This window comes from Lycorma delicatula, chromosome 2 (assembly GCF_047948215.1).
Source record: "Lycorma delicatula isolate Av1 chromosome 2, ASM4794821v1, whole genome shotgun sequence".
NCBI lineage: Eukaryota > Metazoa > Arthropoda > Insecta > Hemiptera > Fulgoridae > Lycorma > Lycorma delicatula.
In genome coordinates, this window is record NC_134456.1 from 16,391,591 (window position 1) to 16,535,769 (window position 144,179).

At 31.2% G+C, this 144,179-nt stretch overlaps 1 pseudogene; it reads right to left on the bottom strand.

Annotated features, from left to right (window-relative positions):
* Positions 1–5,793: 5,793 nt before the first annotated feature.
* On the bottom strand, positions 5,794–90,601 carry LOC142319844 (facilitated trehalose transporter Tret1-like; annotated as a pseudogene).
* Positions 90,602–144,179: the final 53,578 nt, after the last annotated feature.

Consider the following 144,179-nt stretch of genomic DNA (forward strand, 5'->3'; position numbering starts at 1 on the left):
CTCTTAATGGATTTAACTTTCAAGAGGTGTTATTAAAATACAATATATATAAAAAACTCTTATTGCATGAGATTTGGTTCAAAGCTTTGATGGTCTAGGAGAAAATAATTTCTCATCATCTACTATTATTAAAAATATTTCTACTAGTTTTCTAATTCTAAGAATAACCTCAAAATTACTTACTAATTACATTCAGGTCAGATCTATTTATTTCTAAATCAAAAACAAAACAATTACATTATGTAAACCACCTTATACAGAATATTGAAATAAGATATATCCTGCAAAAGTACTTTCATGAAAAATAAAGGAGTAAAGTATATATATATATATATATATATAATTAGTCAACAACAATAGTTGACTTTTGCAGGATCCTGTACATCAGTCGAGGATGTTTATAAACATATTTTTTATAATGGTCTGATAAAACTGCTGAAGTTGTGGTGTATGCAGGGATTGAATATTCAGTGATAATGTAATAATACACTTCCCTGCTGAACTTCACATCTAGTTTTGAACTAGAAAATCCGTTCCTTGCAAGCCATCTTTGGCAATTTTATTTATGAAAAATGTAAGAGTGGTTTAATGGAGAAATTAAAAAAAAAACACTATTTACAAATTATGCATCATGAGTAAATGACAAAGGGATGTATAAAATCAATTAATGCATTGGAGTGAATGATTTAAAACATTTTGATTAATAATCAATAATGTATGACAAGATTTATTAATGTTGGTTGATAGAAAAGAAAAACATTACAACAAGAAATCTTTGATGGAGGGAAGAGTTCAAGAGTGAATAGATTTAAATATCTGTATAACATAATCATGTAATCGGATAATATATGAGTTAAGGAATGTACAGCTTTAAGGGAAGATACAGTACAGGATTTACCATAAAGCAAAACAAGCAGCTGCTTGAGGCCTCACTTTGACAGGGGTCAAAGTAAAAAAATTTGAAAAAAAGTAAAATTAACAAAAAATAAAGAATATATTTATAATACTTTATGCATTACTTTTATAACTTATGTATAATTGTAATTGCTATCTTCAATTATGTAAAAGCTTCATTTATATTTATAGCATAGATTATAATGACAGTATATTTTAAAATTGGTTTGTCATGCAAACCATTTTTGAGGGGGGGGGCCTCAAAAATATCGATTTGCTTGGGGCCTCGTCCAAGGTAAATCTGGCACTGGGAAGATATTTACTTTGACTTGTAACCTGCATGATAGAAATCAGAGCTGACCAAAGATAAAGAAGGATATATCTCACCATGTAAGTTTTTTCATTAACTATGGTAAAAATCAAATGGCATAAATGTATACACCTGTAGTAGGATACATTTATGTAACAACACATTAGTAATTACAATTAATAAAAACTATCACAAGTACTTAATATGTAATGAAATAGTCATCTTTTTAATGTCACAGCACGGTAGAAAATATCATTGTTATTCAAACCATACATGTGAACAACATTTCTTATAAGTACACAAAACTTAGCCTCATGCAATATAGTGCTGATGTGATTGATACAATTAGTAATATATGAAATTTAGTATTTCTAGTGACATTATTTACAGGCGTGTGTGTGCCTCATTGGAAGGCCCTTTGAATAACAAGTAATTTGGTACAAATAAAATAAAAATTGGTTCTCTGATATTATTGAAGTTATAATTAACTTCAATACGTTGTTGTTACGTTGGGATACAGTGTTAGTGACCCAAAGTATTAGGTCTGAAATTATCTATTCTTCTTAAAAAATATGGGTTTTAGGTCTCCAGCATTGAAAAAACGTATTAGAAAACACAGCATTATAACATCAGTTAAGCATTCGAAAAACCAATATAATAAGGTACCTACTTTGCTGGGAACATAATTGAAAAAAATGATTACCTTGTTACAACAGGATCTTAGTTTCTATAGTAAATTTTTGCAAATTGCTTCATTTCATATTGTATGTAATCAGTAGCAAAAACTTGCTCTATTTATTTCATCATCATGTTTTATTTAAATTGTTGTGTTATTTAGTTAAAATTGGCATTTGGTTTGTGTCATTGTTCCACCATTGGAAAAATTTCAACTTTGGTTGAAATTTTGGAAAATGTAATAGCAAATCCTCAGAGCTCAATTCATAAAATATCCTGGGAAACTGGGGTTTCTTTTGGTTCTGTTTTCACTACATTAAAATTGAATAAATTTTCTCCATATAAAATTCAACTGCATCAAGAATTGAACGAGAATGATGCTGGCAGAACGATATTTGTTTTTCTGCCTGATTCACCTTCTTTCTAAATGGCTTTGTTAATAAACATAACTGCTGATACTGAACACGGATGTAAATACTCATTTTTTCAATGTTGGAAACATGCAGTATCCTGAAAAAATAAGTGATTGGGCTGGGATTTACAGTGATAACCTAATCGGTCCAGTATTCATTTATGGGAATTTGGCAGGTGAAAAGTATTCGCAGTTGCTGGATGAAGTTATTTATCCACTAATAGTCCATGCCTTAGAAAATCAGTTAGATGACAATGGAACACATTACTCAACGAAGACATGCTTCACTTTTAGCAAGTTGAGCACCTGCTATTTACTTCCAGTTTGCCAGTGGTTGGATCGAATGTTTCCTCAGCACTGGATAGGTAGAAGAGGAACAGTTGAGTGTACGGCAATATCTGCTGATCTTACACCATTGTAATTTTTTTTGTGCCTCTCAAAAGAGAATGTCCTGACTGATTCACAGACATTATCTGTAATAGTTTTGGGTGTACGTTGATTATGTCTGTGAATCAGTCAGAATTGAAATGAATAGAGAATTGAAATTTTCAGGGTACCTTTTCATTAAGTAGGCCTGCACTAAGAAAGGATTTTGCGAAATTTTGATTTTAAGGAGTTCAAATAGATAAACTAAATTTCGTGTTAACGGCGCTATCTGTTGGACGGAAAGCAATGTATGCTATACTAAATATTTTACGATTCCATTACAGTGTTTCCGATATGTGTGTCCGCTATAGACTAAAATACTACGGACCGATTTACGCGTGGGAAAGAAAGGAGAAAGGAAAAAAAATAGAAAAAGGTAAATGTACAGGACAAAAAGGGAAAAAGAAAATGGAAAGGGATAAGAGAAAAAAGGGGAAATAGGAAGTGGAAAATGGTAATGGGGGAAGATGTAGGGGAAAGGGAAGTAAGGAAAGAAAAATGGGAGAAGGAAAGGGAAATTGAAAAAAAAAACGGGAAGGGAGAGCGAAGCGAGCCATGACCCTCTGATCTTGACGGGAAGCGCAAGTAACCACAGAGCACGGGTGAAGCCGCGATGGGGGATGCTAGATTTGGGATCATAAAAAAATTCATTAATAAAATGGATTGGTCTAACAAATATTGTCCAATTTTCTTATCTTCCTTTTTTGTTTTCCTTTACTTAAGTTTTGGGCAACAGTTCATTGCTTATCGTATATTCCTTCAGTATTTTTCATAAAAAATTTTATTTACCGTTTTATCAGGATTTAATGAAAATCTAAATATAATATTGTTAAATATAAAAAAATAAGTTTGCTATTAAAAAAGCATTGCGAGTGAAGCTACATCTATATTGTGGGCGAAGTCGCGACGGGGTACGCTAGTAATTTATGAAGAAATTATGCTAACATAGAAAGAGTTGAAAAATAAAATTGTAAGAGAATGTAGGGATGTAACTATAGAAACATTTATAAACGGAATTTCACAAAAACTTTATTATTGTTTATAGAAAAGTGGGAATCAATCTGAACAAATGATTTAAAAATTGATACTTTCATTTTATTCAAGTAAAAAACTGTTTCATTTATTATTTCCTCTGGACGTATTGTAAAAAACCTTCATTACAAAATTAACTAATAAATGATTTATTCGTTTTAAACAATTTTAATTTTTTATTAACAATTTGTTTTGAATTAGTTTCTATTTAATTATTTAATTATTAACTTTATCTGGTAATATTTTTCAACATGTTACCAGCAATGAAGTAGGTACCTTATTATATATTTTTCGTATGTTTAACAAAATCGGACGATTTTGTTACGTTATAATTACGTCTGAAATCGGACGATTTCAGACGTAATTATTTGGGTCAGTAACATTGTATCCCAACATAACCTAAAAACCACATTATTAAATCATAACTTCAATACCAGTGAACCAATTTTATTTTATTTGTACCATATTACTTGTCATTCAAAAGGTCTTCTAGCTACATTGTCTCATTTCAAAAAATTACTACCCTAAATGGTTACCGAGTGAAGGGGGACGGATTTTAATTTTCTTTTCACTTTTATTTTTTTCGGGTTGTCAACGTAATTAAATGTTTCCATTGCCATTTAAAATTTTTTAGTTAGGGTAGGTATGACAGAGGGGGTGGGTTCCTTTATTTTAATATAACATGAATTCGCGGGGGGGGGGGGGATTATTTTCTCTGAGAATGGTGTGCATGCATGCAAACAAAAATACGATTTGATTGATAGCTGTTGAATATAATAAATCTGGTAACTTTTCAAATGATAAAGAAATGTTATATTCAAATTTTAATATATATATAATTATTTAAATATTTACTGTATATACATTTATATTATAAGTTCTAGTATTAACAGACACGTTTTTTTAAGTCACCATTCTAAATTTTATTATTAAACCGTTAACTGCAACAATATTTATGTCCTAGACAAGACAGTAAGTTACCCTGAATAAAGGGAATACCTCTTACATAAAGGTAAATTAAAGCGAATCCCTCCCTTCCTTCTGATAGTTCACTTAATCAGTTCTCCCTTTTATATTATCCTTCTCCTTTTTTACTTTGGTTCAGATCATCAGCAGCATGTCAATTACTTTCTTAATTCCTTCTGCGGTGTCTAGTGAAATCTTCTATTAACCAACTACTTCTTCACTGAATGGGAAATAGCTCTGTCTGTTATTCAGGGTTTGCACCAAAATTAATGGCTAAGATCACTATTGAGTAAAGCCCTATGGTTTAATAGTTAATTAATATTGTAATTGTAGTTGCTTGCATTTATATCATAGTTTAACAGTTTTCATTTTTTTTTCTATGCTTAAAGTAACAAGTATTTAAGAATTGGATTAATGTTTCACATTAACCTTAACATTATAATCAAATGGCATAAATGAATACACCTGTAATAAGATACATTTAATAATTAAAAATTATCACAGATAATTGAAACTACATACATTTATAATCTATAAAATATTGATATCTGTAAATATATTACTTTTAAAGTACAGGATAGTGGAACTTACACTGCGCTTAAACAGTCAAGCTTAAAGTTCTAAGTGACAAGCTCACTAATAAATTTTCAAATAAGACTCTTATGAATTTTTTTACAGCCATTTTTCCCAGGATTTACAAAGGTGGTAAGAGGATTTCAACAGTATTTATTAATCATGTTTAATGCTGGTCTTCATGTAGAAACTGATTTATTAATATTACTGAATCTGCTGATATAATGTATTTTAATATGTAATTTTTTTGAAATTGTAATAGATTATGATAATTTTTTAATAAAAGCTGATGTTGGTTATCCATAAAATTGCTTATTTGTTATTAGGTAATAATTTTTACTTTATAAAATAAATAAAAATATAAAAAATATTTACAACAAATATTACACGCAGGTATATTTTAAAAATCAACAAATTTTAACAATTTAAAAAAATTAATTTTTTTTTTTTGTTTTTATTAAAAACAAAAACTAATTAAATATTCTTTAATACTAGAATAAAATGCTTAATTATCTCTTTTTTGTTCTGAACTGAGTTGTAACTGAATTTCAGCAAAAGTTTTACCTTTTGTCTTAGGTAATGTAAACAAAATATACCAAATAACCAGTAATTCATATAAATACCGATATTATCAATAATAACTTGATAGAATTTCAGACATAAAAATGACGATATTGTAAAACTTAATGCACAGAGACTACTGGCGATACCTCTAGTATTTGATGGAAATAATTCAGACTGCAGTGTTAATACTACAGGACCTAAACCGAATGAAAAGAAAAATGAGAATAACGCAAAACTGACAAAGACAAACCATCCGTAAGAGGAAACATCAACTGATGTTTTAGAATCCAAATAATAATATGTACCGACTAATATGTTACAAATACCGCTTCCAAATGATGACATAAGAATCAAAGGTCTCCTTCCTAAACTATCGACAAACTGCGTAGATAATATTGCAACTACAGACATTAAAATACCTATTAATATAGTATACTGATCTGGGGATAGGAAGGATTGTTCTGCTGCTCTAAATGCTTCTGTTGCATAAGAAAGTATGGCTAGAAAACCACTTAATGCTTTTGTTACTGTAACAACTACAACAAGAAATAATGCTTTTCTATCTGCAGGTGTGCTAACAACATCTTTCCAAGAATTACTTCTAGATTTATCACCTTCAATTGTCGCTTTCATTTCACTTAATTCTTCTTCCAGTTTCTCTGCTGATTCGTTGCCTCTTAATAATTTTAAACTATCTAACGCTTTACTGTCTTTGTTTTTCATTAAATAATAATATGGAGATTCTGGTTGACACATAAATGCAATAAAAAAAATAACAGGTAGTGCAATACTAGCGTAAGCGACAGTTTCATAAGAGAAATATGGTCCTATACAATATTCATAAACCAAACCGACATGAAACATAGTTTGAAACCACGTTGTTAAAGCACCACGTATTCTTGTTTCGGCTATTTCACCTAAATACATAGGAACAATAGTAAATGTTATACCTAAACCCATACCTTGTAATATTGTCGCTAAATATAATGCAGGTACTGAATATACAAATATAATCAATAACCATGATATAAAATATAAAAGCACTGAGAAATTAATACACGGTTTACGACCACACTTATCAGCTAATATTCCAGCAATTGTTGGTGTAAAAAATGGTCCGACTTCTATTAGGCTGACCATCCACGATGACTGTGTTGATGTCATTGGTACAGGACTATCTTCTTCTTGTAAAATTTTTAAAATTGGAGCAACCCATTCGACACAACTTGCACCGACCATTACAGACATGGAACCTATAAAAAATAATATTATTTTAAATCAATATAATATGAAAATACACTGAATGATCTACAATAAAATGCTATTGGAATCAAATAACTATTAATACGCTCAAGAATAATTTATATAAAATAAAAGTAAATAAATCTTTATTTTGATCGGTACATAAAAATAATTACATAGATCATATCAATATAAGATAAACTTTAAATATAAAACCAAACTGTACGATGAAAGAGGTAGATGCACTTAAAAGTCCATATTATTTATTTAAATACAAGAAAAAATATAAAGGTAAATACATTAAATTTAAACAATTATTACAAAATATTTCACAATTCTCCTGCCATTGAAAATTTTTTAGTGAACATATTAATAATTATATTATGTTAAACAATCATTAGCGTAGTTACAGTACGATTAGTAAAATATAAAATTTAATAAAAAAAGCTGACATCACAGTTGTAGGACTTTCCATCATGCAACTTTTTTCTGATGGATGGCTTACATAACAACTTAATATAAATATTTATCATTTTATTTAAATGTAATATTTTTTGTTTATTTAATTCAATGATTATAACTAAAGCGTGTGCGCATACCATATTTAATTTGCCTGGGTGTGGTAGTACTAGTGGTCACTTTAAATCATTTTTACCACTTTAAATATTATTCATTTGTTTAATTCTACCATTCACCTGTGACATCACAACGCACAACATAGCAGACAACTACAACAGATGTACTTCTGTGCTACACTAGTGCTACTTATGGTGAGATGGGGTACTATTGACGCAGTATACCCACCTAGCCACTAGTTTATTTAGAGCATTTTTTGTGGTGGGAGTGCAATTTAGCAAACATCTTAAAAATAACAATATTTTGCAAAATATTATTATTTTTTAATTGTTAACAAATGCGGCTAAGAAAAATAAGACCTTAATTAGGTCTAGATGGTAAAATAAAAGAAGTTAACTGGAAATGTCCAATCTCACTTTGGGTAAATGAGATATGCCAAATAATGAGTTCTGGGAAATCTGTAACGACTACGAAACGTTAATGTATTTTTAATAATTACGAAGTGAGGAAACTACATGATTTTAATTAAAGAGTAAATAAAAATGTTTTTGTTGTCAAGTAGCCGAAATAAATACTCTCAATAAGAGAAAAATCGAGCGGTTGATGAATTCGACGAGGGCAAATTTACGTATATAAGTCACAGAGTCTTAGAAGAAAAGTACAGATTCGATAGCATGGTGCGAGTAAGAGGGGATGGAAAATGAATTTTCTGAATGGAAAATACCATTCACTTAAATTAGGGTGTAATTACCAACTTAAAAAGTCAAGGGGATGAGGCTATATAGCAAGGTCACCCTCATTATCTCAAAATTTCGCCTAATTAAGGTCATATTTTCTTAGGGACATTTGTTAATTAAAAATAATAATATTTACAAAAAGATTTTTTGCAAAATCGCACCCCCACCCCAAAGAATGTTGTTATAGTCGTCTGCTATTGTGACGTCACAGGTGAGCGGTGAAATTAAATAAATGAATAATATTTAACGTTTATAAAAGTAACTCGGTCTGGCTTGGTCCCGAACTCGATCGCCTGGTCGACTCGGTACCTGGTGGGTTATGGCTCGAGGCTACACCAGTCTGCCGACTATACAAGCGAAATGTGTTCTATGTAAGTTGTGAAATTACATTAGTTTAGTTAGTGCCGATCGTCGCCGCTAGTACCGCCTCATCCGCGCGAATAAAATACGGTATGCACGCGCGCTTTAGACAGAATCATTGAATTAAAATAAACGAAAAAATATTATATTTAAATAAAATAAAAAACATTTTAAATTTAGTTGTGTGTGTAAGTCGTGGATCAGAAACAACCCACAGTTGTTGGACTTTCTCGGAACGCGTTTTTGGCCGCGTGACGAGAAAGTCCTATTACAAGTAATTTTTATACTAAGAATGATTAAAAAAAAAAAATGATTTTTTTTTTTTTTGTCTTCAGTCATTTGACTGGTTTGATGCAGCTCTCCAAGATTCCCTATCTAGTGCTAGTCGTTTCATTTCAGTATACCCTCTACATCCTACATCCCTAACAATTTGTTTTACATATTCCAAACGTGGCCTGCCTACACAATTTTTCCCTTCTACCTGTCCTTCCAAAATTAAAGCGACTATTCCAGGATGCCTTAGTATGTGGCCTATAAGTCTGTCTCTTCTTTTAACTATATTTTTCCAAATGTTTCTTTCTTCATCTATTTGCCGCAATACCTCCTCATTTGTCACTTTATCCACCCATCTGATTTTTAACATTCTCCTATAGCACCACATTTCAAAAGCTTCTAACCTTTTCTTCTCAGATACTCCGATTGTCCAAGTTTCACTTCCATATAAAGCGACACTCCAAACATACACTTTCAAAAATCTTTTCCTGACAATTAAATTAATTTTTGATGTAAACAACTTATATTTCTTACTGAAGGCTCGTTTAGCTTGTGCTATGCGGCATTTTATATCGCTCCTGCTTCGTCCATCTTTAGTAATTCTACTTCCCAAATAACAAAATTCTTCTACCTCCATAATCTTTTCTCCTCCTATTTTCACATTCAGCGGTCCATCTTTGTTATTTCTACTACATTTCATTACTTTTGTTTTGTTCTTGTTTATTTTCATGCGATAGTTTTTGCGTAGGACTTCATCTATGCCGTTCATTGTTTCTTCTAAGTCCTTTTTATTCTCGGCTAGAATTACTATATCATCAGCAAATCGTAGCATCTTTATCTTTTCACCTTGTACTCTTACTCCGAATCTAAATTGTTCTTTAACATCATTAACTGCTAGTTCCATGTAAAGATTAAAAAGTAACGGAGATAGAGAACATCCTTGTCGGACTCCCTTTCTTATTATGGCTTCTTATATATCGGTCCGAATATTGTAACAGACTTAAGGGTAGCAGGCATATATTCTAATAGGATCGACACTCATCGTTATTAAAATTTCATAAAAATTATCCAATACTATCTTATAAAAGATTACCCCTGCCACGTCCTGGCATAAGAGGTATTATACAAATTCTTGTCATTTTAAGTATTTTTATATTCAAATTTATAACTCTTAAAGTTAATTATATCTATTTTATTTAAGAAGCGGTGAGGGAAGTGAGGGTTTTTTAACATCACTTCAAATAGTTAAATTAAAAAAAGTTCATCTTTTACTAACAATATTTTATTTATTTGTTATTTTGATCCATTATATACATTTTTAAACAACATAATATCAAAATATTATTATAAGTAATTACTACGTTATGGATTATGTAACCCGTAACTGCCCAACGTTCAAAAATCTGTACTGGTATACGGAAATTGGTATAAAAAAATAAAGCAATCAACAATTTAAATAGATGTAAATTATCATAATAGAAGTCAATCAAAATTACAGTCAGTATTATGTCGTAATAAATTATTTAACTAATCAATTACTGTAAAAAAAAAATAATAATAATTGTGATGTAACTGCCATAAAGTAGGAAAAGATAAGACCGGAAAAGCACGTCATTTTTGAAAAGAAAAACGACTACATATTACAAATTTATCAAATAATTTTGATTTTCTTAAAACCGTTTATCGAAAAAGATTTTCTCAATTTCATAATATTTAATTTAATCCCATTAAGTAAAAATGTTTTTCAAAAAGAGATTTACTGATTTTTTTTGCAATAGATAAAAAATTACTAACCATTCTAATCGTAAAACCGTACTATTAAATATATCCGGCAAAGAGTTACATAATTTTGATACGCAAAAAAATTTATACAAACAATATTAATATTATTATAATTATGAAAAATATTTTTATTCAAAGAAATCTTTTATTACATTAAATTTATAATAAAATATTTGAAAATAATTTATTATTTAATTAGTACAAAAAAGTGATACTGAATTCAGAAATGACAAAAAAAATTTTCCTATCCCTTTATGGATGTTTGGATAAAACCAAACATAATCATCAGTAGATCTTAGGTACCTAAGTGGGAGCTCACCGGCCTTTCATCCGGAGGTCCCGGGTTCGAATCACGGTCAGGCACCGCATTTTCACACGCTACTTGTCATTCACCTCATCCTCTGAAGCAATACTTAACGGTAGTCCCGGAGGTTAAAAAAAGAAAAAAAAATAGCAGGTGGGAGCCCACCTACTCTCTCTTTTTCCTGTTTAGCCTCCGGGAAATACCATTCAGGTATTTCTTCAGAGGATGATATGTATGAGTGTAAATGAAGTGTAGTCTTGTACAGTCTCAGTACGACCGTTCCTGAGATGTGTGGTTAATTGAAACTCAACTACCAAAGAACACCGGTATCCACGATCTAGTATTCAAATCCGTATAAAAGTAACTGCCTTTACTAGGATATGAAAGCTGGAACTGTCGACTTCCATATCAGCTGATTTGGGAAGACGCGTTCACCGTCAGACCAACCCGGTGGGTGGAAGCCCACCTACTACGGATCTACCGGTGAACTCGTCATCACAAATCAGCTGATTTCGTAGTCGACAGTTCTAAAGTTCAAATCCTAGTAGAAGCAGTTAAATTTATACGGATTTAAATACTAAATCGTGGATACCGGTGTTTGGTGGTCGGGTTTCAATTAACCACACATCTCAGGAATGATAATTTACATTCATACATATCGTCCTCTGAAGTAATACCGTACGGTGGTTCCGGAGGCTAAACAGAAAAAGAGTGAGGTACTTAAGTGGAATGGCAATAGATTAAATGAAAAAATTTATCAAAAAAATCTTTAAAAAGTAAATACGGAAGACGTAAGAGATACGGAACACAGGAAGATCCGTATCTCCCTGTCTCCTTGATCAATCTGGATAACAATTATACAGCATCAATAGCCCGCATTATGAAATCATCGAACTAAATTTCATCTAAATAGGTCCATCCGCTTCCAGGCAAACATATATACGTACATTTTTCGGGATTTTTTAATGCTAAACGTGTGTTTTTTTGGTTTGGGAGAAGTCGCGAAACAATAAGATTAATAAAAATTCAAACAGAAAAATTTGACCCGGTTAGCAATGTTATTATATTATACGAGTATAATGAATGTATTGTACGTATATACAGTAGATACGCATTATATAGTATATATAATAGAACTACATACAGAATGTCCCACGAAGAAACGGAAAAACCTTTAGTTAATGTTCTACTGATGAAAATAATGAAAAAATTCATATAAACATCTGTAAACATTTGTTCAAGCTCTGTAAACATTTTGTTTTCGAGTTACGGTTAGCGAAAGATTTCGCCCGGATTTCACTAATAAAACGAAGCCCTTCCGTAATTTTTGGGACTCAAGTTAAGGAGTAAAGTTGATGGTTCCTTACGTAATTTCAGCTGGGAAATAGGATAAAAGAGGTTCCAGAACTGTAACTGTAGTAGTTTCTAAGATATCCGACGTAAAACACAAAATTCGGTGTCTAAAAACAATTTTTTTTTTTAGAATTTTAGTACGGTAACTTTATTAAACGACTAATAAATGCTGAAGATTTACTAACAAAACTTGTAGAGAACTTAATTCTTAGAAAATTAAAGTAAATACAGTCGATAAAAAGTAAACAGAAACTTTTAAATATATATTTTTTATTGAAGCGAAACAAACGAAAAATAGACAGAAAATCGTATTATTATTTCTGTATCTAATAAATTTTTTTTTTAAACGTTCTTCGGTGTATTAGCATTTACGAACGAAAGGGTCATTTCCAAGCATTCGTTTCTGATAAACGCCAAGTAAATCGTCGTGTTAAATATGAACATAGTGTGGTTAAGCGTATTCGGCGTAGCCCAAGCGCTAGTAAAAGGCGAATTTCTTGTCTCACTGTTCTGTCAGAAAACTAAGCGTTGCGCATCCTACGGAAAGAAAATCCATATCCTTTCCGCCTGCAGAAAGTTCAAAATTTGCGGCTAACAGATTACCCCCAGCGGTTAAATTTCTATCATCGGCTTCTAGACGACGCTGATAAAGTAAATCTAATTTTACGTACTGATGAAGCCGCTTTTACGAGAAACAGAGTCTTCTATTCTAAAAATAGTCATTTATGGAGCGAAGACAATCCACACGGTACTGTGGAAACTATTTTCCAACGTAGATATCACATTAACGATTAGCGCGGTATATTTATGACAAAATTCTGAGACCATCTGTTTTCAATGAAAATTTTACGGGAAATGCATACATTCATTTGTTTAAAAATAATTTGTCGGCTCTTCTGTAGGATGTACCTTTACAAACTAGATTTAAAATGATTTTCCAGCACGGGAGCAACGCCAGATTTTTCTTTAGTAGCTAGAAATCACTTCAATGCTAATTTTAAACCGGATCGGACGCGGTGAACAATTCGATTAGCCTCCAAGATCACCTGACTTAACGCCACTAAATTACTTCATTCGGGGTCGGATGAAAAAGATAGTATACCGATGAAACGTTAATACTAAAGAAAACGGTACTCGTTAAAATACGAAATGCCATTGAATTTATACGAAACGATCCTGAAATGATACGAAAAGCCATCGGAAATATTTTACGTCGCGCAGAATGCTGTGTACATTGTGAAGGAGGGAATTTTGAAAAAAATACTATAACTGAAGTTTGTTATTCTGTTACCATTTATTATTTCATATATTTAACTTTATTTTTTTTCTGAATTAAGAATAACGTTTATTAGGTACAGAAAAAATAATATGATTTTCTGTCTATTTTTCGTTTGATTTGCTTCAATAAAAAACCAATTTTTAATAGTTTATATTTTTTCTATCGGCTTTCTTTATACTAATTTTTTAAGAATTAAATTCTGTACACGTTTTCTTACCGAATCTTTCGCATTTAGTAGTGATTTTATAAAGCTATTTATCGTATTAAAAACCTAAAAAAAAACCTGTTTTTCAACACCGAATTTTACGTTTTCGTCGGATATCATAAATACTACTGGGGTTACAGTTCTGGGACCTGTTTTATTCGATTTATCAGCTCAAATTACATACGAAACCACCGACTTTACTTCTTAATTTAGGTTCCGCAAATTGCAGTAGGGCTTCCTTTTATTAGAAGAGCTGAAATCCGGGCAAAATTGTTCACTAGCCCTAACTCGAAAACAATGTTATATGTTTATAACCTATGTTTATATGAATGTTTTTCAATATTTTGAAACTTTCAGAAAGTTTCTGTGTTTCTGCGTGGGATACTCTGTATATAATCGAGAAAGTAAGTAAAAAAAACCTCTGTATTTTTATAAATAAATTAATAACAGAAATTTTTCAAAACAATGAGTAGATCAAAAGCATCCAAATATCACGGTTTAAACAGTTATCGGTTTAAAATAATATCAATATCGGTTTTTTTACAATATCAATTTAATATAATTAAAAATCATGAAAATAGGGAATTCCTGTGCGATAACTGTGACGATGATTTATCCTAAAAAAATGCTGGCAAAACATTGCATGACTCCCTGGTACTCCGGTCAAGTATAAATTGTTAAGAAGTATTACTTTTATCAAAGTAATGAAAAAAAAAATAGCCTCTCATTTTGGGTCCGGAACATAATATAGGTGTGAAAGCTACTTTAATTTTAATCGCCCTTAAAGTGAAGAAGAAGAAACAATTCAATAGTAAAAATTAACAGTTAAAGCCAAAATCAATTTTTTAGAGCTGAGGTAATAAATATTAAGAAAACATTTTCTGAAGATATTCATACGTAGGTTAACAGATTTGCTTAACTAAAGTTTTTTCTAATTCTAACACCTCCTTCCTTTCGATAAAGACTAAAGTAAGAAGAAATAAAACGGTTTCAAAAAACGTTTCTGCATTTTAGGTACATAGTCTACAATTTAGTTTACAATTTTTTTTTTGACATTTCTTGATAGAGCTATATAGAAGCATAAACCTTCAAAAGGTTTTTGAAAAATTTTTAAACTGAAGGAAGATAGAGCAAAAGAACAAAAAACATACATTTCAATTTTAAGAGGCGGGGATTGAGTTTTGAAAAAAACATTTTTTATTATTTATATACGCATTGTAAGTAAAACATTTTCTTTAATAAAGGTTTTCTCTAAAATGCCTCTTTAGAAAATCTAAATTGGCTTTTCGCGATATCCCCATTCCCTTAACGAATTTCGAGAAAAATTAATACGATCGATGCTCAAAATACACTATAGAAATAATTGAACCAAATTTGAAGAAAATCGGCTCGGTCAATCCTGACATACAAGGCCAAAAGCAGTGCGACACTCATATGTATTTATGTACGTACATAAATACCCAGGTCTTTTTTTGGTCTAAATGAACAAGTTGGACCCTAAAACGTAAAGATTTGCAAAGAATCCGATACTCCATTTTATAGATGATCACCAAACGTTCACCTTTAACGTAGCTGTCTAGCTGTCTAGCCGGGAAAAATAAAAGAATACAATTAGACATTTTTAATTTCGTAGCATCATAGCTATAGAGCTATACTGCAAGAAGGGGAAGTACGGTAATCGGTCAGAAAATGGGATGTGGGATTATTGAATTTCTTCTCGACATTTCACGATCCAAAAAAAAGAAAAGAAATTGGGGGTTAATGTTCGTTCGTAAGTACGTATTTACATGTGACGTGTTTGAAGCTTACAGATTTTGAAAAAATTTGGACAGACTTGTGTATACGAGACAAGTTGTTACTAAACGTTTGGATTCAATATCTCCTGGTGGTGAGGTAGTTAGTTTGAGATCAATTTTCTCAAAATGTTGTAAACATAATCTCACTTTGTATTAAACTCGGTTCATATGTGTATGATTATCTTACCGGTTTAAAAAAAAAATTTGCCGCCAAATTCTCTCCCCAAAAATTGATATTTTGAATTTTTTCCTTTTTTATGTATCATTTTTTTTCACTATATATCAATAAATAACCGACTCCAGGAAAGTATAACAAATTTGTTGTCAGCTTTTTTTTAAAGTGTTACCAAGAATTCCTGTAATAAATGAATAATAATTATCATTAATATTGGTTATAATTATTCTGTCAGCCGTTAAAATTTCAGAAAACTTCTTGAAAGCATTTCATTTTACTTTATTAACATTTATTTTAAAATGTTAAAAGTAACACAACTAATTTTTGAAAGACGTTATGCTTATGTAATATTCCGTGATTTTTGTGTCTTTGTGAGAAGATAAACGATATATTTTTAATTTGGATTAAATATGATATCTTGGGAACTTAAAACGGTATTGTATTCTAGAATAATTTTTGACTGCTTAACGGGGCAGTCTTTTAGTCAGTTTTTAAAACGATTTTGCGGGTTAATCTCTAGCCTTTTATTGGAGAGTACAATCATGGACTAGCAATCAGCTGTTTCAGGAGATGGAACCGAGACTTCTAGCGGTGCTGGTTTCTTATCAAACAGAAATCGAGATCCCTCGGTACTTTAATAAAAGGACCCTAGGAAGCTTTCTCACTGAAAAATGGTCAAGAATAGTTTAATGTTCGATATGGATACCGATTCTCACACTACCTCGTGGTGAGCCAAGCAATACTATTACTGCGTCTTCCAAAGTCGCGAAATCCAAAAAATGCTGCAAGTGACTGCCCGTATCTAATACGAGGTGTGGCTATTAAATAAAGAGACTAATGCTGTAAAATATTTTATTTTAAATTTATACGTATCTAATTATTATTCCCTTCAATATACCCCCCTCCTCTATCCCTACAACGCTCAATGCGAATTTTCCATTGTTCGAAACAGTGCTGGAAGTCTTCTTCTGTGAGCTCTTTCATGAGGCGTGCCGTTTTTTCTTTCACAGTTTCAACGGTTTAAAATCGTGTTCCTTTTAATGCAGATTTGACCTTGCGGAACAGATAAAAGTCACATGGTGCCAGGTCAGGTGAATAAGGCGGATGGTCTAACACTGGGATTTTATACTCGGCTAGAAACGTCTTCACAGACAATGTTCTGTGAGCCGGTGCGTGTCCTGATGAAGAACCCATGACTTGTTCTTCCGCAATTCGGGTCGTTTTTTTCTTATTTTTTACGGAGTTGAGCAAGGACCTCAAGGAAGTAATGTCGATTAATATTTTGACCTTCAGGAACCCAATGAAGGTACACGATCCCATGAATATCGAAAAAACAATCATCAACCCTTTGAATTTTGATTTGCTCATTCGAGCTTTTCTCGGCCATCTTGAAAACGCTTAAACCATTCAAAAACCCGCGCACGTGATAAACATTCATTGCCGTATATTTTGTTTAATAAAAGATAAGTTTTAGTAGCGGTTTTACCAAGTTTCATATGAAATTTCACGACAGTTCTTTGCTCTAGTAAAAGACTTATCGTTTTTAACAGATGTTATCCAAACGAAGGCCACGACCAGCGACCGTGGTCTTCGGAGTAGCGACAATCGAAAGAGAAGGCTTCACGCTAAACAGCTGTCGGTCGTACTAATTTGGCGCATGTGCACTTTTTCTGTAGCAGCATTGGTCTCGTTATTTAATAGCCACACCTCGTAAATACGAAAACCTTCCGACATTGGAGGATGACACTGTTGAAAATGGCCAGCAAACTTTTATTAAGCCTCCGCCGATTGCACTATACGGAATAATGGATATGGGACAATACGAATGCTTGAAACGGTCATGACAAAGAGTGACTCGTATAAGGGTGATTAATGCTAATTTCAAAAGGTGTTGACGCTTACAAGAAGATTATCGATTTTGTGCGTGCACAGGGATTAATTGAGGATACATTCACTCGAAACGACAAAAAGGACATTTTGAAATAAAATACCACTTTTGACTGACAATCCTATATTTAAAATATATTTATATTGTCTATTTCCAGTTCCAGTTTATGCGATTCTTTAATTTTAACTTTTGTTACAGGTAAAGGATTTTTTTATAGATTCTTTTATTATATTCTAAATATCATTATCATTATTTGCAAGCAATATTTTATTATTTTAGTAATTATTTTAATAAGTTTATTTAATAAATTCTTATATTTAATAAATATAATTTTTTAACTACTATTAAAGAATTCAGATTTATTTTTTTGTAAATTTTTTCACGATTTCTGTAGAATTTTAAACTGTTCGTCATCAAATATTAGAATTTATACAACTTTTTAATTTTTATGTATTTATAATTGTTAGGCTTCAAAGAAGCAAATATTTAAGCTTATTTTGGAAACATTCAGTAGCCAGCTGTGTAAAAACTAGTATATACATCTATACCTAATATACATCTATATAAACATCTAACATCTGTACAAAAACTAATAGTTGTTCGAAAAGAAAATTTCCATTATTATAACTCTTTCGTTTATTTCCAAATATTTGTTCCGCTTGAAACGTGTATAGTGGAAGGGCAGCGTACTATGATAAGATTTTTGTTTCTTTGTAAGAGCAAAACCGGCCGAAATTTACTCGCGAACACAAAGCAAACTTTAAAATATCTGATGTGAATACCACATGACTTCCTGGTATGCCTATTATAATTACATATACAAATTTTTTGCTGCACTTCATTTAAACTTATTTCATTTGAAAATGAGATACGATCCTCCAATTCTTTAATTAGTGAACAGTTACACAATTGCATTGTGGTGGAAACCACATTGCATCACATTTTTTTTCTGGTGTCCGTATCAGCATTTTATATTAGTTTATATATTAATTTTATTTCATGACGCTCAAGTAGTTCAGTGGTGTAAGGGAGAACGTGTCGGAAACGTAACCACGCATACATCTATTTAAATCCGACTTCATATACATATATTGTTTTAACTTTTTTTTTTTTTTAATTTAAATATGTTGATATATTAATATTAACCTCTGCAAAAATTTTTAAATTAGAACGAAAACTACATAAAATTTTATTTCGCTAACAACTTCTGATTTTTTCAATCCGAGGTTAATAATTATTAATAAATCAATATATTTAAATTTAAAAAAAAAATAGTTAAAAAAATATGTCTATGAAGTCAGATTCGAACCGATGTGTCTTCCCCTTGTAAGATCCAAATATTTCATTAATTGAAATTTTACTTGGCTATAACTCTGGAACAAATTAAAATAAATACTACTTATGACATACCGTTGAAAAGCTCTCAATGAGGGATTATTACCGCAGTTAAGAAAACTACAAAAATCCAAATTTTTGGGGATTTCTGGCTTTTTTTGGACACTTCTGGTCCAGTTTATTGCAATCAAAAGGGGAGACGCACAATTTGAAAAATCCTAAATCCAAAATTTCAACATTCTACGGCTAATCATTTTTGAGTTATGCGAGATACATACACGCCACGCCGAAACTAGTCAAAATGGATTCAGGCATGATCAAAAAGGATATTTCCGTTGAGATCTGAAAACCAAAATTTTTCGCGATTGCAATACCTCCTTTAATTTGTATAAGGAAGTAAAAATGTATTAATCGTCAAATTTTTATAAATGGATCGTACAGTTTAAATCGAATGGAAAGAGTGTCACCCAACCCATCGGGTTGGTCTAATGGTGAACGCGTATTCCCAAATCAGCCGATTTGGAAATCGAGAGTTCCAGCGTTCAAGTCCTAGTAAGTCAGTTATTTTAACACGGATTTGAATACTAGATCGTGGATACCGGTGTTCTTTGTTGGATGGGTTTCAATTAACCACATATCTCAGGTACGGTCGATATGAGACTGTACAAGACTACACTTCATTTACACTCATACATATCATCCTCATTCGTACTCTTAAGTATTATCTGAAAGGTAATTACCGAAGGCTAAACAGAAAAAAGAAAAAAAAGTGTCACCTATTTTCATCATAGCAGATTATCGGTGGAAGTTTCGACTGACGCTTTGGAAAATCGCATTAATGACCTTAATTGCGAGGACAAATGCATAAAAATATGGGAAATTTCTGAAATTTTTAGTTCGAGTAACGGTACTGTACTCTACATTCCATTATCCATGACAAGCTGAATTATCGCGAAAAGTGTTCGACGTAGATTTTTAGACGGCTGACTCAAAATCACAAAGCCATTCGAGTTCACATTTGTACGAAACTTAATCAACAGTTTTTAGCAGATTATAAATGCTTTTTTGGAACGCATAATAATTTACGATGAAACTTGAATCATCGAAAAATCAGACTGTGGAATGGAAACAATCTAGTCACCCGCCAGAAAAAATTTACAAATTACGTGTTAGCCGGTAAAACAACGCTAATGGTGTTTTGGGAATATGAAAACCCAATTTACTGCGAGTATTTGAAAGAAAAATGTACATTCGACGATGTGTACTGTTGTTTGCATGCTAAAAAATGAAGTGAAGCCTACCACCAGCAGGAGTTTACTTATTAAAAGGCAAAGCCTGTCCGCAAACCGCCCAAAGAGAAGTCTGGTTAAGAGGTGTTGCCGCACATATCTTACACTCCCGATTTCCAACCATCAGTTTTTTGTTTGTTTGGACCTCTTTGGACGTTTAATCCTGTCATGGTTATTTTTAAATAAAGAAGATAAAGCGTTTTTACGTGGCTTCGGCTATAATTAGCAGGTCAAATATGCGGTATTAGAATGGCTCAAACACCAAAGTGAATAATCGTTTATCTGTATATCTACACTTTATACTATTATACAAAGAAGAAGAGGGTTTTTATTTTGTTCGGGATAAATAAAAAAACTATTCGGTCAATAGTAACCAAATTTTTACCTACGTTTCTTGGTATAACTGAGAAAGGTTTTTAGATATATTTCATCTTGAAAATCAATTACATTAATAATATTACTAAAATAATAGAATTAAATTTACGTTAAATAAAATAATATTAAATAGATTAAAAAAATTTGTTTAATAATAACGGACTTCTCTTGGGAACTGCGTGCGGGGCTAGAGTGGTGAGGTATGAGAGCACTACGTGGGAGGCTAAATCGATCATCACCATCAACTGGTAACAAATAGGGTGCCTCCTGGGACGCTGTATTGGAAGGTGTAATGGGGTGCTCTTATAATATCTCTATAAAAGCTGAAAACAAAGTTGTAACACTTTCCTGGCATTATTTATTTATTCTTATGTAGTGGAAAAATATATATATATATATGAAAAAAGTTACCTAAGATTTATTTTTAGAGTGGGTGGTAATTTATGATGAATTTTAATTGTAAAATTATCATTACATGTTTCAATAAACCAAAAAAGACTTAAAATTTAAAAAAATCTGTGTTTTTATTTTTCTTCTGCTCTCCTGCCTCCAAAATCACCTAATATTTTTTTTTGATTTTTCTACGTTTACTGTTAAATGGAAGAAACTAAAAAAAACAATTGTACTAAAAAAACTGAGTTTGACACCACATGACTTACTTTCATGCCTGTTAAATTACATTTACACATTTTTTTAAAATGAAAAGTACATAACATTTTATTTCATTAACTTCTGATATTTTTTCATATATATATATATATATATATATATATATATATTTTTTTTTTTTTTGTTATTATTGAATTATCTATCGTAAAACTATTTTTGCAGTCGGAGGTTAATCATTATTGATAAATCAGTATATTTAAAATAAATAAAAAAGTTAAATGAAGTCTGATTCGAACCGATGTGCCTTTGTGCCTTGTACGATCCAAATATTTCATAAATTAAAATTTTATTTGGCTATAACTCTGGAACCGATGAAAATAAGTACCGCTTATGATACATCGTTGAAAATTGCTTATTACTGCAGTTAAGAAAATCCAAAAATAAAAACAAATTGTTTTGGATTTTGGGCTTTTTTGGACACTTTTGGTTCAGTCGATTGCCATAAAATGGGGAGGTGCAGTATATGTTACAACAGTCCTAAATTCAAAATTTCAACATCCTACAGCTAATCGTTTTTGAGTTATGCGAGATACATACGTACGTACAGACGTCACTCCGAAACTAATCAAAATTGATTCAGGCATGCCCAAAATTGTTATTTCCGTTAAAATCTGAAAACCGAAATTTTTTGAGATCACAATACTTCTTTACTTCGTACAAGGAAGTAAAAATATAACACCAACAAAAAGTTGCTAAAAGTTTTTTACGGGTGGGGCGGTGAATTATGATAACATTTTATTGTAATATTATTACTAAAAGTTTATTATTAAACCGATTAATAAATAAACCAAATTAAGTTATTAAAATAAACCAAAATAGTTTTGAAAAATTAAAAAAAATCCAATATTTTAAAGTTTGATTGCCTCCCACAATATTGCTCCAAAGTATTTTCTTTGTGTCGCTTGTACTACTGCTATGTCTAGGAAGTAAAAAAAATTGTTAAAAATGATGCAATAAATAAAAATATAAACTTTTTTCGATTTTTGTGGAGTGGGGATTTTTTTTAGCCGAGAGTAAAAAGGATTTAGAATGAACGGCATAGATGAAGTCCTACGCAAGAACTATCGCATGAAAATAAACAAGAACAAAACAAAAGTAATGAAATGTAGTAACAATTTCGGACAACTATAATTATCATTAAAGGGAATTTCGGACAACTAGATATTACTACTAAGGGAATTCTATCCGAGCTTTAAACAATGTTAGCTCTATCTGAGAAGCACTGGACAAATATATTCATATTTAAACGTACAGGGGAGTAGTAGTGTATAATTCTGCATCCTCCCGAAAATCGCTGCTAACTCAAATAACAATAACACGAAAACTAAACGAGATATCAACAATCCAGAAATATGTGGTTATAGAAGAGTCTACGCAGAAAAGAAAGCTTTTCTTTTCTTTTTCCTGTTTAGCCTCCGGTAATACCCCCAGATATTACTTCAGAGGATGAATGAAGATTATATGTATGAGTGTAAATGAAGTCTAGTCTTGTACAGTCTGAGGTCGACCGTTCTTCAGATGTGAGGTTAATTGAAACCCGACCGTCAAAGAACACCGGTATCCACGATCTAGTATTCAAATCCGTATAAAAATTACTGACTTTACTAGGATTTGAACGCTGGAACTCTCGACTTTCAAATCAACTGATTTAGGAAAACGTGTTCAACCCGGTGGGTTGGAATAGAATGCTGTCACAAAATATTTACACGTCACAAAATATCTGCGTTGTTGCTTAATTAAAAAAAAAAAATGTTTTAAAAATGTTCGGTCATTTTCTGAACAAACCTCGTAACATTCCGATTACAAACATCACAAAAATCATGGCAATTATAAAAAATTTTAATTCGGACTTAAATCACTTTTATATATATTAGAGTGGTCCAAATAGGGAAAAATTTTTGTCGAAAAACGTACACCCCCTGATTTAAAAGTACTCTCAAAAACAAAATTTTTGACGCGTTGATGAACCCTTTCCGTTCGAAAGAAGGCATCCCCCACTCCACTTGAATTTTAAAGGGGATTTAACATGGGTTTTAGGTTATTTTCAAGTTGTTACAGGATATAGCGCTTGCATGTTTCATCACAAAACTTAAAAAATAACGTATATAAGGGTTTTTGGGGTCGGAGAACACGAATTTGAAGTAAAAAAACTCATTTTGGCACATTGTAACTGTCAAAATCGCTGTCAATCGATTGACAACTAGCGTTTTTATGTATAAAAATCAACGGTAGAAATTACAAATAACGTTAATAAGGGTTTTCGAGGTCGGAGAACACGAATTTTAAGTTAAAAACTTATTTTGACAAGTTAAAACTGTCAAAATCGCTGCCAATTAATTGACAACTAGCTTTTTTATGTAGAAAAATCAATGTTAGACATTACAAACAACGTTAATTAGGGTTTTTGGGGTCGGAGAACACGAATAAGTGAAAAAATTGTTTTGACACATTAAAACTGTTGAAGTCGTTGTCGATTAAAAAAATCCGAAGGATAGATTCAAAAAGATCAACTCTAATTTTATTTAAAAAAATTTATATTCACGGATATAATTATTCAAATAAAGTCGTTAAAATTTTACGATTTCTATTTCTATTATTATATTACATTACATATGTAATGTAATCATATACATTTGGATGTTTTTTGCGATGATCATTTACAATTTGTAGTATATATTGCAATCGACTTTCATCTCTAGTGAATTTACATCTAAATTCTTTCACCGACTTAACCGTTCTTTCTGAGCGGTCATTGACGACCTTTAGATTTTTAACACGATTCAAAGCAGCCAAATAATCTTCGTTTTCGCTCCGCTTACACGGATCGATTTCTAGAAAGCTAGTCGCAAGTTCGAATCGTTTAAAAAAATTCAAGGACTCCGTGTCGACAAAAAAGTCGATTTCTTTGTTTAACAATTCGTTAACGTTTTTAGTTTCGTAGCGTCTCGTGTGAGCAGGTTCGTTATCATAATCGCAATCATCATCTGTCGCAGATAATAAATTTTCCTAAGTTTCACCCGAAATTGCTAGTTTTTCAACCGTTTTCAGTTTTAATTCGGTTGAGATGTCTTCATCAAAAAGAGCTAGCGTAGCTAGCCAAAATGAGTTTTTTTACTTCAAATTCGTGTTCTCCGACCCCAAAAACCCTAATTAACGTTGTTTGTAATGTCTAACATAGATTTTCCTTCATAAGAACGCTAGTTGTCAATCGATTGACAGCGATTTTGACAGTTACAATGTGTCAAAATAAGTTTTTGACTTCAAATTCGTGTTCTTAGACCCCAAAAACCCTTATATACGTTATTTTTTAAGTTTTGTGATGAAACATGCAAGCGCTATATCGTCACGACTTGAAAAAACCCGTGTTAAATCCCCTTTAAAATTCAAATGGAGTGGGGGATGACTTTTTTCGAACGGAAAGGGTTCATCAACTCGTCAAAAATTTTGTTTTTGAGAGTACTTTTAAATCAGCGGGTGCACATTTTTCGACAAAAATTTTGCCCTATTTGGACCATTCTAATATATATATACAATTTTTTAAAACTATTTCCCTTAGTTGTTCCAGGTAAATACTTGTAGATATCGGATAAGAACATAACCGATACATATCGGTAAGAACGGAGTATCAGTAAGAGTCGGTATATAAACGGTTATGGGGTTATTGTTAATATCAATAATTCTTGCTATTTTCAGTCATCTCCAGGTGAAAAACTAGCAAACTTTTAAAAAGGAAGAAACGAAATACTACCAATTTTGATTTTTAGTTTTGAAAAATGAATATTCCCATCTAATTCTTATTGAATATTTTCTAATATTCAATAAGAATGGTGGTCTAATAGCAAAGGACCGAGTCCTTTGCTGGGTGATGGAGGCCAGGAACGGCGTAGCCGGGCCTAGAGTTCCCATCGTCTGGCGACTAGAGGCAAAGGCACCTCCCGAAACCGTGTTCATTCTTAATTGGTGGTCTGGTTTCGGGAGGCAGAGGAAAAAATAAATAAATTTTTAATGAATTCAGTTAATTATTGCAATTATTTATAATTTAAATAATGAAAACATTAATGTTAATTAGTCTAGGTTAGCGAGCATAGGTTTAGTTTGGTTAGTTTTAATATGTGAAATATTAAAAACTGTTAATATAGAGAATATTTAAAACGACCGGTATAAAACAGCACGGTAGTATGTTATTGGGTTTTTCTTCAACCGGGTTATTGTTAATATCAATATTTCATGCTATTTTGAAACATGCATATTCCCACCTAATTCTTATTTGACGTTAAAGATAAATAGATTATCGGTCCATCGGTTAAAAGTGGTTTTTTTGGAGGGGGTTATTCCAAAAAAGATCCGAATAAATTACTTTTGTGTAGTTAACACTCAATATTTTTTCAAAAATTTTCAGAGATTTGTTTTTACACGACTGCCCAAAAAGAAAGGCAATGTATGTTTGTTGGACTGTAGCAGCTCAACGGCTGAACCGATTTATGTATATCACCCGCGTTAGATTAATTACGTCACCGGGAATGTCATAGGCAAGCTAAATATATATGTATATATATATATATATACTATAAATAAATATATATATTCAAATTTACTCGATACGACTACGGTTTAACATACGAGAAGTCCTATCTTCTTAAAATTCCAGCAATATCTTGACCATCTCTTACCGTACGGGTTGGCCATATGACAAATCGTTTCGGACAAAAGTTTTACGTAAAGTTTAGAGGATTAACGACCGCTTTAAACCGATTCGATAGTGTGCCTATTAAGAGAGGTATATATTTTTTGTCTTCAAAACACCTTTTTTTCCACACCCTGGGCGAACGGTTGGCGATATCAAAAAACTTAGATTACTTTTAGGCCTTTATCCGAATAATAGTAGGAACTTTAAATAGGAATTCGATATTTTACTTTACAACACAGTTATATTTTCTTTTTCTTTCAAGGTCTCCCATTTCCACCGCCACGGTCCGATTTTGCGCATTCACGAACTCGATCGAGATTTTGGGACGTTATATTTTACGTATAGATTTGAAAGTGAATGGCGCAAAATTAAGGAGTTATCGTGTCCAAATAATGTGAAATATATATACAGACATTTATATACAAATTTCTGAGGGTTATTTTGGGGTGTGGGGATGTGAAACGCGAAGATACGTCGAAAATTTCCGAAAGTCTAATCGTGCTACTATTACAGTAAGTAGTTTTCTTATGAAATCTACCTAAAACCAGATTGAAATTTTCCGAATGTTAATGTTAGTTATCGCCCGAACTATGGACCGATTTGTATCAAACTTGGTCAGATTACTTATATATATGGGGCCACAGCACGGTAACCAACAGTATCTTGAAATTTCAACTAAATAAGGTCACATTTTTCTTTGAAAATCAAAGAATAACATTTAAAAAAAATTTTTAAATCCCGCTCAAAAAATCCTTTAAAGTACTGCTATGTTGTGACGTCACAGGTTACCGGTAAAAGTATATAAATGAATATTTAAAATGTAACAAATATCTCGGTCTGACTGGGTCTTGACTTCGATCGCACGGTCGACTAGGTACTTGGTACGTTAAACCTCTCCGCTACACCAACTTGCCTACCGTACAAGCCAAATTTGTTAGATGTAAATATTGAAATTACGATAGTTTAATTAGTGCCAGTACCGCCACGAATAAAATCCGGTTTGCACGGGGATTTTAGTTTGTATCGTTGAATTAATTAAGCGAAAATATATTACGTTTAAATAAAATGATACTAAAAATTTTTAATTCTGCGTGTAAGCCGTGCATCGGAAAAACTGTTGTCAGAATTTTTAGTCGCGTGAAAATTGTTCATCTAGTTTGGTAGAAATAGATTATCTTTTTCTTTTTTAAGACCGAGTTTCTAAATTTTTGACAAAGACTGTACATCATAATTATATAAACAACGATATGTTAATTTTTTTATTTTTAAACATTCGGCTATACGATTGTTTGCTTTTATATTACATAATAAATCATAACGAACAAAATAAGTATTATATAATGTTAAGTAGGAAAGAGCACTCCAATCATATGCTGTCGTGGCATAGAAATTTTCGAAACAATACGTATTGCAAAACGGGTACATACGGATTTAGGTGGTGGTAGAACGGTAATAGCACTTTAAGTGCCACGCAAGTCCAACGTGGATTCACAGAGTTACAGATCTAATGGCCGCGTGAGTAGAATGTGTCACCACATGTTAGGTTTAGTTATATGGCCGTGTAACTTCGCTCTGAATTCACAGTTCCTATTAAAACACATGGCAAGTGAAAGAGCATGGCCAGTATGTCATGAAACTGTTATCGGCCTGTTCATAGGGAGTCCACACTGGTGTCACATGGCTATTACTTTATGATAAATGTAATGAAATAATGCAGAATATCAGTATTACAAAATGATGTTATTTTTATTGACAAAAACTATACAAAAGCAATTGCAAAAAATCTGCTAGAAAAAAAAACTTTTCAGACAAAATATTTATGTACACCAAAAAAACAGTCCAAGCAAAAGTGTTTTTCACACACCGTACATTTATATTTGGTTTGAGTAGTTTTTTGCATGGCAATCTTCCTGCCTTCGGCCTTTGACTTTTCTTCATAACATTTATGACATCACCTTCTTCCTTGTCTGCCAACATCGACAAGGCGGTGAGGTTGGTCTGCTGATGTCGGAGGAGGAGCAACGGCACTAACGTTGATTCCTGTCGATTCTTTGAATGCGATGATTTGCATGTTTCCATTTGTAAGCTGATTCTATAAGTATAGCGCATTTACTACATCGGTTCCAAGAAGCGACTCCACAGCAAGTTTTCTGTACCGCTTCTCTCCGCGTCTCAGAGACGAGCAATAACTCTTGATTTGATCCGAAGTATCGATGAATGCCTTTCCTTTTCTGTATTCTACGACACACTTCGGTTTCTGAACAGGATTGTTTCGTCTCTGAACTTCTATCATATCATCGGTGTGTTTGGTCGTCAACATTAGGACATTTTTTCTGTCATGCCATTTTAACACAACTACACCTGTATTGATTTCAACAGCAAAATCTTCCCCTTTTTGAAGTTTTTTTTTTAACTACACTTGGGGATTATTCTTTCTGTTTCGTTTCAAAGTACCAACCAAGTGAGCGTTTCGTTTTAGTAGCTCATGGGCTAGTGCTACTGAGGTGTACCGGTTATCAGTGCAGAGTGTACGCCCCTTATCCAGTAGATCGGTCATGAGGGCCGTAGTTACTTTAGTAGCAACAGAGCTTTGACCTTTATCATCTCTGCAAATTTTATTTATAATTTACTTTAGCATACGTATGAGTATATTTACTTTGGGTATTACTATTGTATCTTTCTTATGTTATTGTACTCTGTATTTATATTAAAATCTATGGAATTTAATATTCCATAAATAAATTGCATACATCAGATGTTCCCTCCATTACTTACAACAACATGTTGTGACGTCACAGGTTACCGGTAAAAGTACATAAATGAATAATATTTAAAATATCTCGGTCTGACTGGGTCTTGACTTCGATCGCACGGTCGACTAAGTACTTGGTACGTTAAACCTCGCCGCTACACCAACTTGCCTACCGTACAAGCGAAATTTGTTATATGTAAATTTTGAAATTACGATAGTTTAATTAGTACCGCCCGCCCTCACGAATAAAATCCGGTATGCACAAGGGTTTTAGTTTGTATCATTGAATTAAATAAGCGAAAATATATTTCATTTAAGTAAAACGATAAATATTTTAAATCGTGTGTGTAAGCCGTGCATCAGAAACAACTGTTGTCAGCATTTTTAGTAACGTGAAAATTGTTCATCTAATTTGGTAGAAATAGATTATCTTTTTCTTTTTTAAGACCGAGTTTCTAATTTTTTTGACAAAGACTGTACATCATAATTATATAAACAACGATATGTTAATTTTTTTTATTTTTAAATATTCGGCTATACAATTCTTTATTGTTTGTTTTTATAACGTAATAAATCATAATGAAAAAAATAAGTATTATATAATGTTAAGTAGGAAAGAGCACTCCAATCATATGCTGTCGTGGCATAGAAATTTTCGAAACAAATCGTATTGTAAAACAGGTACATACGGTTTTGGGTGGTGGTAGAACGGTAATAGAGTTAGGCAAGCAAACTTTGATCTTCCGAGGGTAAGCAGTTAGTTTTAGCGGTTTTTGAGGGTTACGTGGTAGAGTTAGGTGTCTTGTCTTATTAGAAGGCAAATCTTTATTAGGGCAGAATTTACTGAAGCGAATATCTGTCGAGTAATTTGCATCAGTGGCTTCTCACAGAGGGCGACTTCTGACTGTTCAGTTTCTATTGATGAATTTTTACACCCGTAATAGACTTAATTTTTAGTATTTTGGTCTTGTATTATTTCTTTTATTGAATAATTTTCGTTGTCATAGATACATATTAGTAATTTTTTACTTTTCTATAGTTACCATCTCTTGTCAAATATTTTTTTGATTAAATACGTTGCTCAAATATACGGTCTACTAAGGATCTTATTGTAAGTTTTTACTTATTTTATTTAATAGTTTATAATTTTATAGTAAATTTTATTACAAAGTTTTGATTTTCATGTTAATGAATATTTATTTTCTAAATATTGATATGATCTGCGGGAAAAATCGGTCCGACTCGCTAATATTCTTTTAACAACTAAATCGTTTTTTCATATTTGAGTAAATAAAACGACTCAAAATTGTAAAATTTCACTATATATTCCAAATTAATTCAGATTTTAACGGGCAAATAAAACAAAACAATTTGTTTTGTTTTCAGAACAGCAGGTGAAAAACAAAACATTAGGATTAATTTATTTTAAATTAATATTTTCAATATAACCTGATAAGAGCCGATCGGAAATCAATAGAAAGGTAAAAAAAAACAAAAAAGGGTGGACTGAGCACCTCATACAAATGGAAATCAGAACTAAATAAAACATTGATTACAACAAATGATTATTACCGAAAAAAATGAGGTCAAAAAGATAGACGACACATCGCCGGCAGATTTTTTCCGCATGTTTTTACTATCTATCGTATGTCGTCAAAGTTTTTTTTCACATCTCTTGTAATCGGAGGTATATCGTCGATCGGTATCCAAAGGGCTAGGAAGCCATCATCGAGAGACAGTCGCTAATAAGTCTGTGTCCTCTGCAAGGATGTTAGATTAATCTACAAAAAGTCCCCTTTTAATGCTTCAAATTTAAAAAAATGTAGTAAAAGTTACGAACTAATTAAACACCTGAAATCTAACAATAGGGTTTTATTTAATTTTTAATAATAATTATTTGAAAAACAAACATTCCTATATCTTAAATTATGTATTTTTATCGAGATTTCTTTTTTTTAATTTTATTTTTGATTTTGAATTTATCTACTGAATAAATTTAGTAGCTTATAATATTATATACATTAATTAGAATAAATATGTGATTTTTATGGATGCTACCTTTTCAGGAAACGCTGTAGTTTGTTTTAATATTTTTGATATCAGAAATGAATTCCCAAACTGATACGCTAAAAAATATTACATCCACAAAAATGTTCGCTGCAATTCCCAAAGAGGAGGGCGGCATTAAATTTAATAACTTTGCGATTAAAAATGCAGAGAAAAAACTTGCCGAAATGAATTCCCAAACCGATAAACAAAAAAATATTACATCCACAAAAATGTTCGCTGCAATTCCCAAAGAGGAGGGCTTAAAATTAAATTACTTAGCGATTGGTAATTGCAAAATTACCGAAACAAAAGTTGCAGAAATGTATTTGAAATCCGATAGTCCAAAATATATGTTATTAAACATTTGGCCGAGCAGAGAAAACGTTGTCCATTTTTTGTTTAATAAATCGTATTCGTTTTGTAGCAACTTCAAATATACCTTCATGAATGCTTTTACCTACATCAATAGCGTAAATGATATGCTAAATAGAATTTTACGTAGACCTCTTCCGCCCAACTTGGCTCTTAATAAATCTTTTAAATTAGATCTTCTCCCTCCACCAATACCTGTGACTCTACCACCACCCCTCTCACAAACACCCTCGACCCACCTCTATACACAATATTCTCCTCCAGCCGCTCCTCTTCTCTCTCCGCCAATCACTCCTATTATTCAAATTATTAATATAGACCCGGAAGAGGAAGACATTCATCCGCACAAGAATCCAGATTTTACATCCATTTTCATACCGCAACAGCCAAACTTACCAGACACATCTCATTACATCGACATTCATGACCCCGCTAAATTTTATAAGAAGGTAAGACATTTATTAATATTCTACTAATTTAATATTTATTCCATAGTATTTTTCGTTTTACACTTTATTTCTTTCTGTAAATGTGTAATTTTGGATAATATCCCAAGAATATTTTATACATCTCTCCAACGCGCATAAAAGTATGTTGTGCGCTGACCTTTTTATTAATTTTATTAAAACAGTAGGTAAATAGGGGGGTCAAATTTCGACCTCCCTATTCAAGTTGTCTTTTGAACGTCGATTGACATATATCCTCCCTTTCTAATGTTCAAGGTACATGTTGGTAAATACTGGTTCTTCTGACTCAGAATGAATTAAGAGAAAGTATTATTTGTATATTGAACAGAGAGGACTGGACTAAATGAGTTAATTTGTCCAGGTTGCATTAAAATTAGGTGGCAGTAGAACGAGAAGTTTAAATGTTTTATTAGTAAAACGTAATATTTTTGAGTAGCCTGTCTTTGGTTTATGAATTTCGGAGAAAACTAATAATGTTGAACATTATTTAAGATTAACTTAATTCTTTTATCCTTGCGTTCATTAAGCCAACTTGGCAAACGCGCTCGAGGTCTTGGAAAATGTGCGGTAGTATTTGTAAGTGAATTTTTGTACGTTAAGTTTGTTACAATTCTAGTTTTTATGGATAAACGCAAATTATTTTACTTTTAATCGTGTTATTCTGTTTCTTTTACAGGGCAAAAAGAATCGCCGTTATCAAATGCCAAGGAAATTCTCTGCTATGGACTATTCAGATTATATGTTCTTATGCTCCGTTATAATATACATAATTGCATTTATAACACTGACATTTTTTCTTTAGAATCGGCTAGGTTTAAAGATCAGGGGTGAGGTCACAAGTCAGGGTCAGGTCACAGGTCGGGGTCAGGTCAAACCGGTGACCCGAAAATTTGACCTGACCCCAATGGAGCGTAAATTACGGTTTTCGGATAGATGACAGCTTTTATAATCGGTTTCCGAGGCCGTGCGGTCGCGAGGGGTGGTGGTTTAGTCGGTAGGGCGCAGGAATACATACGCACAGTCTGTAACAGCTTGCGGAACCTGTTAGCGAGCCCGACACTGCTTTGGCGCCCGTAAATGGGGTTCCCCACCACTATAAAAAAAAAAAAAATGCTGATAGGTAGACTACATAAATTACCATTAAAGAAATTAGGATATTAAAAATGTTACACAAAATTTTTCATATCGCAGAAAATAACCGGTAAAAAAAGAAATAAATGAAATTAAAACCACAAACTATAAAGAAACCTTTAAATGAAGTAAATTAACATTTACTGGGAAAGAAATTTACCCGATTAAACAATTCTTTAGTAAATATAATATAAAAATGGCTATAAATTCAAAAAATACGCTAAAAATATTTTTAATAGTAATAATCCCTCTATGAATCATGAATGAGACCTTGCCGTCGGTGAGGGAGCTTGAGTGCTCAGTGAAACAGAGTAGCTGGACCAAAGGTGCAACCATATCGGAAAGGTATCTATTGAGAGCCAGACTAAGGAACGATTCCTGAAACAGGGCAGCAGCTGCAGCTGTGCACCATCTGCTCTTTGACTGTCCAATCTTTGAAACCATCCGACAAAACTTAGACCCGGGTTCAGAATGAAATTTCTAATAAACCAGATCGAAGGTGTAAAACGTCTGTTGCGTTTCCTCTCCTACAGTGGAATGAAGAATACGATTTAGTGAGTTTTGTGTTTTATGTATTTATTGTTGTTACCTGTCTATGTTTATTCCTTATTGTTCCTGTTTTTTTTATCGTTTTATATAATACTAGACGATAGTGTTACTTTATTCGCTAATGACTATAATTGTTGATGCGCCTGTAAAACAAAAAAAAATTATAATTAAAACATATTTTATCAATTTATTTATCTAATTTTAATTTGCGTTTACTAAAAATGATTAATTCATAATAAAAGTAGTACTTAATATAATAATTTTTATTCAATATAATATTACATTAAAAAATAAAGATAAAATAATTGATTACATTACATCACAATAATAATTACTAATTTATACAGGGATATCTTACATAATAATAATTTTGTATATTATACAATCATTGTTATTAAGGGTGGTAAAAACTACTTTTTCTTTATAATTTATAAATATTTTAGAATACTTTGGGCCACATTACATAAACTGCCACGTACGTAATAATAAATATTTTTTATAAAACTTACAAGACTAGATAATATAATAATTATTGAAAATTTCATAATTTAAAACTAATTATCATTAATTTAATAGATTAATTTCAATTATCACAATGGAAAATTCTATTTTTAAGTATTTATTCACGTTTACAAACTGTACTTGAATGAGAAAATGATTTTTACTTCTCTATTTTCTATGTAACTGTTACCAGTAAGAACTAAGTGAATTTAGTTGTTTAGTAATTAGTATTTATGGTATATTACACAAAAAAGTATTCTATTTTTTTTCAGTTAAGTATAATTTTAATGCTTCATAATTTCAAGAATTCGGAATAATCTTTTTTGCTCTAAACCATGTGTATTTAACTACAGTAACGTTATTAAATAATAATAATGTTATGGAGAGGATTAGAAAAAAAAAGAACTTTCATTAAAATCTTACAGGTAATCTCATCAATACATGACAAAAACCATGGAAAAATTTACCAAAAAAAAAAAACTTATAATCTTATATAAGTCTAGTGGTGTCTTAAAATCTGGAAAGAACCTATTGCTGTTAACAAATGTTTCAAAGTTTCAAGATGGGTGTAGTAACAATCGGAATATTATGTTCCTTGTAAATATTCAACTTTGCTATGACCAAACCGTCGGTCAAAGTCAAATTTGGAAACCGCTTGCGGTATTTGAAGTTAAATTTTCTATAAAAAAGTCTGTTTGTCTCTTCCCGTTCATAGAAAGAAGCTTTAAAGGTATGATGGTGTACGGTCCGGCAGCTCGACTAACACAGCCATTGTCACTGTTATTGAGTGGATGACGTGACTGGTTGCGCTTGTCTCCAGTTGCTTGACTAGAAATAAAATGAAAATTCATTAATGAAGTACGGTCATCTTCTTAAGGTGTTTTTAGAGTAACGCTAAGAACCATACAAAAGAACTTTGTTACCCTACGAAGAACAGGTGCACCAGCTCTAACAACTATTTTTAAGATGGGGCCGACTATTCCGAAACCCATATATTTGGCATCACTCAAAGTTTCAAGTCCTGTGCTGACAAAACTGATGCTAAAATGTGTTGATGATTTTTATAAATTATTTAGCAGTATTATTTTCACAAGCACTAGGATAATGAATACAACGCGGATCTAGACGGTGGCTAGATGGGAATGTCTCTATTTAAATAAACACACACGTTTTCAAATTATAAACAATATTTATTTATTATAATATAATGAACAATTAATTACGAAACATTGAAATGCATATTGATAAAAACTGTCCACATCATCACTCCCATTCTCGATACATCGACGGCTTACATCGATCGTTGGGATGAAACAGTATCCCACGGTTATTGAAAAGATACATTGACAAATACATTTACATTTGATTATACATAGAATATTGAATTTAGATACACATTTACCGATTTAAATTGTTAAAGTATAACGAGGATACATCATAGTCTTGAAGTCTTGTTGGCAGTTTGCATTCGCTATCTCATCGTCTCAAAATAGGTTGTTCCTACACTCCCGGTTGCTGTTGAGATTCCTGCACGGCCTTCGGAGGTGCGAGGTGGAGCCCCCTTGGGGGATCTCTTCTTCGTTCATCATATGTATTTAGTAACAAAGCAAATGTCACTGGTTTTTATGGTTTACTATCAACAGAGACAAATAGTAGTTGATCGATGTCTCTTTTCGGGGAATACCTCGCTTGTAATCGATCTCCCATGTTTAGCTGATGTACTCTGAATGTGGTGTTGGAAGGTACATGATGGTGGTGATTTCAGGTCTAACTTAATATGTAATCTTTAGTTAAGTATAATTCTGATGAAGATTTACCATATGAGAGGGGTGTAGATCTATAAGGCGTTAAGGTTTCTTGAATTCTCCTTTCAAAAAAAACTAATTATAAAAGCAAATTTCTACACATTGTACTTTTTGTATCATATACTATATCTCTATTTTCTTTTATTGTACATATGTTCAAAATGTCTTCTTAATTTTACTGAAATACATATATATTACTTTTTATTTTTTTTATTTAATGTCTTACCCATTAAACATTAGCATGATATGTACAGTATATATGATAAAACCTATTTAAATAGTACTTTTCAATTAACAAGATTTGGCCTGGTAAAGGTTCATCTGGATAATTGGTGTTCCACCGTATGCAAAATCTTATATCCTTACCGCTTCATTTTCAACCAAGTTGGTCTCTTCAATTGCTAAAGGATCTTTTTCTATATCACCATTACTAATATCAAGCAGTTCCTCTTTCAGTTGTAGTAAATCTTCTTGCTGTAATAAAAAGAAAAATTTGAATGCTACGAAGTAAATATGTTTATGATTTTTTGTATAACTTATAAAATAAAAATAAATTGTATCTCTAATTCGCTTACCAATTACAAAAATAGTGCACAATTAAATTTTAACAATTATTACTAGGTGACTTTAATATGCCAGGTTTTACAAAATGTTATTAAAAATAATGCTGCTACTCATCTTACAGATTTTTCTACAAATTGTAATTGTTTACAATCAAATAATTGTTATCGTGATAAATATACCATTAATCACAAACATCATCAGAGATAACATTAGCTAAGATTTAGAATTCTTATCTTATTTCTCATAAATACTTACAGATTATAAAAATATCAATTTTGTAATTTTTAGCATTTACTAAATGAGTGTTAAGATTGCAAATAATATTTATTTTTTATATCACCACATAAACATGAAGCTTGTGTGTGGAACATTAAATGGAAGTTTATAGCGTATGAAAAATGTCACACCTGACTGGTATTTGATATCGATCATGAAACAGAAATTTTTCACAGCAACTGAAATAATTTCACCGTGAGGTACAGGCCCGATTGCAGATTGCAATGAAGGATATTTAACAGTACGTTTAGATTTTTTAGAAATTCCAGACACACTTGTTAAACAAAATTAACAATCAGTTCCAGATAGGTAAGCCAAATGGCAAAGCCTTCTGTGTACCTTTCAGCTGCCATCCTCTTTAAATACACAGAACAATTAGTGCATATTATATGAGAACCCCACGTCTTATCCTGATCACCAATTTTATACTGGAAGTACAAATTATATGCTTTTTTTAATTAAAGGTGTAACATTTTTTCTATTTGATTTTACGGTAAACTCATCACAGATATAACAAAAGGCATCCACATCATTTACACAATTTTGAGGCATTATGACACTGCACTCTTAACGAACTTAAGATTGAACAAAATTCATTCATTCATAAATCCAGTGTTTAATACAAACAACACAGCTGTGTTTTAAGCTACATTTTTTGACATGCACAGACATGATTAATCTTTCCATGAAGGCTACCTCTTCAGTATTAGATATGATATAATATGTGACTATTATATGATTTAATTCTTTGCCTAGTATTGTTAAACAATAAAAAATGAGCTATCTAAATACAATATAGGAGCTTTAAATGCTAACTATACATTGAACAATTAAAAAATCCTGTAACACGTTGACTGCCGACCACTCCGATCAGAGTATTTCGGCTTCCTCCGAGAATGCCGCGCACTCCGATCGGAGTGGGAGTACTTAGTTCACTGTACAGCTTCATTGTGATTTCGGCAATATTGAAATTTGTGTGTTATTGTCTTGGCGTCCTTTTAAAACAGTATTTTTATACAGTATGCATACCGGTTCCGCATTTTTTTTTCTGACGTCACACAAAATGGCGGATAAACCAGGACCTTCAGGACTGTTCTTAAAAAAATCTGGTGATATTAGAAAACGTAATCGGTTATCTAACGATCAACTAATTCATTATTTGGAAAACGGTGATATAAGTGACTATAGTTTTCCTGATAGTGACATTGATCTATCAAATTCCAGCACTGAAAACGAAGATGAGATTACACACGATGTCTCACCCGATATGGTTTCCCATATCGGGTGAGATATCGTGTGTAACTGGTGAAAACCAGTCGATATCAATGTAAATTCAAGTAGTGTATGGAGTGATACAGTCCAATTTCAGGCGACGGCAAACCCCTAGATTTTTTCGAGTTAATCTTTCACGATAATTTTTTCAAACTGTTGTCCATGAGATAAATGAATACGCTGTGGAAGTTTTTTGCCGACCAGGGATAAAGGGAAGATCTCGTATAACGGATTGGAAGGAGTTAACATTAGAAGAGTTAAAAGTTTTCCTAGGTTTGCTGCTTCACACAGGTACTATTTCATTGTTTCGACTATTGGAAGACCGATCCCCTTTTCGATATTCCCGTTTTTCAAAATTACATGTCACGAAACAGATTTATTTTAATATTAAGATGTCTGCATTTTACGTCTAATCATAATGATGATGATCGTTTAGAAAAAAATAAGATCAGTAATTGATTTTTTTAATAAAACAATTAACGAAATTTACTACCCAGGCAAACAATTGTCTCTAGACGAAGCTATGGTTCTCTGGCGTGGCAGATTACAATTTCGCCAATATATAAAAAATAAACGCCATAAATACGGCATTAAATTGTATATGCTGACAGAACCAAACGGTTTAGTTCTTAAATTTCATGTTTATCAAGGGTCCTCTGATGTTCATAGCGGCGCTGGTCACGCAGACAAAGTAGTATTGCATTTACCGGATGAGAAGTTACGAAATGGGCGTGCAGTGTACACCGATAATTTTTATAATAGTGTGGGTTTGGCTATGAAATTATTAGAACACAATACATACTGTACCGGAACCCTTCGAGCAGATAGAAAGAATAACCCGAAAGAAGTCATCACTTTAAAACTGAAACGGGGGGAAAATAAATCAATGTTTGGTAATGGCGTTCATGTCGGTAAATGACGGGACAAAAGAAATGTAACATACATTTCTACTGAATTTGGGAATGAAATGAAAACGATCACAAACAAAAGAGGAGTAGAAACTGAGAAGCCGATTGCAATAATAAATTATAATAAATTCATGTCTGGGATAGATAGGCAGGACCAAACGATGGCATATTATCCGTGTAGTCGTAAAACCTTACGACGGTACAAGAAACTTTTTATACACGTATTGCAATTAGGTGTTGTAAATGCATATTATCTTCACAACCAGTATATTAGGCCTGGACGATTGTACGAGTTTCGTTTGGAAATAATCAGAGGGTTGTTGTCATCTCGTACATCGATACCGGTACAACGTAACAGAAAACTGAATCTTATAGAAAAGAGTACCCACCGGATTAGCAAAATCGAAAAAACGGCTAAAGAACAAAAAGGTTGAAAGAATCGAATCGAGTCGGCAGAAAGAAATGCAAGTTGTGCAGAAAGAAAAACGTTAGAAAGCAAACTATTTACGAGTGCAAGATGTGTTTTGGAAATCCAGGTTTACTGTTTTGATGAATATCACAAAATGTTAAGCAAAAATTGATGTGTAATTATTCCATTTTATCTATTTTCATTTTATTGTACTCAATTTAATGCTTTTTCCTTTTTAAACTTAAAATGTCATAATCAAGACGCGTTTTCATTATCAGAATAGAAAAGTTACTTTATTATTGTATTTTTTTTTTAATTTAACTTGATTTCTTTAAAATTTTTTAAACTTACAATTTATTAATAAAACCTTTATTTCATTACAAGAATGGATTTTCTTATTTCATCGCCTAAAATTTACACACTCCGATCGGAGGTTGCGGCACCGATTAAAAAAAATCGGTAAAGGATGCCGACCGCTCCGATCGGAGTTAAATAAATTTTTATAATTTTTAAATAAATAAATAATGAAAATGACATTTTTAAAGATCCTCCCTTATAATGTAAGATTATTTTAACTGAAAGTGGTAAAAAAAATGAGCGGCATCGGCAGTCAAAATCCGTTTTTTCTTTTTCGGCAGTCAACATGTTATTAGAGGCATCAGAAAATTCATGTAATTTAATAAAATGAATTTTACTATTTTTATTAAACTTAATGGATCACTTAAATGACTCGATTAGATGTAATTGATTATGGAGTGAAAACCACTGTACGGTTTGGGTAACCGGATATAAACTGTTTGTATGAAAATATAATATACGGCCGGTAAGTCCAAGAGGATCACAGACATCTGAAAGAGAGAGTATTCCTTTTAGTATAATGGAAAGAATATTCCTTTTAGTATAAATTTTCAAATTGTTAGAACGAGTGATTTGGAAATTTAGTGTATCTGACTTTTTGTTCCGTAGAACTCTTACAAGTGTTCTGTTCTTGATTAGATGGTACGGATGAATTATAGCTAGACGTAGAAGTACTGCGATTGTTAGAATATCACATGTGAAGTGAAAACCATACTGTTGTAATAATTTGGAGATATTATTCTTTGATAGAATAACTCAATTTAGGTTATCTGAACCGGTAATGAGATCATCTACATAGAAATCATTTTTAATAGCAAACTAGAATATATTGCAATTTGGTTTCTTGGAGAACAGGATATTTTAAGTTTCAAATAAATTTTGTAGGTTAATAAAATTTTAATAAAATTGTGCTCCAATAGGGACATCGATTTTATTTGATATTAAATTCAGGATCTGCAAAAAAAGATTATGAGGCAAATTAAAATAAGATATTATCAAAGGTACATGTCAGTTGGCTATCTGTTATTTCTAATCAGCACATTGTAAAGCAAAAGAAATCAAAATTTTCGAAACGTGATCTTTAGTGAACAGAAGGTAAAGAAAAAATCCCGTATTATTTACTTCGAAACCCACCCCTCACCCGTTCAGAGATTTAATTAAATTTTTTTTAACTTGAAAATAGTTTTTTGTATTCCTCTAAGTAAGTTATGGTACTCTTTCGATTAAAAACTTCAGATTTTCTCCATGAAGCCTCCCTGATGTACCTGTGTCATACAGGAAATATCTGATCTGGACACCACATGACTTCTTTGTACGCCTATTATATTACATATACATATTTTTTTTAAATGAAAATTACATAAAATCTTACTTTATTAATAACTTCTGATTTTTTTATATTTTTTTTTTGTTGTTATTATTGAATTATTATTTATTGTAAAAATATTATTACAAGCAGAGGTTAAAAAAATATATGTATATGAAATCAGATTTGAACCGATGTGCCTTCCCTTTGTAAGATCCAAATATTTCATTAATTCAAATTTTATTGAGCTATAACTATGAAACCGATGAAAATAAATACCGCTTATGATATATCGTGAAAAGCTCTCGATGAGGAATTATTACTGCAGTTAAGAAATTGGATTTCGGGTTGTTTTGTACATTTTTGGTCCGCTTGATTGCAATCAAAACGAGAGGTGCACAAATAGATGTTACAACTGTTCTAAACCCAAAATTTCAACATCTTACGGCTAATCGTTTTTGAGTTATACGAGATACGTACAGCGGTCACCCCGAAACTAGTCAAAATGAAATCAGGGATGATGAAAATGGATATTTCCGTTGAAATCTGAAAACCGATACTTTTCGCGATTACAATACTTCCTTTACTTCGTACAAAGAAGTAAAAATTAGACCGTTTTGTAGCAGAGACATTTTGACAATCTAAATTCTCTATGCGTGATATTTTAAAAATTTTTATTTGAGGAATTTTTATAACTTTTACGTAAGACCCATATGTAGACAACTTTGCGTTAAATTGTATTATATAATTATTTATTTAAGGTGTTTATAAAGATATTTGTTTTCCTAGATAAATAATTTTATATTATAATCTAATGAATTAAAATAAACTGTTAATCCTTCTTTTTATTAATAACTGTTAATGGTAAATTCGGTATTTTATTCATCCCTTACTTAATAGAGGTAATTGCTAGGGGTAGTTACCAAATTGGCTATTTGTATTATGCGATTAATACACAATTTTATTTTTACTTATTGTTGCATAACCGTGGAAAAGAGAATCACTAAATAAATATGACACAAACACAAGTTTGTGCTGGATTTCTACAGCCCGATCTGGATTGGCTGGACCGGTCTAGTTTGGATTGTACTAGTAAATACTGGACAAGAGCGGACTGGGCTCTTTTGGCCAGAAATTACCCGATATGCAAGGATCAAGGATCAACGATCCTTGATCGTTGATCCTTGATGAATCGTGAATCCTTGATGAACTGTACGCACAGTACAGTTCATTTCTGGATAGAAATGAACCGGACTGCACTTTAATATAGTCGATTCAGATATTACTTCAAAGGATGATATTTAAGAGCGCAAATGAAGTGTAGTCTTGTACAGTCTCAGGTCGACCGTTCCTGAGATGTGCGGTTAATTGAAACCCGACCGCCAAAGAACACCGGTATCCACCCGCGATCTAGTATTCAAATCGGTGTGAAAATATCTGACTTTGCTAGGACTTGAACGCTGAAACACTCGACTTCGAAATCAGCTGATTTGGTGGGTTCTAGGAAGTTTACCTGGTCCTACAAAATTGGAAAACTGATTTTCACCACCTATAAATGGCCGCCAGTTAGTCCAGTGGGAGATGCGATGGGATGCTTTTATGACATCTCCGTAAATAATCGTCAGATTTTCAAGATTCGAACGGGGTATTTGTTAGGAGATTGAAGGATAACTTTGGCATACATCACGTAAACTCTCGATCTGACAGATAACGGTCAATCGGAAATGTTATCGAAAAATGAAAAATTATTTATTTAACCGTATAAATAATGAATAATTCGTACGTGCTGCATTTCTCATTATTGAAATTGAAGACAACATATCACGAATTATACGTAACGCCAAACCAAAACTACAAAAAATGTCTGTTAAAAATTCTTCTTACGTTCTTGTCACTGCAGACTAAGAAAGATTTCTTTTTTAATTCCGAATTTAAGTGGTAAAACGGTTAAAAATGAAATTTACTTTTTTGAAGTGAAAACTCTTTTAGGCGCGTTGTACAGATATTTTGGGATAGACTCTTTTATGGGGAAAAAAAGAGCCGACTCGTAACCAAAATTATCACGAGACGATAGAGCTATATATGTTATAAATATGTTAGTTCTCACAAGATGGCGCTGATATGTGATCGCGTAGTTTTAAAATAGTTTAATTAACTAATTTAGAGATAAGTATTTTTTAACGATTAAAAATTAGTTTGAATCGCTAAAATATTTATTTTTAGTATTAATAATATATTTTAATTAAATAAATACTTATTTAATAATTTTTAACTTTATTCAAATAATTTCACGTCAATTAACGCCATCTCTTGCATTTTAAGAGAACTAACCGAGACCAGCACTATGTATATTGTACATTCTAAAAAGAATGAAATAAATTAAACTTCTACAAATTATATATATATATCGGTATAGTAACGCAACGCAGTAGATAAAGCATATATTTTATACGCCATTCGAGATATTCAAAAGAATAAAACTGATTTTTTTACATTTGCAATTCCGAATAATTTACTTATAGTTAATTTACTAAATTTTAATATTATTAATTATATATTTATTAATATAATTATAAATTAAAAACATACATTAAATTTATCAATAATATATATGAAAGAGGAAAAGGCATGGAGCGAGAATATATATAGCATATATGAGCGTGTAGCACTAGATTTACTAATAAAAAGGGTCGGTGTAGTGGTAAACGCTTCTTCTCAAATCCGGTTGATTTGGAAATCGTGAGTTCCACGGTTCAAGACTAAGTAAAGTCTTTTTTTTTCAATTAACCACATATCTGAGGAACGGTCGACTGTACAAGATTACACTTCATTTACACTCACACATATCATCCCCTGAAGTAATACCTGACGATGATTCCCGGAGGCTAAACAGGAAAATGAAGACATGATTTATCGCCAGCCTCCACGGCGCGAACGGTAGCGTCTCGGCCTTTCATCCGGAGGTCCCGGGTTCGAATCCCGGTTAGGCATGGCATTTTTAAACAAGGTACAAATCATTCATCTTATCCTCTGAAGCAATACGTAACGGTGGTATATGCATATATATGCATAGATTAAATGAACGCAATTGAAAGTTTGATAAAACGTTCACAAAATGAAAATCAGAGAACATCACAAAATTTAACCTTCTCCTTTTCCCCATTTTCATTTTTACCATAATCCCTTTCTTTTTACCCCATTTTCCCCTATCCCTTTCCTTTCCCCCTACGCCTTATTTTTTCTCCTTTCTATTTCCTTTTTTATTTTTTGCCCTTTTTGATTTTCCCTATTTCCCTTTCTCTCTTTTTGCCGCGCGTAAATCGGTTCTGTAATTTTTTAGTCTATACTGGATATATATATATATATCGAAAAAACTGAAACTGAATAGTAAAAAATTTAGTACAGCGTGTTTTGCTTTTACGTCCAACAGATAGCGCTGTTTTTACCTGACACATATTAGGTATATAAAAACACGCGCGTATTCGAACGTAACGTTGTGTCAAAATTTCAAAGCGATCGGTGAAGAACTTTCGGAGATTTATGATTTTGAACAAACGAACATCTACATTTTTATTTTTATAGATTATTTATATTTAACGTGTATTTTTGAACAGATTTTGATAATAGAAATGTAGTGTCTTACCTTTTTTTATATCGGTATCGTTTTCTTAAATTTTGGTTTTTTCAGCGGAAGAAATGAGATATTTCTTTCTTTTCCTGTTTATCCTTCGGAAATTACCGTTCAGGTATTACTTCACAGGATGATATGTATGTGCCGGTTATTTTTACACGGATTTGAATACTAGATCGTGGATACCGGGGTGTTCTTTGGCGGTTGGGTTTCGATTAACCACACATCTCAGGTATGAGAATATACAAGACTACACTTCATTTACACTCATACATATCATCCTCATTCATCTTCTGAAGAATTATCTAAACGGTAGTTACCGGAGGCTAAACAGGAAAAAGAAGGATGACATGTATGATTGTAAATGGACTGTAGTCTTGTACAGTCTCAGTTCGACCGTTCCTGAGATGTGTGGTTAATTAAAACCCGACCGCCAAAGAACACCGGTATCCACGATCTAGTATTCAAATCCGTGTAAAAATAAATGCCTTTACTAGGACTTGAACGCTGGTACTCTCGACTTTCAAATTAGCTGATTTGGGAAGACGCGAAGTGGGTTAAATTAATATGTAACCTGTAATATATTTTTTACCGATAATTTTTGTTATTAGAAAATGCTAATCTATTTTTAAAATGTAATCTGGTGGTAAAACATACTTTAACTTACATTGAATTTTTATTTTATTTTTTTATTTTAATCTGTTCTTGTACTATAATTTGCATTATTTATTTTTTCGTAATTTATTGTAACAACACTGAGATCTGAATTTAGGAGAGCATTAAAATATGTAAATGGCAGAAAGGCTCCTGGAATAGACGGAATACCTGTAGAATTACTGCGCAGTGCAGGTGAGGAAGCGATTGATAGATTATACAAACTGGTGTGTAATATTTATGAAAAGGGGGAATTTCCGTCAGACTTCCAAAAAAAGTGTTATAGTAATGATACCGAAGAAAGCAGGGGCAGATAAATGTGAAGAATACAGAACAAATAGTTTAACTAGTCGTGCATCAAAAATCTTAACTAGAATTCTATACAGAAGAATTGAGAGGAGAGTGGAAGAAGTGTTAGGAGAAGACCAATTTGGTTTCAGGAAAAGTATAGGAGGGACAAGGGACGCAATTTTAGCGCTCAGATTAATAGTAGAAGAAAGAGTAAAGAAAAACAAACCGACATACATGGCGTTTATAGACCTAGAAAAGGCATCGATAACGTAGACTGGAATAAAATGTTCAGCATTTTAAAAAAATTAGGGTTCAAATACAGAGATAGAAGAACAATTGCTAACATGTACAGGAACCAAACAGCAACAGTAATAATTGAAGAACATAAGAAAGAAGCCGTAATAAGAAATAGAGTCCGTCAAGGATGTTCCCTATCTCCTATCTTTTTAATCTTTACATGGAACTAGCAGTTAATGATGTTAAAGAACAATTTAGATTCGGTGTAACAGTACAAGGTGAAAAGATAAAGACGCCACGATTTGCTGATGATATAGTAATTCTAGCCGAGAGTAAAAGGATTTAGAAGAAACAATGAACGGCATAGATGAAGTCCTACGCAAGAACTATCGCGTGAAAATAAACAAGAACAAAATAAAAGTAATGAAATGTAGTAGAAATAACAAAGATGGACCGCTGAATGTGAAAACAGGAGGAGAAAAGATTACGGAGGTAGAAGAATTTTGTTATTTGGGAAGTAGAATTACTAAAGATGGACGAAGCAGGAGCGATATAAAATGCCGAATAGCACAAGCGAAACGAGCTTTCAGTGAGAAATATAATTTGTTTACATCAAAAATTAATTTAAATGTCAGGAAAAGATTTTTGCAAGTATATGTTTGGAATGTCGCTTTATATGGAAGTGAAACTTGGACGATCGGAGTATCTGAGAAGAAAAGATTAGAAGCTTTTGAAATGCGGTGCTATAGGAGAATGTTAAAAATCAGACGGGTGGATAAAGCGACAAACGAAGAGGTATTGCGGCAAATAGATGAAGAAAGAAGCGTTTGGAAAAATATAGTTAAAAGAAGAGACAGACTTATAGACCACATACTAAGGCATCCTGGAATAGTCGCTTTAATATTGGAAGGACACGTAGAAGGAAAAAATTGTGTAGGCAGGCCACGTTTGGAATACGTAAAACAAATTTTTAGGGATGTAGAGGGTATACTGAAATGAAACGACTAGCACTAAATAGGGAATCTTGGAGAGCTGCATCAAACCAGTCAAATGACTGAAGACAAAAAAAAAAATTGTAATTCAAATTTTTCATCGCTACGAAATTAGTTAAAATCAGTGTTTGTTAATTAATTCGTATACGATGTTATATTTTTTCCTAATCTATAATTGAATATTTTTTTATTAAAATAGGAATGCAAGATGCATTTTTATTGCTAAATCTAACTTTATTTAAAATAAAGTTAATTAACTTTTTTCTTTAAATTATTTTCTATTAACATAATAAGTCACTTAGTTTTGAAAATAGTCCATTACACACTGGATTCGTTCTTATTGAACTGTGAATTTAAGAGAAAATATAAATAAAAATTGCATTTAAACATTAAATTTACTCGATTTATAAACAAAAACGGTTTTTAAAATCGTTATATTCATTTTAACTGCTGTAAAATCCATTTTGACCAAAACACAAAAACATTTCATAAATTTAATCGTAATAAAAAAATATTAGTTGTGGTTTTCCTTTACTGTTCATATAAATATTTATAAATAAAAAATATTTAAAGTCGATAAATTAAAAATTTTAGTTAAAAAAATTTAGCAACATAATTCAGATTATTTTGTTACTTATTTTAAATATATAAACTTTGATTTAAACAATCGCTTTTTCAAACAAAAACAAAGCAAATATTAATCTTAAAATAAATGATTTATGTTTAAACGATGGCCAGTTTTTTACATCCTCTGTCTTGCCGACACGAACAGTGTATATGTACAAGCCTTTCTGTTACGTAGTTTTTTATATACTTGTCCTTGAATTGGTTACATACAATAGCGTTTGCGTCTTTGTTTTAACTACTGTCAGAGTTTTAACTGATTTTTTTTAGCACAAGCGGCAGTGTAATTATAAAAAGAGACTAATAGACACTATATATATATATATATAGTGTCTATTACTCTTAATTAGTAATATTAGCGTAGAAGATATTTTACATATATCACAGTCACTAGAAGAATAGAAACTTAAATCTGTAAGTTATCTAAATAGACTTTTATAAGCTTTTAGAGTTACGGTCCTTTTTGAATCACCCGGTAGTACTAAGCACATTCACTAGGTGCGCTAAAATGGATTAAGAGGTTTGTTACTGACCGCATTGAAAACGTTTACAAGGTCTCCTTAGATTACGGACTTAATATTGTTCGACATTGTGGTTTTCAAAAATTAATTCATTAAAGTCATATTACTATGCCTCTTCAAATGTTGATATTTTTATTATATCTAAGAAAAATTATTCGCAAACTTTGTTAACTTTGGCGGTAAATGAATAATTTCAAGATACAGTTAAAACAAATTCAGAAAGAAAATCTAGTAAGACGATAATTTCATTATAAAAACTTTTTATTTCACGCTAATAGGTTAAAAAAGTTTAGAAATATTTTAATATCTACATCGTAACATAAAAAAATGTTTTCTTTTTCTCAACGGATAGGTACAGAATACTCTTAATTATTAATTCAAGTGTTAAATACATTTAGAAAAAATAAAGGACTAATATAATTTTAATATAAGAAAAAACGCTATTCTAGAGATCGGAAACTCAGTTTAGATTTTACATCTCTTAATCTATATTTTTAATTTTTCTGCATTCTATGTGCAATTTTTGTTCAAAAGAACGGTCACTTATAATTAAAAAAATAACAATATCCACTTTTACCAAAACAGACAACGGAGCTGTTTTCGTTTATAACTCGATACTATATTTACGAGAAAGGGCGGCCTTATTATGTTATCGTTTTAAAAAATTGCCAATCTCATTTGAAAAATCTTTTAACCGATTTATTTAAAATGCGATAAAAAAATTTATTTTACGGGAACAATATTATTCTGTTCGTGAAATTTTAAATGATCCTAATTAAAAACAACAAAAAACACTATTTAGCTGCTTCCCGTTCAACGTATACTGAAAGATATGGTCAAAATAATCTTTAATACTGAAATTGTGAATCATTTTTTAGTAATCTTTTATATTTCATGTAGATATGTCGACATTTTTTCGTGCGTTTGTATTTAAACAATTAATCTGAATTTCAAAAATCTATTTTTTACAGAATTTTCGAAGAAAAATACGGTTTTTACTTTCGGTTAGATGGTGGGAGTGAGGGTTGAAATTGAATTTTCTTTACGTTTTGAGATATCAGGAAATTAAATCAAAAAAATAGCACGAGAAAATAAACGTTAGAGAAGTTACAAGACAGGAATGTACAGAAGAGATATTCACGAAAAATATCACAAACTTTCAGGATTTGTTCCGACGCTACAGGCACATAATAGACGAAAGACTCGGCTTGCTGGTCTCAAATTAAGAAAAATATATTTCCAGAATATTGTATTAAAAGAAAAACATTCGATATAGTTCTAGCGTTCCGCATATCAGTTACCTGTTTAATACAGAGCGATTCACGAAGTATATAACAAACATTTAGGACGTGAAATACCGATGAAAATAAAGAAGAAAATTTGTACAAATATAGGTTCGGAAACGGCTTCGTTAACAAACGTCGGCTGGCGAAAGGTTTCACCCTTATTTATGTGCCTTCCATCAAATTAAGCTATACTATAATACTGGGATCCAAATTAAGGGGGAACTTTTGCGGTTTTATATGAAATCTGACCTGAAAAACTGAAAAAAGGTAGGTCTTATAACTGTACCCACCGGGTTGGTCTAGTGGTGAACACGTCTTCCCAAATCAGCTGATTTGGAAAGCTTAGAGTTCCAGCGTTCAAGTCCTAGTAAATTCGGTTATTTTTACAAGGATTTGAATGCTAGATCGTGGATACCGGTGTTCTTTGGTGGTTGGGTTTCAATTAACCACACATCTCAGGAACGGTCGAACTGAGAATGTACAAGACTACACTTCATTTACACTCATTCATATCATCCTCATTCATCATCTGAAGTATTATCTAAACGGTAGTTACCGGAGGCTAAACAGGAAAAAGAAAAAAGGTCTTATAACTATTTTTTAGTTAGTATTTGAGAAATCTGGGGTAATAAATAAAAGATCGCAGTTGAAAAAAACACTAATTTACGTTTGGTGTAAAATAACGTTGTTAAATCGGTGATAAAAACGCATTAAGGTTTTAAACAAAATTTGTAGAGAATTTGATTCCGAGTAAAACTATGAATAATCTGCACAGAAACAAAAGAATTTCGAAGTTTATTAAAAAAAAAAATATATATATATTTAAAAATGTGACGGATTTTATTAGGTATTAAACGAAACAAAACTACAAAACAAAAGAATTAAATATTTTAGAAAAATAAACGAAACTATAAATAAAACACATTTGTTTCGCGTCGCTCAAGTAGATAAGTGGTGCAAATGACAACGTGTCGAGTCCGTAACCGTGCACACACCGGTTCGAATCCGACTTCACACACGTATTTTTATTTTTTATTACTTTAATTTAAATATATTGATTTATTAATATTTTTTAACCTCCGATTGTAAACATTTTATATGAATACAAACATATTATTGAAATAATAATAAATCTTTTTTTCCTTTTTTTTTTGTTTCAGTCATTCGACTGGTTTGATGCAGCTCTCCAAGATTCCCTATCTAGTGCTAGTCGTTTCATTTCAGTATACCCTCTACATCCAACATCCCTAACAATTTGTTTTACATATTCCAAACGTGGCCTGCCTACATCTACATTTATCCTATCCATTTCCCTTTTTAAATTTTCTAGCCTACCAACCTTTTTTAAACTTCTAACATTCCACGCTCCGACTCGTAGAATGTTATTTTTTAATTTTCTGGTGACCCATTCCTTTGTAGTCCCCACCCGGTCGGGGACTAGTTTACCTCCGGAATATTTTACCGAGGAAGGCGCCTCCACCATTGCTATATGAAAATGCAGAGAGCCACATTTTCTTGAAAAAAAAAAGCAGCTGTAGTTTTCCATTGCTTTCAGCTGCGCAGTACTCAGAGGACTGAGTGATGTTGATATGACCGTTTAAGTCATTTTGACTCACGCCCCTAACAACTACTGAAAGAGCTGCTGCCCTCTTTCAGGAATCATTCGTTAGTCTGGCTCTCAACAGATACCTCTCCGATATGGTTGCACCTTCGGTCCAGCTACTCTGTATCCCTGAGCACTCAAGCCCCCTCACCGACGGCAAGGTCTCATGATTCATAGAGGAGGAATAATAAATCAATATATTTAAATTTAAAAAATGAAAATAAAATATACGTAATGACGGATTCGAACCGATGTGCCTTCTTGTAAGATCCAAATATTATATTAATTAAAATTGTATTTGGCTGTAACTGGAACCAACCGAAAATAGTACCGGTTATGATATATTGTTGAAAAGCTCTCGACGAGGGGTTGTTGTGCAGTTAAGAAAAAGTCAAAAATCCAATTTTTTTTTAGATTTTGGGCTTTTTTAATTTAGTCGATTGCAATCAAAAGCAGAGGTGCCAAAGATATTATAACAGCCCTAAATCCAAAATTTCAACATTATACGGCTAATGACTTTTAAGTTATACGAGATATATACGGACGTATGTACGTACAGACATCGCACCGAAACTAGTAAAAATGGATTCAGGGATGATCAGAATGGATTGTTCCGTTGAAATCTGAAAACAGAAATTTCTCGCGGTTCCTTATTACTTCGAATAAGGAAGTAAAGATTCTCAGTATAAACGGGACTAAAACAACGCGATACGAAATATTAGATACCGATAATCAACCCATCGGGTCGGTCTAGTGGTTAACGCGTCTTCCCAAATCGGCTGATTTGGAAAGTCGAGAGTTACAGCGTTCAAGTCCTAGTAAAGCCAGTTATTTTTACAAGGATTTGAATACTAGATCGTGGATACCGGTGTTCTTTGGCGGTCGGGTTTCAATTAACCACACATCTCAGGAACGGTCGAACTGTGAATGTGCAAGACTACACTTCATTTACACTCATACATATCATCCTCTGAAGAATTATCTAAACGGTAGTTACCGGAGGTTAAACAGGAAAAAGAGAGAGATACCGATAATCAATTTTTAAACGGTACAATTTTTTTTAATATTTCAAATTACATAGATAACCTTACTCGTCGATTTATCTTATCGATGAAACTTTACGACTTTGCGCATTTGTCACTCTGTAATATCAGACCTACTTTTAAAGCGCAACTTTTACAAGATTACAGTTCATCGTAATCTTAAGGGAATACCTTTACAAAATTAACAAAAAATTATTAAGAATTCTCTCTTAATTCAACGACAAAGATTTTTCTCACAAATTGTAGATGAAGTTCCAGTTCATCGATCGGACTAAAAATCGAGTTTCCCCAGTTACTAATAGTATTTAAAAAGAAAAAGTTAACAAAAAATTTATTTTTATTATTATATGTTTAACATACCTTAATGAATATGTTCAAAACATCATGCTTTCACTCTTATGCATTCACGATGGTATTTACTTCAGAATTACAAATTTTTTTCCTAACGCTTTTATCCGATTTTTGAAATTGAATAAATAAGTTTTCAATCGCCTGTGAGGGGTAATTCAGGATGATCGGATTTGAAGAAAACATGAAGATTTCCCTGAAAAAAAATCACATGTCAAATCATACGAATGCGGTTACCTCTTCAAGTTGTTTCTCATCCTAAACATTCAAAAAAAGCTTGATCGAAGTTATCTGTAACTTTTAAGAGCGTAGCAAGTAATATTTGAAAGACACACGACTGTTTTTCATGAATTATCATCGAAATGAATAATCAAAAATATAAACCGAAATAAAAAATTTGAAATTGCGTATACTTTTAAAAGAAAATAAAAATCTGGAATAAAATAGAAATGTTTTAATATGTTAAATAAATTCTTTGACAGCTGAAAGGATCTATCACGCTACCCCTAAATGCCAAAAAATAATTAATTATAACGTTTATTCATTATTTAATTGTAATTTTTTGAATTTTACTTGTCAATTTCGTAATGTAACGCTCTTATTTTACGAGTTTATTTCCTTATATTTAAATTTTTTACATAAATGTTATTTATTTGTGTTTATTGTTCGGTAACTACCAAACTTATCGTGACAATTCAGTGCACACTAACGTCTACATTTCATGACAAAAAATTCCTTTCGAGACGCCGGAAGGCGGTAGTAGATTTCACCGGTGCGAAGTAGGTACATGTGAAAAAAGTTTCACATGTTTAGCGTACGGCAAGCTCCATCTTGTTACAGTTCCAGCAATATTTTGATCATCCCTTGCCGTAAGGGTAGGTCATATCAAAAATTGTTTAGGACAAAAGTTTTAGGTCCGCTTATACAACTAATTACCGCTTTAAACCTATTCGACGCTGTGCCTATTAAAGGAGGTACGATTTTTTTGTCTTCGAAACCCCATTTTTTCCACCCCCTGGGCCAACGGTTGGTGATATCAAAAGACTTTACTTAGGTGTTCTAGGTCCTTACCCGAAGAATAGTAGAAACTTTAAACGAATTCGATATTTTACTTAATAAGAAAGGTATAGTATTTTTTCAAAAAAGCGCCCCCAATTCCAGTCCCACGGTCCGATTTTGCCCGTTAACAAATTCGACCGAGAGTTTGGGTGGTTATATTTTATGTATAAATTTGAAAGCGATTGGCGCAAAATTACGGAAATTATCGTGTCAACAAGAAAGTGAAGTGTGTGTGCGTGTGCGCGTGTAACATTTTTAACTGGGTGGTTTTGGAGTCTGAAATGTGAAACGCGAATATATGTCGAAATTTTCCGAAAGTCGAACCACGGTATCATTACAATAGATAGCTTTCTTATGAAATCTACCAAAAAAAGTCACTGACAGATCTCTGTTCTTCCTTCTGCCGGAAAATACTAATCGTACAATATTCGTAACGGTTGACGGGAGTGCACGACAAGTTTCAGCCTTTACCCGATGCTTTGCCGGCACCCTACAGAACGGATGATGGCAGACAGTCGTGCAACAGGATTTCAGAGACATTCCTGACCGTACCACTTAGTCGAAATAATCTACAAAACATTTTCAACAGTTAGAGGCCAATTTTGAAACAGCCCAGGTGTGTATTTTGTTTCGTTTGTTTGTTAATATTATTATATAATCATAGTCGATGCGATATGTAAATTAAAAACTTATTTGCAACGCGATCGATTGCTATTTCATTCTCTGCTCTGAGCATACTCATGATTTTTTTAAAATTATTATTTCGTTACCTCAACGATGTGGAAACCGCTAAGAAAATACCTGCTGTTCAAATAATATACCTCAATACTATATTAATTTTTTTACCGAAGAGTAAAACGTTCTGATATTTCATCCGAGTACTCTTCCATTTAAAATATAAGAAAGGAGGGGAACAAGCTACTTTAACGCATTTAAAATAAACTATAGCCGAGCTTATATCATGCGGTCTTACGTTTATGATTCAGCGATCAGTCTTCTTTTACTGAAAAAAAAGGAATTCTAATAAAATCCATTTCAACGTCTAATTTATTTGTTTCAGACTAAATAAAAAGAAGATTAGAAACAGAAATGATATCGCTACAGATAGATAATAACTATCACGAAGCCAAGATTTGACATTTTTGGCCTATTTATAGAAATTTTTTTTTTAAAGTATTTTTAAAATAATACATAACTGACCGAGCTGTTTTCAACCAAATCGGGACAAAATAGCAGACGTAAATGTAAACACGGTTGAAACAATAAAGCATATGACAATATTTTGAACAAACTGTTATTTTAGTAGAAGAAATTTCTTTTATACGCGTTGAATATAACGGCAACTAATGCTAAAACCGCTAGTAAAACTTTTTAAATGGAAATAATTGTTTCTCGATGAGGAAAAATTAATCGAGGATAATTTTCCAATTTCGTATTGACGGTAACCGAAACCTTTTTGTTAGAAACCTTATCGACCAGTAATTCCCAAACCTGACGCCGCGGCGCCCTTCGAAATATTGTAAAAGCTTCATAATTAATTGAACCAAGACATTTATAATTATTAATTTAACGTTAATAAAGAAAAAAGAAAATGTTAAGTAATGAAGATACACGAGTTTAATTTATTTTTATGTCTTACTCACGAGTAGTCATCATTTTACTTAGGGTATGGCGCCGTGGAAAAGTTTTAACTGAAAAATTCGGCAATTCGGCAAAATTTGGGAGCCATTGCTTATCAACAAATTTTGTAATGAATTTGTAGTATAAAATTAAAGAATCTTTTTACAGGGAATGGCTGTTTTCACACTTACCGACACTTTGTCGGCGGTCGTAAGAATTAACTTAAACTCAGGAATACCTTTCACAATGACCGACATGTAGGCGTCGGTACTGTGTCGTCTCAGTTCGTTGTTTTGTACCGGTTGCGTCTCCAATTTTTCTCTAAAATATGGCTAATTTTAAATACGATGTAGTAACATTAATCGAACTTATAGTAAGCCCTGCTTGTGGGATAAGTTTAATGACGATAATAGAAATAAACTATAATAAAAAATAATGTCGGGTAGTAAAACAAAAAAAAAATCACTGAAACTGGTAGACAACAACTAAGTTAAAACTTGTAACGTGAAAATATTCTTGTCGATGTCGGTACTGCGCCGTGTCTTGTCGGAAAGTGCTAAAACAATCATTCACTCTTGTAGAGAGATAGCTTAATCAAATTATTTAAATCGTTTCACGTACAAAATCAAAATAATAAAAGTAATTAAAACTATAGAGCCGTATATTTTCCTACTTTATAAAAAATTTATTTGATATCGAAAAATTAAAATGATTAAAAATTTTCAATTATAAAATAAACGATGCGTAAGTATTGCTCTTTTTAACTCATCGGGAAGGTTTTGGGTTCAAATCCCACAAAAAAAATCTGGCATTTTTCACGCATTGTAAATTTTAATACCGCAAAAATAAATGACAAGGACAAATTTCATGAAAGATCTAGTTATACCCTGGCCGGAAACTCTTCTGCAAGTTGTTACTTTACCTCGGTCATCGAAAACAATTATTGGAGGGATCCTAGGAAACAATGAAGCACAGACACCGACCGGAAGACAAGAAAAATAGAGAACCTTCTGTGAAATGTGCCGTTACCAAAAGAAACGAATGACAACTAACTATTGTACAAGATGTAACACCCCTTCTATCTCGAGCACGTGTGCAAACCTGTTCCGAGGACATGTAAATTGCAATCATCAGATTTCTGCAAGTTGAAGAATTACGATCGTGAACCTTCTTGAACTTGTAAAGCGCAAGTTTTTAATTATAAATCCATCGTTACTGAGGAAAATTCGTGTTTATAATCAAATTGAATTTTGAAAAAAAAATTCAAATCTTAAGCAAACAGAAAACACAATGAAACACAAAACAAGAAGATGTTTGTATTACAAACGCATACAAAAGGAATTGCAATATTATTGCTATGAATATGATGTCGGTCTTTGTGCTTCTTTTAGAGATATAATAGATTACATATAGAGATATTACTGTTAATCCTGATGAAATTTTAGATATTATGGCGAGAAAGAAAAATAATTCATAACTTTTATTGGAGTGTAAATGTGTGAGTGTGAAGTATATGTGAATTATGAAAAAAATGATATACTAACATTATGATTCTTAATTGCGTAGTAAATTATGTATTAAATCTAAGCAAATGTTTTGTGTTTCTCAAATGCAAAAAAGTATAAAAAACCGTTTCAATATAAAATAATTTTCATTATTATTATTATTTTACGATCATCATCAGCCCCCTACACAATATGTAATGTTAAATTACATAAACTTTAAAATACGTATAATATGAAAGATTAATACAATGTTGACCCTTGTGTTTATAAAAATAATCCGTTTTAAAATAAAGGTGTCGAATCCCAGTCAGTCTTTGTATTTTTAACATGCTAAAAAAAAAAAAAAAATAATAATTGAACGTTGATATGCTGTCGATTCAAGTTTGTTAATAGATGCATTTTGACGCGTTAATTGAATATTTGTTTTAGTAGCGCGGAACACATAATAACAAAGTCTTTGACCGCTGTCTATCTGGCAATGTGTATTTGTAAGTCTGGCAACTCTGGTTGCTAGGAAACCGATCGGTTTCCTAGCAACCTAGTACGTTGTATGATGGTGAAGCGAGGAAGGGGGACCCCCCCTTCTTCACTTCGACTACATACAACCGTTCAAGGTTACACAGTTACAACTTAAATGCATCCCATATATTCTGTATTTTATAAAATTATAACGAACCAAAAATATAAAATTAACATTGCAAACGTTTTCATCACCGATGCATTTATTTTTTTAAATCCTTTGTGGCCATTATTTCGATTGGAATTATTGAAAAGATCGTTGTAAGACAAGAATTGAATTCAAGACCTGTTAATTTTTTTTAATGTATGAAACCTGGCTAAACAATTGTCGGTGGTGGATATAGAATAAACTTCACACATTTTTATTGTTAATTACAATATTCGATTTTTTTAAATTTCTGCTTTAAATTAAAATTTAAAAAAATATAAAACCGCGCACGCGAATGTACTTTTATGTATATGTGCAATCATCATGTTTACGTGCGCGGTTGTATTATAAATATACATATTGAATGTTAGATAAAATTAAATAATTGAAAGCCTCTCATTACCCGTTTATGTACCGTTAGCTATGTTCTTTAGCTAACACATATAAGTGAATTTGAAAAGTTTTAACCGTTATCACGGTTAATAAAAAAATGAAAATGAAAAAAAATCAGAACAAAACTTTTATCAAAAAAAAAAATTAATAATAAGTCTGACCATCTAACATAAAAACCGACCGTTTTGATCTGCAGAACATATAGGTTTCAAGAAAAGCGAGAAAATATTTGTAAAATATTTCATACCGAACAACAAAAGCAATTTATCTTTCTAAAATAGATAGCTAATTTATTAATCACCAAATGTAGACACAGGCAAAAGGTTTTGTTATTAACAGAAATCTAAACTAAAAAACAGAACTTCAATAGAATATTGAAACCCGAAATAATTAAGCAGAGCACATTTAAAAATAAATAATACGTAAATAAAACGTTTAGTCTACAAAAGATTCAGTAACCCCTCTTGTAGTGTATCGGTACTTGAAAGCAAATTATTTTAGTTACATATTTTTATAAATAATCTGTACTTAATTTTAATTAAAATAACAAGAATAAAAATATATCTGGCTTACCTAAAAATAATGATTTTTGCCAAAAGATGAAACGTTAGTTCATTAAATTCCCATAATACCTGCCGATGTTAACCAATAATCACATTATTTTATTGTGTACTATTTTAGAAATTACAAAATATTATTATTTGAAAGAACTTACTTAGTTTACTCGTAGAATTATTTTCTAAACGGTTGTCTAAATTCACGTAATATACATCTAAATACATATAATCAAATAAACAAAATTTGACACAATTTTTAAAACACTACTACATACTGAATTGCAAAGAAACAACTGTATGTTGTTTACTGTATGACAACGTTAATCGTTCGTTAATAACACTTTTAATAGATTAATAAATTATCAGAAAGAAAATGTAAGCTGATATTATTATGTAAGATTTGTTTATTTTTTCTACATCGCTGAATATAATGGAAACAGCTATTATAAATATTATAAACAAATATAATTTTTCATCAATGTAACACACATTTTGATCCACATAGTTGTTTTGATGAATTTCGACGCGAATGAGGGAAGAACGAGAGTCAAATGTACTTTTTGTCTTTGGTGTAATTAGTACAGGAGGGAATATGGACAAATACAATAACAAAAGAATTGGTTTTGCTAATAATATATATACACTTTTTGAACTTTTACCCTTTTTAACTACTTTTAACTATGCCACCCCCTGGCATTACCAGAGAGAGAAGTCAAATTTTTGTATGTTGCTCTACGAGCAAAATTTGTTTCCAGTTGCATAACAGAAACCCGATGGGTACTTCGTAACATAAATTGGTGGAGGCGATTGTCATCACACAAAGTTGGTGTCAGACATTGGTATTTTGGAGTTCTGATCCAGTATTTTTGTACATTTAATTTCAGGCACTGTCACGTGGTTTGGAGACTTCGTGACATATTTTGGTGGCACTGTTTGTGTAATGTGATTTTTGATATATTTTGATGGAGGCACCGTTTCTGTATTGTTATTTGTGACATATTTTGGTGGAGGCGTTACAGACCCATAAGGTCCATATGTCCTGGATGCCTCCTGCATCCATCATGACTAGAATTAATTGCAGTTGCATATATGATATTATTGTGCCAGATTTCATCCCAATTATTAGCTATAGTATCTATTTTCTCAATTTTTGTTGGAGAATGTATCTCGCATATATCGCTTAAAAGTTGTGATGCAAATGAAATAATAAAAATGGTTGTTAAAAGATTCCTTTTCTAGTGATTTAAGTACTTAATGTTGTATATTTATTTTAAAAGAGATAAATATTAAAAATTAAAAAAATCCATTTCGGCAAGCCGGAAGGCGGAGATAGATTTCACCGGTGCTAAGTAGGGGATAAAAAATATTTCAACCGTAAAATTAAGGAAAACTTCAAATTTAATTAATACGACAATGGTTTCATGTGAAAAAAATTTTCACATATTCAGCATACAACAAGCCCATCTTGTTACAATTCCAGCAGTATTTTGGTCATCCCTTGTTGTAAAAGTTGATCATATCAAAATTTGGTTCAAAGGTAGCTTATCTACTATTAATTCATACACACCACACACACACACACACGCGCGCGCAAACACACACACACACACTGCCTTGAATATTAAAAATTACTGGAATAACTCATAATTATTAGTAAAAGAATAATTCATTGAAAAATTACTACGTACCTGGAAAATATATATTTAATTCTAGGTAGATTTCAAAAAAAAAGCTAATGGGTACCATGATTCTACTTAACGAAAATTCCATCATCTTCAAGTTTCACATCCCCAGACCCAAAACCACCGTCAGCTCAAAAGTTTATATATATATATATATATATATGTCCACTTTCTTGTGGACACAATAACTGCCGTAATTTTGCGCCAATCACTTTCAAATTGTTCCTTAAACTCGTCCCAAAATTTCGGTCCGGTTTATTAACGGCAAAAATCTGACCATGGGGGTCAATGAGGGTCTTTTTCGAAAAAACCAAAATATCGCTATAACTTTCTTGGTAAGTAAAATACTGAATTCGTTTAACATTCCTACTATTTTTTGGATAAGGGCCTAAAACCTATATAAGTAAGTTTTTTGATATCACCAAACATCGGCCCAGGGGGTGGAAAAAATTGGGTTTTGAAGACAAAGAGTATCATACCTCTTCCCGACCCTAGATCCTGGTACAAACCTGGGTCTATGGTCAGAGGGAGGGTAAGTGATAATGGCTGGTTGAAGCCACAGTGAGTAGCTACATTACTTGTTTGCTCTAACTGAAGTTAAACTGTTACTAAGAGTTGGTTGATGACTAGTATCTGTACCACGGTAGAGCTGGCTGTCCCTAAGGTCCATTATGAGCCCCAGAATAGATCTACTCTCAAAAATATCAGTTCTTGATGAAGTTGAGTGAGCGTATAAAAAGAATGTTGTGGGGGCATGTTAATGAGCATTAAACTGTTAAAACAAATCATGAGATATTGCATAAATGGATGAAGTCTTTTAATGAATACTAGTATTATAGTTTTACATATACATATATAAAATATAGTAAAGCATTAGTAGTACCTTAATTTTATGATGTGGCTGCGCAACTTTAAGTTATCACCACTATGGCTAATCCATTGAGCATATAGAAGTAAAACTTGGACGGTCGGAGTCTTTGAGAAGAAAAGATTAGAAGCTTTTGAAATGCAATGCTATAGGAGAATGTTAAAAATCATATGGGTGGATAAAGTGACAAATGAAGAGGTGTTGTGGCAAATTGATGAAGAAAGAAGCATTTGGAAAAATATACTTAAAAGCAGAGACAGACTTATATAGACCATACATTAAGGCATCCTGGAATAGTCGCTTTAATATTGGAGGGACAGGCAGAAGGAAAAAATTGTGCAGGCAGGCTACGTTTGATATATGTAAAACAAATTGTTAGGGATGTAGGTGGTAGGCGGTATACCGAAATAAAACGACTACCACTAGATGGGGAATCTTGGAGAGCTGCATCAAACCAGTCAAATGACTGAAAACAAAAAAAAAAACTTTAATGAAATAAATAAAATATAAATAATTTAGACAGAGGTAACCTTAAAAACCCAATCATTAATATTTTAAATAAAATTTTATAAAAACAATTTAAACTAAAAAATACATTTCTAAGTTGTCTAAATAATATGAACATTTAAAATATTATCAAATTACAAATTGTGTAATCTGTACATTTGGTACCGGGTAAGTAAATATATGAATAAAATACCCAGAACTGTACTGCAGCATATAAAATTTGGTACCTGTTAGAATTTACAACATATAAAGCGAGATTCTGAATACACTTTGAACTAGGTCAGCGCTTATTAAATTTTCTACCTGTTAATCAAGAATCTAAATAACAGAACCTGAAATTTGCAAGAGCATATCAAATATTCTACCTGTTAACTAAGAATCTAAAATAATGTACTTAACTGTGTCAGAGCTTATCAAATTTGCTATCTCTTAAGCAAGATTCTAAGCGATACACACTGAAATATGTCAGAGCAAATCAAATGTATTACCTGTTAAGCAAGAATCTGAAAAATACACCTTGAACTGCATCTGAGCATATCAAATTTGCTATGTGTAGCACCTTAAGCTGTGTTGTTTTTACAATATATAATTTTAAAGTATTATCTTAAAAATTAAACCTAATTAGAACATTGATCCACGGGAATGTATTTATTAATTCGGAAGATTTTATTATTTTAAAATGTCAACAGAAAAATGTTAAGGAATTTTAAGAGATATAACTTCCAAAAGATTTTTCTATTATTCCGGTATTGAAGAATATTAAAATAAAAAGATTTTTCAACGGAATAAATATTCAAGAAAGATTTATCATAATGAATTTACTTCTATTTTCCACCTTTAATTTTTCCCTTTTGTACTTGTGCAGCGGTATGCATTACTATTCAAGCCTTTTTAGTTTACCCTATTTGTGATTCTCTTAAGAATGCATTTTCACACCATAATATGGCCAGTCCAGTCAGGAATTAAAAAAAAGAGATTTATAAATTATATTACTGAAACAAAGAAAGAAATAATAAATCTTTGATGAAAATGATTTTAAATCTTAACTGGAACATTTTAAGTTACAAATAAGACAAGATACTGATGATGAACAGCAAATAGAATTGACTGGTGATTGATGAAAATCCAAATTAAAATGCGGTATTAAATAATACAAATACTAAATATAATATTGATATTACCTTTATCTGCAGAATTATAAAAAATAATTAAGTCTTATTTTTATTTAGTTATACATGAAAAGGTACTGTTTCAACAAAGATATGAAATATAATTACAAAGAAATTGTATGTGTGGTCAGTGGTAGGTGTAGAATGAGGTAGGTGCAGAATGATTAATTTAACCCACCGGATGGTCTAGTGATGAACGCGACTTCACAAATCAGCTGATTTTGAAGTCGAGAGTACCAGCGTTTGAATCCTAGTAAAGGCAGTTACTTTTATACGGATTTGAATACTAGATTGTGGATACCGGTGGTCTTTAGCGGTTGGGTTTCAATTAACCACACATCTCAGGATCGGTCGACCTGCGACTGTACAAGACTGCACTTCACTTAACACTCATACATATCATCCTCTGAAGTAATGCCTGACAGTGATTCCCAGAGGCTAAACAGGAAAAAGGAAGAATGATTAATATCAGGCGACAGGATGATTAAATGAAAAATTTTAATCTCGCATAATAAAAGAGAAGGAACTCTATTTTAATTTTACATGAATTGGGAAAATGATTAGGCACCAACAGACAAGACGGGGCGTGTGCCCTAGAAGACTAAAACAGGATTGGGGTTTTATCTGCAGTTTGTACATACAAAAGATTTAATGTAACATATTTTTAGTTTTAATATTCCTGTAAAATTTATCAGTGATAATAGTAAAGCGCCTTAAGAGATAAAACTAAAAAATGATTCCTCACCAATATACCGTATAGTTCTTTGATGTTTCTATGCAGGAGACCAGTATACTTACAAATACTGTTTATTTAGAATTATATTTGATTTAAATAAAAATAATTTCTTTAATACCATGTATTTTTAAAATATTTACGGTAAGAAAGAAGCTCTTTTTAAATGGAAGCTAAAAGAATTTGATGAAATGTTGTATCCTTAAATTTGTTTATAAGTAGATAATCTTGGATTTAATTTAAACAGCCTGTTAAGTAGTTAAAACATTTAATAATAAATAATTATTGTCCTTAGTGTGGTTCATCAGTAAGATTTGGTTTAACAATTTTGTTTAAAAAAAGATTCTGATTTTTCTAGCGGGGAAACACAATTATTATAATCTGAAAAGAAAGATAAAATAACAAATTATGTGATATTAAAACTTCAACTGTGATTAATTTTATGTAGCAATAATTCCAAATAATTCATTAACCAAATGAATCAAGACACCCACGTTCTCAAGGGCTACATTAGGCAACATTCCACTGGATCTGATGTTCATGATCAGTTACTAGCATTTCTAAACTTATTTACCTTTTTTTACTGTGTAAAATAAAATGTAAATAAAGTATACTAACTAAAAAAGAATGAGTGTACTTTAAATACGATATAGAACTGCACATTACTGTTGTTTTCCTAATTCAAAACAAATTAAAATACATTTTTCTCTTTTAATACAGTTTTTAAAAAAATATTTCCTATTTCAGGAATAATAAAAGTATTCAATCCATAAAACAGTAAAATTAAGATACTTCCTGTAAGATATTCATTATATAAAGATATTTGTACTTATTTTCAGTAGGCCATTAATGGTAGCCAAAAGAAAAAACAGATCTGTTCAATATACATAAATTATATTTACTATTTATACAACTAATGTATCTTAGATGTAATATAAAAATTAGGCAATTCTTATAAAATTATAGAAAACATGAAAGACATTTTATATTCCTTTCCTTTATAAAATTCATTTTAGTTCATACATAAAATTGATCAATTATTTTTATACAAAAATTTCTCCATATTGATGTATCACATCAAAAAAAAAAATCAAATCACCCTTTTTTTTTGAATAGAACAAATTTTGTAAATTGGAAGTTTATTATTTAAATAGAATAGATTTTAAATTTAAAAACGAGATTTCATTTAAAAAAGTGGATCGTATAAATTCTAGCAATGAGCTATTAAAAACCATGTTGAAATTTTAATTTAGTTTTCATCAAGCAATAAATGAAAAAATAAATATTTAACTTTAAACCGATACATTAAAAAAAAAACTATGTTGTATACAATAAAATAAATCAAATGTTCCTCACTTTAAAATAATGTCCTAGACTGTGTGGTTTTTCCTTTCTAGAAAATTCTTCAGTTATACAAACGACACGCATAAAGGTAAGCGATTTGACGAGACTTTGAGATGTCTCTTAATCGGCACGACGTTATAAGATTTACAAACAACTTTCTTACTTTTCTGTGTTTCTGATCGGTCGGTGATATTAGAGGAGTTTATTCGCTCAGACTCGAGCGACTCGTTTGAAGGATTTGGTACGAGTTTAAAAGAATTCAAAAAGAAATTAATTACTTTTCGGTGTTTCTGAATGAGTGTTACAATTGTTTACTCGCACTAACAACCCCGTCGTGACTGAAACCCCCCTGTTTAAAATATAAATCTGAATTATAAATATATACTTTAAAATAAAAATTAGAATCTAATTTCAATATGATTTTATTTATTTTTTACCTGCATTAAAATATTATTTAATAAAAACATTCGTTATCAGAATTGCTAATCTAGTTGAAAATTAACAAATTTGTTTTTTGAATAGTAATTTACAGAACTGAACTTTCGTTTTATACACCGATAATTATATTTTCAATTAGGAAAAGTAAGAAAGAAAATTTAATAAAGAGAATATTTTATGTTCTCTAAGACTGAAAACGGTATTATTTGATCAATTAAAATTGGTAAATATAAAATGTATTTGGTAATAAATTATTTTCTAGACATATTTTTTTTTTTTTATTTTAATTGAATACCTTAGAATATATTATTCATAAAATACATTTTATTAAAACATTTGTGTTGAAGAAATTCGAAAAATTCAAATTCGCTTAGTATGGTTTTAGCAGTCGGCTGTTGAAAGATAAGTTAAATCCGTGCGTAAATATTTATTTGATTTACTGATAACCTTTTTTTTATTGTAATGGTACAGTTTTGAATTTATTTAATAATGCATGTACTCGTGTACGCTAACTTTTAAAATAATATAAAACGAGATTGATTTATTTCTTCCTTACAAAGCTGAACATTTGCTACTGTAAAACAGTTAAAAAGATAAAACGCGTGTATGTCTATTGAGTCACGTCTGTCTATCTCCCACTTATTCGTTTCTCATTTTACCCTCTCCACTCTTTCTATATGTTTTTTATTGTAAGCTATAGTGGTATGTATTTTATTTGTTATAGCACGTACTCATTTTTGTCCTTGAACATTAACTAAACGGCATTTTTTGTTTTAAATATTACCATCAAAACAACACAGATTTTATTCTATACTTTTGACCATAGGGGATAAGACATGTTTTTTTCTGTACTTATAAAAGTAAAATTAACAACTATACTGCAGCTGCCTTTCTTTTTTTGTTTTTATCCCTCTCAGATACAAACACATACACACACACACACACACACACAGAGAGAGAGAGCAACAGATCAAAAGACTTTGCTTTGAAGGAAACACAGCAGCGACTAATGGTTGTAAAAATTGATTTTTATAAAAATGCTACCGTATTTTTATAAACTGTTCTCCTGGAAACAAATTGTAGCGTGTATACGTATCCTTGAATATATTGTTAATTTAATACGTGCATTAATCTGCACATATCAAAAAAGTATCTTGGAATTAATTTTTTTTTTTTTTTAATTACAATTTAATGTTTTCGGTTATGTGTTTTTATACTAATTAGTACATTTATTAATTTTTGCTTTACCACTAACGATTGTATAATAATGGAAAAACGCATCCCGCATCTACTATTACAAACCCTAATATGGAGAACTTGAAAGTAGCGGATTTACCAAGAATTTATAGAAATCGCTATTGCTACTGGTCAGATTTTCTAAGAGCATGTCGCTGGGAGAAGGAGGGAAACAAACTTTTCTGTACGATTTGGTGTCTCCTGAAAACGATTCTGCAACGTTTATATACATATATATACATTTAAAAGATTTTTTCACCCGCTCTACCGGACGCAAATTTTAACCGATTTTGAAGAAAATTGATGGGGGAGATGTAAACCTGTTGAAAATACATCACTAATGAATTTCAAATGAATCGGTTATCAGAAACCGGAGTTAGAGAAAACAAAATTGGTTTTTGGATACGTTTTCAAAGATTTTCAAGGTTTTCACGTAGTAATATAGAAAGCCAGAATTAGATTTCTGTGAGGTGAAGGCACTACGTATTCAGTCGCCTATCTACCGATAATTCCCGCCAATAACTAACTACAAGACAAAACATCTCTGTGAATTTCGTTAGTTTACACTCATGATGCGCTTCTCCATCACACCCTCCCCCCCCCCCCCGGCAACGGAATCAACCGTTATCGATAGACACATCGAAAGACACAACCACTTACTTGTTTTAAACAACAACAAAATAATAATGAAAAATTATTACATCTAAAATTCGACATTAGACCATTAGACCATCGGTTACACGTCCTCTAATATTAAATTGTTTTTAAAATTTAATATCGATCTCGCCCGACTTATAATTAGATAAAATATTAAAGAGGATAAATTTTCACTTAAAACTATAAATGGACATATACAACAACACAGCCAACCGTACACAAAGGGGTTATAACGAGATTTTTACTTATTATTTAATTGCATGTAATAATCATTTTATATACGTAATCAAGTTCAATATATAGTACAACACAATTTTCTTATTAAGTGTTATTATATTTTTTAAATATCAAATCAGGAATTAAAAAAAAAAACAGTATTAATCTTTTTTAGATGTAACATGACTTCCGTGCTATTAGAGAGGTAGCTACTTTACCTGCTAGACTAAAAGTTCCAGATTCGATACCCGGTTACACCTAGAAAATAGGACCTCAGAAATGGTCGGCCTGAGACTGTACAAGACTACACTTCATTTACACTCGTACATATCATCCTCTGAAGTATTATCTAAACGGTAATTACCGGAGGCTAAACAGAAAAAAAAGAAAAAGGTTAACCCGATTAAAAAAAACTGTAGGTACTGGGTTCGGCTCTTTGAATTAACGGTTTTTTTTTGTTTTTTTTTAATATTTCATTCTTAATTTGCACATAGAAATAATTCTTAACCCGACAAGAAATTCAAAACCATCATACGGTGAAAGCGAACACAAAGCTTAAAGTTGCTTTAAGTTGTTTTTTTTATATTTTTGACTTTATTTCCTGCCACTGGGTAAAGGGATATATAAAAGCGATAAGACTCTGTTAACCTTGAACGTACGTAATTGGAGTGAAGAACGGTTACATAACTGTGTACAGCAACAAAACTATGATGAGACAGGGCGGCAAGGAACTTTTATCTTCATCACGCATTATAAAAACAAATATTCATAATCTATTTTATCTTAAGTAATTTATTAATATTAATTCACAACATTAACATCCAGTTATTTTTTTCTTTTTAATTATGAAATAAGGATGGCAGTTAACGGTTTGGAAAGAAACATAGTTATTATTACTTCTTTTTTTTTTTAACCTCCGGGATCACCGTTAGGTATTTCTTTCAGAGGATAGGATGAATGATTTGTAGCGTGTGTGAAAATGCCATGCCTGACCGGGATTTGAACCCGGGATCTCCGGATGAAAAGCCGAGACCCTACCACTCGCGTCACGGAGGCCGGTTATACTTAGTATACTTGATTACTTTTTTATAATCGTAATTTATTTTTCTCGGAAAACCACAAAAAAAATTCACATAAAATAATGTAATTATAAAAGAAAATAAAAGTTTATAGCAAAATTAAAGAATTTTTTTTTTTTTAATTATTGATTACATTTAAAAAATACGTTTAAAATAAATTATATTGAAAGTAGTTTAAAAGTGTTATAATATTTAAAAAAACCCTTTCTGCACACCGGAAGGCGAAGGTAGATTTCACCGGTGCTAAGTATGGGATAAAAAAGATTTCCACCTTAAAGTTAAGAAAAAATTCATATTTACTCGATACAAAAATAACTGCACGTGAAAAAAGTTTCACATGTTTAGCGTACGACAATTTTAGCCCATCTTACAATTCCGGTAATATTTTGGTCGTCCTTGCCGTAAGGGTTGGTCATATCAAAAATTGTTTCAGACAAAAGCTTTAGGCAATGTTTAGAGGATTAACGATCACTTTAAACAGATTCGATATTGTGCCTATTAAGGGAGGTAGGATTTTTTTGTCTTCAAAACCCCATTTTTTCCATCCCCTGGGCCAATAGTTGGCGATATCAAAAAACTTTACTTACATATATTTTAGGCCCTTATAGGAATTTGAACGGAAGTTCAATATTTTACTTAATAAGAAAGTTATAGCGATGTTTTGTTTTTTCGAAAAACCCACCCCATTTCCACTCCCATAGTCTGATTTTTCCCATTAACGAACTCGATCGAGATTTTGGGTAGTTATAATTTATGTATCAATTTGAAAGTGACTGGCGCAAAATTACAGCAGTTATCGTGTCCATAATATAAAATAAGTGAAATATATATATATATATACTTATGATATATCGTTGAAAAGCTCTCAGTGAGGGCTTATTATTTATTGGATTTTGGGCCCGTTTTGTTCAGTCGATTGCAATCAAAAGGGGAGGTGAACAACTAAATATTACAACAGTCCTAAATCCAAAATTTCAACAATCTAAGGCTAATCGTTTTTGAGTTATGCGAGATACATACGTACAAACGTCACGCCAAAACTAGTAAAAATGGATTCAGGGATGGTCAAAACGGATATTTCCATTGAAATCTGAAAACCGAAATTTTTCGCGATCATAATCTACTTTCTTTAATTCGTACAAGGAATTAAAAACTATTAACTCGAAAATTAAAACTAATGAATGCAGTAATCTGTATTATTAATATAAGGAAGTAATAATAAATAAAAAAACTAACATTAGTAAAATAAAAAGATGGCTCTGAACAAAATTTACTTCCTGTGGTAACGTTGTACGAAGTGATGATTGTGCACGTGAATGGGACAAGATAGCAAAATTTCTGGACTGTTCCGACTCTCCTTCCATCTGGTTCGCGCCATAATTCGTCAACAAAAAAGAACTGCGTGTGTCAAAATGTGATACGTTGATGAGAAATTATATTTTTTTATGATATTATTACCTGTTCCATTATATAAAGCAATGTAGAGAAAATAAACCAATCTTTTCTTTCTGATAATTTGTTAAATTAATATTACTGTTATTAACGATTAAAGTAGTCAAATACACCAAATAATATTTATTTCTTTACGATCTGTAGCGTCGTTATTAAAGCCGTATCAAATTTTGTTTACTTGATTATTTGTATTTGGCGAACTCAGTATATTTAGGAATATTTTAAATGAATTTAAACGAACATTCAGAAAAGAATTCAACATGTAAACCGGGTAAGTTCTTTTAATAATAATATTTTATATTAAGATAAGTAGTACGCAATTGAATAATGTGATTTTCATGTATGTTAATTACAAGATTAGGTTAACTTAGCAGTAATTATCGTAATTTAATGAAGTAAACGTTTATCATTGCACACTTTGTAAGGCTTTAAAAAATGATTATTTATAGCTTAATCAAATATATTTTAAATTAAATTAAATAAAATTTATATAGATTACTTTATACATAATAAAAATAATTTGCTTTCAAGTAAGTACCGATACTAAAAGAGAGGTTTCTGATTTTTTGTATACTAAATTTTTTGTATTTAATTTCTATTTAAATGTGCTCTAATAATTGCTACGTATTAATTATTTCGGGTGTCAATATTTTCTTTAAATTCTGTTTTTTTTTTTTTTTTTTTAAATTTTAATTTCTGTTAATAACAAAATCTTATCTGTGTCTGCATTTGATGATTAATAAATTATAAAATAGCTATATATTTTAAAAAGGTAAAATGGCCTTTATTGTTGCATGATAAATAATAATTCAATAATAATGATTAAAAAAAATCAGACGTTAATTAGTTAAGTAAAATTTTATGTACTTTTCATTTAAAAAAAAAAAAAATGTGTACATGTAATTTAATAGGCGTACAAGGAAGTCATGTAATATCTACATCAAATTTTTTGTTATTTTAAGGACTAAAAGAAAGACTGATCTGTGGCGAAATCTCAGGTAGTCACAATAGGAACAGTTGACGGCGAAAAAAGAGCTCAATTACAACACGGAATAATAAAAAGATAAAATCTACTTTCAACTTGATTTTAATTCAAAATCTACTGAATTATCAAGTGTTCCTTTGGCCACCAGTTATTTGCAGTAAAAATTTCAAAAAAATGTTCGTTTATTGAAAACTTTTTCTAATGTTATTTTTCATTTATGACCTCTTGATATCTTTCACTAAAATATTACCGCAAACAATTTTCATTAAAATTAAGGAACCGATTATGTTTTTTGTTTTTTTTTTTTTAACTAGTCCATGATCTAGAAGCATCAACCTTCCGCTTGAGAAGGTTAATTCTCAGCTCTATCCTGAAAAAAATGAAAATAAATAAAACAGCAAAACCTTAATGAAATGAATACCAGAAGTTGAAGTATACTGTTATTGGAAGAATAAAAAAAAAAATAACAAGGAGAAAATTATGATCAAACAAGGGAACAAATTATTTGAAGTGGGTAAGCGAAAAACTGTTTCCCAACATTGAACCCGGTTTTATAAAATTACGAGGATCGTTCAATAACTAAAGAGACAAATTGAAACGGTGGAAATATTTAATAAAACAAACTAAAACTATTTGACGTTCTAATTGGTACATCTGACGTAGAAAATATCAGCTGTTCGAGAAAAAAAAACGTTAAACTCTTTAGCCCACAGGTCTGGTCTAATGGTTAACTAGTCGTTGCAAGTTGAAGGTTCCTAGGTTAAAATCCTAGTAAAAGTTAGTTGCTTTTATACAAATCTGAATATCAGACAGCAGATACCGGTGTACTTTGATGGTTGGGATTCAATTAACCACACGTTTCAGAAATGGTTGGATTGAATCTGTGTAAGATTATACTTCATTTACGACATACATACATCCTCATCTCATTGGACCATGGGAGATCGCTTATCGTTTACTAGTTGAACAGATTACAGCGTACAAATCGGTAAACATAAAAATAAAAATAAACAAAAATTATAATCTCTTTTGTTTATTTTAAAACATCGTCGGCTCCATTTTTGAAACGTATATTGTGGAAGAACTGTCAGCTGTAAGCTATTCCTTTTCTAAAGGTGTAAAACCGGCCATCGGAAAATGCTAAAACAGTACGGTGTATTAACCATGCAAATTTTTATAAGCAGATTTATCAGGCCGAACAAGAGTCAACGATTTTTTTGTAATCGGTGGAAATTTCGAGTAACGCTTTTTTTATTCGCGAGAACAGACGCGTAGTAATTTGAAATTTATAATGCAAGTATCACCATTTCCGTTCCATTATTTACGATAAGCTGAAAAACAACGCGTTCCGTTTTGGATGAACCCGAGACCGTCGATTAAAATCAAAAAACCCGAATTCAAATTTGTGCGGAAATACAATTTTTACGGAAGATAATGCCTTTAAAACTTTTGATGAAATCCGTCAGTGAATGAAATGGAAACACCCGAATTCGCAAGCCACAAAACAATTCAAAACCTACCCATAATAACGGTGTTTTTGTAATATAAAGGCTCAATTTATCGGGATTATTTGGAAGAAAATCGTACAATCAACAGTGGGTACTACGACTGTGAAATGTTGGAAAATGAGAGAAATCCGAAAATAAGAAGGAAACGTCCTAGTCCTTTCTCAAAAGGATTCTTCTGTACGATAACAGCTACCCCCCGATATCCTTCAAAAGACACAAGAAGCTATTCGGGAGGGCCAGTCACATCATCATACAGTCCCGATCTCCCACCGACTTTTTTAATTGTTTAGTCTTCTCAAAGAGATTTACGTGGAATTCAGTTCAGCAACAATGGGCGGGCCAAAAATACGGTACAAGAACGGCTTAGACGCAATAGATCAATTCTTTACTACTGAAATAAGAAATCTTACACGACGACGAGACAAATGTACTAACTTGCACGAAGTCCAAAAACTATGTTACGAAACAGGAAGTGTCTTAATATTTCGGAAGTAAAAAATAAAATATGCGTTCGCCCATCGTTGTTCGAAAAGAATCCAAAACATTGGGTTTTTTTGAGTGGGAGCACTAAAGAAAATTGAACTGGAGTACCTTAATACCATAATTGCTGTTAAATTTCGATAACCTAAAAATGTTTTTTTCTTGTAAAACTGTTACAGTAAAGAATTTACTTTTTAAAGCAATCTTTGTTTAAGATCGAAATAAATTACGCTAAATATACCAATTATGCCAAAATTTCGTTATAATATAAAACCAAAATCGTGACTATTATAGTAATATTACTAGCAAAAAACAAAACTTACTTGTAATTAGCAACATATATTAAGCCATAATTAAAATAACAATTGAAATAAAATAAAATTTATGAATAATTTAAATTACAACTAATAATTTAAATTAAATTTAATCTTATAATAATTATTTTTCACGCAGATGGGGGATATTTTTTCACATGAATTATACAGTATTAGGAAAGCGAATGACAAGATAGCCACCGGTCATTATACGTTGGCTTTATAGTGAAGAAAACTTGTAAACCACAATAAAAAAGCTGATGTGGACACCACATGACTTCTTTGTACATCTACTAAATTACATATATACACATTTTTTGCTGCACTTCATTTAAACATATTTCATTTAAAAGTGAGATGCGATCCACCAATTCTTTAATGAAGTGGACAGTTTACAATTGCTAAAATATTAGTTATTAACATCAAATACCTGAAATATTAGGATAGAGTAAACGTTCCTTTACTGCTCTTTAAATAAATGTATGTCTTACATCTATCTAATACTATTTTTTTCAAATTATGAAGTAACCATGAACAAAATGGAAACAAAAATGAAACGGGAAAAGGTTACTAAATTTTATAGCGATATTTATTATCAAGTAGACTGGAAACAAATGCATAAATAAAAATAATACGATTCTAAATTATAGTTTCCAGTTAATATCAAATAATCACCAAATCTGATGTGGACACTACATGACTTACTTGTATGCCTATTAAATTATATACACATTTAAAAAAAAAAATTAAAAGTACATAAAATTTCATTTTATTTATAACTTCTGATATTTTTCATATTATTATTATTTTTTATTGTCATTTTTTTTTTTACAATCGGAGGTTAATAATTATTATTAAAAATCAATATATTTCAATAAAAAAAAAAAAGATGAAGTTTGATTCGAACAAATGCGCATTCCCCTTATAAGATACAAATATTTCAAAAATTAAAATTTTATTTGGTCATAACTGGAGCCGATGAAAATAAATACAACTTATGATACATGTAGTATCATGTATCATAATACATGATACATGATACTACGCTATCATGTATCCTTCCTCAACTTTCTCAACAAGGAAGTTGAGGAGGATGAAATGGGAGAAACAATACTGAGATCTGAATTTAAGAGAACATTAAAAGATTTAAATGGCAGAAAGGCTCCTGGAATAGACGGAATACCTGTAGAATTATTGCGCAGTGCAGGTGAGGAAGCGATTGATAGATTATACAAACTGGTGTGTAATATTTCTTCAAAAATAGTGTTATAGTAATGATACCAAAGAAAGCAGGGGCAGATAAATGTGAAGAATACAGAACAATTAGTTTAACTAGTCACGCATCAAAAATCTTAACTAGAATTATATACAGAAGAATTGAGTGGAGAGTGGAAGAAGTGTTAGGAGAAGACCAATTTGGTTTCAGGAAAAGTATAGGGACAAGGGAAGCAATTTTAGGCCTCAGATTAATAGTAGAAGGAAGATTAAAGAAAAACAAACCGACATACTTGGAGTTGATAGACCTAGAAAAGGCATTCGATAACGTAGACTGGAATAAAATGTTCAGCATTTAAAAAAAATTAGGGTTCAAATACAGAGGTAGAAGAACAATTGCTAACATGTACCGGAACCAAACAGCAACAGTAACAATTGAAGAACATAAGAAAGAAGCCGTAATAAGAAAGGAGTCTGACATGGATGTTCCCTATCTCCGTTACTTTTTAATCTTTACATGGAACTAGCAGTTAATGATGTTAAAGAACAATTTAGATTCGGAGTAACAGTACAAGGTGAAAAGATAAAGATGCTACGATTTGCTGATGATATAGTAATTCTAGCCGAAAGTAAAAATGATTTAGAAGAAACAATGAACGGCATAGATGAAGTCCTACGCAAGAACTATCTCGTGAAAATAAACAAGAACATAACAAAAGTAATGAAATGTAGTAGAAATAACAAAGATGGACCACTGAATGTGAAAATAGGAGGAGAAAAGATTATGGAGGTAGAAGAATTTTGTTATTTGGGAAGTAGAATTACTAAAGATGGACGAAGCTGGAGCGATATAAAATGCCGAATAGCACAAGCTAAACGAGCCTTCAGTAAGAAATATAATTTGTTTATATCAAAAATTAATTTAAATGTCAGGAAAAAATTTGTATGTTTGGAGTGTCGCTTTATATGGAAGTGAAACTTGGACGATCGGAGTATCTGAGAAGAAAAGATTAGAAGCTTTTGAAATGCGGTGCTATAGGAGAATGTTAAAAATCAGATGGGTGGATTAAGTGACAAATGAAGGTATTGCGGCAAATAGATGAAGAAAGAAGCATTTGGAAAAATATAGTTAAAATAAGAGACAGACTTATAGGCCACATACTAAGGCATCCTGGAATAGTCGCTTTAATATTGGAAGGACAGGTAGAAGCAAAAAATTGTGTAGGCAGGCCACGTTTGGAATATGTAAAACAAATTGTTAGGGATGTAGGATGTAGAGGGTATACTGAAATGAAACGACTAGCACTAGATAGGGAATCTTGGAGAGCTGCATCAAACCAGTCAAATGACTGAAGACAAAAAAAAAAAGAAGATACATCGTTGAAAAGCTCTCGATGAGGGCTTATTACTGCAGTTAAGAAAAAGTCCAAAATCCTTATTTTTTAGTGCATGTTGGGCTTTTTTGACACTTTTGGTTCAGTCGATTGTAATCAAATGGGGAGGTGCACAACTAGGTCTTACAACAGTTCTAAATCTAAAATTTTAACATCCTACGGCTAATAGTTTTTGAGTTACGCGAGATACTTACGCACAGACCTCACGCCGAAACTAGTCAAAATGGTTCAGGGATGGTCAAGTTGGATATTTCCGTTGAAATCTGAAAACCGAAATTTTTTTCGCGATTTTTAACCCGCCGGGTTAGTCTAGCGATTAAACAGCTGATTTTCTAAGTCGAGAGTTTTAAGGTTCGATTCTTGTACAGACAGCTGCTTTTACGAGTATATGGATTTGAATATTAGACTGTGGGTACGGTGTTCTTTGGTCGGTGGGTTGGAATCAATTAACCACATTGGAAAGGCAATGGCAAACAAACCACCCGTAAAACCTGCCAAGAGAATTCCAAGAAATTGGAATCGCCAAGGGTCGAACTTGACTAAATGGCTTAATTTTATTTATTATTACTAAAACCTATTCACATTACAAACCAAAAGTAGTTCGCATAAATGAGTATTGAAGGCAACTAAGAAAAAAGCTATGACAAAAATAAATAACTACCTTCAACGCGTCTGTATAACCGTCTAATTTTTTTTTATAAAATAATTTTACATCAGGAAAAGTAGGTAAACAAACTTATAGGAAAAAGAATCACGGAAAATCGGCCAATTTGGTAAATAGGACATAAAAAAAATAAAGTAAACAACTTTTGGGATGATAACTTCTTTCTTGAAGCGTATAATATAAAACCAAGGGACAAACTTAAAATAAATATTAAGATTGAAAAGCAAGTAAGAATTACGTAAAGGAAGAAAAACAATATCTTCCAAAACAATATTAAAATCAAAAATGAAAAACGTACGCTGTTGAGGAGTTCATAGGCAAATGGAATTATGTCTCTAATTTAATTTACCCAGCCAAGTAAACAAAGTGAGCGGTAAAAATATGCCACCGACCGACCCAGCCATATTATATAAAAATATTGAAGTTCGGAAAATCTTATTTTTTAATTTAACTGAAGTATTCAATACACCAACCCGCTTTAAAAATTACCGTGACAATATATCTTCATCTGATGAAAATTCCAATCACCTTTCTTCCTTAGTACGTTTTAGTAAAATCTAACATCACTCTTAACGTCAACAACATACAAGTATACACTATATATATATATATATATAGTGTATACTATATGTATATATGTATACATATATACATATGTATATATATATCTAACACAACCGGCAACGGTTGTGTTAGATGATTCGCCGCGCCGTTCACCGTCATACACCTAAAAAAATCGAGAAAAAAAAACGAAAATTGTTTTTAAATATTTACCTGAAAAGTATTTACAAGCCTAGCGAATATATCATTTAATATAGTCGGAAATTGGGAAAATTTGCAATACATATATAGTGTACACTATAGTGTATACATATAGTGTTTACATATAGTGTATACTATATGTATATATGTATATGTGTGTATATATATATATATATATATATATATACACCAGCATCACCGTCGTGGCTTCGCCTACGCTATGTGGTTACTTGCATTTCCCGTCGCGCCCAGGGGATGATATTAAAAGGTTAGGAGGGCTCGCTTCGCTCGCCCTTTCCGTAGAACAAGGAAACGTAGGGTAGAACAAGGAGGTTCTACCCTATTGACCCTCCTTTGTCCATTAAACTCCTGCTTGTGAGAATAATAATAATAAATAAAAATTAAAGCCGTTCTTTTTGTAAAAAAAATCATTGTACTGTAATTTCTTCAGAGCAACAGTTTGGTCAGTACTAGACCCGAAACTTTTAAGTAATCTTAAGAATGTGGGTTTCAAAATAATTGGCCTCCATCTGAAAAATATTAGTTACATTCGGTTACCCATCCTTCGTACGGGTAAATATGTATTTTGCCGTAGCGTTACCCGACAAATACTAATAAGAGGCGACCGTACTTTTTCTTATTTTCTTTTTAATTTTTCTTTTATAATTTTTAGTCAAGTAACCGGAGATAGGTGCTGACAATCACGTCGCTCATACAGTAACAGTGGCAACGGTTGTGTTAGATGATTCGCCGCGCCGTTCACCGTCATACACCTAAAAAAATCGAGAAAAAAAAACGAAAATTGTTTTTAAATATTTACCTGAAAAGTATTTACAAGCCTAGCGAATATATCATTTAATATAGTCGGAAATTGGGAAAATTTGCAATCATTCGAATTTCAAAAAAATTTAGAAATTTGTTTTTAGATATTTACACGAAAATTACACTCATCAAAAAAATTAATTACGTTAAATACCTTATTGAAGAAAAATCACAAAAAAAAGAAAAGGTTTTTATGATCAAAATTTGAAGTATATTAATGTTTTGTTTTTCTGAATATCTTATTTACTTCTATTTATTTAATTCTGTATATTTCTTATTTAAAGTTCTGTAAACTTTAAAAAAAAAACAAATTATGAAAATATAATAAATGAAAATAATGCACCTTAAAATATATATGCAATTATGTAGCAGATACATCCAAATCTTTATATATAAAAATGTTAAACCAAACGGTCAGCTGTATACCAGTGATCGCGCTATCTGCCGGAAGCGAGGGCAACACCCGCCATACTAGCTAACGACAACCGCAGTAATTTATAATAACGATTTCTACAGTTAAAAATTACTTCTAAATTAAAAAGATAGGAGTTGCAATACAAAATGTAATGTAAAGGCTTTTTCATTTTGAAAAGTTTATCAATTGATCGTTTCTTCGATGGAGAACAATATCTCTAGGTTGGAACTGATCTCCGACTATGACAATTGCTACTTCGTCTATAGTCGGAGCATTATATCTCCAGCGGGCGTTTTGTCTGCGTGAATGACAATCTTGTGGGTATCTGATGGCATCATATCGATTGCCGTTTTGAACAAACGCATCAAATTGTTCCTTTCGTGAAGGAACTTCTGTAGCTGCGAAATAATGGATCTTCTTAGCGACGTATCTATTCCACAACGCGCATCGACTTCATCTCTATCATCACCGATGAAGTACATTTGAAGGAATTAACGGTCACTATCTGGGAACGGGAGCAGGGAGCCGGCTTTGTGATATATTTGCCCTTTGATTTTAAAAGTTGGCATGAATTGAGTCGTCCAGATTTTCGCACCAAATGACGTCATTTTGAAGCAAGAGTTATATTTCCTGATGTTCGATAGGAAATACGTCGATTCAGAGGTAGATCCGGCAAGTAGAGTTTTCAATGGCTCTGGTGGTGCATCAAGTTGAGGCAATTTGATTTTTCTGCCGGCGCAAACATCCCTTTCGTTTCATTATTAAACTTTAGAGCCTAGCAGTAGGTAAAGACATGACTCATCTGGCCAATGACAACATGCCGACTTGAACTATAATCAACAGCTGGATTGTACCGGAACGCAAGACGTTTGTATTGCATATACAATCAGCCGTTCTCAGATCAGCTGTTCTTTGGGTTCGTGTTTCAGCTATCCCCACCGTGTCGCGTTCATTCCGTTGAGAACGAACCAAATCTGTTGCTGCAGAACGCGAGATAGGTGAAAAAAGTTTAAATACATTTTTTTGGCCTTTTCAAAATGAAAATTTTTCGTTATTAAACTTTTTGTCCTTTCTGTCATGGTTTTCAACCTAGAGCTGTGAGAGCCACAAGAGTTTATAATCTTATCCCTTCCTTCTATTCCAGTGAAAACCAAAATTATGCCTCGCAGAAAATCGAATTTGGGCCGTCGCACTCGCCACACAGAAGGATCAAGAAGACGGCTTTCGAATATGACTGAGGAAGAACGGGCATCCGTACGAGAGAGGAACAGACTGAGCACCATCCAGATACGTAACGTGGAACCGGCAGAAAAACGAGCAGCCAGGCTTGAGGATGCACATACGTCGCTAAGAAGATCCATTATTTCGCAGCTACAGAAGCTCCTTCACGAAAGGAACAATTTGATGCGTTTGTTCAAAACGGCAATCGATATGATGCCATCAGATACCCACAAGATTGTCATTCACGCAGACAAAACGCCCGCTGGAGAACATGTCCGGAGATATAATGCTCCGACTATAGACGAAGTAGCAATTGTCATAGTCGGAGATCAGTTCCAACCTAGAGATATTGTTCTCCATCGAAGAAACGATCAATTGATAAACTTTTCAAAATGAAAAAGTCTTTACATTACATTTTGTATTGCAACTCCTACCTTTTTAATTTAGAAATAATTTTTAACTGTAGAAATCATTATTATAATTTACTGCGGTTGTCGTTAGCTAATATGGCGGGTGTTGCCCTCGCTTCCGGCAGATAGCGCGATCACTGGTACACAGCTGACCGTAAAATCTGTTTGCTCGCGGTCACGGGTATGTGACTGATGCAAAAAATAGATAAAAACAATCTTTGATGCGGGTTATAAATCGTGCTAAAATTTGAGCTCAATCGGTGCAAAAAATTTTGAGTTTTTGAACCGTACACAAACGAACTTAACATTTTTATATATAAAGATTTATAATAATGATTTCTACAGTTAAAAATTATTTCTAAATTAAAAAGGTAGGAGTTGCAATACAAAATGTAGTGTAAAGGCTCCCAAAAAAATACAAAGGAATATTAAGTTAATTAATGTATAAATTAAAACTGAAATAATTTAACTGACTTAAAAATTTGGAAAAGTTTTCAGTTTTTATAAATGTATTACGGTTGAAGTATTATCTTCCCTGGGCCGGTCCGACTGGCTGGTATTACGCCTCCCAGGGGAGTGTCTGCTATACTCTAACGGGCCTTCCCGCCTACCGGCTGTATGTCCGGCATGGCAGGTCGGCTCGTCGGTCAGATCTTTTGAGTACTTATTTTATTTTTGCCCTCTTTTCTGACACCACGCCATACCATGATTTGTCTTGACGTGGTGTCGGGTCTTTTCTCTTTTATCTCATTTAATTTTACAATTATTCCCCTAACCTAATTTCCCATGGAGTCCCCAGTGGATCCTTGAAGCCGGCACACCTCAGCATGCCGACCCTCACCACTGGGGCTGTCCGCTCTTCCCTATCACTATCCCTAAAAACCTAGTGTCCTCTCATCCGCATCCTTCTGTGATATAACCATATCAGAGTGATAAGCTACGAAAACAAGTGACACCTTCACTTATTTCATTACATAGTGCGGCTATGTAGACAACATCATTACTCGCAAAGAAAGTAATTATACTGCATTCTCTGGTACTTTACGTTCTACTAAATTTAGGAAAGATATTAACAAATTAACCTATCTCTTTTCCTGTGAAACAATTTATTACGACTTAATCATTTTTATACGGGAATTACCTTTCTATATATGATTTTTACATACTATTGTAAATTATATTTTAATGATTAGTTTTTAAACATTTTTTTCTCGCTTAATATCGATAAATAAACCTGATTTAATCAAATTATACTTTTTTAGTAACCTTTTCAAGAAATATTATTTCTTTTAAATTTCAAACAACTTTAGAATTGGCAAAGATTGTTATAAATGAATTTTACATAAAAATCATATGCCATTACGAAGTTATTGGAGGACAAATAAAAAGCAAACCGTACATTAACCTTTCATCTTTGTGAACTCCGATTGAAAATTACGCGAGAGCAAATCGATAATGTATTCATTTTTTTATAACTTTTGAAACAAACTCAGACTTGATTAATTAAATTAAATTAATTTTTTTTTTTAACATAAAGAGAGTCGAATACATAGTTGAAAATTTCAAAATAGTTTAAAAAGATTTACAAATTAAATTAGCGTTAAGTTTTATTGTTATTTTCATAAATATTTTTCTTAAATGTAATCACTTCTACTTCATCAAAATTAAATCTACAAATAAGATAATTTGTAGAATAAGAAATTTTTCGGCGAGTCATAACCACGACAGAAGGAAGGGAATTACGTAATTGAGTAACGATATTATATAATATTACACCCCTAAGATTAAATTACAATAGTTTTTCAATAATGAAATGTAATTGTTTATGATGTTGGCACATAATCTTGAAGATGGTGTGTGGTATATGAAAACGGAATTTTGAAGCGTATGAAAAATGCTTGACCGGGATTCGAACCTGTGATCTCCAGATGAAAGGCCAAGACGATACCAATCCGCGGCGGAAATCTTACTATTTTACAATAGTAAGCTACATTAATATCCGATTTAACGAAAGTATACGTTCATAAAATGCGCTTAATAATTTTCATTACGGCCTTCAAAGTTGTGAATTGTTTGTGGTTATTTTTTACATTTAGCGTCTTCATATATTTATGGGTTGCAATCACATTTTCTATTACTAATTGTGGAATTTATGATATTGCACTGACCAAGGTTTTACCATAGTTTCCCTTGATTCATCCAGGTAAATGCTGGAGTAGTTCCTTTTTTATCCGTGAAGTAACCTATCTACCCGTTCCTGACGGGTGATTTATATACAGTGTTAATTAATCTTTGATGATAATTCTTCGTTTTGCTGTTCCTGGGTCTCCATTGCGAAACACTTCAACGAAAATGATGCCTGCGAATTCTTCATTTGAAAATTTAAAGGCGTTGTTAAATAATAACATACACGCAGTATTCATTCATTTAAATACTAGAAACAGGACGGGCCTGCCTTTTTTCTAGTATTTAAATAAATGCCATGCCACGAAAATGTTACAGGGTTTTTGATTCATTACACATGATTTTGTTAAATGTTTTTGCCAACTTTAATTAAATAACGTTCATGAATTTAGCGTACTAATAGCAACAAAAACGTTTACAACGAAAAGCTTCAAAATCCTGAATATTTTTAGGTGTATTTTTAGTTGTTATTTTTTAACATTCTAACCCTAATATTTTCCTTTTTTTACCCTAAAACAAAAATATAATTTTATATAAATCGTTCGTAAAAGAAATATAAATCGTATAATACAACCTACCGGGTTGGTCTAGTGCTGAATGCGTCTTCGCAAATCAGCTGATTTAGAAGTCTGGTATTGTAGAAGACGTTACAATACCTCACGGTGATTCCCGGAGGCTAAACAGGAAAAAATCGTATAATATAATCGAATGAATCGTTCGTGCACTGCGCGCAGCTGCCCGGCGTACCCATGATCCGCTCTACGCAATAGCAGCTAAAATAAAAATGTGAGCACGTGCATCAAACAAACAAACCCACGCTCCAACCTTTTTTATGGGAAAAAAGATTTAATGCTGTTCAAATTCAACACAAAAAATTTAATTGTTGGAATCAATTGTTAGTACTCACTTACTACTTCATTATGATCAACTAAAAACTTGTTTTTTTCCTAATGTGTTCGTTATAGTCTATTCAACTAGTAAACAATAAGCTACCTCTCCAAAGTCCAATGAAATAAGGGTGATATATATGATAATTAAACTGAGGTGTAGCTTTATACAGACTCAGGTCAACCATTCCTGAGACGTGTGGTTAATTGAACCCCAACCACCAAAGCACACCGGTATGTATTATCTACTATTCACATCCGACTAAAAACAATTAAATTTTATTAGGATTTGAATCTCCAAATTTTCGACTTCGAAATCGACTTTCGAAATTGTTAAAGAACTGAATTGCGTCGACGAGTTAACCACTAGACCAGCCCGGTGGGCTACTCATGAAATAAATTATTTCAAACAAATTTAGACAAAATTAATTTTATCGACTGAGGATTGGGCACACTATGGATTCACCCATGCCCATCTGCTTGGCTTTTCTCGATCTTACATACATATGTAATGTAATGGACCGATTATAAACAATTTTCCCCTAGACTGTGAAAATTCACAGATAATCGTCACCAATTAAATCACAATACGAGAGGACAACCACAAGACGATGCTAAATTTATACGGTAATAAAATGATGAACTTAATTTAACAAATTTTAATAGGCATAACGGCCAATGTGAAATAATATTGCTTATAATTTTCTTTTGTTCAATTATTAGTTTGTTTAATATTCAACGTTTTTTAAGTGTAGACTTTAAATATTAGTTATTTATAAACAATTTTCTGTAAGTCGCTAATAACTCTGTTGGTACGACTATGAATAAAAGAACAGAATAAACATCTTTTTAATTAGTTTTAAGACATTTAATAAATTGTTTATTTTGTTGTTTTTTTAATTTTGTTTTGTAATATTGAGAATTTTATTTCGTTTAATACATCATTAAAATCTGTTACAATTTGTTTTTAATAAACTTCCAAATTCTTAACGTTTATATTTAGTTTCCGTACTCTACTCATACCACTTTACTCAGAATCAAATTCTCTATAAATTTTATTTAAATTTTTTATGTATGTATTTATTATCCATTTAACATAGTTATTTTATGCCAAACATAAAAGTTTGTGTTCGACCCAATATTTTTTCTTTTACCCCGGATTTCTCGAAAACTAATGTAAAAACACACTTATATTTTTTACAATTTTTTTCTTCATTTTGGGTGCTCCAATACTCAAGGGGAGGCATTCGGGTAAAATTAATTTTAATAAAATAATTCCTAAGTGGTGATAATAAATTTAAAGAAAGAAATTTTTAAATTGTTTACAAAATACAAAGATACAACCGTAATTCTAATTAAAAAAAGATGACATTTTTTAGGAAGGGGTGAAAATCTTTGGCTGATTTTTTTTTTCAAGAAATACTAAAGAGTAAGGGCTATAAAAAAATTAAGATTTTTACATTTGCAACTTGCCAGATGGATTTAAATTTAAAATAAAAAAAAAAATTTGTTACCACAGACCCCATTGAGTGGGATAATCAAAACCGTTTATGGAATGGAATGCAAAGTTGGCGGGAGTTTATTTCTCCCTACTTATCGCAGAACCTGGACAGAGTCCCTTGCTGCTGGATGATTCTAATCGGGCTTGTTTTTTTTATAAAGGGTTATTTTAACTGGCGGGTCTAATTTTTTAAGTTTTGTTTATTATTCAGTGATTTTAAGACGGATTTAGTTGCATTCCAATCCGTTGTTGAACCAGCGTTATCGAACCCATTTTATGGGCCGACCGCGGAAGGCTAGGCTTAGAAGCCTGTCCTCCCGACGTAATTCCCCTTCAGACCGTCCACTGAAGTCCTTTCGGTGCTAACGCTTCATAGGCTAGCAGGAATACGCCACAACGGGGCACTAACTTTATGGAGGGAGCAATGCGTCCCCTTTTCCGGAGGAGTCGCAATTGCTGATTTGTGTTAATTTTTATTGTAAGTTTTAGAGGAAGGGTTATATAGAAGGTCTTCATCCGCTTCTGCTATGGCTAAAACCGTTTATACTGGTTTGAAGGCCTATTGATGTAGAAAGTACAGATGCAAAAATAACTCCCATTAATTCCTTTTCTGAAGCAAGATAAAGCTAAAAAAAGAAAAAAAATATATGGCCATTTTTCGTGAGGGGGTGAATATACGTATTACATAAACTCTTTTGTTAACTTATGATCTTGATTAAAAAAACCATTTTGTTAAAGTACACCTGTAGAGATTTGAAGTTTTATTTTGGCAATAACACCACCACCGACCCTTTTTTTAAATTTTTGCAAAAATTTAATATATTCTTACCCCCGAAGGTTCTTCTTTACTTTGTCTAACCGTTTTAATTTATGTTCACATTTTTACCGTTATTAATTCTGACAGAACACATATTCGAATTTTTCAGTAATATTTTATGGAGCACAAATTTATAAGCGTCGTAAAAAAATCAGATAACTTACAGTAACGATAGGTTATAGAAACAAAACCCATCGGGTTGATCTAGTGGTGAACGCGTCTTCCCAAATCAGCTGATTTGGAAGTCGAGAGTTCCAGCGTTCAAGTCCTAGTAAAGTCAGTTATTTTTACACGAATTTGAATACTTTGGTGGTTGGGTTTCAATTAACCACACATCTCAGGAACGGTCGAACTGAGACTGTACAAGACTACACTTCATTTACACTCATACATATGATCCTTATTCATCCTATTATCTGAAAGGTAATTACCGGAGGCTAAACAGGAAAAAAGAAGGTTATAGTAACATATCCATTTTGTTATCGTTAACAAAATCGTTTCGCTGCCACAACGAACCCTTAGTTACCGAAATGTTATCCGTATGTAAACAAAGAAGAAATATGTTTACACAATGTCCGCCATATTTGGTTTAGAAAGATATTAAACAATGTGCGTTAGATTGGATTTAAAACGATAGTGTTAAATCAGAACCAAAGCTGTGTGCAAAATTTCACCTCGATCGGATAACGGGAAGTGTCCAATTTCAATTACTAAATTTACATATATATCTTTTCTTTTTTTTTTTTTTTTTTAATGTCATCTTAAAGCACAAAACAAAACAAAAAATCAACTTTAAGATTTTTTTACCAATATATATTATACTTACCCTGTTTTAGCTATAGAAGCATATTCCGCTATAGCTGAGAAAAAAAAAATTAAATTTTTTAAAATAATAATTCACGGTTAAGAATCAGTTATCACCGGTTTTTGGTTACATAACAAATAATAATTATTAAATTTTTTTAGAATTTATTACCTTAATAATTGGATTGTAAACATATGAAAAATAAATTTTAATGTCGTATTCGTGTGGAAGCACTTCATACTGCAACTTGGATAAACATCATCTCTTTTAACATTCATTTATTCATGGCTTCTTTTATTATTCGAATTATTTGCTTATTCCTTTTTAAATAATGTATTTAATGGTTTTAATGCAATGCGGACTATATTTTGCTTTTTTTGGCATATAAATTCAACGTAGATTATGAACGTAGTTTTCTTTACTTCGAATTGCATTTTGTATGGAAAAGTCCTTTTTCTTGTATTCGTTATGTCGTAATAATTAAAAAAAAAAAAATTAAATACCAAATATAATTTATATATATATATTTCTTATAATTTTGATATCTACTAGCAATGAATTGCGTTACGAAAAGACTTTTGTTAAGCTCTAGGTTTTTTCTTTTTTTGTAAAGAATTCACGTGATAAAGATAAATAAATAACGTCTATCGGTTCATCATTCAAATATTAATTAACACAATGGAAATTGTGATGATTATAAATAATAATAATCGAAAAAGATACTAGGAAACGGAGATACATATTTACTCATAAAAACGCTGACAAACTATTCACTGATTTATTAAAAATTAAGATGGGAAAACTATCGTGCTTAATCTGGTTTGATTACTTTCCAGTACGATGAGAACGAATGCGATATAAAGTTTTCAAAAATAAAAATTTCCTACTTTAAGGTACGCTTTTTAAAATTCTACTAAAGATCTTGTCGAAAAAATATTTTTTAAACGTCTCAGTATTTTTTGGAAAACCTCTTGAATTTAAAAATCAAAATCTGTACAGTTAGAACTGCAACTAAACGTTTAAAAAATTAAATATGTCATCTTAATCTTGTGTTCATCCTTATAAATACAATTTCTGCTAAAAAGAAGTTGGCCACTTAATAAAAAGACGATTTCGTTATTTTATTTTGTTTCCACATTCCAACTTGCAGCATCATAACGAAACAAGCTTCTAACTTGCTCCGCTAAAACTTTTTTCTAGCTTAACTTGAGCGTAACTCAAGAATGACCCGACCAATCTTTATCAAATTTTCACATACACAACTTCAGGTACACTACTACTATAGCATATATCTTTTTTTCGTTTAATGTCCGAGACCGCCGTTAGGTATTGCTTCAAAGGATGAGATGAATGATTTGTAGCGCTTATGAAAATGCCATGCCTAACCGGGATTCGAACCCGGGACCTCCGGATGAAAGACCGAGACGCTACCACTCGCGCCACGAGGCCGGCATACTATAGCATATGTAATTTTTAATGAAACTGATCTAGTAGTTCTGGAAATTTTCGAGCTACAAAATTTTATACATAGGTCTAAAAATTAATAAATATATAAGGAAACCACAATTTTAAGCGAATGTATCTTCGTACTCCTCATAACTAAAAAAGTAAAAAAATTCATTTTAGCCCCCTCCCCCAAAGTTAAAAGTTAATTACACGAAGTAATTATTTCTTTTTAAGAAACTACAATTTAATCAAAATAAAATGTTATTTAATTTTCACAAAATAAACTATTGTGAAAATCAAATAGCATATTTCGTTTAATTTCTTTTTATTACGATGGATTTTCATGAAGTAACTTCATGTATCGATTATTTTACTACAAGTTAACAAAACGATCGCACGTACTGACGAGAGATACATTTTTTTAGCGTGTGAAAAATATCAAGCCCGATTGTGATTCGAATCAAATACCTACTTTGAATGAAAGGCAGAGACCCTAACAAACCGCCACACAGGTCGCGAAATGATAGCTACTTTTATTTTTTTTTTAAATTGCTAGAAATCCAGTATACTTTTATTTTTGTCCTAAAAATCTTCCCTATAATACATCATGAGATAGACGTAAAAACACAAAAAAAAGCTTTTGAGTAAAGTTAAATAAAGAGTTTTAAATCATATAATTTACAGAGTTATTAATATTTTTTTATGATTAAACGATAAAAAGAATTACAAAAAGAACTCGTACAATTCAATACACAAAAAAACATTTCACATAAAGATCATCTGAAAAATTCTAATTGCAAATTGCGCAATATTTTTATGATAACGGCTATTATTATTGTTATTATAATTATTATTATTACTAGCTGAGTACGTGTCCGTCTTCACTCTGGTTATTCTTCACCACCATTCATTGCTATGTACAGTTGTTCCATATCTTTCCATGCGTAGAAAAAATAAATTTTTTAATGAAGGCCAAGGTGAATCAGAAAAAGAAACAAAACATAAATCATCCAGCACAGCTGGAGTATGCTTTTCATAAAAAAAAATCTGATGTGGACACCACATAGCTTCCTTGTACGCCTATTAAATTAAATTACACGTACACATTTTTTTAAAATGAAAAGTACATAAAATTTTATTTCACTAATAACTTCTGATTTTTTCATGTTTTTTTTTTATTGTTATTATTGAATTTATTATTTATTGTAAATCTTTTTTTACAATCCAGAGGTTAATTATTAATAAATCAATATTTTAAATTAAAAAAAAAATTAAATATTTATGTATGAAGTCTGATTCGAACCGATGTGCCTTCCTCTTGTAAGAACCAAATATTTCATTAATTATATTTAATTAATGAAATATTTGGATCTTACAAGGGGAAGGCACATTGTAAAAAAAATTTAACAATAAAAAATAAATAATAAATTAATAATAATAATACAAAAAAAATATGAAAAAAAAATCAGAACTTATTAGTAAAATAAAATTTTTCGTAATTTTCATTTTCATTAAAAAAGTACAATCACAGGTTAATTATTAATAAATCAATATATTTAAATTTAAAAAAAAGTTTAAAAAAATATGTATGTATATGAAGTCGAATTCGAATCAATGTGTGTATGGTTACAGTTCAACAAGTTCTCACTTACACCTCATATCTATTTGGGCGACGTGAAACAAAATTAATATGTAAACTAATAGAAAATGTTAAAAAATTTATAGGGCCATATTTTTCTGTGTAACTGTCCAGTTTATTATAGAATTGGAGGATCGTATCTCACTTTCAAATGAAATAAGTTTAAATGAAGTGCAGAAAAAAAAATGTAAATGTAATTTAGTCGTATATGGAAGTCATGTGATGTCCACATCAGATTTTTAATAAAATAATTATAAGAACGTTCGAAAAACAATTTTTTTTTCTTTGAAAAATGTACGAATCACTTGAAAAATACGATTTTCTTGAAGAATCATAAAAATTCTGAATGGAATTATATTTCAAGTGCGGTTCAAACGTGTGTTCAGCAACCAGCATTTACAGATTAATTAGTTTTCGTGTAAACAGTGCATTAGATTTGATTCTACCAGGACTAGGCTAAGTAATATCCTTGTCGTTACTTCACTGATGATATTAAGCAACGACATTATGGACAGCTTAGCTGCAGGAGAGAGTCATCAGAGGGCTTGGAGATATTCGTAGTCGTGGATCAGTATACAGTGGCATCTTCTGCCTTCTTTAATGTACTTCCATTTAATCAAATTTGTTTTGAATCTCGTCACGCGTATTCATATGCAATATAAAGTTCCCCAGGTAGTTGTGAAACCGGGCAGAGATTTTTCTGTAACGTCATGAAAGGTTCGATTTTTCCTCATTTCTAGTTTTTATTCCTAAGGAAACACAAGACGTTCTGATGAACGAAAAAGCTTTTTCTCGATTTCAGGCAATTTTTTGCTCTTCAAGACCAAATAGAGGATGACGAGGATCTGAATACTGCCTTTTTTACTCGTCGTCTGATGCTACACCGATTCAAATTTGTAGTGCGGCGATTCCAACAAAAAGAAAGATAATCATTTAAGCGTCGGTCTAAGACATCTGGAAACGATCCGAGCCGTCTTACTAATTGTCCTCACACCCACTTGTTTCCTGTAGCCGATATTTTCCGCATGGCCTGCGTATTCCTCGGCTGAGAGGCAGAGAGACATGGCTGAGGTTCGGAGGACGCCCGGCTGGGCAGTTTATTTACAGACTGATACATTATAAATTTTTTTCAAATTTTATACCCTCAAAATTTATAGAAATGAATCCAGTTATCTGTTTGAGATCAATTACAAACAAATTAACTTTATAATTCTGGAATCGGTAGCGATGATAGAAAGACATCAACCCGGGATAGCTTTCTTTAAATGAGTTTTTCAAAAATTATGGATGATTTTTTCAAATTGTGGGCTTTAAATCTGTAATGGAAAACGTGTCTAGTTTTACGACGTACCCCCAAGTCCCAAAAATTTAAATTTAATATTAAAAAAACATTCGGAGATGGAAATAAAAATGTTCTAAGCTACTTTTAACCTGAAAAAGAAGACAGATAATTTATATAACTAATCTTGCCATATGGTATTAAAATGTAAAAATATATATACGTTAACCGTACTTCATGTAACTACTCTGTTAAATGTAAGCGTAATACAAACCTCCTCCATTTTGGTAAGCAAGATAAGGAAAACGCCAAACATTTCCGATACCGACTGATAATCCGACACATGAAAGAAGAAATTCCCATCTGGATCCCCATGAGCCGCGTTCAGCAACAGCTGCCAATAACGGCCGGCGAATGGCAGCATCGATACCACGATCGAAGTTCGATTCACGTCGAGCGACGATATGAGCACTGAATGGACGTTGGTGAAGACGTTCTCGATCACGTTCACGTTCTTTGTCACGTAGTCAACCGCCACGGCCGTTATTTTTTCCTATCCCCGGCCCGCCGGCGGTTTGGTTGTGATCTGAAAAAACACAGAAACAATTTGAAAATTATATCGAAACAATAATAAAATACTAAAATTATTTTTTCAGGAAATATAGGTAACGAACTACAGGGTGTCCCATATAAAACGCAACCCATCAATCACTCATCCATGATATTTCAAAAGTCAAGCTTACTCCCCTACTCGTTACGAAAATGGACTCGTCCAACATCTGAACATCGCGGCGACGCAGTAGAACACTACCGATAGTAACAACAATGCAATCATAACGTTCAGTGTATTGCTAGAGACAAGATGGTGTTTTCACTAGATGAACGTGTTTTCATTGTCGAGTCGTACTTCAGTACGAAATCAATGGTTGCAGTGCAAGATTTGTTTCGCCATAAGATAAACCAGCTCCTAACAAAACATCAGTATTAAGGTTAGTTGCAAAATTTAGAGAGACCGGTTCTGTTAATAACAAGAAACACAAAAGATCTGCGTCAGTGTTGAATACAGAAACAATCACTGAAATCAAAGACCGATTACTCGCCTCGCCAAATAAGTCGATCAGACGTTTGTCTGCTGAAATTAATTTGTCTAAATCAACTGTTCATTGGGCGACCAAACGATTACAATTACGACCTTATCGCATTCAAACGGTTCATCGACTTCTTGAGCCCGACAACGAAAAACGGCTACAATATTGTCAACGGTTCCGTCGATTTCTGCGCGAGGGAATTAATGTTATGAATTCGTTATTTTTCACAGATGAAGCACGGTTTCATTTGGATGGCTACGTAAACAGCCAAAACAGTAGAATTTGGAGCGCTGAAAATCCCCACGTTTATCACGAAAAACAATTACACCCGCAGAAGTTGGGCGTGTGGTGCGCGATATCGCGGAAGAAAATAATCGGTCCTATTTTTTTCGAGTACACCATTAATGCAGAACGATATCGGGATATTTTATTTCAGTTCATCGCAATCTTGGAAGAGGAAGACAGACGCTGCTGGCCACAACATGACGGTGCGACATCGCACTACGCAGGTTCAACTTCTGATTTCGTTGAGGAATTCTTTGGTAATCGTGTTACCGGTCGAGGTTTGTGGCCACCAAGAACTCCAGATTTGACTGCGGCGGATTTTTTTCTACGGGGTTACCTCAAAGAAAAAGCCTACAGCAACAAACCACGAACACTTGAACGATTGAAAGTCAATATTGAACAAGCTGTATTAAATATCCAGCCACAAACTTTGAAAAAAAGTTGCAAGAAACGCTGTAAAAAAAACCGAAGCTTGTATTCAAGAAGATGGCGGCCACTTCCAACATTTACTCTAAATGTAAGGTAATGGATGGTAATAATAAAAATTACATTTACATTTACACATGCCTTTTTATTATTTCAATATCTAACAATATAAGTTGGGTTGCGTTTTATATGGGACACCCTGTACTATAAAAGCGCAGTCAAAACAAACAAGATAAAAAAACAAACAAACAAAATACACAATAATAAACAGCATCATTCACATCTCCAGTACTGTACACCTTAATTTTACTGAACATTATAATGGACAGACTGAAAGAATATTCACCAAGAGAACTGGTTAACCATACACGTAACAGATATCATGGCCCGTTGGTATTTATATAAATTAATTATATAATAATTTCCACTTACCAACAATTTTTATTAGCATGTCCGAGAGCGCTCTCGAACATAATAATAAAAATTGTTGGTAAGTAAGTAATCGAATAAAATAAGTCCCGGAACCGCATCTACAGTAATTTTTCTGGAGTAAAAACAGTAACTTTGTTAAATGGTAACAAACACAAAGAACGTATAGAGAATTTAATTCTGAACAAAATGGTATAAGAGTTTAATAAAACTTAGAAAAATTTCAATTTTATTTATAATCGGTATATAATAAGACCAAAGTGCATTATATGTACCCAGTTTATTATAAATGTTCAGAAATAACCCTACCATATTCACCACATTTCTTGACATGCATCTATACTGCTTTTGTTGCTCTTTTCAGTTGTTTTATTAAGGGGATTCTTAATGGACTTTGTTAATACTGGATATACAATGAAGTAAGAAGAATTCTATTTTTAATTTAAATCTTTATTGTAAATGAAATTTATAACAATTTTAAAAGTCAAAATATTTAATTCCTTGTACGAAAAATTTCAACGAAAATATCCATTTCGGCCATCCCAGAATACTCGTACATTTTGACTAGTTTCGGCGTGACGTTACGTACGTATGTATTTCGCATAACTAAAAAACGATTAGCCGTAGAATGTTGAAATTTTGTATTTAGGATTGTTGTAACATCTAGTGGTGCACCTCGTTCAAATCGACTAGACCAAAACTGTCCAAAAAAAACCCAAAAATTGGATTTTGGACTGCAATAATCAGCCCTCATTGAGAGCTTTTCAACGATATGTTATAAGTGGTACTCATTTTCATTGATTTTAGAGATATCGCCAAATAAAATTTTTATTAATGAAATATCTTAGAAGCATATTGGTTCGAATCAGACATCATTTCATTTTTTTTGTAACTTTTTGTAAATTCAAATATATTGATTTATTAATAATTATTAATATATATCAATCTATAAAAAATTTTACGATGAATTCAAAAAAAAAAAGATCAGAGGTTTTTATTAACAAAATAAAATTTTATGTACTTATAAAAATGTGTGTATGTAATTTAATAGACTTACAAGGAAATAATGTGGTTGTCCATATCAGATTTTTTTTTAAATTTACTTACTGGGTACCGAGATTAGTACACAATTTGGACCACTGATCTAAAATGATGTAAAATAATTAAAGTCGAGAAAAATATACAGTTTTTGAAAGTTAAAGAAAATAATAAAACATAACCAAATTACAATTTCACTCAACAGTAAGAAAATATTACAATACTGCGAACTTAGGTTCAATTTTTAAGTATATATTTTTGATAGGTTTTATTCGAAATGAGGTGTAGCTCATGAACAGTTCCGTTTAGGAGAAAATATCAAAGAATAAAAATATGTTAAAATTACTCGTAGTATCCGAAAATGTTATAAAAATTGGGGATTTCTGGTTAAATAAATTAATTACCGCGGAGTTTTCAAAATGTCATCGGGTATTTTTAATCTACTCAAAGATCACTATCAATAGTTTATTGTAGATTTTTTAATTAAGTAGATCCCAATGGTACCGGCCTCCAGATCGTGGTCCAATATGGAGGTCTCGGGTTCAAATCCCGGTTAGGCATTGCATTTTCACACGCTACAAAATTACCATTTCATCTCATCCTCTGAAGCAATACCTAATGGTGGTTCTGGAGGTAAAAAAAATCCTACTGGTGGTACACTTATAATATCGCATAGCATGATAGAACAATTATAATAATAACTGATAAATAATAATAAAAAAAACTTTTAACTAAAAAATAATTTGGTAAACCTTAATAGTATCTAACAAAACAAAATAAAACCTTAAAAAGCGTACAAAAAATTTGTTTAATCTACATTAAAATAAATTAAAACATGTTATTTTCGCACATCCCGTGTTTTATAAATAGATTTTAAAAAGTTGGTACAAGAAATAATAAAAATAGTAAATAAAAAATCAAACACCTGAATGCCACATCGTAATTCTGATTTTTACTTCCACTATGTCTAAAAATAAATTGAGTGTTAGACATCATTTTATATGTTACACAACTGTAACAGTATAAAATATTATAACATCCTCTGACTGACGGACCGTATCAAAATATACTCGTAAATTAATGGATTTTTTTTTTACGTTTCGCTTTCAAATTTAAAATATAATCTCCATGCAATAAATAACGAAAATTTATTTTCATTGAATAAGTTACACGTATAAATCAAATTTACCGTTTTATTTGTCGAATTAAAAAAGGAATCTATGTATTAAAAATAATACAACATAAATTACATTTTATTTCTTCAAGAAAAACAATGTACAATTTATTCGAACAGGGTTTATAACAGAAATAAAATTTAAATAACCAATTAAATGAAAGTACAGTAAAAAAAAAAACTGGGGACAAAAATTAATTAATTCCTTAAACTAAAAATTATTAAATAATAATTAATAAACATAAACCTAGAACAGCAAAAATAATTTTCCCTTGACGAAATAATGATTTGAAAAACACAATATTCAAAGTAAGTTTCAACTAAGCTGATATTAAAGTCACATTTAAAAAATGAATAAAAGATGTCTACATTAAAAAGTTTGGTTAGAATTTTTTTTTATAAAGGAAAAATTACCGTAAGTTAGTTTTAAAAAACACTTTAAACAAAACTGAAAACCTTATTTACAGAAGCATCGTATATATAAATTTTTATTTTTAAAGCAAAAAAAATTTAACGACTTAACTTCGAAGTTGCTCTTAACTCAAACGAAGTTATTTACTAGGGAATCGGTATTTAGATTTTCAATACACAATTAAAATTTTTTTATTTACCTTAACGAATTAAATAAAATTATAGTATTATACACTCCACGTCCATGTAGACCGTCTCAAAAGTTGTAATTAACAATCTATTATAAAACAAAAAATAATATATTCTTTAAATAAACTGAATCAATAAGTCGATGAATTTATAAGTCCAGTTACGAGTATTTAAATAGTTTTTTTCATTCACTTATACTTAAAATAGCTCATTTTTAAATATTCTGGCCCAGATTCCCTTAATATAACCCATCGGGTTGGTCTAGTGGTTAACGCGTCTTCCCAAATCAGTTGATTTGGAAAGTCGAGAGTTACAGCGTTCAAGTCCTAGTAAAGCCAGATATTTTTACATGGATTTGAATACTAGATCGTGGATACCGGTGTTCTTTGGTGGTTGGGTTTCAATTAACCACACATCTCAGGAATGGTCGAACTGAGAATGTACAAGACTTACAACTTCATTTACACTCATACATAATATCATCCTCATTCATCCTCTGAAGTATTATCTAAAACGGTAGTTACCGGAGGCTAAACAGGAAAAAGAAAGAAGGAAAAAGATTCCCTTAATATAGACAGGGAATACAGCAATGAAATGAATAAATATTTTTCAAATACTTTCTAATTCTGGAGTAGAAATATTTAATAAATAACGACCTTTTTCTTTTCTTTTTCCTGTTTAGCCTCCGGTAACTACCGTTTAGATAATTCTTCAGAGGATGAATGAGGATGATATGAATGAGTGTAAATGAAGTGTAGTCTTGTACATTCCCAGTTCGACCGTTCCTGGGATGTGTGGTTAATTGAAACCCAACCACCAAAGAACACCGGTATCCACGAACTAGTATTCAAATCCGTGTAAAAATAACTGGCTTTACTAGGACTTGAACGCTGTACTCTCGACTTCCAAATCAGCTGATTTGGGAAGACGCGTTAACCACTAGACCAACCCGGTGGGTTAATAAATAACTACCTAGCTTTAAAAAACCAGTTAATTAATATTTAGTTTTGATCACAAACCAAATATACTCACTGGTTTATGCGAAACAATTCAATGATTATTTGGTTATCTTCCCGGTATTATGTATTAACCGAGGGTGCCACCCAAATTCCCTCTTTTCTTTAAATTTTTATTACGCAAACTATTAAAATAAAGTAAGAGGGAATAAATTTATAATACTTCAATCGGAAGTACCATATACGAGGTCTGTTTAGAAAATAGCTGAACATTTTTAATTACGCGCCAATGGAGATATTTAGTGACGTGCGGTCGGCAGCACTGTGTTCCGCATAACCTCATCTGTAACCACATGTTGTTGGATTGTTGATATCTCGTTTAGTTTTCGCGTTATTATTACCTTGAGTGTAACGTATTTAAATGTTAGTAGCGATTTTTGTAATGTGCGATTTTTTTGACAGAATTTTTGTTTCATGTCGTAGCCTAAAATCAGCTTTCGTCTCCCGTATGATCCTTTGCATGAATATCGATGTTCTTTCTGCTATTCGATCGTCAAACGAGGAACAAACTTTGCTGCAACTCGATGCACGTTCAATTTGAACAAGCAAAATGTCATGGCATGATCCAAGTGAGATGCTAACCTCTATTTGCAAGTTCTCTGACAGTCAATCGGCGATTTGCACGCACCAGATCATTTTTTTTCTGAACGCGGGTGTAATCAGTTGAAGTCGAACGGCTTCCTGGTCAAGGGTCATTTCCGACTGTCGGACGACACTTTTAAATCGTGAGAACCATTCGTAACATTGCGTACGATCCAGAGCATCATCTTCGTAAGCTTGTTTCAAAAGTTGAAACGTTTCTGTGAAAATTTTCCCCAGTTTCACGCAAAATTTTACGTCGTATCGTTGCTTCCGAAAATCGCACGTTACAACAAAAATCGCTACTAATACTTACAAACGTTTCGCTCAAATAACAATAACACGAAAACTAAACGAGATAACAACAATCCAAGAACATGTGGTTACAAAGGAGGTTATGCGGAACACGAAGCTGCCAACAGTAGGTCACTACAATATCTCCGTTGGCGCGTAATTAAAAATTTTCGGTTATTTTCTGAACAGACCTCGTACATAAATTGAATGATTACGTCATCGTCAATGTGAATCTTAAAATCCATGTAGACGCGGAGGCAATGTTTACAAAGTAATTCCAAACAAACTGGTGCTGCTACATGGGAGTATATGGTAATTAAAATAATTACACAATAGATAACATCAACTGTTTCATTTTTGCCTCATCTATTTGTTTGCAATGAATAAACCTTTTTCGCTTAATGCCGTAATTCAGTAAGTTGTGATTAAATGAACGTACTACATTACTGTACGTTTTGTCTGTCCAGTCTGTTCTTTGTGTTTTAATTTTTGTACAAGATGTATTTGGAGTTTCCGATAGCGAACAAAAGGCGTGTGCTTTTATTCAGTTACACGAAATTCTACCTGCTGCTATGAGGTGTAAAAACGGCCACAATATGAGAATATAGTGCTACCGTAACTTACGCCGATGCCAAAAGTAAGGTTAATCTGCCTGTAAGTAACCGGCTAAGAAATTCACGTAATTCCGTTTGTAACGATTGTGTACTTATGGCACTATACATCTATTGCCCGTTCTTACGTCAAGACAGCCTTCGTCAGTTAAAAATATGCGATCGAAAAAACTGCATGCAGGAAGTGTGCGCAGACTAATAATTATGAGGGCCGAAAATGCGCCCTGCAATTAAAATCGGAGAGCCATATAAAATCGTCCAGATCGATAAAAACTTAGTAAAAGAAATATTAATTCTGGCCACGTACTTTCACAACAATGGATATACGTCGAGAAATCAACGGGTGTTTTATAGTGACCGTACCAGACCACTCAAAAGCGATCCTACTTGATGTGATAAAACTGACATGCCGAGGGAACAAAAAATATTTATGCAGTACGGCAAGAAATTATTTCGAATCATACTTGGCCGAATTTGTGGTACAATACGGTACAGAACAAGAGCGCTGCTTCTCGGCCCATATTTCGTTAACTTAAGATTCAATCCCGCTTTTAATTACATACAAAACAATTTCATCTATTTTCAAATTTTCAGAAGAAGATATCCGAATATCGTTAGAAGTTATACAAATTACTCCATTACTGATCAATATAAATACAGCGATCAAATTTTAATAAATTTTCATCCCACTTAGACGAGTATGGATAATAAAAACAGAAAATAATTATTTTTCAAAATAGAATTTTGAAAAAGAAAGAAAGAAGGCTTCTATTCACGATTAGTAAATTTGGTTTTAACAGGAAATGTAAATTTAGGATATTATATCAAAATAATTGAAGGTGCAGAGTAAATAGTAGAAAATACCTCAAAGCAATCAACGTATAAAACAAAGTTAATTTGATTGCTTATTTCGTTTTGAAAACAAAATTACTGTTAGATAAATCTGTATCCATTAACATCTCGGTTTATTCAATTCCGCCGTTTATGATTCAAAGGACCTAAACAGGGGAAAATGATACATTAATACATGTAAGAGGTCCTTTGGGAAGGAATGACTGAAAATACACTTAACAAGAAACAAAGGAAACATAATTTTTTAACTTTTTTTTCTTAATGGACTTCTGTTAATACTGGATATACAATGAAGTAAGAAGAATTATATTTTTAATTTAAATCTTTATTGTAAATGAAATTTATAACAACTTTAAAGGTCAACATTTTTACTTCCTTGTACGAAAAATTTCAACGAAAATATCCATTTCGGCCATCCCAGAATACTCGTACATTTTAACTAGTTTTGGCATGACGATACGTACGTATGTATTTCGCATAACTAAAAAACGATTAACCGTAGAATGTTGAAATTTTGTATTTAGGATTGTTGTATTTAGATCGTTCAAATCGACTGGACCAAAACTGTTCAAAAAAATACCAAAAATGGGATTTTGGACTGCAATAATCAGCCCTCATTGAGAGCTTTTCAACGATATTCATAAGTGGTACTTATTTTCATCGGTTCCAGAGTTACAGCCAAATAAAATTTTAATGAAATATTTGGATCGTCAAGGGGAAGGCACATCGGTTCGAATCCTACTTTTTTTAAATTGAAATATATTGATTTATTAATAATTATTAACCTCTGATTGTAACAAAAAGTGTATTATATTTAATTTATTATGCGTACAAGGAAGTCATGTGGTATCCACATCATATTTCTTAATTAAGTAAATAATAGAGGTCATATATATCTAGCACTCCCTTTTCCCACATTACTAACATAATCTAATATGTTATTGGTCGGTTGTATCACCCATTCACAATCCAGGTCAAGAAGTAAGTGTAAAGTTATACGGTCACGCCCTAATTTTACACCAATAAAAATATCATAATTTTATAAATATGACGTAATTGCTAGCCGTACTAAAGAATATTAAAAAAAATACTTAACGGATACTAGTTTTTAGCTCTTCGAGCAATTATAATTTTCTTAATAAGCTGTTAAAATATAATAAAATCGAATTTATTAATTATTACATTTGCATGTTTTTTAAACGCGAGTAATAAAATCCAAATACATTTTTATTACTGCCTTCGGATATTTTTATTACAGCAGATATAAATGAGCTTAATGATTAATTTAGAAAACTACGACACGTTAAACGAGCAATACATTTCACTAAACGAATTAATATATTTCATCAAACTTTAAAAGATGTTTGTAAATTCGAATATCAGCACTGATAATAATGAAATTTTAACGAAGAGTATTTTTAGAAACCGTTTAAAATAAATCGTTCGTATAAAAAATAAAACAAATATATTTATAATGTACTTCTACTCTGCACATTTTCACACAGACAGACGAGAAAGAGCGTTTTTAGTCGATCTAAAAACGCACCGAATGTAATAAGGAATCAAATTTCCGTCATCGATTTAAATATAGGAGATAACGGGATAATTGATTTTAATTTTACAAACATAAATGATTAAAACCGAACATACCAGGTATATTATATTACATTTTATTTTCCGGGTTATCAAGCAAAGAAATATTTGCTGCTATAACTACAACGGGAAAGAATAAACATCGACCAAAACGAGCTTTAAGGAAGCACTAAAAAAAAGTTTTAACATAAAAAGAATATGTAAAAATAATTTTTACACCTCTCTTAGATTAAACGCACTCTAAAAGGTAAAACATAATTTTAGGATGGCATCTCAGAATGGATTTGACAACAATGGTTAAGATTATGCGAGTCATAGCTTCAAATTTGATGTTTTTGCCAATTTTTTCATATGCGTGATGAATGGCCTAAAGAGTGTCAGTAGCAAAGATTAGTACTTTGACTTGAGAACTCACTGTTTAGGCTATTCATTACGCATATGAAAAATCTGATGTGGACACCACATCACTTCCTTGTACGCCTATTAAATCACATACACATATTTTTTGCTGCCCTTATTTCATTTGAAAGTGAGATACGACCTTCCAATTCTTTAATAGTGGATAGTTACGAAATTGTATTACGGTGGACACCACATTGTATCATATTTTTTTATGGTGTCGTATCAGCATTATATACTAGTTTATATATTGTTTGTTTCAACTCGCTCAAGTAGTTATGTGGTGTAAGTGAGAACGTCTCGGATCCGTAACCATGCACACATTCACTTATTAATAATTATTAACCTCTGTAAAAATTATAAATTAAAATGAAAAGTACATAAAATTTTATTTCACTAATAACTTCAGATTTTTTTTTTATGAAGTCGAATTCAAACCGATGTGCCCCTTCTTGTTAGATCCAAACATTTCATTAATTAAAATTTTATTTGGCTATAACTCTGGAACCGATGAATATGTACCACTTTGATATATTGCTGAAAAGCTCTCAATGAAGATTTGTTATTGCAGTTAAGTAAAGTTAACAATTTTTTTTTTTGTTGAATTTTGGGCTTTTTTTGAACACTATTGGTTCACTCGATTGCAATCATAAGGGTAGCTGCACAACTAGATGTTATAACAGTCCTAAATTCAAAATTTCAACATCCTACGGCTAATCGTTTTTGAGTTATACATACGTACAGACGTCACGCCAAAACTAGTTCAAATGGATTCAGGGATGATAAAAATGGATATTTCCGTTGAAATCTAAAAATTTTCGCGATAACAATATTTCCTTTACTTTGTACAAGGAAGTAAAAATTGGTAAAAACAAAATTTGGTATTTTGAAAATTATTTTTACATACGTTTTTTATATTCTACTTTTTAGTCATCATAAGTTTATACTTGACAGCATCGGTGGCGCAAAAGTTTGAGTGATCTTTCAAGGTTTTCGTGCCTTCAATTTCCAATAACACAGACCAGAGTATAGGCAGCTTTAAAAGTTCATGTATCTTAAAATATTACTGTATATGCTCGTGCACACTTCAAACATCACAAATCTTGAAAAAAATACTTTCGCTCTATTTAATCATTTGAAACGACAATATCACTTACGTGAATAATTGTTTTACTAGGAAAATGTACATGTAAACGAGGTTGCAAAAGTTCAAAGGGCATTTTTTCACTTAGCAACTTGGGGCATGTTAACTACTCGGAAATGTTGCTAAAATGTGTTGTCATCAGGAGCAAACCTGTATGCAAAATTTTAGAGCGAATGGATAAGCGGAAGTGCTTCAAAATTAGCTTTACACTGATATCAGCAATAGAACTACTTTCATCGTGTACGTATTCAAACATTGATGTGTAACAATTACTAAAGCTGCTCTTCCGTAGATATTTCTACTTTTATTGATATACTTGTATTTAAAGATCAAGCAATCCAATTTAACAAATAAAAACACATGAATCACTCACGTACCACAAATATCTTTGTCCAATCTCTTCGTCATATCTACAACAATTTTCCTTTCGACAAAAGTCCATACACATCTTCCCTTTAATTATTCTTGACTTCGCGTTATTTATCTGGCATTTACAGAAATCAAAGTGCGTTTGGTCTGAGCTCTTAAAAGTTTAGTTACTATTTGCTAAAGCTGTAGCGTTCCATTACTACCTAAGTGAGCAAATAATCTCTGTATGTATGTAACCGCAATTATTTTGCTTTATACTATCAGAACGGATAATTCATTTTTCACAAAAATTGATATAGGTACTCGTGTATACAAAACACTGTGCTGGAATACTTCTTATAAATCGGAAAAGGAAGTAGGAATTACTGAGAAGGCATTATAATATAAAGAAATATAGATTTGGTGAAAACTTTCCTTATGGATATTTTGTTTTAGCTTATCAAAAAATACATCACCAGAAATACTAGCGAAAATAATGAAACATTTTTCAAAAATATTTTCATAGAATTATCCCCCACTTTTTAAAATAACGTAAAATTTTAAAACTTTCGGCTGTTTGATGTGAAATTACTTACTTTTATTATTCTTCGCTAAATGATGAGTTATAAGGTTAGAAAATTTGAAACTCTCATCGGAGGATTAAGTAGTTTTGATTCGATTTTTATAATACCTGGTGTAGTTATTTGACTGGATTCTAGTAAAGGCACTTACTTTTATACGGATTTATGTACTATATCGTGGATACCGTCTTCTTTGGTGATTGGGTTTCAATAAACTACACATCTCAGGAATGGTCGACCTGAGACTGAACTAGACTACACTTCATTCTCTGAAGTAATACCTTACGATGGTTCCGGAGACAGAACAGAACAGAAAAGAGTTATTTGACTTGGGGTCCTGTATATGCAGCTGCGTCCCTTGTTCGTATACTTGTAGCTTGTTACATTCGCGGATCACAAGGTCAAGATATGCTATTAATTAGAATCCAATAGTAGAATAACGGTAGCCGGTAATCAGTATCGAGGTACCGTTATGCGTTAAAATAAAAACTGTTTTGGCCGGGCTTCGAACTACCAACCTTACACATGGGAAGACACGTTACACAAGCGCTCAACCATCCGCGCTACTGTGATACTATGGCAGTACAGTAATATACTTCACTTTATAAATAGGTATTGTTTTCTTTTTCTATTTAGCCTCCGAAACCACCGTACTTTAGAGGATGACATGTATGAATGTAAATGGAGTGTAGTCTTATACAATAGCAGGTGCTGAGAAAAGTGATTAATTGAAACCCAACCTACAATAAACCTACAAAAGTAAAGTTTACCTACAATAAAAGCCATAGTGGAGATAATGCAAAGAGAAGTAGTCATTTACGTAAAGAATTTTCCAAAAACTGGAAAGACGATGGAGATGCTATAAACTTATACGGATGTCAAACAGCTACTTTTCACAAATTATTCATTACTATATAAAAAGAAAAGTAATTTATTAAATGGTACGTTATTTTTAAAAATTAAATTTCAAAAGTACCCTTCAATTTAGAATAATAATACCGTAAAAAATATAATAAATAAACATCGAAATATTTAACACTTTTTAAAAATACGGCACAATATTGCATGACTTTCCCGGCTATTAATAATAATAATCGTAAAAGTAGATTAAAGCTTAACAGATTTAAGTAAAGTTTACCTACAATAAAAGCCCAAATAAGAAAAAAAAATTCAAAAAACGTTTCTGCATTTTAGGTCCGGGGTATAATATAAATTTTAAAAATTGTAGGCATATGAAAAATATTTAAAGCGAAGGGAGATAAACAGTTGGGAGTTGATTTTTGAAAAACTTTATTTGGATTATTTATAAATGATATAAATGTATATGCAACAGATTTGCTTTAATAAAGTTTTCTCCAAAATACTTCTAAAAAAAAAATCGAAACTTGTTTCCGATTTTAACGAATCTTGAAAAAAAAATATGATCAAACATTTCTACATGCCCCGCATGTAGAAATGTTTGACCCAAATTTGAATAAAATCGTTTTGGTCAATTCTGAAAAAAAGGCCAAAAGCAATGCTACTGCTTTTACGTACATACGGATACAAATGTTTTTTCGGTCTAGATGAACTTGTTAAGCCCTTAAAACGTAAAGATTTACAAAAAAAAACCCTATATCCCGTTACTGACATGATCACTACAGTTTCCGCTTAAATATAGCTATTTCAGCTTTATTTTCTGGTAAAGTAAAAACCGCTGTCTCTTGACAGGACACAGCGGTTCCTACTGGCAAAAAAGCTGGCAGCAATCACCGCTTTATATATATTGGTCAACGCATAAACAACTTCTTTGTACTTCCGGAAAAACGCTTTGGTCAAAACAGCTATATGTTTAATTATTCTAATGTTTGCCAGTCATCAATCACTATTAAAGTAAGAATAAGATGGTCACTCTACAGCCAATCCGTCTTAGAAACAGAATGAGGTGATATGAAAGGGTTGAATATCAAACAAAAGCATTTCAATGTGTTTGGCGAGCTGAGAATGCAACTACACATTTGACTCGATGAAAAAGGCAAAGAGAAACAAAATTTTATTCCTTACGTCTTCCTAAAGTTATCTTAGCATAGGATGATCTTTGTTCTTTTGGATATTTATGTGGTTATGTCATTTTTGAGATAGACTTTAATTCATGTCAGGTCGTCTGCAACCGTTATGGTGGTAAATATATGCTATTAATTAGAATCCAATAGTAGAATAACGGTAGCCGGTAAACAGTATCGAGGTACCGTTATGCGTTAAAATAAAAACTGTTTTGGCCGGGCTTCGAACTACCAACCTTACACATGGGAAGACACGTTACACAAGCGCTCAACCATCCGCGCTACTGTGATACTATGGCATTACAGTAATATACTTCACTTTATAAATAGGTATTGTTTTCTTTTTCTATTTAGCCTCCGAAACCACCGTACATTAGAGGATGACATGTATGAATGTAAATGGAGTGTAGTCTTATACAATAGCAGGTGCTGAGAAAAGTGGTTAATTGAAACCCAACCACTAAAGAACACCGGTATCCACGATTTAGTATTCAAATCTGTATCTTTTAATGTTTCTAGAATGGAATATTTTTCATGCCATACAACGTAGTGGTAATCTAAGCATGGTAATAAAAACAAAATTTGTTAATTGTATATTATTTAAACTTCTCCAGAAAATTCTTTTAATTATTATTCTAAATTATACATTATCTTTGGTTGGATCAATCTTTATCTAAAGAAGAAATTTTTATAAATGAATTAGTTGAAGTACTAAAATAAATTTGTATTATCTTTACTATAAACAAAAAAAAATATATATATATTTATTTATAATTATAATTCTATTTTCAGTTAATATATAAATAAGTAAAAATAGCTAAGATTAAAATTATAATCACGATTATCGAGTTAATCATGGAGTTAAGTCTAAAGTCTTAAGCTTCATAATACAAAAATATTCAATATTGCAGCCAATTTAAAAAAAAACAATGATAAAGATAATTTTTCTTGTAATAGATGAAATCTAATATAAAAAATTACCTTTTGTATTTTTAAGAACGAAAGTATTGTAATCAATCAAAAAATAGGTTATGCGTTGTTTTGCATTCCTCAACGTTTCATGACCCAGAAAAAAAGTGGAGGTTAGTACGGCAATATGTTGCTATACGTTTGGGAACAATATCTCCAAAATTGTTGGGCTAGAACAGAACACAACACCATTTTATATTAAGCTTAGTACGTCCATTTCAAAAAAAAACTATGAAAAAATTCCCTCTTTCCCAAAAATCTAAAAAATCGATCTTTTTATTTATCGCATATTGTTTAATCCAGTTTTTTGTTTTCCTAGATAAGTAAGTTAAGTACTAGTGTAAATAACAAAAAAAAATACTTTGGAGGCAATATTGTGGATAGGGGAGCCTAAAGTTGAAAAATATCGATTTCTGAATTTAAAAAAAAATCTTTTTTGGTTTACTTTCATGTATCAATAATTTTACAGTATATAAGAATAAATAGCAAATTCCTGGAAATTATAACAATTTTGTCGTCAGCTTTTATTTTAAAATGAAATTCCAAAACTTATTTTAATTCACACGTAATAAACAACGTTTAAAAAATTAATGTAAAAGAAACTGAGAACAAGAGATAAGATAAATACCCCCCCTTCTCCGAGCACTGTTCTGAATATCATATTACATGACAAAAATAATTGCATTAATTATAAAAAGGGCAGAAGGTGTAAACGAAAATGAAAAGAGGGTTACTAAAACCTTTTCAGTAGGCTATCTAAAGTAAAGTTCTCATTAACAGAGAAAGGACGAGGGTAAAAATGATGTAGAAAGGGGGAAAGATATAAAGAAGACATTTGCGGGAGGGAAGTAAAGAGAAAAGTGTGAATGTAGGACACACGAGAGAGGATAAAAAAACCACGCAAGCACGTTAAAGCTTGTCCTATATCTACCACCTTAAAAGGAGAGAAAAAGGTTAAAACGAGAGAAAGACAGACGATTCATCATTAGAATGAGTGGTGGCACAATTAATTTTCAGCGGCAGTTTTGTTTCTCGTTTAACAACGAAGTTGAATGGATCGGGAGCGATAGACGGAGGGCAAATGCAAAAAGTATTCACCGAGGGGAACAGAAGAAATTAAATGCGACGCTGTAGTATATCTACTAACGGATTTCCATTTAAAGGTGCTACTAGGTAAAAAAGGAACTAGAGGATAACGGTAATACAGCTTTGTTTCTATCGTACGCATTAGTACGATAGAAGCGTGTTAATTGACAAGGAGAAAATCTTATATTTAACAATAATAGTAATATAATAAAATTATACAACTGAATAATTTATATGTATATCCGATTCGATTTATATTTTCGTAATAATTAAAAAAAAGATATTAACAGGAACATTTAACAGCTTTTGTCTACTGGTATATTAAAACTTTTTAGTTTATTATTTTTTCTGGTATACCATTTTTTCACAGATAACACCACAATTATCAAAGTGTTTTCTATTACTTTAACGTTTTTCACATAGGATATATATGGCAATTACCACAATACCTTAATTTTATTCAGTTATTAATACTTTAGAAGGGATCTTTTTCGGAATTACTCCCCTACAAAAAAAAGTTTTTAACTAATGGGCCAAAAACCGATGCATTTTTAATATCCAGTAAGAATTAAGCGGGAATATGAATGTTTCAAAATAGCAGGAAATATTGATGATATTAACAACAATCAGGTTGGACAAATAACCCAATAACACATTAATATGTTCTTTAATATCGGTGATTTTAAACATTCTCCATATTAACATATTTTATATATTAAAATTATAAGCATTATTCCTTATAATTAATTATAAATATAATCAACCAAACATAACCCACGCTCGCTAACCTCAACTAATTAACAGCAATGTTTTGATTAAATAATAAATAATTGCAATAATTACTGAATTTATTATTTAAATATTCAAAACATTACTGTTAATTAGTAAGGTTAGCGAGCGAAGCAAGTGTAGGTTAAGTTTTGTTAGATTATTTTTATAAAATAAATAAATAAATATAAATGGTTATACCTGGTTATTGGGTTATTTCTCCAATCTGGTTACTGTTAATATCAATATTTCTTGTTATTTTCAGTTATCTCCAGATGAAAAACTTCCAAACGTTTTGGGGGGAGAAATGAAAATTTACCAATTTTTATTTTTCTATTTTGAAACACATATTCACAACTAATTCTTATTTGATATTAAAAATACATCGATTATAGGCCGATTGGTTAAAAAATTGGTTTTTTTTTGGGGGGAGGAATTCCGAAAAAGATCCCTTTCATACTAAATTAAACGAAATATTTTATACTAGCAAACGTTACAAAAAAAAAATTAGCTTTGACAACACTTGTCAAAAAAAACAATTGATGTGGACACCACATAACTTCCTTATACGCATTAAATTGCATATACACATATTTTTTTTACAATCAGAGGTTAATAATTATTAATAAATCAATATATTTAAATTATAAAAAGGAAGATGATTCGAACCGATGTGCGTTATGGTATCGTTGAAAAGTTTTCAATGAGAGTTTGTACTGTAGTTAAGAAAAAATCCAATTCTTTTTTTATTTTGAACATTTTTGGTTCAATAGATTGCAATCAAAAGAGAAAGGTGCACAATTATATGTTACAGCAGTCCTACATCCAAAATTTCAACATCCTACGGTTAATCGTTTTTGAGTTATGCGAGATACATACGTAACGCCGAAACGGATAATTCCGTTGAAATCTGAATACCGAAATATTTCCTGATCACAATACTTCCTTTCCTTCGTACAAGGAAGTAAAAAAGTAATCGTCACACCAAACGTGATAGAAAAGGAATAAACTTAAATCAAATGAAAATTTTAAACTTATGGGAAATTAATTTTTTTTTTTAATTTCACTTCCCTCAAGATTTTTGCAAAGACATAAGTACTGTTAAGGTAAGCTCTATTTGTAACAAACTTCAAAAATAAAGGAGGTTTTCAATTCTACTTGTAATTGTTTTACGTTCAAAGCTTTACTTCTTACAAGGCTGATTTTCACGATTCGTTTTATTTTTTAGTTTCTTTTATATATTTTTTCTCCTCAACCCAAAGATTGGTGGGATAATTTTTTATCAACAAAGCCAATGCGATATTTTTCTAAACTCTCTACCGAAGTAATAAACGGATGGAAATGTAGAAGCAAACGCCGCCGATTTGCTTTTTCTTCTTTTAGTTATTGTTGACAGCAATGTTCATTTTTACACTCTGGCCTTTCATCCCGGATGAAAGGCCGAGACGTTACCACTCGCCCCACGTAGGTCGGCAGCTTGAGTACACCTAATAGTGGAGATAATGCAAAGAGAAGTAGTCATTTACGTAAAGAATTTTCCAAAAACTGGAAAGACGATGGAGATGCTATAAACTTATACGGATGTCAAACAGCTACTTTTCACGAATTATTCATTACTATATAAAAAGAAAAGTAATTTATTAAATGGTACGTTATTTTTTAAAATTAAATTTCAAAAGTACCCTTCAATTTAGAATAATAATACCGTAAAAAATATAATAAATAAAGATCGAAATATTTAACACTTTTTAAAAATACGGCACAATATTGCATGACTTTCCCGGCTATTAATAATAATAATCGTAAAAGTAGATTAAAGCTTAACAGATTTAAGTAAAGTTTACCTACAATAAAAGCCCAAATAAGAAAAAAAATTTCAAAAAACGTTTCTGCATTTTAGGTCCAGGGTACAATATAAATTTTAAAAATTGTAGGCATATGAAAAATATTTAAAGCGAAGGGAGATAAACAGTTGGGAGTTGATTTTTGAAAAACTTTACTTGGATTATTTATAAATGATATAAATGTATATGCAACAGATTTTTGCTTTAATAAAGTTTTCTCCAAAATACTTCTAATAAAAAATCGAAACTCGTTTCCGATTTTAACGAATCTTGAAAAAAAAATATGATCAGACCCAAATTTGAATAAAATCGTTTTGGTCAATTCTGAAAAAAAGGCCAAAAGCAATGCTACTGCTTTTACGTACATACGGATACAAATATTTTTTCGGTCTAGATGAACTTGTTAAGCCCTTAAAACGTAAAGATTTACAAAAAAAAACCCTATATCCCGTTACTGACATGATCACTACAGTTTCCGCTTAAATATAGCTATTTCAGCTTTATTTTCTGGTAAAGTAAAAACCGCTGTCTCTTGACAGGACACAGCGGTTCCTACTGGCAAAAAAGCTGGCAGCAATCACCGCTTTATATATATTGGTCAACGCATAAACAACTTCTTTGTACTTCCGGAAAAACGCTTTGGTGAAAACAGCTATATGTTTAATTATTCTAATGTTTGCCAGTCATCAATCACTATTAAAGTAAGAATAAGATGGTCACTCTACAGCCAATCCGTGTTAGAAACAGAATGAGGTGATATTAAAGGGTTGAATATCAAACAAAAGCATTTCAATGTGTTTGGCGAGCTGATAATGCAACTACACATTTGACTCGATGAAAAAGGCAAAGAGAAACAAAATTTTATTCCTTACGTCTTCCTAAAGTTATCTTAGCATAGGTCATTTTTGAGATAGACTTTAATTCATGTCAGGTCGTCTGCAACCTTTATGGTGGTAAATATTATCATACATAAATGTTCTGAATAGCCTGAATTTTTTCAGATATTTAAAATATTTTAGACTAAGAGGCAAAAAGCCCATCGGGTTGGTTTAATGGTGAACACGTCTTCCCAAATCGGCTGATTTGGAAATCGAGAGTTCCAGCGTTCAAGTCCTAGTAAAGTCAGTTATTTTTACACGGATTTGAATTCTAGATGGTGAACACCGGTATTCTTTGGTGGTTGGGTTTCACACACCTCAGGAACGGTCGAACTGAGACTGTACAGACTGTACTTCATTTACACTCATACATATCATCCTCTTTCATCCTCTGAAGTATTATCTGAAAGGTAATTACCGGAGGCTAAACAGGATAAAGAAAAGACTAGAGGCAAAAAATAACATACCAGCGTACCAGGTAGACGTAACTCAAGCTCAACAGTAATTAATTAGCATCCTTTCTTTGAATTTTTTTAAATTTTTTATCAGGGTATAGGTTACTTGTGAACGAAACTAAATATATAAATAAATAAAATTGATTAAAAAAAATCGACTTTTCAAAGTGATTCCTTTAAAAACATGAATTAATGAGATTATTGTTTATTTTGCCAAAACAAAAGTTTATCAAATTAATGATTTCGCATTGTAAAAATGTTTGACTTTATTTAATTATTCAGTAAGCTCTGAATGTAACTTAATTAAACAAGATTTTTTTTCCAATTTTTAGATTTTGTTTTTTATTCACATTTGGTAGTAACGGTTTTGAAGAGAATTCTGCTTTCCCAGATCGTTGTTTTATAAGATTTATTTATAAACGTAATTTTAAAATATCAAAATTATAAAAGAAATAGTACAACCGTTGTTTTTTGTATTAAATTATAATTTGAATAATTTAAATTAAATGTTTATTTCTATAATCCAATCATTTTCAAATTAAAATTTTTTATTTTTATTTTCTTAATACGTACGTTTCAATCTGTTCAGCTAGTGAACAACAAGCAACCCCCTCCCCCGGCTCAATGAGATGAGGATGATATGTATGACATATAAATAATATGACCTCTCCTCATTTATATGACAAATGAAGTGTAATCTTGTACAGATTCAAATTAATTATCTACTATTTTTGTTCATATATTTTCTCAAGAGTAACAGAATTAAATTTGTTATTATCGACTTCCAATAAACTGACCTGCTTTTTATACTTGAAAATACATATAATTATTATAAATCATATCTCTGTTTTACCCGATCGGATTGATCGCATTAATGAAAATAAACATACATTTTTCAAGTATGAAAATATAATATTTGAATTTAAATTCGGCAGATTTAAATCCTTTACTCTTGAGAAAATAAAATAACAAAACAAGGAAAATATAATTAATTAACGAGTAAAATTTTAAAATTATAATTTTAATCAGTGAAGAAGATGCAAATGTACATACGTATTTCAACACATCTTAAAACGTTTTAAATTATAATTTTAATTGAATTAAAAAAAAAACAACGATAAAACAATCTCTGTGAAAGTATTATACACGGGTAACTAACAAAAACAGTAAGTGAATACAATTAATTTTAATAAATTGCTGTTACGATGCAAAATATAAATATTAAAGATAATACAGACAATAAAATAAACCGGGTATGAATTAGATTTTCATACAGAAATCTACATGTACTTTAATGTAACAGCAGAAAAAAAAATCGCAACTCAACAGTCCAACAAACTGATATTTCGTTTATTTCATTTTATATTTTTATTTATTACACGTTTAAATATATGTTTGTTATAAAACTTAATCGAATGAGTATACAACAAGCGTAACGGATTTATTTTAACGTAAATGTTTTTAAAATAAAAACCAATTCACCATTTGAAAGCGGTTTTGCATCAATCAAGTCGGAAAGTTGCAGACAGTCTGATTATCTTGATGACATCATATGATGTCATCATATGATGACATCATATGAAAAAAAAAAAAAAAAAAATCTAAAATCTAAATCTTTGTTAAAAGGTTTAACAAATTTACTGTAAAAAGTACATCTAAATAAAAATAAAAACTGAAATATAATATTAGTTTCAAGATTATAAAATTTATCGTTAACGGGAAAATGTACATACAAAACACATTAAAATCCTGTCAAAAAAAAAAAATATACATACGAAAAAGAAATATTCTATTCTGATCGGTATTAACACATCATGTTAGGAATGGGTAGATAAGCTACTTCAGGCATGAACAAAAAGGAACTGCCCCGGCATTTTCCTGGATAGATCAAGGGAAACCTCAGTAAAACTTTGACAGAGCAGAATTACAAAATAAAAAATAATTATAAAAAATATACAACTCCGATTAACCGGACTGACCTTCAGAAGGACAAATCAAGATAATTGGAAAATTAAAAAAAACTATCATACGTACTGGACAAATCATTCTCACGATTAATACTTAAACTTTGAAAATATAAAGAAATAAATCTATTTCAGTGCAGTTATAACGATACTCAGAACATACAAACAATGCATTAAAAAAACACGATACAGTAAATAATACATTACGAAAAACTCTGAAATGGACACCACATGATTTCCTTGTACGCCTATTAAATTACGTATACACATTTTGAAGTACATAATTTTTTTTTGTCTTCAGTCATTTGACTGGTTTGATGCAGCTATCTAAGATTCCCTATCTAGTGCTAGTCGTTTCATTTCAGTATACCCTCTACATCCTACATCACTAACAATTTGTTTTACATATTCCAAACGTGGCCTGCCTACACACGTTTTTCCTTCTACCTGTCCTTCCGATATTAAAGCGACTATTCCAGGATGCCTTAGTATGTGGCCTATAATTCTGTCTCTTCTTTTAACTATATTTTTCCAAATGCTACTTTCTTCATCTATTTGCCGCAATACCTCTTCATTTGTCACTTTATCCAACCATCTGATTTTTAACATTCTCCTATAGCACCGCATTTCAAAAGCTTCTAATCTTTTCTTCTCCGATTGTCCAAGTTTCACTTCCATATAAAGCGACACTCCAAACATAAAAGTACATAAAATTTTATTTTATTAATAAATCTTTTGATAATCAGATGATTATTATTATTATTAATAAATTAATATATTTAAATTTAAAAAAAGTTAAAAAAAGACATGATTCCGAATTGAACCGATGTGCTTTCCCCTGTAATATCCAAATATTACATTAATTAAAATTTAATTTGGCTATAACTCTGGAACCAATGAAGATAAGTACCATTTATAATATATCGTTGAAAAGCTCTCAATGAAAGTTGAGAGCTTTTATTGAGCTTTTATTTTTATTTCTCTTATTACTGCAGTTAAGAGAAAGTCCAAAATCCAATTTTTTTTTTGATTTTGGGCTTTTTGGGACACTTTTGGTCCAGTCGATTGCAATTTAAAGGGGAAGTGCACAACTAGGTGTTACAACAGTCCTAAATCCAAAATTTCAACATCTTACGGCTAATCGTTTTTGAGTTATGCGAAATACATACGTACGTACAGACATCACGCCAAAACTAGTCAAAATGGATTCAGGGATGGTCAAAACGGATCGGTTGAAATCTGAAAACCGAAATTTCTAACGATCACAATACTTCCTTTACTTCGTACAAAGAAGTAAAAATATCATCTCTTAAAAATTACAAGGGTAAATAAAATGAAAACAAAATTAATACAATAAAATTTAGTGAAAGCCAATAATCAAAAAATACCTTAAAATCAATATTTCTTCTTTAAAAAATCTCTTTATCTGTACTTGCTTTAATGATGTTGCTCTTCCTTTATGACCTGCAAGATCACTAATGGTTTTAAACAAGAAATCTTTGTAGAATCATATTATTTTTATCGCTCCAACCAGTCTACAGCGATAGTCATGAACTTTTTCGTGTAACTGCCTTGGATGCAAGATGTCGCCTTTTTCTTCCGCTGTTAGCTGATCATCTTCTCGTACGGCCTCTATGATCTTAACAAAAATTTCTCAAAATTTGGTACTTTGGATTGTTGTCATCGCGGACGATCCATTCATCGACACGAAGTTGCACTTGAATATCGCTTTGGCCAACTTCCTTGTATTTTCAAAATCAACATGATGCGTTTCATAAGTCTCGATGAGCCTTGCTTTATTTAAAATTGTATACCATAATATTATCAATACCACAGCTTTTGGCAGAATTCCATGCATCAGAATTCATTTCTTTAAACTTTCTTTTAATTTTTTATTTATTTTTAATTTTATCTTAATTTTAATTCTAAATTTTCATTTATTTCTTTTAATTTTTTAAATAGGGTATTAATTTTTATAAAACTACCAAGTGCCGATTTAATTATTATAGATAGTTGGATTCCGAAAAAAACGGCGTCCCATTGTAGGTGTGATTCAAGTTCACATTAGTTAACGTAAAACGTAACTAAAAATAATTCACAGTTCAGGACGCATTAATGTAAATAAATTATATCTGAAGATATTTATACATACGTTGAAATGGATGAAAAAAATTGAAGATTTAAAAAATTTCTTACTGTCATAGTATCAACGAATTTATTATTACTAAGTAAAGGCTATCGTGGACAAGATGAAATACGCTTAAAAAACCCCGATTTAAAACACATTTGTTGTATAAATTAATTTTTAATTTCGATATTTATAATCAACAAATAAATAAAAAATAATCCAAATTTTCTAATCGTTAGTTTGTCACCAACTTGAAAAAAGTACGGCAGAATTGAAAATTATTTTCAAGTTTTTAGGACAGATTTAAAAATGCTGGCAAAGTATTACATGATTTTCCCGGTTACTAATAATTAAGAGGTGGTACAAAGGTTTTTCTAAAAATATAGGCTAATCTTAACAATCTCTAAATTTCACATCCTTCAAAAAACACTAAAATAAAAAAATAACATTTTCAAAAAACTTTTCTGTGTTTAGGGTCCAAGGTTTATAATTTTGGAAAATTGTAAACAATTTTTGATAGTTTTATAAAGAATAAATTTTCAAAACATTTTTGAAAAAGTAAAGAAAACAAAAACAAACATATTTAAATTTTAAAGGGTGCGGGGGGGTTGACTTTTTGAAATGTTAATTTATATATGTATCGTAGGTACAAAGTTAGCTTTAATATACTTTTATTTAAAATGCCTCTGAAGATAATCGAAACTTGTTTTTTAACAATATCCCCAACCCCCTCCACGAATTTTGAAAAAAAATGATATTATCAGTGTCCCATATAAATATAAATAAATAAATAAATTAAAAAAAAATATATATATATATATAAAGAAATATTCGAACCAAATTTGAAGAATATCAGTGGTCGACCCTGGGATATAAAGTTGTGCGACACACATACATATAAATGTTTTTTTGGTCCAATTCATTCATTCTCAAAGTAAACTAGGGGTGTTCAGGCGATTTAGGAAGGCAATGGCTAATTTAAAAAAAAAAGGTAAAAATTATGTTTTCCTGATATTTACAACTAAAGTTAAATACCTACTACAAAAAATTAAAAAAAATTACAAAAAATTAAAGGGACAACTATATTTTATGATAAAAAATTATTATATTCAAACTAATTTAACTTTGCAACCAAGAAGGGCTTAGAGATACGAATAAAAAAAATTACAGCTTGAATACTGCTTTTTGACAGTACAGTATACTTCAGATTTTTAAAATCATCAAATTTAAAAAAATAAATCGCCGAGAAGAAAAATTTTTTAAATTTGGAAGTTTTTCTTCGAGTGGAGAAAACGATTTCTGAAAACATTCCCATCATCGTATTCGTCTGGAACTGAATTTTAGTGCAGTAGCAACGTTGCTAACCAAAAAAAGAAATCGGCTGCATGTTATCGAACGCGGCGACTTATGGCTGTTTTTAAGTAAATTCCAGCCTGATATTAACAAACTCGTTGAAGATTCATCCTTCACATTAATATAAGTGTAATCTTTCGATTGAAAGCTTTGTTTTAATTATTGTATTATTATATTGAATATACAGTCACTACTATTGTTAAATAACTATACAGATAAAATTGTAATTTTTTTGAAAGCAATTCAAATAAAAAAAATACTCCCGCATATGATTAAATATGGGTTTTAATTGCACTCATTTAAAATATAAGTTTCAACTCAGAATTACGATTTTCCATGTTTAAAGACAATAATTACATAAATTATTATAATTATTTTTAACAGACGGTAAGTTTAAACATTATGGGAGACCTAGAAAAGTTTTGATTCTCAATGTGGACGGTGGGCGAAAACGTTTGAGAATCAATGGTCTAGATAAACTAGCTGGATTCTAAAACGTAAATATTTGCAAAAAAAAAACAAACTCGATACCCCATTTTTGACAAGATCACCATACTTTTCCTTTTAATATAGCATTACCAGCAAAGTAAAAGTTAATTATACCATTTTTTTTTATTTCTAAGTCTACTCTTATTGGTTTTACGTTTTTTATTTTCTTAAATTTAAATATATCAACATAAAAATAAGCATTATGGAAAAAGATCACATGTAAGAAACACAATGATCACTGACCTATTTTTTTTTTTTTAATAAAAATAAGAAAAAGAACATAAAGAAACTAGGCTAACAGGCTTGTTAAGATTCTCTGGAATGTGACCATAAGTTTCGTAAATAATATTATTGAATCTTCACACTGAATCAGAACGATGTTAAGATGTAAAAACGTAAAGCTGAGTAATGTTAATGACAAAAATTAAATTAAAATTATTCTAAATTAAAAATAAAATTAAAGATATTTTCAAATCACTTACACAGGTAAAAAGTATTTACTTATTAAAAAATCTTCAAATAAATTTTTTTAATCACAAATTTTTTTTAATTTTACAATGATCAGCAGATGAATTTTCAATAAAATAAAAATAAGAAATAATCATCGGTCTGTTAATAAATAATAAGGAAATAAAAATATTATTATTACATAGAAATCTGAACCGGAGTGAATAAATAATAACACAGAGAATAGTAATTTGAATAAAAAGACAAGATTTGTCCAATATACTCTAAAAACGTGATGACTGATAGAAATAATTATTGCATTAACAACGATATCAACAGAGAATTCTAAATTTCATACAATTCACTTTCTGCAAATATTACTTTTACTTTTTACAGTAGTACTACCCTATGCTTTATGAATAAATAAGTCTTATATTCTCCTAAATTAACTCTCCTAAATTTAAAAATATGAAGCCGTTCCTACACTCTAATGTCACTTTGTATATATATATATATATATAAGTTATCCATATTTCATGAACGCTAAGAAATTTATAACAAATAACTTAAGGTATGCAGCCAGGTTGAGGAAGAGCGTTAGATGCTTTAGGGAGATGAATGAAGTTCAGTATTGATGTGGTAATAATATAATATTGTTGTGAAATTCACAGGGCTGGGTTTTCTTCCTTTCACAGAAATTTCTCTCTTTCATGAGATATATATATATATATATATATTTACGCTGTCTCGTAAAGCACTATCATAAATCATCGGTTGTGCTTTTCCAGTTAACACATTTCCTTTCTTCTATAACATAATATCTTAACTTAAAACCTCTAATACTACATAAAACTCCACTCATCTCGTGCACTAGAATTATTTTCTAATTTTAATCATTTTACCTCAAGTATTTCTTTTTTGTTTAATTTTAAAATCATTACAATGAACTGGACTGAACTGAAAGAAACTATATATTTTATTTTATTAGGGCGAGCAACTTTTGTGAAAAAATTTAATAAGACGATACAAAAAGAGTTAATAATTTTTTTTTAAAACACAGCACAATAAATAATACTTTGAAGAGATAAGATAATTATTAAAAGAAGAATTAAAAAAAATGAATTAGACTAATAAGATGGGAGGTATAAACATAATCGAACGGGAAAAAAATGAATAATAAGAAATTCTTCCACCTCATGAGAATGAATGATAAAAAAATAACAAAAAATATGAAAAAATTAATTAGATATGGTTATTAATTTTCAACATTTTTTTTTTTTACAGAATTTAATTCAACGAAATTTTATGGTATTAATTATCGCTAAACTGAAGACAACAAAATTAAAAAATATTGTAAACAATGTTTTCTAATTTGAAGTGCCAAATTTTCACAAAAATATAAATATTATGCGTGAAAAAGCACAAAATTGTCATACTGCAATTTAAAAGTTTTATTTTCATTTATTTATTTTTATAGATTTGTTGAGTAAAAATGGATTTCAATCGTTCTTGATATACATTTTTTATTGACTCTGTATTTACGCCAAATCTAAATGCTTGCTTTTCGATTAAATTTTTTTTGGGTTACACAATTTTCTTGTAAACTATTGAACCCATTTTTTATTAAGAAAGAGTGCATCTTATAAAATCAGTGATTTTCTTCAACAATTTTTATGTATAATTATATTACTTTCCCTTTAGAGCCGAAATCTATTCAGAGATCTTTCGCTAGCCTTAATTAGAAAACAAAGCATTTCCAGACCTAAACAATGAACGTTTTTCCTTAATTTGCAAGAGAAATAAATTTAAAAATACAGCAGAACTTTCCTCAATCTCTCTTTGTGTGCGCGTCTCTCTCTCTCGTTCACTCTATCCCTGTCTGTCTCTCTCTCCGTTCGTTCGTTCGCGGGCGCGCGCGTATGTATATGTTACACCAGAAATAACAAAACGTTCTCAGCTTTTTTTACACGCAACTGGCGTTTGCTTCTTTGCGTTAATTTGTATCTTATAACGTACAGCTTACATACATACAGAATTTTCCGGGAGCTGTTGGTCCAACTTAAGGGATTCAAGGCGTAAAAAGTTCGGACGAAAGTCCTATTTCTCTTTATCTTCCATTTGTCCACTAATTTATTTTTTTAATAAAAATGTACATCTCAAGAACGACTGATATACATAGTGGCCCACGAAGAAACGGAGAAACTTGCAGGACATGTTCTACTGGTAAAAATAATGAAAAAAGTTCGTAAATATAAGTCCGGAAAAATTTGTTTTCGAGTTAAGGATAGCGAAAGATTTCGACCGGATTTCAGCTCTTCTAATAAAAAAAATGAACTAATGTGATTTTTGGAAACCTAATTAAGGATTAAAGTTGGTGATTTTTTATGTAATTTGATTTGGGAAATAGGATAAAATAGGTCCCAGAACTGTAACTCCAATAGTTTTTAAGATATATGACCTAAAACACAAAAATTGGTGTCGAAAAACAAGTTTTTTTTTTAGTTTTTTTAATACAGTAGCTTTGTTAAATGACTAATAAATGAGGAAGATTTAGTAACAAACCTTGTGGATAATTTAATTCTGAGAAAATTGTGATTACGGCTAATAAAACGAAAATAAAAACTCTTAAAAATAGGGTTTTTGTTGAAGCAAAATAAATGAAAAAAAGGCAGAAAATCGTATTATTCTATATGTACCTAAAAAACATTTTTTTTTTTTTTTTGAAAACAGAACCGCTAATTACTGAAGATAATTTTAAAAGAAATACAAAATTTATAAAACAATATTTTAGCTGCATATTTCTGTTGAACGCCAAGTAAATCATCCAAGTAATTCAGCATACTACGTAGCCCAGGACGTAGTACATGGCGAAACTCACGTCGCACTGGTTTGTCAAAAAAACTAAGTGTGGTGCATTCAACGGAAAGAAAGTTTTATCCTTTCCGCTTGCAGAAGGTTAAAAATGTGCCGCCAACAGATACTCCCACCGGTTAAACTTCTGTCATTGGCTTCTAGACAACGCTGATAAGGTAAATTCACTTGATGTAGTCACTTTTACGAGGAACACTCATCAATTCTAAAAAATAGTCCTTTATGGAGCCAAAACAATCCACATAGTACTGTGAAAACCAGACTTCAACGTAGATTTCACATTAATGTTTAGTGTGGCATTATTTTACACAAAATTCTAGGACCATTCGTTTTCGATGAAAACCTTACGGGAAAATGCATACGTTCATTTCTTGAAAACTAATTTGCCGGCGATTTTGGACGATACAAACTACAAACTAGATGGCAATTGATTTTCCAGCACGATTGTACAACGTCCCATTTTCTTTTAGCAGCCAGAAATAACTTGAATGCTAATTTCTAACTGGTTTGGACTTAGCTAATCAATTACCTACCACGATCACCTGACTTAATGCCATTTAGAAATTTTCATAGGTAAACTTTTCAAACTTATTTATTTAGTGGAAGATGTTGGATATACACACACGCGCACAAATTTAATAAAACATCTCAGTTTTTACTTCCTTGTACGAAGTAAAGGAAGTATTGTGATCGCGAAAAATTTCGGTTTTCAGATTTCAACGGAAATATCAATTTTGACCATCCCTAAATCCAATTCGACTAGTTTTGGCGTGACGTCTATACGTTCGTATGTATGTATGTATAGTACGTACATATGTATCTCGCATAACTCAAAAACGATGGATTTAAGACTGCTGTAAAATCTAGTTGTGCACCTCCCCTTTCGATTGCAATCAACTGAACCAAACGTGTTCAAAAAAGCCCAAAATTGGATCTTGGACTTTTGCTTAACTGTAGTAATAAGCAATCATCGAGAGCTTTTCAACAATATATCATACATGGTACTTATTTTCATTGGTTCCAGTTTTAGCCAAATAAAATTTCACTAATTGTGCACTTAACGTCCTAAAAATTTTAGCACGACCGCATTTCATCAGGGTAGCTAAAATCCGAGCAAAACCTTTCACTAGGTATAACTCGCAAACGAAGCATTTTAGGACATATGAGTAGAATAAATTTTATGAAATTCGTGGTAGAACTTGTGATCTACTCTGTACATTTACATATTTTTTTGTGGCGAAATTCAATAAGATGAAATTAAAACAAAAAAGCATTGCGGAAGTTGAGTGATAAATAAATACCCTCCCCCTCAAAAAAAATACCAGAATTGTTATTTTTGGTGATATACAAAAAAATAAAGAAAATTATTAAGTTTTTAATATAAGGGAAAGACATTTGAAAATCAAAAACCGTTTTATACGTTTGTATAAATCCGCTTCTTCCTTGCAATTCCTATTTTATAACTGTCTCTTGTATTCACAGAACGGGTAGATAGAATATCTAATACGAATAAACATGACGTTACATGCATGATAATAAGCCTGTAGAGGTAAAAGAGGCCAAAACTGTACCCGTCCAAAGCAAATTAGATTTTCCAACAAGCAGGCTTATAGAAGAAACATGTAATATGATATCTGTAAAATATTTTGCACACGTATATTATAAAACATTTAAACGCCATACATACCGGGCCAATAAACTTGCGAGAACTGTAGAAAAGCTTTTACTATTATTTAAACTTTTTACTCGAATAAATAGTACGACGTAATAAATCAACGGGATATTATAACCATAAAAACCACCTAGAATCTTTATGAATGTTTGGTCATTATTAAAATAATTACTAAAACGTACATGACAATATCTATTTAATTTTAAGAACCAAGATTTTAAAGTTTACTTTCCTTACTTTTTTGTCATTTTTACGCAGCTGAATTTTTTTTACTGTCATAAATAGAAACAAAAGTTTATATATTTATATAAAAAGTTGATATACAGGTGTAAAAAAAAGAATATCGGGTTTTTTAAGCTACTACTAAACTTGAACTTACAGTAATGAATCGTAAATAAAATGAAAGAGTAACACTCAGTTTTTATTTACAAGCATTCAATGAGAACACGTTTCGTCAGCGGCACAAATCCGATCGACAGCAGAAAATTCGTTCCGTACTTTAATCAGCACGTCTGGAGTAATGGAAGCGACAGTTACTTCAATTTTATGAGTCAAATCGGTTAAATACGAGGTACAGGCGCATCTACAAAATCCTTTATAAAACCTCAAAAGAAAAAAATCACATGGAATCAGATAGGGTGACCTCGGAGGCAACGTAAACAAGCTCTGTCATCGAATTCATACCGACCGATCCAGCGCTCGAATAAAACGCCATAAAATTAACTTAAAATTAAACTTTTTGGTCTAACCTGTAGTTGACGAAAAAGCCGTGTATGCAGAATAACCAAACAAGCTACTCGCGTTACATGTTCTCTTCAGCGAAAAAGAACGCCCGTAAACTTGCCGTCAGGATTTCGCAAGGAAAACATTTACTTTTTGGGAATTCCTTTCGCATTGTACGAGTTCATGGAGATCTTCGGAATCTCAGATACGGACATTATGTGTGATAACTTTTCCACTACGATGAAATTTTTACCGATCACTAAATACAACGCGGTCAAGAAAGACGTCATCTTTATGCTGTAATAATTCTATCGCGAAGTCGTTAGAATTCAAAGCCTTCCTTTTCTCTATTTAATCGCAGCCTTAAATCAAAACTCAACACCTCAACCAAGAGATAATGAAACAAATTAAAACACTGATATTCTTTTTCTACACCGGGTACTAACCTTTATACAAAAGAAAAACTTTTATGTTTAATTGAGTTAAGTTTATCGGTAAAAAAAAGCCGACAAAGGACTGCATAACTTTAACGGGTATGTCCACAGAGTTTTATGACAAATATCTATAGCGTATTAAAATATAACGAATAATCATAAAAACATGACATCCCGTTTTTCCAGCCGTGGGACCAACCCCAGGGTCGCAGAGTGCGCTTCGCTCATCATTCCCGTCTAACCAGGACCCACACCCTCAAAGTCGTGATAATAATACTGTTAATTTATTTAGCTTTTACAGAAACCTGAAAAATTAACTAAATTACAAAAAAACTGAATAGTAGTAACTACGGTAACTAAAAAACACAGACCGTTGACAAAGAAAACTTGACAACGTATTTCTGTTGCTACGGTGACAGAAATTAATCTTTAATTATTAATTTTTTTTTCTTTAATACCTTTAATCGGCAACTTCGCCAAAGGGGCTACGGGCCCCTTGTAGATTAAAACCTTGTCTGGGATAACACGAATGTATCCTGTAAATTTGAAAGCAATCGGGCGGTTGGTTCTTGCAAACAAACTTTCGGCTATACCAGGTGATATTTAAGTATGGAAATAGCTTTCTTTATTGTGCATTTTATTTTATTTTTTTCGTTTATTGCATGCATGAGAAGTTTTTGGAGGCAGAAAGAAATGGGGTTCTACATAGTTAAAATCCGCTATATTGAATCAAATTTAATTTTTTTAAATAGGTGGACATATGACATGTTTTCGATCAATGGTGAAATGATTTTTCCGACATTGGAACTTTGAATGCTTATAAAATACACTGCATGGAAATAGAAATATTTTATTGCATTCTATTGATAATGCATACAATAACGACCATTCTACAATAAATGTTCAAAATATTTCCCCTCTACAGCTTGGCAGAATGCTAACCTCAAGTAATATCCGTTAATAACTTGTATCATTTTGGTCAATTTGACCAACAATTCTCACCCAAACGTTCACTTTCTGAGGATGCTGTGTATCAGCTTCCAACATCCATCTGGGATTATTATATCGCTTCAATATCGACAGTTTTGCTTATTCACATGACCATTTAACATAAAATTTACTTTATCAGTAAATATTATTGAATTAGGAAAATTTGCGTCTGTTAAATTTTTGCATTGTAATATCACAATACTCAACTCGGCGGTCAAATTCATCTTCCGAAAGTTTTTTCACCAGATTCGCCTTAAAAGGGTGAAATTTATTTATTTTAAGAATTTATTGAACTGAAAAATAACTGATGTCATGTTAGGCATGACAGTTTTCCGAATCGATGAATGAGGGTCTTCAACAAAGGTCTACAATAAATCCAATGTTTTTGCATTAGCTGTGACAGTTCCTGATTTACCAGTATGATTCTTTATAGAATCGATTTCTTCAAATAGCTGTACTGATCACAGTCGATGTACTTACCGGAAATCTATTATTAAATAAATCACGACCTCTTGTAAAGGCCGAACTCTGTCTCCATACCCGTACATCATCAACAGAGTTATTCTTTCAGTTTCACTTAAAGAAGGCATTGTTATTTGAAGATTTAATATTTAATGAAACTAAATAAATGAACGAGGAAACTAGCAAAACTTCCATCTAAAAACAAATCTGAACTGCTAGTCCTACAACTCAAGTTTTATTAGCAATATAATATTTTACCACTACAAATGTTGAAGTAAAAAGTGAAATAAGGAGTTAACGAACTGCATTGTTTCAACGTAATATAAATTACATTGTTGTAAATTAACAGCCTATTTACTCCACCAAATTTGTAATACTTTTAAGTTTCTCCAGCTGATTTTGTTTCATTTACGATAAGTAACCAATACCAGCTGATATTAATACTGCAAGTTAATTTTTATTTAGAAAATAATACCGGTTGATATAATCGTTTACTTTATTGTGTTGTTAATTATTAGTTATTGTTTATTATTATCAGTATTATAGCACTGTTTAAAGTTCGATATTGTATGCATTATGAATATAAAATGCAATAAAAATATTCTTGCAGCGCGTTTTACCTCGTTTTATTGTCGACACGATTTTTCCGTCACTGCAACATCGAATGCTTATAACTCGATAACGAAGGAAATAACAGAAAAACAGGTTCCACAACTTTTTTTCTTGCAAAATTTTAAATCGAAATCGTGTCATGTGTCAACTTCCTATTTAAAAATTAAATTTGATTCAATATGGCGTATCCAAGATTGAGGACAAAAATTGAAAACGCACCGAAATGGAGATTTTTTTAACTATGAAGAAAGCGATTTCTTTTTACCTCCAGGTACCTCTCAGATAAGCACAGTATTAAGCTGTTTTCATACAACTATCACCCAGTATATGTAAGATAGAATATTAATAAAATAATAAACGTTTTAATAATTCTTAACTGGTTAATAAATAATACATGAACTTAAATCTAATTTCGACTTAAATAAGATTCCTTAAGATTTGAAAATATAATGTGCAATAAAATCAATAAATTTTACAATGAGAAGGCAGGGAGATCAATGAATATTACGTTCATGTTTTTAATCATACCTTTGTTTAACTCTACGAAAAAATTACATAAAAAATTTTAAGCGTTACATGCAAAGATAATGGAAATTGCATCAATAAAAGTAAAACTCTAACAATAAAACACGCAAATCTCACTGGAACTAATTAACGTAAGTAATATTGAATAGAGCATTTTGAAAATATTTTTAGGGTAGGTAGCTGAAGCTTACCTAACTTTGGTTAGAGTAATTCATTCTTACATCAAAACTATATTATCGACAAATCAATTTTATATTAATCTTCCAAAAACTACGAGAGGTTGTCTCTGAAGTAAAAATCGTTTCATAATAAAAAAATTTATTCTGAAAACTTTATATTTATAAAAATATAAATATATTACAAAAATATTTATATTTTTTATTTCACTTAAACTACATACCTTATACTACAGGGTGATTTTTTAGTCCTGTTACCCAATTGTTAATGTCTGGTAATTTTTTTCTAAGAAAGGGAAATTTTGTTTTGTGACACGAAGTTGGTAGCGCTACACAACCGGTAGAGATACGGCAGTGTGAGTTGATTTTCCTTGAGCTGTGTAAACTTTTGTGTCGTTTCCTGTCGTGTTACGAACAGAATGTCTTTACCATAGAACAGCGAGTTTTCATTCTTGAACAATATTTTGCTACGAAATCGTACGCGAGTGTAAAAGAATCATTTCAAATTAAATTTGTCGGTGTTCCTCCGCCAGAAAAAATTTCAATTTCTAGGCTAGCAAATCGATTTCGAGAGACAGAAAACGTAGTGGTCGACCAACTCGCTTGACAGATGACGTTTTAGAGAATGTGAAAAAAAATTGCTCAATTCTCCACCGAAAAGTTTACGAAAACTTTTCACGCAAGTCGGTTTGTCATATTCGAGTGTTCAGAAAGCTCCTAAAAAATTGAAATTGTATCCGTATCGCGTACGATTATTCCAAGAGCTTCAGCCTCCAGATTTAAACAAGCGATTGCAATATTGCCGTCGGTTTAGGCCTCTCGTAAACGATAACGGAATCGAATTTTTAAACACAGTGTTCTTTAGTGATGAAGCTTGGATCCATCTTGAGGGTTATGTGAACAGTCAAAACTGTCGAATTTGGGCGGCTGAAAATCCTAACGCTTTACAAGACAAATCTTTGCATTCTGAAAAATTGGTGTGTGGTGTGCGATATCTCGTAATCGTATAGTCGGACCCATATTCTTCGAACAGACAGTAAATGGTGAAGTATACAGGAATATTGTGCGCCAATTTGTGTCCCTCCTGGAATCTCAAGAACGGTATTGCTGATTTCAGCAAGACGGCGCTACATTCCACACGTCTCGAAAAACCGTGGATTTTCTGCAAGAGTTCTTTGATGATCGAATAATAAGCAAGGGCTTATGGCCTCCAAGGTCCCCAAACCTCAAATCTCCTGATTACTTTTTGTGGGGCTATATTAAGTCCGACGAGCCTTCAAAAACAATCCTCATACTATTGATGAACTTAAAGTCAACATTACAGACTTAATCACGAATATTTTCAATGCAACTCTTAAAAAGGTTTCTGCTAATATGATGAAAAGAGTCCGTGCGTGTATAACCGCAAGGGGTGGGCATTTTATTTACAATTATGTAAGTAATAGCTTTTTATTAAATCTCTTTTGTAAGTAAAAATTACATTTTTTATTCTTAAATTACATTTAAAATTGGGTAACAGGACTACAAAATCATTCTGTGCTTCTCTATATAATCGCCACATGAATTAAAACATTTATCGTAACGATACCCAGCTTCAATATACCCTCGTAGTATTCTTCTGCCGCCAGTCCATTTAGCCACTGATTAACAGCATTTTTAAGTTCATCGTCGCCCGCGAATTGTTTACCACACAAAAATTCGATCAATCTCCAAAATAAAAATTTCCAAAAAATCAGAAAGAGCTAAGTCCAGACTATATGGTGGGTGATCGTATATTTCTCATCCAAATGTTCTCAGTAAATCACGTGTCGGACCCGCAACATGTGGACATGCATTATCGTGCAGCACGGTCATTTAAAATCCGTCGCCGATTTTGAATGGCGTGCCGTAAATTACGTGGAGTTTCGCGATAGGTTTCTACATTTATAGTAGTTCCACGTGGTATGAAATCAATCAGCAGTATGCCAAACCGATCCCAAAATACTGTGGCCATAGTTTGCGTCCAAATGGCTGTGACTTGGCCTTTGTTAGTCTGGTTGGTGATTGATGATGACGCCATTCACTTGACTGCCGTTTCCTCTCTGGCGTGTAATACGAAATCCATGTTTCATCGCCAGTAACAATCGAATTAAGGACCTTTTTCCTATGTAGCGCATCAAAAATTCCAAAGCAGATCCCGGAGAGGTGAGACACCAGAAGAAGGATTGCGGGCACGCGACTAAATGTCCAGTCTCTAAAACAAAAGGACACGACGAGATTTCTACCGTTGCCTTGGACCATTTATGTGTATTTTGTGATTGTGGCAGCGCCAGCTATCAGATATTGTCAAAACAGCGGATGGTATCTAGACAGGCAACAGGATGCAGCAATCTTGGACATGAGTGCCCGCTTTCCTGTTAAGAAAACTGGAGCAGGAAAGGGTTGTTGGGTAGAGTTGGACTTCATGTCCATCATGAAGTACACTTCGGTGTACTGTGGTGTACTGGGTCTTCCTCTTGAGTTGATGAGAGGACTCGGACTCGTAGAATTAAATACGGGAGATAGACCGAATTTTTACACGAGTGCCAGTTCTTCGTACATTGATGTGACCTTTATTAGTGTTACCTTAATAGAGTTGTGCAGTGTAAAGTGATGGACGATATTACACTCAGCGACCACGCCATCATACTTTTCACGCTTGACGGAAGTATTGTAAGGCGGGTTAAAAGGTGGGTGGGATTTGGAACTCTACGGTTAGGAAAATGTCTTTGATATTCAGCAGCAGTTGCATTTCAATCACACATCCCCAAAATATAATACCATGTTGGCATAAACCTCAGTCGTAAAAAAACAAAGGCATTACTGCGGTAAGAAAACAACTAAAACAAACACATACATCCACTTCATTAAACTACACTGTATTGGCCTAATACAACACTATTTTTCGTATCATTGCACTTTGTAGGAAAAACAAACATGCATTGTACGTGTAATGCCTTCGTTTTCATAACGGTAAGTGTTAGTAATAAAATCAACTTTCTTGAAATTTATCTGTTCAGCATTGTGTTACTTTTATTTATTTGTTTTTTATTGGGCTATTTTACACAAATTTTCTCAGTAATAAATTCTATACATATTAAAAAACAAATTTCACGCATTTATTAGTCATGTAATAAAGTTTTTGTAAACGTATAAAACGTTCTGAGACAACAAAATTTTCTGTTTTACGTCGGTTATTATGAAAGCTATTGGAGATACGGTTCAGGAACCTGTTTTATTCAATCTGTCAGGTAAAAATCCAAAAGATATCATCAAGTTTACCCTTTAATTTGGGTTCCTAGAATTTCAGTAAGGTTTTATTTCATTTTTGCCCACGAATCAAGCTGAAATATTTTGCTAGCCGTAACTCGCCAACCGACCGTTTCCGGATCCGTGTTTATATGAAATCTTTTCATTATTTTCGCTAGTAGAATGCACTCAGAAAATGCTGGTAACGTTACGTGAAACACCCACGTATATACTCGTGTGTATGAGTTCTCCAGGGACTTTTATATAACCTAATCTACTCGTGAAAATAATGGAAAAACTTCATACAAACATATGTCCTAAAAAATGCTTCGTTTGCGAGTTACGGCTACTGAAAAATTTTACACAGATTTCAGTTATTCCGGGGAAATGAGCTCGCACGAAAAATTTTAGGACGTTAATTAAGGGACAGAATTAGTGATTTTTATAGATTTCGAACTGATAGGTCATAGGTGCACTATTTTTTGAGAAATCTGGGATGAAAACAAAAAAATTGGGGTAAAAACTGTTTTTTATGTTTAACGTACAATAAAATTGTAATGGGTAATAAACACGTACAACGTTACATAAAACTTGTAGAGAATTTAATTCTGAACAAAATGATGTAAGATAACTGGAAAAAGAAACATTAGGAAAGAAAAATTCGAATTGTATTTAAAAACTGTAAATTACTATATTTGTCAAAAAAGTACTTATTTAATGTAAACAAAAAATTATTTTTTTTTGGAGGTGAGAAATTTCTAAAAAGAAAGTTACTGATACAATTTACAACATCCACAATTGCCAATTGTAAATGCGGGGGACATTGATAGCATTACATCTTGGACAAGGTTAAAAATGGGAACTTTATTCCACTACTTTTAATTTTTTATTTTTTTAGTGGTCGTAGAAAATTGTGCTTTAGTTCGATGAAAATACTAAAGTTATTTAAAATTAAAAGATTTTTAATTTAGAGGGATATTTAACATTATTTCTAACCGAGTTTTGTCTCAAAACGATTAACTGTTGACCCAAAAGTTGAAATTTGACACGAATACTTAGTTAGAATTTAATACTTGGGTTTGGTTTAATTTTTGACACCATCGGTGAGGGAACGTCCCGCGGTACCCAATTTTTTTTTAGTAAACTGTTTTTAGCCTTGTTCAATTGGGATCGGGATTTTTTCCAAAATGTTCATTTTAATTTAGCAATTATACTCAAAATACAGTACAATTTTGATGATAAAGTCATTTGATCAAGGGGATCAAGACGGGCCGAAATGTTTTTACTGAACATTTTTTTTTTTTTGTAGACGTACTTTAAATTTTGCAATAGTCATTTATTTGGTAAAAACCCTTGCGATCAGGATTTTTTCCAAAAAATTTCATTTTTCTTTAGCAAATATACTCAAAATACAGTACAATTTTGATGATAAAGTCATTTGATCATGGGGATCAAAACGGGCCGAAATGCTTTTACTGAACATTTTGTTTTTTTTTGTAGATGTACTTTAAATTTTACATTAGTAATTTATTTTCTAAAATCCCTATGTCGTAGTGTATTTGAAATAAAAGTTTGTCAAGGGCAAAGCAGACAAAGTTAAAATACAACCCTTTTTTTACGTATAAAAGCTTGTAGTGTGTTAACGAAATTTTAATGTCACATATTTTTTTCTTTTTTAATTCATCAAGAGGGTTGAAAGACAGTGTCACATCTCATTAAAAGTGTACGAAAAGTAGATTTTCTGTTTACCTGTTAATTATCTTTTTAATTAATTTAAAAGCAATAGTTGGAAAATTGTTTTCAAAAAGCGCCACTCAACCATATATTTCAAATATACGAGTTTCAACCGATGTCGGTATGCAAAAATTTTATTTTGATTAAATAATTAATTATAGTACAATACATCTTAGGGCTGAAATCAGAAAAGTTATGCAACTCCTTGTCATTTTTTTTTACGTTTACATCAACAGCAATAAAAATCCGACCATTTTTATTTAATATTTTATTACACGACACAAAAGCAAACTTTAACTAGAGTATTTCATTTAAAAAAATAATGAAAAAAATAATTTTTACCAATTATTAAAATACCGCTTAACATTTTAATTAAAAGATGTTACTAATGAAAAACTGCTGAAAACATTTTCATTAAACGAGAAAAATAAATTACAAGAATTAATTTCAGAAAAGGAAGTTCGTATAAACGACTTTTCTACACCCTACCGAAAATCATCCCATTTTAAATGTAACTTCTACGATTAGTTCAAACTTTTTTTCTGAATATTATAATATTTTAACAACAGCTTACTAAATTTTGTTATTACCTCTTACAATTTAACTGATATATAAAAAAATTTATGTGGACACCACACGACTTCCTTGTACGTTTATTAAATTACATATACACATTTCTGCTGCACTTCATTTAAATTTATTTCATTTTAAAAAGTGACAATCTCCAAAAGTGAGATTCCTCCAATTCTTTAATAAAAGTGGACAGTTACACAATTGCTAAAATATTAGTTATTATTAACATCAAATATTTTAACAATTACTTATTCAACAATCTTACCTCAAATATTAGGTTAGAGTAAAAGTCCCTTTATTACTCTTTAAATAAATTGTTTACCAAATAATCCAATAATAAAAACTGATTATTCTACATCGTAAGGTCAAACAAATTAATTACAAATATTAATTTTGATTAATATTTGTAACCGGTGTACATGAGTTCACTAAACGAATATTTTAATTATTATTAACTTTTATTTATACGATACACCAGAAATCTTGTGCATACTACGCATACTACGATCACTTTAAAATGAATACAATTCAAAAATGTATTTTATTTTTCGGTAAAATAATTAAATAAAATTATATTTTAAAAATAAAAATTTGCTAAGAAAATCCAAAAATAATACGATTCTAAATTATAGTTTTTAATATTGGATAATCAAATGTTTCACTAAATCTGTTTTTTATTTTATTTTCTTCTAATTTTATTTCTCTTAATTTTTTTTGTCCATTATCACTAAATTACTATTTATTGTAATTTTTTTTTACAATCACGGGTTAATAATTATTAAATCAATATATTTAAATTACGAAAAAGAAAAGTTAAAAAAATAAATAAAGAAAAAAGTTAAAAAACAAAAGGAGATGAAGTCCGATTCGAACCGATGTGCATTTCCTTTAAGACCCAAATATTTCAATAATTAAAATCTTAATTTTAATTTTGATTACAATCAAAAAGGGAGGTGCACAACTAAACTTTAGAACAATCCTAAATCCAAAATTTCAACATCCTACGGCTAATCTTTTTTGAGTTAAGGGAGATACGTACGTACAGACGTCACGCCGAAACTAGTCAAAATGGATTCAGGGATGGTTAAAATGGATATTTTGACCCTTGAAATATTTCATATTGATCCCTTGAAATATGAAAACTGAAATGTTTCGCGATCACAGAACTTCCTTACTTCGTACAAGGAAGTAAAAAAGTTAGGTAAATGGAATATCTTATTTTTTAAGAGAAATATCAATAAAAATTTAGTTTTTAATAATTAATATTATAAAAAACAACGATACATCTTGAAAGTAAAGACTGCTTCATTGTAAACATTTTTAGAATGAAAATACAATTAATTTTTTTACTGAAGTTACAAAACCTTAGCTTATTTCTTTACATAAAAACCACCGATTGTCATACTTCTTTCCGCAAGTCCATTAAATTATTGTTTCTTTAAATTTTTCATCATTTGTTAACTGCCACCTAAAAGTTAGATTATAATAATATTCCAATTTTGTTGCGAATTATAAAAAGCTGGCAAGGTATGACTTTTCTGACTATTAATAATAATACAAATAGCTAGAACCAAACAAAATATTTATTTTTTACAAGCGGGGAATAAATTTTACGATAACATTTTTTAAATATATCTTTATTAAGTTAAGAATAATTAATTTGGTTAAGAAAAGTTTCTCTACATCTGATACCGCTTCAATAAAAGCTAAAATAAGAGAAAGAAAATTTTCAAAAAAAAAATGGTAAAACTGTGGTCCAGGATAAATAATTTAAAAAAATTGTACACATTTCTTGATAGCTCTTTATATGTAGTATAATCGTTCAAAACATGTTTGAAAAATATTTAAACCAACGGTAGGTAAAGTAAAAGAACAAAAAAAACATGAATTTCAATTTTAAGCGGTATGGGTAATTTTTTGGCACTTAGGAAATTTGCTTTAATAAAGTTTCCTCTAAAATGCCTCGATAACGAATAAAATCTATATGTCTTTTCGCGATATCCTTCAACGAATTTTGAAAAAAATTAATATGATCAATGTCCCGTATATAGAAATATTTGAGCCAAATTTGAAGAAAATCGGTTTGGTTAATCTGAAATATAAAGACAATAGCAGTGGCAACACACGGTACGTACAAACATACATATGTTTATTTGGTTTAGATGATTTAGTTAGACCCTTATACTTGGAGTATCGCTATTTTTGACACGATATCATACAGTTTCCCCTTTAAAATAGATATTCTTGCTGTATTCCCCAGTAAAATAAAAAGAATTGACCGAAACGGACCAATTAATTGCTCTTTTAGATCATCCTGTACTAACGCCATTGGGCCGCTATTTGTATTCATATGATCATATGAAAACTATTGACCGACTGCTGTAGGATCATATGAATTCGTACGAATAACACGTTACTACAAAAAAAGAATTAGAGACAATCTTTAACGCAGTTGAAATGCGTTAAGAAGAGCACCCAGAGAGGACATTTTAAACAATTAATATGATCTTAGTAAGTTTGCAATCTATTTTCAGTGATTTATTTTTAACAATTGACTTTATCAATATATTTTTCAATACTGAAAATTACTCCTTTTTTTATTTTAAATTTTGGTTTAAAACTAATATAGTATTCTTTCTACAGCGATTCGGTCTGTTTTATTTTTAATAAAAGTCAAATTATTTAATATTTCTATTTCAGTTAATTGTATTTATACAGATTTTCTCAGAAATAATAATTCTACAAATTTACTACACTTTTATTTGTTTACAAGCAACTTGTCGCGGTTAGTGAACATCAAATCAAAAAAAGATGAGTTTTGCAACACCATTTTTTATCTTTTACAATAAATTCTCTACAAAAATTACAAGAGATATAGTTTTAGAACCTATTTTATTAAATTTTTCCAGTCAAAAACCAAATGAAACCGTCAAATTTACCCCTTAAGTTCAAGAATTTCAATATGGCTTCATTTTGTCTTTACAGCAAAAATTAGGGCGAAATCTTCAGTAAGCTATTACTCGAAAATGAAACATATCCGGACTTAAAATTCTTTCTTCATTTCTTTGTGAGACAGAGACACCTCATATATATACAGTAAGTATTGTTTAGTGACATCAGATATAATGACATACCGGATACAGCGACCAAAAGCTAGTTTATTGGTTGGTTTGGTGTGCTGTTAATACATAATACAATATGTATATTGTTTATAATTACATCGGTTGTAGTGACATATCGATTATGATTATTTATTTTTCTTACTACAACGCAACATTTTATCCTTACAATGATGGACTGAAGTAAGTCATCAGTAACGTAGTATATCTACATTGTAAAATATTGAAATACTTTGACGGTTAAAATGAGTCGCAATTTACTTTTTTCTAACTTATGTACTATATGTAAGACCACAAAGAGCAAAAGATCAGTCGCTATTGTAGTCCTTCTTTTATTTTCTTCTTGTACCAGATTATTGTAAACTGAAGCAATCACACATTCAGTTTTTATTAATCTTTTGCCGTGAGCGTATCATATCGTGTGGGTAAAGTATTTTATTTTACGTATCCTGTGTAATTCATTCAATAGTGATTTAATTATGATTTCGCGATAAACTTTCACGATAGAGGAAAAGGTGTACATTACCTGGCGGTCACAGAATAGCGAAATTAATAAGGACGATCCATTGGCATCTTCCACAGCTGCAATGAAAACCGTTTGCCGGTTTCTCAGTTTTACGAACTTGTTAATGAAGAAACAAAGAGTGTTCGTTTTGATTTAGAAAGTACCTTCAAAAACTGTATTACAACATGAAATGTTCAAAACAAATCAAAATAACAGACTTTTTACACAATAAGTAATTTTAAAAAATTTTCTGTATCTTCTTTACTCTACCGTATTTATTATTGCGTATTTTTATTTCTTTATATTATTTTATGGCGGAAATAAATTATTATTATTTTTAAAGATTATTAAATTTATTACAACACCCTTACATAGCATATTAAAGTAGTACCACTAAGCTATCTTTCTTTTTCCTATTTAGCCTCCGGGAATTACCGTTCAGATATTACTTCAGAGGATGATATATGTATGAGTGCAAATGAAGTGTAATCTTGTACAGTCTCAGATCGACCATTCCTGAGATGTATGGTTAATTGAAACCCAACCACCAAAGAACACCGGTATCCAAGATCTAGTATTAAAATTCGTGTAAAAATAACTGAACTAATTACTAGAACTCGAACGCTGGAACTCTCGACTTCCAAATCAGCTGATTTGGGAAGACGCGTTCACCACTAGACCAACCCGGTGGGTTACCACTGAACTACCTAAACATCGGTTATTGTGACTATCTGTTTTATATGACCTAAAATCGTCGGTCCCTTAGAGGTAAATATAAACTATATTTACTGTATAAATATATTTTTATTTGGTTATATTTGATTTCCGTTTATGGGAGTCCCTTTCAAATATATTAGCTGTAGTATAATGTATAAAAACATTTTATCATTTATGTATTGTGCATTTTACTTAAAACTTTCGTAAATGGCTCCTCTACTGTCTGTCATACCGATTATTATTTTTTTTATTTTTTTGCTTGGTTTTTTGGCGATAATCTTTTTGTCCGTATTTAAAAAAAATATATATAGTCTTAAGTTGTTAGATACCCATCCTCAAGGGTAATATGTGTTCCATTCCAAGATTATTGAAGAAAGTGAAAACTGAATATTTTTCTACGTTAACTTCTTCAATTAAGAAAATATATTGTTACAATTAGCGATCTTTCATTGAAATGCAGGTGATAAACAGCCAGAGAAGTAACACCCACTGATAAATGTTACTGCTGTACACAAAAGAGATTAGCTTCGCAGCGAATGTAATTATTCTCGGAGAAAGCGACTGTTGATTAATACTTTTGGTACTGGTCACGAAAAAATGCATTAATATACGTTTTCTCTACTCGGTTGTTAAAAACTAATATTGAACAGAAATACTTACATTACTGAGATGCTTACAATTTTCATTTAAGAGGGAAGTCTTTAGAATAAAAAAAAAATTGATAATCGAATTACTAATTTTCACGATTAATCTTCATTCAAGCATCCGATTCCTGAATAAATTACACTGAAATAATTAATTTTAAATAATTTAATATACTACTATAAATATTTTAATTATTATTTATTTAAATATAAATTAAAAACTACAGTGCAATTAAATCAAGGGAACTAATAACTTAAAATATCAATCGACTGGAAAAGCGGAATCGATATTTTGTTATACTTAAACTAGCTAAAGTAACAAGATAGGCTTCTCCCCCCCCCCCCTACATCACTCTCATCTTATCTGAGCGAATTACCCAATAAGTTCTCTATTTAATAACACAGCCATTTAGAAATTGATAATTACCTTCCACATTCTCTCACACCCGCTCACCTCTTCTCATACTTCACTGACAGCATTATCTTCTTCATCACGCGCGCGTGCACACACGAAAAAGTTCGTACCATAGAACAGATTAAATATCACCTTAATTTTTATAAAATTTTTAAATGATTACCTTAAATTCAGAAATTATATATACAAAATACAATATAAAATAAACTGTAAACGTTTTCAATTAACTTAAAGTAAATCTTAAACTAATATCTTAAGTGTAACTAAATTTTTTTTTGTTCTACAGAAATATATGGAACTAAAAGTTTTCAGGATATCGTAACTATTATTATACGAGACAAACAACTAATACAATTTTGGTATTTTTAGAGAAGTTTTATAACTTTCTTAATAAAGTTTGTTAGAAATAAAAATTTAATTCCCCGAAATCTATCTCTGAATAAAATGTAATCCAATTACATTAAACTAATTAAATATCAAAGTAATGAAAAAAAGAAAATCTGATGTGGACATCACATGACTTCCTTGTACGCCTATTAGGATTACATATGCAGTACACTTTTTTACTGGAGTTCATGTAAACTTATTTCATTTGAAAGTGAGATATGATCCTCCAATTCTTTAATAAAGTGGACAGTTACACAATTACATTGCGGTGGACATCACATTGCATCACATTTTTTTGTGTGTCCGTATCAGCATTTTATATTAGTTTATATATTAATTTTGTTTTATATAATCGTGCCAAAAAATATTATTTATCAGTAATCAACCGCAATTGAAATAATTTTATTTATAAGAAAATAAATAAACGATTTATATTTTACTTTACCTAAGGTCATGTACAACTGTCACACAATTATAATATACAGACAATGTTTAAAATTTAAATTTATTTTGATACGATTTGAAATCGTATGGAATAGGCTAAACGTTAAATGAATTTTATTAGTCAAAGCTTATTAAAAGAGTTTTCGATGATACAACTTAATTTGCAAATTTTATCATGTGTAGTTAACCAAAAACAAAGGCCTTTAATAAATATAGTTTACAATAATCAATGATTTTAATTAAAAAGCATTGTAAATTTTAATTCCTAAAAACGTTCAAATGTAAACGAAAACTACATTAGTTTAATCATTTATAGGTTCGTTTGATAAAAAAGTTAAATAAATAAAAAGAAAAAAGTTGCCAAAGTATTGTATAACTACCGGCTAAATTTCCAAACTTAGAATAAAAATCTTTTGACTTTTAGGGCTTCCTTACTCTGTGGAGAAAATTTAGAAAAAGTCTGTTTATAATGATCCCTAACGAAAAGAATTAATTTAAAAGAGAAATGTTTAAAAATATTGAAATAATAAAGTAAAACTTTTATGAAAGTAATAAAAAAAATTGCTTCTCATTTTTGGATACGTTATATAACATTGATAATAAAGCTACTTTAATTTTAATAGCCCTTTAGGTAATGAAGAAAAAAAAAATTTCTAATAACAAAAAAAATCCCTTTTGGCACACCGGAAGGCGGAGGTAGATTTCACAGGTGCTTAGTAGGGGATAAAAAAATTTCAACCTTAAAGTTAAGAAAAACTTTCAATTTACTCAAAACGACATGTTTAGCATATGAGAAGCCCTACAATTCCACAAACATTTTGGTCATCCCTTGCGTAAGGGTTAGTTATATCAAAGGTTGTTTCAAACTTATGACTTTCAGAGTTTCCAGTCCCGGGGCCAACGGTTGGTGATATCAAAAAACTTTACTTATATAGGTTTTAGGCCGTTATCCAAAGAATAGTAGGAACTTTAAACGAGTTTGATATTTTACTTAATAAGAAAGCTATAACGATATTTATTTATTTTCTAAAAAGCCCCACATTACCACCCCCCATCGTCCGATTTTGTCCATTAACGAACTCTACCGAGATTTTGGAACGTTATATTTTATGTAAAAATTTGAAAGTGATTGGCGCAAAATTACGGCAGTTATCGTGTCCACAAGAATATATATAACCACCATTTGTATATAATATATTTATAAGTTAATATAATTTATTTATCTCGAGTTTTGGGGATTTCATAGCATATTTTTTTTTCAATTATTAAAAAGTTAGGTTTCCTGCCATTTTGGAGTCTTATACTTGATTTACAAAATCGATATTTATATATTTTAGTAAACCTTACATTAGCGAGTCTGTACAAAGTTGATAGCTTAAAACCGTTATTGCATAAAGATTATTACAAATGTTTAATTTTGGCAGCCGTTTTGAGGTGAACCCGACGATCGATCGCGGCAATTCCTGTATTTTTGTAATCCTCTTAACGATGAATGCTTAATCCAAAACCGAAATCAAGACAAAAAGGGTTCACACACATACATACATACAATTGAAAATAGTATCGACAAAATTTGATGAAGTTTAACGGTTACACGCGCACGCGCGTACACACAATAAAATTAATACAAGTATTGAATTAAGATCCTACATTTTCGAAGACTGTAGAAACAATTGAGAAAAGAATAAATTAACCAAAAAAAAAAAAAAAATTTAGAATGATCTGTGACCTATTATAAAAAAATCATATACATCTTAACATATTGAAGAAAAAATTTCCAGTAAACATAGGTCCGAAAACACATTTTACTGTCTGTCCACCATTTTGTATTTTTTAAGATAAAAATGATTTTTCAAGATCGGTTGAAGATCGTTTTTTATTATCGTGATTCACTTGATAAATAAATCAAATTTTCTGAGCAATTTTAATCAGAAACCACGATAATAAAAACAACAAGAGGCCGCCATATCGGTTTAGGTCTACTTTTTGCAATAACTCTGTTGTTTGTCGTCGGTTTTTTACGACTAAGATGCCGATTTGTTCACAAAAAAATGTTTCATACTTTTTATAATAAAACATAATTTGATAAATCTAGTAATTCCTAAGATATGTAAAATTGAAAAACTAAAAAGAACGCCATTTTTAAATTTGTCAACGAAGAGTATAGATTTTTTTTTTCCTATTAAAAAATGTTAGTTTAAAATAAAGTACAAAATTTTATTGCGTTATCTCCAACCGTTCTTGAAAAATTCTTAAAAACACAGAAGGCGGGCAGACAGAAAAATAAGCGTTTTCGGACCTATGTTCGGTGGACATTTTTCTTCAGGATGTTAAGTAGAATCACTTCATATATTTTGCTATCACCTTTAAAGGACACCCTCTGTGCGCATGTGCGTGTGTGTGTATATAATATATATATCATGAAACAAACGTATAAAAACGGTTTGCTTGATATAAAGAAGCTTAAGGTTAGTCCCTTCGACTTTCACCGGAGGGTTTTATTTCCTCAGCACCTGTCTATCTATAAGGTAACATGTACGGTTATGGCTTGAATAGAATGCGAGTATATATATCATATGTGTGTGTGTTTATCCCCAAGAGATTTGTCAGTTTGTTGTTATAGTACACAATGATACAAGAAATTTATTTGAGTTAAAAACAGAAAGGATTGTCAAGTTTATTTATTAGATTAACAAGTTATTTCTTTCTTCACTTTTGTTTCAATCGTTATTCTTAAATTGCTTTATTTCGTTTTAATTTTATTTTATAAAAAAAAAGAAAAAAAAAATGAAATGTAATAGAATAACATATGGTTCTCAAATATTTGATCTTTACATCAATCTAGTGTTGTAAATAACGATTGTTATTACTTAATAAAAAACTAATTTCGACGATATGAAATTCTTTTATTAAATTTACCACAACCTATAAGCATATGAAATCAAAGATTAAAAATTAAAATTACAAATAACGATTTGTAAACGACTACATTCTTTGTTTACTACTTCTTTGTTTAAAATCGTAAATCTGTAAAAACTTTTACAATCATTTTGATCAACTACTGGTTAGTTAAGAATATTTTCTGTATTTTTACTTTAAACAATATGCATACATGCTTAATGAAGAAAAAATAAATTTATACAATGTCACGAGAAGCATACACGTACAGACACTGTGTTGCCTACTAGACAGCTTAAAATCTTATTCAATCTAGCTTCTCTTTTCTATACTGTGTGTTGTGTTTCACAGAGATTAGTGTTTTTCTAAATTTTCACCGATTATTTATAATACAAAAGTGATTTTTTTCCTTTTAATTTGCTACAACATGACTTCTGCAAAAGTAATTGGATGTTTAAATCATCCAGATAATTTTTGTTATGTCTGTGGTAAATTTACGCCTAAATCTCAAAGAAAGACTATTTCTGAATCGATAAAAACAGCTTATAAATTTCATTTTGACTATGCACTTGATGATCAAGATAAAATCTGGGCGCCTAGTCTTCAGTAAGTCTAACTGAATGGTTGAAGAAGAAACGACTAGCTATGTCGTTTGCTGTACCGATGATTTGGCGTGAACTTAAAGACCACTTCACCGACTGCAACTTTTGTACGGCAAATGTATTTTGATTTTCATTCAAAAATAGAAAGTTCATAAAATAATATTAAGTTCCTCAAATCTAAAGTCGGTACCACAAGCAGAGGAGTTATCTGTAACTGTACCACCACCTAATCCGACATTGCTGAAAATGAAGCAGATAATGTAGAGCATTCGTTCTCGAAGCGGGCGATAACGCCCCCTTGTGGGCGCTGCAGGTCTGGACGGCAGAAGAGCCACAGAGAATTGGGAGCGTTCAGGCGGCCTGGGAAGGCGACGGCTGATTTAAAAAAAAAGGCAAAAATTATGTTTTCCTGATATTTCAAACCAAAATTGAATACCTACTACACTAGTACAAAAAATTATAATTTAAAATATGTCAAAACAAATTAGTATTTATTATATACAAAGTACTGCATTGTAAGTATGTATTACATACAAAGAATATCGGTGCTTGTTCTAATTAGTTCGGTGTGTTTATTCTTGTCGGTACATGTTGTATTTTAAACCTATATAAAAGCAGTAACCGTTTCTGTTTATTTTCATTAGCATTTTTCCGTGCGATCGGTAGCAGGTTTTTTAAAGTCAATCTTTTACTCACGTATTTTGAAGTCAAAATCATGTCGGAAGCAAAAAAGAAAAAACGTTAGTATAGTGTGTATAGTTAGTATATTAAATACGGATTTATCGAAAATCCCACAAATCTAATGTGCTTTATTTGTCAATAAACCTTTTAAAATGAAACGATTAAGTCTTCCAGGCTACAAGATCATTTTAATAAAATGCACTCGGATAAGAAAGACAAAAAGATGTTGCCTATTTTCAAGATCTGGAAAAGAAGTACATAGCTCAGCCAACTATATCACAACTTTTTTCAGCGACTTCAAAGCAAGACGATGACGGACTTCGAGTTTCGTACAATATCTCATTGTTAATTGATAAAACAGGCAAACTACACTCTATTGGGAAGATTTAATTTTACCGGCAGTAAAAGAAGTAATAATCACTGTGCTCCATAAACCATCGGCATATATTATCCGAAAAATTCCTTTGAACAATAGTTCAGCGCAAAGACGAATTGATGAGGTGGCTGTAAATATCGAAGAATCATTATGCAAGCATCTGAAGGAAGACCTGCCAATTTTCAATTCAGTTGGATGAGTCCACTTTGCCAGCTAATGAAGCACTGTTGTACGTGAGGTTTTAAAAAAATTAGTTAAAATCTAATTTCGTTTTGTTGACTAGTGTTAATTACATTCTTCTCAATAACTAATAATAATTAATAATTTACAACACTACTACAAATTAAATGGCTAGCTTAATTGATGTTATATACTTTATCACAATATTTAATTTTTAAATTTAATTAAATGTTTACAGACAAATTTTTTATAAATTCGCTTGATGATGATAATGACTATTTAATAACCGAAATGTGTAACCAGTATTTTTTTTTAAATAGTATTTTATATATATATATATATATATATATATATATATATAACTAATAGAATAGAACAAAATATGATTAAATTAAATATCCTAAGATTAATATATCTTTTAATTAAGTTAAAAGATACTGAAATTTTATACAATTCGAACGTAATATTTATTCGATGAAAAGAATAAAAATATATTTTACTTTTGAGCAACAAAAAATATATACACTGAATACCTACAATATTTAAAAGGAGAAAGAAAGAGAGAGAGAGAGAGAGAGACAGTGAGAGAGACAGACAGTGAGAGAGAGAGAGAGAGAGAGAGAGAGAGAGAGAGAGAAGTGAATCATTTTGAGAGATGAAAACGATGATGATGATAATTATCAAGACAACGAGATACGTGCTTTATCAACAAAACTGGATTAACCGACGTGCTTTTAATGGCTGTTATAATTTAATTCACGAACAGTAAAGGAGTTTTAGGGCTCTGATGAGAAACATTTAGTAAAATAAGAGCGAGCGCAAATACAGAAATAAAACTAGCGGAAGTGAGACGGCGAAAAAACTTGTAAAGAACATCATATCTGTTTGGGCTATGGAAAATAGTTCCAATTTTAAGTGCTTTTTACTCTGACGTTTCCTCCCCCACACTACCGTCGTATTACAGTTACGAGTACGGTCCGACCGTTCGACGGTGATAACAGCAATTTTAACAGCTTTTAAACTAAGCAGAAAGAGCAACCTATTTCTTCATTTTACATTAAATTTCCTGGAAACAACTGCGACAAGAAAACTTATACTACAAACAAAATAATACAATACTTTAAAGTATTTTAATATTAAGGTAAAAGAAAAACGATTAACGAACTAAAATCTGTTCAGACAAAATATTTCATTATTAATTGAAATAATAATAATAAAATAAAAAATAAATTATTTATAGATTTAAATAATTAAAAGCCTGATTGATATGCCGATAAGACAAACTTTTAGTAAGTTAATGCTTAAATTTTATTTTCCCGGCGAATGAAGATAGAATACCTACAACCACTTTTTCTGTTCAGCTTCGGGAACAAATATAAGGTTCATCTTTAGGTTTTACCTTCATAGGATATGTATGAATGTAAATAAAGTGCAGTCTTCAGTCTCAAGTCGACCGTTCCTGAGATGTGCCGTTAATTGAACCCAAGCATCAAAGAATACCGGATCTGGTATAATCTAGAATATAAAGGATAAGAGGTATGGCGATCACGTTAAAAAATTGGTTTATTTTTGCAAAACTCTACCTAAATCTATTGTTTTTTGATCTTACATCTCAGGATTAAACATACCGATTTTCTTCAAATCTGACTTAAATATTTCTGTATATAGGGTATTGATCATATTATCTTTTTTTTTAAATTCGTTAAGATGTTAATATAACGAAAAAACCCGATTTCGATTTTCTTCAGAGGCATTTTAGCGAAATATTTATTAAATTTTTTACTTACAAGATACATATAAATAAAAAAAATTTCAATAAACCAACCCCCGGATCTTAAAACTGAAATACTTGTAATGGATTTTGCCTCTACCTTTCTTCGATTTAAATATTTTTCAAAAATGTTTTGAGAATTTATACTAAATATATAGAGAATCAAGAAACGTATACAGTTGTTTCTTAAATTATAAAACGCAAACCTAAATTGGAGAAACGTTTTTTGAAAATTTTCTTTTTCTTATTTTTGCCTTTACTGAAGGGGTTGTTAAGTAAACCTGTTTCGCTTTACGTATATATAAATATTTTAGGAAAGATTTATCTTAAAATCTGTTTCCCCACCTGTAAAAAAATATATATTCTGTTTTTAGTAGCTATCCAAAGAATTTTGAAATCCGCTAACGTTTGGAAAATCCCAGTCATGTTAATATACATATGTGTGTATAAAAATTTTCGTCCGCTC